A 144,179-nucleotide genomic window follows, 5' to 3' on the forward strand; every position below is an offset into this window, starting at 1 on the left:
ATTCTTTTATTTGTCTTTAAATACCTCCACGGCCTCGCTCCACAATATCTGTCTGACCTGCTTCATCCCTATACTCCCGCTCGCTCACTCAGGTCTGCAGAACATTCACTCTTAGTGGTTCCAAAAATGAGGAGGAAACTTCGAGGGGACCGGGCCTTCTCTGTGGCTGGTCCCAAACTGTGGAACACGTTGCCCCTGCACATTAGACAGGCTGAGTCACTCTCTACTTTTAAATCAGTTCTTAAAATGCACTTTTTCTCTTTAGCTTTTTATTGATATGTTGATTTTTATAGTGTACAGTTTGTAGTTATGTATTTGTATGTTTGTCATTTATCTGTGTTTTTAAAATGTCTCTTGTGTACTGCACTCTGGTCAACTCTGTTGTTTTTAAAGTGCATTAGAAATAAAGTTGGATTGGATTGGATCTGTCGCTGACTCGCTCAAACTACAACCTACAACTACAACACCCACAACACACCGCATGGTGCTGCGCGCTTTTATTTAGAAAAGTGACACGTAGCCTAAACCAGTCACGTGACCGGTGGGAAGTGAGGCCTCGCTTTACACCGGTCACGTGTTTTTTAGCAATCTGACTCAAGCCTCGAAGCAGGGCTTCATTTGACACGCCCCCTATTACTCTGTACAAGCTTCGATGCCTCGGCTTCAAATGACCCATCACTACTGCTCTCTACTATCTGCTCCGTCAGTTTACATTTACATTTCCGTGTTTGTAAATGAGCTCTGTTCAACTTTTTACCCCGAGTCTGAATCTTTAATCCTCCTGTCATGATCCGCAGTGTCCACTCCTGGTTTTCCTCCCTGCGTGCTCCTTCCCTCCCTCACCTGCCAGATCTGGGCTGGGCTCCTGGCTCCTCCCGCGCGCACCTGCAGTCCATCAGTGCAATCAACATGCCTGCTGGGCATAAAAGGAGCTGGGAGAGGAGACTCAGCGTGGGATCATTGTTGTGTTCACGTCTTCCCTGGTGTGTCTCTGCATTCCTGTCTGTTCCTGCGTTCTGTGTTCCGGCCCTGGATATCTCCTGCCTGCTCTGCCCTACGCCCGTCTGGTCTGCCTGTCGTCCTGTCGTCCTGTGGTCCCTTCAGTTCCCCGGTCCTTGAGTTTCCTGTGTTCCTGCTCACCTGCTCACCTCCGGATCACCCACTGGTTGTACATTGTCCTGTTTCTACAATAAATCCTGTGAATATTCCCCGAGTCTGCATCCTTTGGTCCGCTACACTCACCCATTACGACACCTCCAGACATAATGACAGAGACTGGCACTAGGAGTTGAGACCACTGTTGTTTTCCTCTCACTTTGGCTCGGGTTATGGCCTACAGTAGCTCTCGTGTTAAAGAATATAGCACTACAATATGACAACAGGAAGTCGTTTGTCAATTTTTTATTTATTACATACATCACATTCTCACACATGATGTTTCATGATAACTTTAAAAATGTTAAGTTACTCATTGTGTTACGTTATATCATGTTATGTAAACTGGCACAAAGTTTGTTGTCAGCACAAATAAACAATTTTTCTTTTTTTTTTCTTTTTTTAACAATGGCTTCAGAAAGTGCTGCTCTTATGAAATGCCAAAAATATGTGATCTGCTTGGACTGGGAAGATTAATCTCTTACGAACCACAAAAAGATTCATCATGTACTGATGAATATATGAATATTTTTATACTGGCTCCATCTGAAATCAGGACATCATCATATGTTTAGTCTGTAACGTGTCCAGGCTCTTCTCTGTTCACAGTCAGGGATTCTGTCCAAAAGAGTATTATGTACATAAGTGACACATTTCATTGAGGGTTAGACTGAATATTCACTGTGTTAAACGAGACTCTCACCAGGTAAACAATAGATGGTTGAAGCTGCAGGAGCGTTGACTTCAGACAGGGCCTTTAGTAGAAATACAACAGTAAATGCAACTTATTAGAGGCAAACATGTTGATACTTTTATTGTATACATCTCCAACTTATTGTATAGATTGTATACAATATATGCATGTGATTTTCCCCTTATCGATGCAAAAAATCTGAAGGGTTTCCCCATAATATTTCAAACTCTAAAAATAAAATGTTGGGCCTAAAATGGTCCCATATGTTTCACTTCAGACAGTGGAAACACTTGCAGACTGTATCGATCTGCTCCAAAGTGAACCAAGGGGCTTCAGGAGCCATTGTGTTTTATTGTTAAAAATATTTTGAAAAACATGTATTCTTCTTGTGAGTGGGATCACAGATATGACCTATAACATGGGCTGGTGGCATCACCTGTCCATTTCCATGGGGATATAACACTTAAAAATGCCATACTGGGTAACATTCCCAGTAAACCAATAATCTCTCCGTGGAGACGACAACATAGTGTACCCTCCTCCCAAAAAGTAAGTGAATCATTACACACACATATATATATATATATATATATATATATATATATATATATATATATATATATATATATATATATATATATATATATATATATATATATATATATATATATATATAAAATGTTCTTACCAGAGCCTCGTTGTTTGGATCCTCTGAGTTTGTGTCACCTACAAAGAAAACAGGGAAACAGTCACTCTTAGTTTTGTACCATGACTGTGGATCAACATTTTAAATCACCTGTTTTGATTCGTCCTTGAGACCTTTAACAAAATAAATGCAAAAGGTAAATGTTAATGTAAAAATATGTTCTAATAAACATTCAGACAGGAGTGAAGAGGAGATGGAGAGGATTAGGAGGCTGATAGTTCTGCTGCTGCAGTGGAGATGAGGCAGAGGAGGGTCACAGCTTAAAGGGAAAGACACTATAAGAGAGAGTGCATTTATATGAATGTGTTGAGAGAGCAAAGGTGGCAGGCTGTGACTGGCTGACAGGACAGGACAGGTGACTGGAGCTAGGGACAACAAGAAATAAGTATTAAAATCTTACCATTTTCTATCACATTTAACTGGAAGGAAAGAAAAGTTCTTCAGATTAATGCTCATCAGCTAACACAACATTATGTTATGAGATTATGTCATTCAAAACACACACTGTAACGTTGACTGTCAACCTTACAAAAGGTTTTATAAATCACACATAAAGATCTTAACATGCTGGACTTGGCGAGAGAAGATAGGCTGACTATAGAAGAGGACTGAGTATATCATTTTCTTACAGCCAAAAGAAGCGAATAGAGGCAAGCAGTTATAATGGCTAATTTGTAACTGAGTTCCATGTTGAAAATCCAAGTGTGCAACCAAAGAGCCAATCAGGAATGAGGTTATTGACAGTACTTGCCCCTACGAGCAGTCAAACCTGTCCTTAATGCTATGGGGAGGTGACCTCAAAGAAAAAAAAGAGTCTAATTGGTCTGTTATGAACAATAACAACCTAATTTATCATGTAGAGATAATACGGACAGTTCAAGGCCAGAATGAGAAGCCTGAAAGTGGCCGTTACAGAGAGAGCATTGATTTTTCATCGGAAGTCAAGTGGAACTATTGTTTTGAGCTTGAAAACGACTTTATAGTTGTTCTATAACTTAGAGTATCTACTGTGGAGATTGGCGGCTCTATGCAAAGCCATTGGCACCTTCCTGAATAAGGTCAGTAGGTTCTGGTAATATTTCTTACTGAGTATTCTTGTGCAGCAGAAGCTCAGTGCTAAGAGGAGGCTAAGAGCTATCACTGTATGCAGTAACAGAATTAGAACATCCCACACCAGAGTCCTCGATGAAGGCAAACCTGCAGAAAGAACAACAAATGAATGCATTACATCACTCTCTTGGACCATAAACTATCATGTTTTTGAACTATTACCTGTTGTTAAACTGGTCTCAATTTCGACTGTTACAATCTTGTAGAATGACATGTTGTCCAAATCTAAATCAATCTACTGTTGTTATGTTTGAATAAATATCAGAACGTTCTGAAGGAGGGCCATCCAATATAGCGCCCCCTGGTGTATCTAGCCAAGCACAGTGGCCCTCTATTTACATTGTAAATGAAGGGTGTTTATTTTGTCCATATGTTTAGGCGTTTTCCTGTTTAGATTTACTTTACAATGTGTGTAGATGTTGTAGATCAGTGGTCCCCAACCTTTTTATCATCGCGGACCGGCCAACGCTTCAAAATTTTATCGTGGACCGGGTGGGGGGCGGCGGAGCAGTTTTGAAGACTTCATTGCCTCATTACAGAGCTGGTCGCCGCATATTATGCAGAGCGGGCTTGGTCTGTGGGAATCACCTGTCGCGATAAATCCATAGTTCAAGTAGAACTCTTGGTATTGTCTGTTAAAAGCTTTCTTTTACTTGGAAGTTGGCTTTTTTTCTGTCTCTTCACTGGGCCTTTTCCCCTTCGAAAAGAAACTTTCCAAAGACGTCTGTTTTTTACTCATTAAATACTCATTAACTGTGGGTTAAGTTGTCGGCGCTCAAGTGACGGAAATGTAACCGAGAGAACCCGGTCATTTTTCAAAATAAAAGATTTTTCAAAATAAATTATTTTTCAGACTCAGATAATAAATACAACGGAAATAATTATTTCTTGGACGGCCGGTGGCCCGGTACCAATTGATCCACGGACCGGTACCGGTCCACGGCACAGTGGTTGGGGACCACTGTTGTAGATGTCATCCTGATCTGCTGAAGGATTTGAGCACAGCATAGACTCATTGATAAATATGTGTATGGTGGAGGTCATTGTTTCAGAGCAGAATGAGAACATGTGAGTGCTTTGCTTCGTTTGTACTCCATGTAGTTCAACAGCAGTCTCCTTGCAGGACTTCACAAAATTGTTGATATGACAGAAAAGTTTCATTCAATTAAACAACAATCCAACTCCAGCTGCTCCAAACCGCACAGACATCACACGTACACACAACTAGTGAAGGGACTTTCAACTTCTTTGTGGGATCTAAATATTTTGGGTCCATTCTTTTCAAAGATTCAAAAGAGAGTCTTTTGAATGGCTCTTTTACATTTTTTCTTTATTTTTTGCTATGACAAAAGCTAAAAGGAGGGTCTAAGGACAGTTCTGGGACAGTTATCCATTCCTTATACCAGGGTCAGTGACAATTCCAATGGGTAACTGTTGTGCATTAATTCTACATAACGCACAAGTAGTTCAGGCAACAGTTAAATCACATTCTATATCACTGCTCTGCATCACCATGACATCTCAAAAGAGCCGACTCGTTTACGAACTTCACATCGCTATAAATAACACAAACTTGTCACGTACAATTTGTAAATAGCACTTAGTCCCTACAAGCCATGTCATGTTATGCCTTGCTATGTTATGATACTGTATATGAGTTGTCCTCTGTTTGTCCTATTTCAATGTAAATGAATAAAAAAGAAACAAAATTAGACAGCAAAGCCATTGGTTCAATAAAAGCTACACTTTTTTCAGTAATAAATCCATGTATGAATATATGTAATCTCATTTTGGTTAGTTTTACCTGGACCTGAGGTTTTGGGCTCACTTCCTGTCACATGACCTGGGGTTGTAGTCTTCACTGGCTCTAATACAGCTGTAGTCACATGGGGCTGGGGCACTGGTGCATTCTTTATGAAAGCTAAAATGACATGTTTGTTTTATATATATTCATGTTTTTAATACACCTCTAATCATTTTTGAATTGGACCTACCGCTCATGTCGTATCCATCACTGCGAGGGGATTTGTCTCCATTTTCTAAACTGTCATCACAACTGATTTCTTTTGACTTCAAAGTAGTAAGATCTCTCCACAAAGCATCTAAAGAGGTGGAAATATAGCAAAGACGTCTGCTGTCTGTCATTTTTACCTCAACATTTTTTGTGAGGAATGGGTGCAGTGATTCTCCGTAGTACAGGTGACACATTGTTTGGGACTTTGCAGATCCAAGCAGCGAGCAGAAAATGCCAACCAGGTCATTATGAACTTCAACACTAACGTCTGGTTTCGGACCTAGAATGTAATGGTTCCAAAACAGTTAGTAAATAGAAAGGAGTTGTTTTTGCTTGAAATAGGAAATGAAAATATAGGACATAAATTAAAATGGAGTAATCCATCTTTCTTACAGAAATATCCTCAACCCCTTGGAATAAGGCAACAGCAGGTCAATTAAATACTAATGAGGTACTTCACAATGCTGAAGGTGACACTGCCAATATACAGTCATTTGGTAAATGGCTGTGGTATAAGTGGATTAAACAACAAGGAACCATGCATTTTGCAGTTTTAACACATGGCTCCTCGTTGTTTAATGCTTACTCGTTTCCTGTGAATGTTGGTTAATCTACTTGTGTGTTATTGAACAATGACTGTTTCATTGATTTTCTAACTTTCTGTTGGTTAAATCAATAAATCAGAAATGCATGGATCTGAAACTGTTAAATAGTGGCATAGAAAACGCACTTACTCTGAATGGTGACAGTTTGTTCACTGCTGTAGAGAGAATTGGTCCATTTCCCATTGATTGTGTAAAAACACTGGACTTTAACTTGAGCAGGAGGACTCTGGTCCTTCAGCAGATCTGATCCTCTCACAGTCTGGACACAGGGGGAGCTGCTCTGGATGACTCCATTTAAAATAAAGGAGCACAGAGACTCAGAGGCAAAGTCTGGAGGCTGACAGTGCAGAGTAACTGAGTCTGTCTCTGTGATCACTTCTACTGACAAAGAGGGACGAGCCAGGTCTGTGGAGGTCAGACAATATAATCAGGGCTAAGTGAAGTCAGTATTTCTTTTTTCAATGATGGGACCCATGTTCATTTTAATCTTAGGATTATAGTCCCATGTAATTTGTGTACCCATTTATTTAATATAGATGACTATTGTAGTTTTGTTTTTTAGCCCTAAACATTTACATATGTTTAAATGTATTAAAAAAACAAAACATTGTTAAAACAAAAAGCTCTTTTAATTAAACATTTTAGCATTAACAAAAAATAAATAAATGTCAGCATAAATAACATGGGAGTTGGGCTCACAGTGTCCAAGCATTGGACCGAGACATTTCCTCTGTTGTAGTTTTCTTCATAAAGTGTAGATCTACTAAGTGGCTGCAGCCAGTTTGTCACAAGGAGCTGTGCAGAGGAGCTGCATCATCTGTGCAGCCTTAAAGTTAGTTTTAGGCAACATAACCTAACTCCACTTTTATGAATGTGATTATGAGTGTATTGGCACTGAAATCTTTCAAATGTTATCATGTGTTAAGTGAAAGTGGAAGTTGGTTTAGACCTTCTCAAACTGTGGGTGAGAATCCAAGACTAAATTCCCTTAAACAATGAAATATGGACAGTTATAGGCAACCAATTTAAAGATGATGATTTTTAAGAATACAAGGTAACTCAAGTGTAACTCCGTACAGTTTATCCGGTAACGCTAAACCTCCCGCACAAGCTCAGGCGTGTATAAATAAATGTACTACTTTTTTTGAACTGTAACTAGTAATGGATACTGTATACCAGGGGTCAGGAACCTTTTTAGCTGAGAGAGCCATAAAAGTCACACATTTTAAAATGTATTTCCGTGAGAGCCATACGATATTTTTTTACTCTGAATACAACTAAATGTGTGAATTTTTAAATAAGACCAACAATTTTAGAGTATAAGAAGTCTCTGAATGTATTATTAATATATATTTTTTTTAATAACATCATTATACTGAATCTATCCAATACATAAAATACTTCTTACCATTAATGTGACCATGGCGCTCCATCGGTACACACTGAAATAAGGTTTTCCATCTGTAGATTTTGAAAAACAGCAAGATTTTCCTCTGTCACTGTGTCACCAGCAGCATCACACTGAACTGGGATAAATAGCTTACGTCTGTTGACTCATCCAAAGCGAAGGAAATATAAGTCGCTGCATTTATATCCTGCACTTGTTTTTCTTTCACTTGATTTACCATCATGATGGCATGTGTTTTATTCATTTATCTTATCTTTATACGTAACGTCATCAAAAAGTGCATTAGTGGTCCCTGCTCCTTCTTCTGTCTATTCCTGCTGAAATGTACGGTACACAGCATCTTTTTTTTTTTTCACCATCTTCTCTGCAAGACTGTGATTAAACGGAGGGAAGTTTACTTCTTTACCTCACAATAGCCTGTGTTGACTACCACATATAATCCAATAAAAACAGAGGTGTTGGACTCTCCCAGTTCCCAAAGGACAGATGTGATTGGTCCTGAACACGTACAGTAAAATATTAATGTATGGATTAAAATGCACAATAATTTATTTGTTTTTCATGATTATTTTTAACACTATGATTTCTGTAATGTTTTACTTAAATATCAGCAAATTTATTCATTAATTATTGTGTTATCAAATGTCAGCTAAGATTTATCTGAGAGCCAGATGCAGTCATCAAAAGAGCCATGTCTGGCTCACGAGCCATAGGTTCACGACCCCTGCTGTATACCAATTTCAGACAGTTCAAAATGAGTTTAAGCCTAAATGTCTTTCCAAAATACCCAAAGTAGTAAGTACTGTGGTTATAGCATGGATCAGACAATAAACTTACAATTGGGTAAACACGTATAATATTATAAGATAAATTACTTCATAATTCCTCAATAAATGTTTTATTACGTTTGTGGGAAATTTGGTTCTTACATTTGTGGTAGAGAATTTTTATTACATTTGTGGGTTTATTACATTGTTCACCGTACATCTCCATCTCAAAGCCATTAATCAGGAGTTAAAGAAGTATTTTTGTTCGGAAAGACAATCCTTCCTTGAACAGGAATGGGGGCCTTAAACATCATCTCTCCCTCATCTACAAGTCCTTTCACTGACCCAAAGCAAACAAAGGAAACAAAGAGAACAACAAATCTAGCCTGGTTGCCAGTAGACGTGAAAACACTCACTAAGAGGTGTATGAATATGTTAAGTGTGACTCAGAAACACTGCACACTTATTGTAGCTCAATAGACTTAGCTCATATACAGAAACTGTAAACAATATGTGTTTTGAGTTTCAGGTTAACCCTTCAGTGCAGTGTCCACCAGCAATTTGACCAGAACTGAAGAAGTGGCTTGGATGAGCAGCAAAACGTCTTCACTCCTGCAACTTTTTGTCCAATTTACACATTTAACGTTTGGCTTTTACTTTTCTTACTTAGAGTGGAGTCACCATGGAAACTTAGTCTGGTGATATCATCTGCTTGACTCCATGAACATAAATATATTTAATGCTATAATGTGGAACATTCTACTCAAAGAAAACCCACTTACTCTGAATGGTGACAGTTTGTTCACTGCTGTGGGGAGAATTGGTCCATTTCCCATTGATTGTGTAAAAACACTGGACTTTAACTTGAGCAGGAGGACTCTGGTCCTTCAGCAGATCTGATCCTCTCACAGTCTGGACACAGGGGGAGCTGCTCTGGACGACTCCATTTAAAATAAAGGAGCACAGAGACTGAGAGGCAAAGGCTGGAGGCTGACAGTGCAGAGTAACTGAGTCTGTCTCTGTGATCACTGATGGTTCTACAGACAAAGAGGGACGAGCCAGGTCTGTGGAGGGAACACAATGCTGTCAGGGCAGCGAGACATGACAGTAAAAAACAAATTGTGATGTGTTGATCTGCTGTTTTAGTCATATCATAATATAATGATGTAGAGCATCTGTTAAATGCAGCAAAACTATCAAACACAGACACTTCCCCTTTGAACAGACTTTGAAATTCTCCAGACTGACTCAGAGAAGAAGCAGGAAGTCACCTCTTAAGACGTGGTGGAAAAAGTACTCAATTTTGTTACTTAAGTAAAAGTAAAGATACTGGACCAAATAAATACTCAAGTAAAAATAAATGTATCACATAAAAAAATCTGCTTAAGTAAGTAAAAGTATTAAAGTACCTGTTTAAAATGTATTTAAGGTTATGTAAAAAGTAAAAGTATTTTGAGATCTACTTTACCTTCAGATGTAGTGATTTTGATAAAAAATTTGTGCTGAATTTTGTTCAACAGAAAAAAAATAGAGACTCGATTTTTATCCATATATTTTTGTTTGATCAAATTATGAACATGTTAAAAATAAACCCCTCAGCTTTTTCAGCAGGTCTCAAACTATAATAAGAAACACTTTACTTTTCAGTCCTGTTCAAAAAATGGAGTAGAGTCAGAAGTACAGATACCTGCTCTCAAATGTCGTGATGTATAAGTAAAAAGTATCCACTCAAAATGTACTTAAGTAAAGTACAGAAACCTAAAATTTAGGTACAGTACTTTACTACTTTTACTTTGTTACGTTCCATCACTGCTCTGAAGACATTATAAATATTGTGACTGTACATGGATAATGATGAAATTAATCTAAAGTTTTATTGCACTGTGTAACTTTTCTGTTGGAGAGTCTGCCACCTGCTTGTCTCTATGGAGATGCTCTTACTTTGAATGAAATATTGCACAGTATGGCATTATATAGCTTACATAACTTTGCATTTACTTACAGGTGTTTTTGTTGCTGAAAAAAACTTGAAAATCTTGCATTCTTACTGTGAGCAGGTCAGCTCTACACAGATCTGACCTATAACTTGGTCTGGTGGCATCATCTGCTTCTCTCCATGAGGTTTAATGCCATACTGTGGAACATACCAAGCAAAGCAACAAAATCTGCATGGAGACAACTGGGCGGCAGACCCTCCTCCAGAAATGTTTCACAGTGTACCTTTAAATGTACCTTCTGTAAAAATCATCTTGAAAACCTGCACTTACCTCTAATGTGGACAATGATCTTGTTACTTTGTCGAGATGAGCCTGATTTTGTAACGTACAGACATGTTACTGTCACGTCGGCTGGAGAGCGCTTGTTCACTAAAGACCGCAGCTTCTGTCCACTCAGTGTGTGCTGACAGGGGAATGTTTTGTATTGTGAATAATCAAAACTGAAGTAGCACTGAGAGTCTTTAAATATAGTGTGACACTTTAAGTGAACCCGGTCTGAATCGATAATAAGCTCTGGCTCCACGGTCAGTGTAGGAGCTAAAAGAACTGTGTCACAAACAGAAGAAATATGTCATTAAATGTCATTCTTCTTAAAGAGTTAAATAAAGAGTTTACCTTGTCCTTTGACGACAAAATGGACACCTGTAGAGTTGATGGAATGTTAGTATGTACTGTACATTTCAACTGGTAAAGACCTTTTGAAATAAAACCCTGTTTAAAGTGTTTGATTGTTATTTTATTCTGATTTCTGGACTTTATTGTCCCTGTAGAGAAATTTGACTTTTCAACCAGTGTCTGAGGGCAGTGTGTCAGGAGCAGAGGGCGACCTATGGACCTTAATATCTCCAGGTCTTTAATCTGAGTCTGAATTATTATTCTCCTGGACATGTTTTGTGTTACTTATCATCATTGTAAGGTTTAGGTTTGTGTGTTTCTGTTTCTCCTGTTTTATATCATCTCTATTCAACTTCATTCATAATATTTTAACCAGTGTTGTACATGTTTGTAGATTACTAATGATTGTGATTGTGACGCCTTTGGAGTTGAATAATGGCACCAATTTCTGAAGCTATTGTGAAAGAATAATTTCACTTTTGTTTACTTACACTGGCAGAGATGTGAAACTTTGTGCCTGTTTAGTTTCTTGTGGGTTGCCTTGTGTGTTTATGTGTCATTATAGTTAACTGAGCTGGAGGACGAGTAACAATTCTATTGTGATTTTCACAAAGTTGTGCATTATTCACCTCCAAAGGCATAATTGTTGTCAGAAGTATCTTATGGCATCTTATGACTTTGTCTTTTCAACTGAAGAAGGTCTCTAACAAATATTGATAAAGTTTAAAGTTCATACATTTTAATTTGTGATATTTTCATTCAAAAACGGTGCATATAAATGCCCTCGCCATCCATCTGACACAATGACATCATATTTATATTAGAGTTGTTTGTTGTTGTTGTTTTTTTTTTTGTTTTTTTTTACCATTATTTCCAAAAAGAGTAAAGTCAACACATTTAGTGGGCTGTAAGATCCAGGCCACAGTTATTTACGACAACTATCAATGACATAAATGTGCACTCACTGATGAAGAGGATGAGCAGATGTCCGTCCATGGCGCAGGTGACACTTCAGACTCAAAGTGTCATAATGAACTCTGCTCAGGGTTTGAAGAATGAGGAAGTGAGAGCGACCACCGCAGTCTGAAGAAGAACAATATATGTAGGACCTGAACAGTGATGATTACATCTAATTTTAGAGGTATAAGTTTTGCAGCTTTTCTGGTAAACTGTCTGTCACCTGCATGTCTCCATTTCATTGCTTTGTCTCACTTGTTACACAGTATGGCATTAAAATTATCCATCTTTATTCATTCATTTATTCAATTACATGTACATTGATAATCATGCATTTTTATTGTGAGCAAGCTTGCCTCTCCTCAGATCTAACCTGTAACTGGTAGCTTTTATCTGTGTAGATACTTTTGATCTATAATGTGTTCATCTATAATGTGTAAAAATTAAGCACAATACTGGTGTTTTAATTGCATAAGTAATCTATTAAGAAATGAACAACAAATGAGTAAAAATGCACAAATTGAGATATTTGTCGTAACAGACAATTTTATATGATTCATGGAAACAAGTTGTTTTCATTTAAACTGAAATTAAATGTAGATTAAAAAACAATTAAACAAACAAACAAATTTTTATTTTCATGCTTGTTTCATTAATCCTGTTTACAAGGTCATCTCACTCTGAGCCTCAAATGTCTGTTTCAGTTTTCATTGCTTAACCTGCAGACCCTCCTGATGCCATTTTTGTGGTTTTTGACTTTTTTTTTTTTTTTTTTTTGCTGCCATTTCCTCAGTTCTAATGTTAATGTGATTATATTTGTCACAAGTGTTAATACTTTTTCAGTTGTAGCAAAAGTGGCACAAAAAAGGCTTGGATTTCAAAAGGCTGAGATGGTGATATACTGCTAAATGAGACCTATACTATAAATCTGCAGGATTAATGAAATGTGCATCACTGAAACAAAACACAAAACACAGGCTAAAAAAGTCTATTTGAGCATAAAATAGTGTAATAATCTGATATTTTGAGTTTAGTTCAGAGTTTACACCTTTTGTTGTTCTTGTTACTGTTTATGTGTCGTTGTTTATGAAACTACTTTTGTATGTGACACTTGGTTGCTATGCCGACAAGTTGATGTTAAGTTTCTATTCGTCTGTTACTGGTCTGTTTTGGAGACTGTCAAGATCCCAGTCTGTCCCTGTGTTTTTTGTTGTCTTTCCCCCTCCCTTCTGTGTCTGTGCCGGGAGCTGGGCGGAGACTCTGGTACCACTCACTACACACCTGCAGCTCACTAGTAATCAAGCCACTACAACCTGTGGAGCACAAAGGGACTGAGGATCCAACACACTTTGAGAGAGCGTCCATGTATCCCCTGTGGTACAGTTCTGCTTGGCTCAGTCTAGTTTTATTGTGCCTATGTTCTCTGTATTCAGCTGGTTATTCTCGTTTTTCGCCAGATTCCGCTCTTTGAAACTACCCTGCACCTCAGCCTCCGACCCAGCTCACCTTGACCGGTACGAACACCCCCGCCTCTGACTCCATTACCTAAAACCGGCTCAAAGATGTCAGCCTACAACCCCGCTCTCTAGTGATGACCAACTGAAGCCTCATGAACCACCTGAGGCTTTCAGCCAATTGTACCGGTACAAGAGTCGATGCCTCGCCCAGAGTGTAATTGCTTGACTCTGCCATCTTGTGGCCATAAAAAGTGTACGCATGTCAATTGATGCACTGTCATAAAGCAAATAAAGACCTTTTTATTGAAAAAATCACACAAATAGTGCACTAATTAATTATTTTTTTTGCATGCAATCATTCTATTACAGTAAGTAAGTAGTAATTTATATTTTGAAGTATGATTTGAGTAACCTAAGTCTGGATCTCTCAACATTCTGTGTGGCAGGCAAACACTCAATGCATTTGCCACACTGAACACATGATGAAGAATGAGTAGCTCATCTTTTGAATACATGTGTTTAGTGAAAGTGATGAAACATTTTTAAAGTGAAATTGTTATTTTCATTGCAAGGTGCAAAAGTGCAAACACAATCCACCACATTTCTAAAGACTGTCTGTGCCTGTGTTGCTTTTGTACAACTCATCAGAACTGAACCATCCATCCATCCATCCATCCATTTTCTTCCGCTTATCTCGGGCCGGGTTGCGGGGGCAGCAGTCTAAGTAGGGACTCCCAGACTTCCCTCTCCCCAGACATGTCCTCCAGCTCCTCCGGTGGGACCCCAAGGTGTTCCCAGGCGAGCCGAGAGACATAGTCCTTCCAGCTTATCCTGGGTCTTCCCAGGGTCTGGGACGTGTAGGAGCAGCGGCTCTATTCCGAGCTCCTCCCATATGACCAAGCTCCTCACCCTATCCCTAAGGGTGCGCCTGGCCGGCCTACGGTGGAAGCCCGTTTCAGCCGCTTGTATCCGCGATCTTGTCCTTTCGGTCATTACCCAGAGTTCATGACCATAGGTGAGGGTAGGAACGTAGATTGACCGATAAATCGAGAGCTTTGCCTTTGGACTCGGCTCCTTCTTTACCACAACGGACCAATACAGCGACCGCATCACTGCAGACGCTGCACCGATCCGCCTGTCAATCTCACGCTCCATCCTTCCTTCACTCGTGAACAAGACCCCGAGATACTTGAACTTTTCCACTTGGGGCAGAGACTCATCACCCACCCGGAGAGGGCAAACCACCTTTTTCCGGTTGAGAACCATGGCCTCGGATTTGGAGGAGCTGATTCTCACCCCAGCCTCTTCACACTCGGCTGCAAACCACCCCAGTGCCTGCTGCAGGTCCTGGCTCAATGAAGCCATCAGGACAACATCATCTGCAAACAGCAGAGATGAAATCCTGTGGTTCCCAAACCAGACCCCCTCCGGCCCTTGGCTGCGCCTAGAAATTCTGTCCATAAATATAATGAACAGAACCGGTGACAAAGGACAGCATTCAGAGGGACCACCACCCCGGTCTGCCATTCCACAGGCACTGTCCCTGACTGCCACACGATGTTGCAGAGACGTGTCAGCCAAGACAGTCCCACAACATCCAGAGACTTGAGGTACTCAGGACGGATCTCGTCCACCCCCGGAGCCTTGCCACCGAGGAGCTTGCTAACCACCTCGGTGACTTCAGCCCGGGTGATGGACGAGTCCGCCTCCGGGTCCCCAGTTTCTGCTTCCTCCTCAGAAGACGTGACAGTGGGATTGAGGAGATCCTCAAATATTCCTTCCACCGCCCGACAACATCCCCAGTCAAAGTCAGCAGCTCTCCACCCGCACTGTAAACAGTGTTGGTGAAGCACTGCTTCCCCCTCCTGAGGTGTCGGACGGTTTGCCAGAATCTCTTTGAGGCCATCTGATAGTCCTCCTTCATGGCCTCCTCCCAACCCCGAGTTTTTGCCTCTGTGACTGCCCGAGCCGCGGCACGCTTGGCCCACGGGTACTCATCAGCTGCCTCAGGAGTCCCACGAGCCAACAAGGCTCGATAGGACTCCTTCAGCTTGACGGCATCCCTTACTTCCGGTGTCCACCACCAGGTTCGGGGATTGCCGCCGCATCGACAATAGAGGTGGAGAACATGGCCCACTCAGAGTCCATGTCCTCAGCCTCCCCCGGGATCAGAGAGAAGTTCTCCCTGAGGTGGGAGTTGAAGTCCCCCCTGACAGAGGACTTAGCCAGACGTTCCCAGCAGACCCTCACAATGCGCTTGGGCCTGCCAGGTCTGTCCGGATTCCTCCTCCGCCAGCGGATCCAACTCACCATCAGGTGGTGATCGGTTGACAGCTCAGCCCCAACCCCTCCAACACGTGGCAGCTGAGCTGTGGGGCAATGAGCAAGCCCACACGAGCTCACCGCCGCTCCCCGCGGGCAACGCCAGAGAAATGGAGAGTCCAACCCCTCTCAAGGAGTTGGGTTCCAGAGCCCAAGCTGTGCGTGGAGGTGAGGCCGACTATATCTAGCCGGTAACGCTCAACCTCCCGCACAAGCTCAGGCTCCTTCCCCCCCAGCGAGGTGACATTCCATGTCCCCAGAGCTAGTCTCCATGTCCGGAGATCCGGTCGTCGAGGTCCCCGCCTTCGACTGCCGCCTAGATCTGTCTGCACCCGCCCGTCATGGCTCCTCCCGCAGGTGGTGGGTCCACAGGAACTGAACCACTTTATAAAATTACTAAACTAAACTAGATTAGCAGTTTTTACATACCTCGAATGGTAAACTAAACTTGGCTCATTTGAACTTCTACCAGTCCTAAAAATATAAGCTTCAAAAGCGAAGTTTTAATAAAGTGAATGTGAATGAAAAGTGAAAGGAAGTGGTTTATATGGGAGCGTGTAGGTAAAGCGACACCATAAATGAAGCGATGACGTCATGTTCACAAAAGCGAAGCTTCGCATTCCCAGATCGCATGCGTTTTGGGAATCTGAAGCATATGCAAGTGTGCAACATGTTGTGGTCATAAATAAGTGAAGCAGGTAAAGTGGTAGTGTCTTACACTAAATAAAAATGTATTTTATTAAAGAAAAAGTTATTTTGTCTGTCTGTAAGACAATTCTGTATTGACATTGATGATAAAATTTTTCAGTAATAGAGCAGCGAATCTCGATCCCCCAACCTTTTGCTTTCCAGACCTACGCGCTCCGTGTTTACCAGGTTAGACACATCATTATCAACATCGTGCCACCTATTTCATGGCAATTTTGTGACATATTTGTAACATTTTATCAATTGCTGAACGTCTTCACTTGTTAAATTGTACTTTATGTTTCATTGCCATTCCCAACACGACTCTCTAAGCATACTGAATTAACAAATTATAAGTAAAGGAACGCTGTAAATGAAACAATGACATAATCTGCACAAAATCGGTCACTCTTTTAACGTCAGTCAGTTTACTCATTTGCTGGTATCACCAAGAGTAATAGTTAGTTTTTTCTTGAATCCATGAGAAACGTTTTTTGTAATCTATTTTTATCAATTCCTTTAGTCTTAATTGTGAGATAATGGAATTTTTTTTTTTTGAAACAACAGAAATATTATTTAAATAAAATATTGCTAATACATTGATAATGAGGATGATGAGTGTGTGTATTGGTAGTGATGGGGATACAGTGCTTGTGGGGGGACATATGGGTCATAGATTTTTATTCAAAAACAGAATTTTATTCACTGTTTTAGAATTTTATTCAGGCTTCAAACGGCTCCTTTTTTTGCTGACCACTTCACCAGCTTTTGAAAATATCCTCTCACAAGGAACCGAAGAGGCCGGAATGCAAAGAAACCAGTGTGCCATCTGGCACAGGTTTGGATAAATTAACTTTTGTATTTGCCAGTAAGTTAAAGGGTTTTCAGTTCTGTTTATGTTGATTTCAGCCAGGTATCTATCAACTTCAACAATGGCATCTGCTGTTGCATTGGAACCGCGCCTCCTCTCATCAACTGAAGAATCCAGAGGAGACCACAAGCCACCTGAAAACATATTCATAATGCAATTGACACAGAAAACAAACAAGCAAAAATAAACATCTAAAAATGATATATCCTACCCGAGTTGCTGGTAGAAGGTGCCTCTGGTGGACCTGTTGGTTGTTGGGCTCTGTTTTGTTTTTCGATGTATTGTGCACACTCAACTCTTAGTCTTCTTGTGGCTTCTTGGGCTTTGATAGAACTAATGAAACCCAACATTTTGAAACGTGGGTCCAGCAATGTGGAAAGTGTCATTACACTAGCACTTTTCATTCTGTTGAGAAATAGAATGGTGAAGCATTTTGAATAGAGGTATTACCTTTGATACAGACACTTTTTTTCTCTTCTGAAAGTTCAACTGTTGCTAAGTGAAAAGGAGAGAGGATGGTCAGACAATTTTCAATGGTCTCAAATTTATTTGACAGCAGTGGGGTCACATCCTTTTTCAGTGTTGCAAGGGCTGCTGCCACAGGCTCCCTCAGCTGGTACAGTCACTCCAGCATGAGATAAGTGCTGTTCCACCGTGTGTGTACCGCGATTATTACTTTTAAGGGTTCTCTGTCCATTTGAATTTGTACCTGGAGCAGTTTTTCCTTTGCTGTGGTACTTGCTCTGAAATATTTAACAATTTTTCAAGCCTTGAGTCTTATTTCATTTAGTGCAGTGATGTCCTCGAAAGATTTTCGCACAAGCAAATTGAGTCTGTGTGCAATACATGAGGAACATCTAATCTGTACATTTTTGGCACAAGCAATAATATTTGAGGCAGCATCAGTGACAATACATTTAACTTTGCTCTTGATGTGCCACTCCTCCATCTGCTTGGTCATTGCTTCAGCCAAGTTGTCTGCAGTGTGTGACTCTTGGAAATGCTCCACTCCAAGCAGCACTGTGTCCAGTTTGTCTTCTCCATTAATGTAATGACCGGTGATGGCCAAATAGGCATCTGTATTAATGGAGGTCCACATGTCAGCAGTCAGGCTAACAGCTGACACTTTAGCAACCTCCATTTTTGCCTTTGCCTTTTCTTTGACATATTTGTCATCCACCATTTTCTTCAGTGCCTGAAAGAGATGCAGACAAGTTTCAATTTAAGCATAATACATCCAAGGAACATACAGTCCACACACCTTTCTAGTGGGAAGCACATAGTTTGGGGCCAACAACAACATGATTTCCTTGAATCCCACATCCTCTACAATGCTAAAAGGCTGCAAATCTTTGATTACAAGGTTCACAACAGCTTCATCCAGTTGTGCCTTTGTGTTTTCTGATGATGACAATAATGATGATGCACACAATTTAAATGTCGAAGAACATCAGATATAAGAGAGACTTGCAAAATAACATATATACGTGTAGATTACCTTCGCTGTTGTCTGGTTCATTTTCAGGTCCTGCAACAACATGTAAAGCTCGATAATGCCTAAGCATTGCCGAGGTGTTGCCATTGTGCACAAGCTCTCTGTCTCAGATCCTGCATCTGACCTTTAGACAAGAAATTTCAATATTTGGAATCAATCTATGAGTAAGGTCACTTACCCTTTGTTGTATCATTTAATATCATTATAGTTTTCTAATAATATGTAGGTAAATGGTGAATCTTGTGTTGTGTGGCTAATTTGAACTCAAATCAGTTATCATTGAACTCTAAGGAAAAATAAAAATATTTGCTTGACAATGTTCATTTAATGTATTTTTCCATTTACAATAATATAGATATTTTTCAAAGATAACCTTGTTTGGTGCAGCCATTTCAAAGTGCTCCCACACTGTAGAGGTTTTTCTTTTTTGTCTTTTGGGCCCCACCCTAACTAGCCCGATTTACCGAACTAAGGCCTGTCTGAATCCTGTGCTAACATGTAATACAACTAAATACAAACCTAGAATACAAACCTGAAATACACCTAGAATTCACCTTATATAGTAACTAGAATACACCTGAAATAATACACTGGAGTACACCTGGTGTACAAACAAGGTTACCTGGTATCAGGTATTAACCTGAAATAGGCACCTCAAATACTAACATAAAAAATTAACCTCAAATACAAACCTGAATACAAACCTGAAATACAAACCTGAATACAAACTTGAAATACAAACCTCAATAACCTTAGCTTTATTCCTAACATTTTTTAACTATTGAACCAAACTTCTCTCGCACGTCTCCAACTTGTTCAAAATGCAGCTGCTCGCCTTTTAACTGGTACAAAAAAAACGGGAACACATTACTCCTGTTTTGATGTCCCTACATTGGCTCCCTGTCTCTTATCGAATTGATTTTAAAATTCTTTTATTTGTCTTTAAATACCTCCACGGCCTCGCTCCACAATATCTGTCTGACCTGCTTCATCCCTATACTCCCGCTCGCTCACTCAGGTCTGCAGAACATTCACTCTTAGTGGTTCTAAAAATGAGGAGGGGACCGGGCCTTCTCTGTGGCTGGTCCCAAACTGTGGAACACGTTGCCCCTGCACATTAGACAGGCTGAGTCACTCTCTACTTTTAAATCAGTTCTTAAAATGCACTTTTTCTCTTTAGCTTTATATTGATATGTTGATTTTTATAGTGTACAGTCTGTAGTTATTTATTTGTATGTTTGTCATTTATCTGTGTTTTTAAAATGTCTCTTGTGTACTGCACTCTGGTCAACTCTGTTGTTTTTAAAGTGCATTAGAAATAAAGTTGGATTGGATTGGATCTGTCGCTGACTCGCTCAAACTACAACCAACCTACAACACCCACAACGCGCCGCATGGTGCTGTGCGCTTTTATTTAGAAAAGTGACACATAGCCTAAACCAGTCACGTGACCGGTGGGAAGTGAGGCCTCGCTTTACACCGGTCACGTGTTTTTTAGCAATCTGACTCAAGCCTCGAAGCAGGGCTTCATTTGACACGCCCCCTATTACTCTGTACAAGCTTCGATGCCTCGGCTTCAAATGACCCATCACTACTGCTCTCTACTATCTGCTCCGTCAGTTTACATTTACATTTCCGTGTTTGTAAATGAGCTCTGTTCAACTTTTTACCCCGAGTCTGAATCTTTAATCCTCCTGTCATGATCCGCAGTGTCCACTCCTGGTTTTCCTCCCTGCGTACTCCTTCCCTCCCTCACCTGCCAGATCTGGGCTGGGCTCCTGGCTCCTCCCGCGCGCACCTGCAGTCCATCAGTGCAATCAACATGCCTGCTGGGCATAAAAGGAGCTGGGAGAGGAGACTCAGCGCGGGATCATTGTTGTGTTCACGTCTTCCCTGGCGTGTCTCTGCATTCCTGTCTGTTCCTGTGTTCTGTGTTCCGGCCCTGGCTATCTCCTGCCTGCTCTGCCCTACGCCCGTCTGGTCTGCCTGTCGTCCTGTGGTCCCTTCAGTTCCCCGGTCCTTGAGTTTCCTGTGTTCCTGCTCACCTGCTCACCTCTGGATCACCCACTGGTTGTACATTGTCCTGTTTCTACAATAAATCCTGTAAATATTCCCCGTGGCTGCATCCTTTGGTCCGCTACACTCACCCATTACGACACCTCCAGACATAATGACAGAGACTGGCACTAGGAGTTGAGACCACTGTTGTTTTCCTCTCACTTTGGCTCGGGTTATGGCCTACAGTAGCTCTCGTGTTAAAGAATATAGCACTACAATATGACAACAGGAAGTCGTTTGTCAATTTTTTATTTATTACATAAACCACATTCTCACACATGATGTTTCATGATAACTTTAAAAATGTTAAGTTACTCATTGTGTTATGTTATATCATGTTATGTAAACTGGCACAAAGTTTGTTGTCAGCACAAATAAACAATTTTTCTTTTTTTAACAATGGCTTCAGAAAGTGCTGCTCTTATGAAATGCCAAAAATATGTGATCTGCTTGGACTGGGAAGATTAATGCGGCAAGTTTGGAACCCTAATCTCTTACGAACCACAAAAAGATTCATCATGTACTGATGAATATATGAATATTTTTTATACTGGCTCCATCTGAAATCAGGGCACCATCATATGTTTAGTCTGTAACGTGTCCAGGCTCTTCTCTGTTCACGGTCAGGGATTCTGTCCAAAAGAGTATTATGTACATAAGTGACACATTTCATTGAGGGTTAGACTGAATATTTACTGTGTTAAACGAGACTCTCACCAGGTAAACAATAGATGGTTGAAGCTGCAGGAGCGTTCACTTCAGACAGGGCCTTTATTAGAAATACAACAGTAAATGCAACTTATTAGAGGCAAACATGTTGATACTTTTATTGTATACATCTCCAACTTATTGTATAGATTGTATAAAATATACCACTGCTGCCACCGCGACCCGGCCCCGGATAAGCGGAAGAAAATGGATGGATGGATGTATAAAATATATGCGTGTGATTTTCCCCTTTTCGATGCAAAAATCTGAAGGGTTTCCCCATAATATTTCAAACTCTAAAAATAAAATGTTGGGCCTAAAATGGCCCCATATGTTTCACTTCAGACAGTGGAAACAGTTGCAGACTGTATCGATCTGCTCCAAAGTGAACCAAGGGGCTTCAGGAGAAATTGTGTTTTATTGTTAAAAATATTTTGAAAAACATGTATTCTTACTGTGAGTGGGATCACAGATATGACCTGTAACATGGGCTGGTGGCATCACCTGTCCATTTCCATGGGGATATAAGACTTAAAAATGTCATACTGGGTAACATTCCCAGTAAACCAATAATCTCTCAATGGAGACAAGAACATAGTGTACCCTGCTCCCAAAAAGTAAGTGAATCATTACTCTGGTAATAACATATATATATATGTTATTACCAGAGCCTCGTTGTTTGGATCCTCTGAGTTTGTGTCACCTACAAAGAAAACAGAGAAACAGTCACTCTTAGTTTTGTACCATGACTGTGGATCAACATTTTAAATCACCTGTTTTGATTCGTCCTTGAGACCTTTAACAAAATAAATGCAAAAGGTAAATGTTAATGTAAAAATATGTTCTAATAAACATTCAGACAGGAGTGAAGAGGAGATGGAGAGGATTAGGAGGCTGATAGTTCTGCTGCTGCAGTGGAGATGAGGCAGAGGAGGGTCACAGCTTAAAGGGAAAGACACTATAAGAGAGAGTGCATTTATATGAATGTGTTGAGAGACCAAAGGTGGCAGGCTGTGACTGGCTGACAGGACAGGTGACTGGAGCTAGGGACAACAAGAAATAAGTATTAAAATCTTACCATTTTCTATCACATTTAACTGGAAGGAAAGAAAAGTTATTCAGATTACTCTTCATCAGCTAACACAACATTATGTTATGAGATTATGTCATTCAAAACACACACTGTAACGTTGACTGTCAACCTTACAAAAGGTTTTATAAATCACACATAAAGATCTTAACATGCTGGACTTGGCGAGAGAAGATAGGCTGACTATAGAAGAGGACTGAGTATATCATTTTCTTACAGCCAAAAGAAGCGAATAGAGGCAAGCAGTTATAATGGCTAATTTGTAACTGAGTTCCATGTTGAAAAGTGTGCAACCAAAGAGCCAATCAGGAGTGAGGTTATTGACAGTACTTGCCCCTACGAGCAGTCAAACCTGTTCTTAATGCTATGGGGAGGTGACCTCAAAGAAAAAAAAGAGTCTAATTGGTCTGTTATGAACAATAACAACCTAATTTATCATGTAGAGATAATATGGACAGTTCAAGGCCAGAATGAGAAGCCTGAAAGTGGCTGTTACAGAGAGAGGATTGATTTTTCATCAGAAGTCAAATGGAACTATTGTTTTGAGCTTGAAAACTACTTTATAGTTGTTCTATAACTTAGAGTATCTACTGTGGAGATTGGCGGCTCTATGCAAAGCCATTGGCACCTTCCTGAATAAGGTCAGTAGGTTCTGGTAATATTTCTTACTGAGTATTCTTGTGCAGCAGAAGCTCAGTGCTAAGAGGAGGCTAAGAGCTATCACTGTATGCAGTAACAGAATTAGAACATCCCACACCAGAGTCCTCGATGAAGGCAAACCTGCAGAAAGAACAACAAATGAATGTATTACATCACCCTCTTGGACCACAAACTGTCATGTTTTTGAGCTATTACCTGTTGTTAAACTGGTCTCAATTTCGACTGTTACAATCTTGTAGAATGACATGTTGTCCAAATCTAAATCAATCTACTGTTGTTATGTTTGAATAAATATCAGAACGTTCTGAAGGAGGGCCATCCAATATAGCGCCCCCTGGTGTATCTAGCCAAGCACAGTGGCCCTCCATTTACATTGTAAATGAAGGGTGTTTATTTTGTCCATATGTTTAGGCGTTTTCCTGTTTAGATTTACTTTACAATGTGTGTAGATGTTGTAGATCAGTGGTCCCCAACCTTTTTATCATCGCGGACCGGCCAACGCTTCAAAATTTTACCGTGGACCGGGTGGGGGGCGGCGGAGCAGTTTTGAAGGCTTCATTGCCTCATTACAGAGCTGGTCGCCGCATATTATGCAGAGTGGGCTTGGTCTGTGGGAATCACCTGTCGCGATAAATCCATAGTTTAAGTAGAACTCTTGGTATTGTCTGTGATAGGTTCACAACCTATATTAGAGTTCAAAAGAGAAGAGAAGACAAGAGAGATTATTTTGTCTCAATATTGAGGAGAAAGAGCGGAGAGGCAAAAAACCCCAGTTACAAACCACCACCCTCTCTCGGGCCCAGACCGTCTTTCACCTCTTTTATTAAAGTTAGGAAACCCTAGTTACATACACATCTAAAGGGGGGGGGGGGGGGGCAAGCAGTGTAAAAACATATGACGAAATTCACAGAGAAATATATTCTGTTTTGCATTTCCAGAAGGTCACAAAACATCCTCCCATGATGTTTCGGTTTCACAGTGACCTTCTTCCCGTGGGATCCTGCACTTTCAAAAGACATTTTCTGCAAGACTCAAGAACAAACATTAGTGCAGATTACATAGTTTACATAATTGAATATAATGACTAAATAAAGTAGTGAACTGACTATAACTAATAGTAATGACTAAATAAAGAGTGAACATTACATTACAGTACCTTTAAAATGAACAGTGAGATAACATAATATAACTTGAATATATATTTTGAATCCATCATTCTGTTAAAAGCTTTCTTTTACTTGGAAGTTGGCTTTTTTTCTGTCTCTTCACTGGGCCTTTTCCCCTTCGAAAAGAAACTTTCTAAAGACGTCTGTTTTTTACTCATTTTGCTAATTTGTGGGTTAAGTTGTCGACGCTCAAGTGACGGAAATGTAACCGAGAGAATCCAGTCATTTTTCAAAATAAAAGATTTTTCAAAATAAATTATTTTTCAGACTCAGATAATAAATACAACGGAAATAATTATTTCTTGGACGGCCGGTGGCCCGGTACCGGTCCACGGCACAGTGGTTGGGGACCACTGTTGTAGATGTCATCCTGATCTGCTGAAGGATTTGAGCACAGCATAGACTCATTGATAAATATGTGTATGGTGGAGGTCATTGTTTCAAAGCAGAATGAGAACATGTGAGTGCTTTGTTTCAGCTGCACTCCATGTAGTTCAACAGCAGTCTCCTTGCAGGACTTCACAAAATTAAACAACAGTCCAACTCCAGCTGCTCCAAACCACACATAAATCACACGTACACACAACTAGTGAAGGGACTTTCAGCTTCTTTGTGGGATCTAAATATTTTGGGTCCATTCTTTTCAAAGATTCAAAAGAGAGTCTTTTGAATGGTTCTTTTACATTTTTTCTTTATTTTTTACTATGACAAAAGCTAAAAGGAGGGTCTAAGGACAGTTCTGGGACAGTTATCCATTCCTTATACCAGGGTCAGTGACATTTCCAATGGGTAACTGTTGTGCATTAATTCTACATAACGCACAAGTAGTTCCGGCAACAGTTAAATCACATTCTATATCACTGCTCTGCATCACCATGACATCTCAAAAGAGCTGACTCGTTTACGAACTTCACATCACTATAAATAACACAAACTTGTCACGTACAATTTCTAAATAGCACTTAGTCCCTACAAGCCATGTCATGTTATGCCTTGCTATGTTATGATACTGTATATGATTTGTCCTCTGTTTGTCCTATTTCAATGTAAATGAATAAAAAAGAAACAAAATTAGACAGCAAAGCCATTGGTTCAATAAAAGCTACACTTTTTTCAGTAATAAATCCATGTATGAATATATGTAAATACAGCTGTAGTCACATGGGGCTGGGGCACTGGTGCATTCTTTATGAAAGCTAAAATGACATGTGTATGTATATATGTATATATATATATATATATATATATATATATATATATATATATATATATATATATATATATATATATATATATATATATATATATATATGCTGAATTTTGTTCAAAAGAAATTCCTAGCTATTTTTATTTGTATATGTTTTATTTCTCAAATTTTGACCGTGTTAAAAATAAAACCTTTTCAGCAGGTCTCAAACTATTATAAAATACTTTTACTTTTCAGTCCTCTCAAATGTGGTGAAGTAAAAGTAAAGAATATCAGTTAAAAATGTACTTACCGTAAATTTCGGACTACAGAGCGCACCTGAATAAAAGCCGCACCAGCTAAATTTGAAGAGAAAATCAATTTTGTACATATATAAGCCGCACCTGAATAAAAGCCGCAGGTTTTCATATTGTAACATGAGATATTTACACAGAAAGACGGTGCACCGACACGCTTTTTTTTTAAACTGTGCCTGAAAATTGGAACCAACACGACAACAACACGGGATGAACACATCTGCAGGTTTAGAAAATAAAACTGCACCAAAACGGAAAATCTGCTTTTATTTCCTCTGAAAACTTTTGTCGTCTTTTACATTGACCAAGTTGGATTCATTGATGTCGAGCTTACGTGCAGTGGCTCTATTTCAGGAGTCGGCAACCCGCGGCTCCGGAGCCGCATGCGCCTCTTTCAGCCTTATACTGCGGCTCTGCGTGGCTGAAGTGTATTTTATTTGTGTTAGCTCTTTTTTTGTTGTAGTTTAAATTGGAAGATTATTATGATCTTAAAATAAAATTATATTTTCTTATTTTTCGTTGCTCAAAATAAGCGTCACACTCGCGGAACAATGTTCAAAACAAACACCGCTCACGTCTCACGTCTCACAGACACAGCTCACAGTCCTGTGTAAAGAGCCCTGATTTTCAGACGCTGTGCGCACAGGGGTCAGGAGCAACTTTGGCCCGTCCCTAATGACACACTAATAAGCTCGTCCGTAGATGTATCATGAAAATCCTGCAGGAAATCGCCACAGAAATCTATTTGATGTTGTAGCAAGTTTATTATCCGCTCTTGTCTCTGCGATGACGTATCACGTATAACACATCAGACACGACGCACAAAAGTAGAGCCACAAGCGAGTGAAAATGAGCCAAAACAAAAGTTTTTGGGGAGCTTTTAACAAAGGGGAAAAGGACAACTGAGGAGCCAGAAGAGGAGACTACGACCTCCAAGAAAAAGAAAGATAAATTTAACAGACAATACCTACTTAAAATCTGGGTTTGTCGCTGCAGGTGACTCACGCGCACAGTCCGCTCTACGTAACATACGGGAAAAGCAAATAAGGCAATGAAACCTTCAAAACTGCTTTGGCACATGGAGAATAAGCACCTGGGATTAAACGATACGCCTTTAGAGTTTTTTTTTTTTTTTTTTTTTTTTTTTTTTTTTTTTTTTTTTTTTTAAAGAAACTGCGGAGCAGAGTAGACATAATCACATAATCAGCGCAGGGCTCCCTCTGATGCAGCGGTTTGGTGAGTTGTATTTTTTGAATGCACTTAAGTTGTTTTTGCCATATTTATCTGCCACGTGTAGAAGGCTTGTCGTGAAAATAAAACCCAGGGGCCGTTATCCAGTAAAAAATCCATAAATAAGCCGCACTGCTGTATAAACCGCAGGGTTCAAAGCGTGGAAAAAAAGTAGCGGCTTATAATCCGAAATTTACGGTAAATAAAGTACAGTAACCTAAAATGTATACTTAACTACAGTACTTTACTAATTTTACTTTATTATGTTCCATCACTGCTCTTAGAATATTATAAGTAGTATAAGTGTAGATGGAGAATGATGAAACAACATATATATATATATATATATATATATATATATATATATATATATATATGTTGTTTCATCATTCTCCATCTACACTTATACTACTTATTATTAAATATACTCTGTAATATTTGTTAGTCTTACCTGGACTTGAGGTTTTGGGCTCACTTCCTGTCACATGACCTGGGGTTGTAGTCTTCACTGGCTCTAATACAGCTGTAGTCACATGGGGCTGGGGCACTGGTGTATTCTTTATGAAAGCTAAAATGACATGTTTGTTTTATATATATTCATGTTTTTAATACACCTGTAATAATTTTTGAATTGGACCTACCGCTCATGTCGTATCCATCACTGCGAGGGGATTTGTCTCCATTTTCTAAACGGTCATCACAACTGATTTCTTTTGACTTCAAAGTAGTAAGATCTCTCCACAAAGCATCTAAAGAGGTGGAAATATAGCAAAGACGTCTGCTGTCTGTCATTTTTACCTCAGCATTTTTTGTGAGGAATGGGCGCAGTGATTCTCCGTAGTACAGGTGACACATTGTTTGGGAGTTTGCAGATCCAAGCAGCGAGCAGAAAATGCCAACCAGGTCATTATGAACTTCAACACTCACTTCTGGTTTTGGACCTAGAATACAATGGATCCAAAGCAGTTAGTAAATAGAACGGAAAATGCATTTTGCTTGAAATAGGAAATGAAAATATAGGACATAAATTAAAATGGAGTAATCCATCTTTCTTACAGAATTATCCTCAACCCCCTGGAATGAGGCAACAGCAGGTCAATTAAATACTAATGAGGTACTTCACAATGCTGAAGGTGACACTGCCAATATACAGTCATTTGGTAAATGGCTGTGGTATAAGTGGATTAAACAACAAGGAACCATGCGTTTTGCAGTTTTAACACATGGCTCCTCGTTGTTTAATGCTTACTCGTTTCCTGTGAATATTGGTTAATCTACTTGTGTGTTATTGAACAATGAACAATATTTCATTGATTTTCTAACTTTCTGTTGGTTAAATCAATAAATCAGAAATGCATGGATCTGAAACTATTAAATAGTGGCATATAAAAACACTTACTCTGAATGGTGATAGTTTGTTCACTGCTGTAGGGAGAATTGGTCCATTTCCCATTGATTGTGTAAAAACACTGGACTTTAACTTGAGCAGGACGACTCTGGTCCTTCAGCAGATCTGATCCTCTCACAGTCTGGACACAGGTGGAGCTGCTCTGGACGACTCCATTTAAAATAAAGGAGCATAGAGACTGAGAGGCAAAGTCTGGAGGCTGACAGTGCAGAGTAACTGAGTCTGTCTCTGTGATCACTTCTACTGACAAAGAGGGACGAGCCAGGTCTGTGGAGGTCAGACAATATAATCAGCTAAGTGAAGTCAGTATTTCTTTTTTCAAGAAATGACCCATGTTCATTTTAACCTTAGGATTATACTCACATGTAATTTGTGTACCCATTTATTTAATATAGATGACTATTGTAGTTTTGTTTTTTAGCACTAAACATTTACATATGTTTAAATGTATTAAAAACATTGTTAAAACAAAAAGCTCTTTTAATTAAACATTTTACCATTAACAAAAAATAAATAAATGTCAGCATAAATAACATGAGAGTTGGGCTCACAATGTCCAAGCATTGGACCGAGACATTTCCTCTGTTGTAGTTTTCTTCATTAAGTGTAGATCTACTAAGTGGCTGCAGCCAGTTTGTCACAAGGAGCTGTGCAGAGGAGCTGCATCATCTGTGCAGCCTTAAAGTTAATATTAGGCAATATAACCTAACTCCACTTTTATGAATGTGTTTATGAGTGTATTGGCACTGAAATCTTTCAGATGTTATCATGTGTTGAGTGAAAGTGGAAGTTGGTTTAGAGCTTCTCAAACTGTGGGTGAGAGCCAAGACTAAATTCCCTTAAACAATGAAATATGGACAGTTACAAGCAACCAATTTAAAGATGATGATTTTTAAGAATACAAGGTAACTCAAGTGTAACTCCGTACAGTTTATCCGGTAACGCTAAACCTCCCACACAAGCTCAGACGTGTATAAATAAATGTACTACTTTTTTCGAACTGTAACTAGTAATGGATACTGTATACCAGGGGTCAGGAAACTTTTTAGCTGAGAGAGCCATAAAAGTCACATATTTTAAAATGTATTTCCGTGAGAGCCATACAATATTTTTTAACTCTGAATACAACTGAATGTGTGAATTTTTAAACAAGACCAACAATTTTAGAGTATAAGAAGTCTCTGAATGTATTATTAATATATATATATTTTTAATAACATCATTATACTGAATCTATCCAATACATAAAATACTTCTTACCATTAATGTGACCATGGCGCTCCATCGGTACACACTGAAATAAGGTTTTCCATCTGTAGATTTTGAAAAACAGCAAGATTTTCCTCTGGCAGTGTGTCACCAGCAGCATCACACTGAACTGGGATAAATAGCTTACGTCTGTTGACTCATCCAAAGCGAAGGAAATATAAGTCGCTGCATTTATATCCTGCACTTGTTTTTCTTTCACTTGATTTACCATCATGATGGCATGTCTTTTATTCATTTATCTTATCTTTATACGTAACGTCATCAAAAAGTTCATTAGTGGTCCCTGCTCCTTCTTCTGTCTATTCCTGCTGAAATGTACGGTACACCGCATCTTTTTTTTTTTCACCATCTTCTCTGCAAGACTTAGCTGACTTAGTGATTAAACGGAGGGAAGTTTACAATAGCCTGTGTTGACTACCACATATAATCCAATAAAAACAGAGGTGTTGGACTCTCCCAGTTCCCAAAGGACAGATGTGATTGGTCCTGAACACGTACAGTAAAATATTAATGTATGGATTAAAATGCACAATAATTTATTTGTTTTTCATGATTATTTTTAACACTATGATTTCTGTAATGTTTTACTTAAATATCAGCAAATTTATTCATTAATTATTGTGTTATCAAATGTCAGCTAAGATTTATCTGAGAGCCAGATGCAGTCATCAAAAGAGCCATGTCTGGCTCACGAGCCATAGGTTCACGACCCCTGCTGTATACCAGTTTTAGACAGTTCAAAAAGAGTTTAAGCCTAAATGTCTTTCCAAAATACCCAAAGTAGTAAGTACTGTGGTTATAGCATGGATCAGACAATAAACTTACAATTGGGTAAACACGTATAATATTATAAGATAAATTACTTCATAATTCCTCAATAAATGTTTTATTACGTTTGTGGGAAATTTGGTTCTTACATTTGTGGTAGAGAATTTTTATTACATTTGTGGGTTTATTACATTGTTCACCGTACATCTCCATCTCAAAGCCATTAATCAGGAGTTAAAGAAGTATTTTTGTTCGGAAAGACAATCCTTCCTTGAACAGGAATGGGGGCCTTAAACATCATCTCTCCCTCATCTACAAGTCCTTTCACTGACCCAAAGCAAACAAAGGAAACAAAGAGAACAACAAATCTAGCCTGGTTGCCAGTAGACGTGAAAACACTCACTAAGAGGTGTATGAATATGTTAAGTGTGACTCAGAAACACTGCACACTTATTGTAGCTCAATAGACTTAGCTCATATACAGAAACTGTAAACAATATGTGTTTTGAGTTTCAGGTTAACCCTTCAGTGCAGTGTCCACCAGCAATTTGACCAGAACTGAAGAAGTGGCTTGGATGAGCAGCAAAACGTCTTCACTCCTGCAACTTTTTGTCCAATTTACACATTTAACGTTTGGCTTTTACTTTTCTTACTTAGAGTGGAGTCACCATGGAAACTTAGTCTGGTGATATCATCTGCTTGACTCCATGAACATAAATATATTTAATGCTATAATGTGGAACATTCTACTCAAAGAAAACCCACTTACTCTGAATGGTGACAGTTTGTTCACTGCTGTGGGGAGAATTGGTCCATTTCCCATTGATTGTGTAAAAACACTGGACTTTAACTTGAGCAGGAGGACTCTGGTCCTTCAGCAGATCTGATCCTCTCACAGTCTGGACACAGGGGGAGCTGCTCTGGATGACTCCATTTAAAATAAAGGAGCACAGAGACTGAGAGGCAAAGGCTGGAGGCTGACAGTGCAGAGTAACTGAGTCTGTCTCTGTGATCACTGATGGTTCTACAGACAAAGAGGGACGAGCCAGGTCTGTGGAGGGAACACAATGCTGTCAGGGCAGCGAGACATGACAGTAAAAAACAAATTGTGATGTGTTGATCTGCTGTTTTAGTCATATCATAATATAATGATGTAGAGCATCTGTTAAATGCAGCAAAACTATCAAACACAGACACTTCCCCTTTGAACAGACTTTGAAATTCTCCAGACTGACTCAGAGAAGAAGCAGGAAGTCACCTCTTAAGACGTGGTGGAAAAAGTACTCAATTTTGTTACTTAAGTAAAAGTAAAGATACTGGACCAAATAAATACTCAAGTAAAAATAAATGTATCACATAAAAAAATCTGCTTAAGTAAGTAAAAGTATTAAAGTACCTGTTTAAAATGTATTTAAGGTTATGTAAAAAGTAAAAGTATTTTGAGATCTACTTTACCTTCAGATGTAGTGATTTTGATAAAAAATTTGTGCTGAATTTTGTTCAACAGAAAAAAAATAGAGACTCGATTTTTATCCATATATTTTTGTTTGATCAAATTATGAACATGTTAAAAATAAACCCCTCAGCTTTTTCAGCAGGTCTCAAACTATAATAAGAAACACTTTACTTTTCAGTCCTGTTCAAAAAATGGAGTAGAGTCAGAAGTACAGATACCTGCTCTCAAATGTCGTGATGTATAAGTAAAAAGTATCCACTCAAAATGTACTTAAGTAAAGTACAGAAACCTAAAATTTAGGTACAGTACTTTACTACTTTTACTTTGTTACGTTCCATCACTGCTCTGAAGACATTATAAATATTGTGACTGTACATGGATAATGATGAAATTAATCTAAAGTTTTATTGCACTGTGTAACTTTTCTGTTGGAGAGTCTGCCACCTGCTTGTCTCTATGGAGATGCTCTTACTTTGAATGAAATATTGCACAGTATGGCATTATATAGCTTACATAACTTTGCATTTACTTACAGGTGTTTTTGTTGCTGAAAAAAACTTGAAAATCTTGCATTCTTACTGTGAGCAGGTCAGCTCTACACAGATCTGACCTATAACTTGGTCTGGTGGCATCATCTGCTTCTCTCCATGAGGTTTAATGCCATACTGTGGAACATACCAAGCAAAGCAACAAAATCTGCATGGAGACAACTGGGCGGCAGACCCTCCTCCAGAAATGTTTCACAGTGTACCTTTAAATGTACCTTCTGTAAAAATCATCTTGAAAACCTGCACTTACCTCTAATGTGGACAATGATCTTGTTACTTTGTCGAGATGAGCCTGATTTTGTAACGTACAGACATGTTACTGTCACGTCGGCTGGAGAGCGCTTGTTCACTAAAGACCGCAGCTTCTGTCCACTCAGTGTGTGCTGACAGGGGAATGTTTTGTATTGTGAATAATCAAAACTGAAGTAGCACTGAGAGTCTTTAAATATAGTGTGACACTTTAAGTGAACCCGGTCTGAATCGATAATAAGCTCTGGCTCCACGGTCAGTGTAGGAGCTAAAAGAACTGTGTCACAAACAGAAGAAATATGTCATTAAATGTCATTCTTCTTAAAGAGTTAAATAAAGAGTTTACCTTGTCCTTTGACGACAAAATGGACACCTGTAGAGTTGATGGAATGTTAGTATGTACTGTACATTTCAACTGGTAAAGACCTTTTGAAATAAAACCCTGTTTAAAGTGTTTGATTGTTATTTTATTCTGATTTCTGGACTTTATTGTCCCTGTAGAGAAATTTGACTTTTCAACCAGTGTCTGAGGGCAGTGTGTCAGGAGCAGAGGGCGACCTATGGACCTTAATATCTCCAGGTCTTTAATCTGAGTCTGAATTATTATTCTCCTGGACATGTTTTGTGTTACTTATCATCATTGTAAGGTTTAGGTTTGTGTGTTTCTGTTTCTCCTGTTTTATATCATCTCTATTCAACTTCATTCATAATATTTTAACCAGTGTTGTACATGTTTGTAGATTACTAATGATTGTGATTGTGACGCCTTTGGAGTTGAATAATGGCACCAATTTCTGAAGCTATTGTGAAAGAATAATTTCACTTTTGTTTACTTACACTGGCAGAGATGTGAAACTTTGTGCCTGTTTAGTTTCTTGTGGGTTGCCTTGTGTGTTTATGTGTCATTATAGTTAACTGAGCTGGAGGACGAGTAACAATTCTATTGTGATTTTCACAAAGTTGTGCATTATTCACCTCCAAAGGCATAATTGTTGTCAGAAGTATCTTATGGCATCTTATGACTTTGTCTTTTCAACTGAAGAAGGTCTCTAACAAATATTGATAAAGTTTAAAGTTCATAAATTTTAATTTGTGATATTTTCATTCAAAAACGGTGCATATAAATGCCCTCGCCATCCATCTGACACAATGACATCATATTTATATTAGAGTTGTTTGTTGTTGTTGTTTTTTTTTTGTTTTTTTTTACCATTATTTCCAAAAAGAGTAAAGTCAACACATTTAGTGGGCTGTAAGATCCAGGCCACAGTTATTTACGACAACTATCAATGACATAAATGTGCACTCACTGATGAAGAGGATGAGCAGATGTCCGGCCATGGCGCAGGTGACACTTCAGACTCAAAGTGTCATAATGAACTCTGCTCAGGGTTTGAAGAATGAGGAAGTGAGAGCGACCACCGCAGTCTGAAGAAGAACAATATATGTAGGACCTGAACAGTGATGATTACATCTAATTTTAGAGGTATAAGTTTTGCAGCTTTTCTGGTAAACTGTCTGTCACCTGCATGTCTCCATTTCATTGCTTTGTCTCACTTGTTACACAGTATGGCATTAAAATTATCCATCTTTATTCATTCATTTATTCAATTACATGTACATTGATAATCATGCATTTTTATTGTGAGCAAGCTTGCCTCTCCTCAGATCTAACCTGTAACTGGTAGCTTTTATCTGTGTAGATACTTTTGATCTATAATGTGTTCATCTATAATGTGTAAAAATTAAGCACAATACTGGTGTTTTAATTGCATAAGTAATCTATTAAGAAATGAACAACAAATGAGTAAAAATGCACAAATTGAGATATTTGTCGTAACAGACAATTTTATATGATTCATGGAAACAAGTTGTTTTCATTTAAACTGAAATTAAATGTAGATTAAAAAACAATTAAACAAACAAACAAATTTTTATTTTCATGCTTGTTTCATTAATCCTGTTTACAAGGTCATCTCACTCTGAGCCTCAAATGTCTGTTTCAGTTTTCATTGCTTAACCTGCAGACCCTCCTGATGCCATTTTTGTGGTTTTTGACTTTTTTTTTTTTTTTTGCTGCCATTTCCTCAGTTCTAATGTTAATGTGATTATATTTGTCACAAGTGTTAATACTTTTTCAGTTGTAGCAAAAGTGGCACAAAAAAGGCTTGGATTTCAAAAGGCTGAGATGGTGATATACTGCTAAATGAGACCTATACTATAAATCTGCAGGATTAATGAAATGTGCATCACTGAAACAAAACACAAAACACAGGCTAAAAAAGTCTATTTGAGCATAAAATAGTGTAATAATCTGATATTTTGAGTTTAGTTCAGAGTTTACACCTTTTGTTGTTCTTGTTACTGTTTATGTGTCGTTGTTTATGAAACTACTTTTGTATGTGACACTTGGTTGCTATGCCGACAAGTTGATGTTAAGTTTCTATGCGTCTGTTACTGGTCTGTTTTGGAGACTGTCAAGATCCCAGTATGTCCCTGTGTTTTTTGTTGTCTTTCCCCCTCCCTTCTGTGTTTGTGCCGGGAGCTGGGCGGAGACTCTGGCACCACTCAGTCACTCACTCACACACCTGCAGCCCATGAGTAATCAAGCCACTACGACCTGTGGAGCACAAAGGGACTGAGGATCCAACACACTTTGCCAGAGCGTCCATGTATCACCTGTGGTACAGTTCTGCTTGGCTCAGTCTAGTTTTTTGTGCGTATGATCTCTGTACTCAGCTGGTTATTCTTGTTTTTCTCCAGTATCTGCTCCGTCAGTTTACATTTACATTTCCATGTTTAAATGAGCTCTGTTCAAATTTTTACCCTGAGTCTGAATCTTTAATCCTCCAGACATAATGACAGAGACTGACACTGGGAGTTGAGACCACTGTTGTTTTCCTCTCACTTTGGCTCGGGTTATGGCCTACAGTAGCTCTCGTGTTAAAGAATATAGCACTACAATATGAGAACAGGAAGTCGTTTGTCATTTTTTTATTTATTACATACACCACATTCTCACACATGATGTTTCATGATAACTTTAAAAATGTTAAGTTACTCATTGTGTTACGTTATATCATATTATGTAAACTGGCACAAAGTTTGTTGTCAGCACAAATAAACAATTTTTCTTTTTTTTTTTTTTTTTAACAATGGTTTCAGAAAGTTCTCTTATGAAACGCCAAAAATATGTGATCTGCTTGGACTGGGAAGATTAATGCGGCAAGTTTGGAACCCTAATCTCTTACGAACCACAAAAAGATTCATCATGTACTGATGAATATATGAACATTTTTATACTGGCTCCATCTGAAATCAGGACATCATCATATGTTTAGTCTGTAACGTGTCCAGGCTCTTCTCTGTTCACAGTCAGGGATTCTGTCCAAAAGAGTATTATGTACATAAGTGACACATTTCATTGAGGGTTACATTGAATATTTACTGTGTTAAATGAGACTCTCACCAGGTAAACAATAGATGGTTGAATCTGCAGGAGCGTTCACTTCAGACAGGGCCTTTATTAGAAACACAACAGTAAATGCAACTTATTAGAGGCAAACATGTTGATACTTTTATTGTATACATCTCCAACTTATTGTATAGATTGTATAAAATATATGCATGTGATTTTCCCCTTATCGATGCAAAAATCTGAAGGGTTTCCCCATAATATTTCAAACTCTAAAAATAAAATGTTGGGCCTAAAATGGCCCCATATGTTTCACTTCAGACAGTGGAAACACTTGCAGACTGTATCGATCTGCTCCAAAGTGAACCAAGGGGCTTCAGGAGCCATTGTGTTTTATTGTTAAAAATATTTTGAAAAACATGTATTCTTCTTGTGAGTGGGATCACAGATATGACCTATAACATGGGCTGGTGGCATCACCTGTCCATTTCCATGGGGATATAAGACTTAAAAATGTCATACTGGGTAACATTCCCAGTAAACCAATAATCTCTCAATGGAGACAAGAACATAGTGTACCCTGCTCCCAAAAAGTAAGTGAATCATTACTCTGGTAATAACATATATATATATATATATATATATATATATATATATATATATATATATATATATATATATATATATATATATATATATATATATGTTATTACCAGAGCCTCGTTGTTTGGATCCTCTGAGTTTGTGTCACCTACAAAGAAAACAGAGAAACAGTCACTCTTAGTTTTGTACCATGACTGTGGATCAACATTTTAAATCACCTGTTTTGATTCGTCCTTGAGACCTTTAACAAAATAAATGCAAAAGGTAAATGTTAATGTAAAAATATGTTCTAATAAACATTCAGACAGGAGTGAAGAGGAGATGGAGAGGATTAGGAGGCTGATAGTTCTGCTGCTGCAGTGGAGATGAGGCAGAGGAGGGTCACAGCTTAAAGGGAAAGACACTATAAGAGAGAGTGCATTTATATGAATGTGTTGAGAGACCAAAGGTGGCAGGCTGTGACTGGCTGACAGGACAGGTGACTGGAGCTAGGGACAACAAGAAATAAGTATTAAAATCTTACCATTTTCTATCACATTTAACTGGAAGGAAAGAAAAGTTATTAAGATTAATGCTCATCAGCTAACACAACATTATGTTATGAGATTATGTCATTCAAAACACACACTGTAACGTTGACTGTCAACCTTACAAAAGGTTTTATAAATCACACATAAGATCTTAACATGCTGGACTTGGCTTGAAAAGATAGGAGCCATAGACTATAGAAGAGGACTGAGTGAGTGTAGTGTCACCTATATCATTTTCTTGCAGCCAAATGAAGCGAATAGAGGCAAGCAGTTATAATGGCTAATTTGTAACTGAGTTCCATGTTGAAAAGTGTGCAACCAAAGAGCCAATCAGGAGTGAGGTTACTGACAGTACTTGCCCCTATGAGCAATCAAACCTGTTCTTAATGCTATGTGGAGGTGACCTCAAATCTAATTGGTCTGTTATGAACAATAACAACCTAATTTATCATGTAGAGATAATATGGACAGTTCAAGGCCAGAATGAGAAGCCTGAAAGTGGCCGTTACAGAGAGAGGATTGATTTTTCATCAGTCAATTGGAACTATTGTTTTGAGCTTGAAAACTACTTTATAGTTGTTCTATAACTTAGAGTATCTACTGTGGAGATTGGCGTCTCTATGCAATAAGGTCAGTAGGTTCTGTTAATATTTCTTACTGAGTATTCTTGTGTAGCAGAAGCTCAGTGCTAACAGAAGGCTAACAGCTATCACTGTATGCAGTAACAGAATTAGAACAGCCCACACCAGAGTCCTCAATGAAGGCAAACCTGCAGAAAGAACAACAAATGAATGTATTACATCACCCTCTTGGACCACAAACTGTCATGTTTTTGAGCTATTACCTGTTGTTAAACTGGTCTCAATTTCGACTGTTACAATCTTGTAGAATGACATATTGTCCAAATCTAAATCAATCTACTGTTGTTATGTTTGAATAAATATCAGAATGTTCTGAAGGAGGGCCATCCAATATAGCGCCCCCTGGTGTATCTAGCCAAGCACAGTGGCCCTCTATTTACATTGTAAATGAAGGGTGTTTTTTTTGTCCATATGTTTCGGCGTTTTCCTGTTTAGATTTACTTTACAATGTGTGTAGATATTGTAGATGTCACCCTGATCTGCTGAAGGATTTGAGCACAGCATAGACTCATTGATAAATATGTGTATGGTGGAGGTCATTGTTTCAGAGCAGAATGAGAACATGTGAGTGCTTTGCTTCATTTGTACTCCATGTAGTTCAACAGCAGTCTCCTTGCAGGACTTCACAAAATTGTTGATATGATAGAAAAGTTTCAAAATTAAACAACAATCCAACTCCAGCTGCTCCAAACCAAACAAAAATCACACGTACACACAACTAGTGAAGGGACTTTCAACTTCTTTGTGGGATCTAAATATTTTGGGTCCATTCTTTTCAAAGATTCAAAAGAGAGTCTTTTGAATGGCTCTTTTACATTTTTTCTTTATTTTTTTATTATGACAAAAGCTAAAAGGAGGGTCTAAGGACAGTTCTGGGACAGTTATCCATTCCTTATACCAGGGTCAGTGACAATTCCAATGGGTAACTGTTGTGCATTAATTCTACATAACGCACAAGTAGTTCCAGCAACAGTTAAATCACATTCTATATCACTGCTCTGCATCACCATGACATCTCAAAAGAGCCGACTCGTTTACGAACTTCACATCAGTATAAATAACACAAACTTGTCACGTACAATTTCTAAATAGCACTTAGTCCCTACAAGCCATGTCATGTTATGCCTTGCTATGTTATGATACTGTATATGATTTGTCCTCTGTTTGTCCCATTTCAATGTAAATGAATAAAAAAGAAACAAAATTAGACAGCAAAGCCATTGGTTTAATAAAAGATACACTTTTTTCAGTAATAAATCCATGTATGAATATACGTAATCTCATTTTGGTTTGTTTTACCTGGACCTGAGGTTTTGAGCTCACTTCCTGTCACATGACCTGGGGTTGTAGTCTTCACTGGCTCTAATACAGCTGTAGTCACATGGGGCTGGGGCACTGGTGCATTCTTTATGAAAGCTAAAATTACATGTTTATATATATATATATATATATATATATATATATATATATATATATATATATATATATATGTATTCATGTTTTTAATGCACCTCTAATCATTTTTGAATTGGACCTACCGCTCATGTCGTATCCATCACTGCGAGGGGATTTGTCTCCATTTTCTAAACTGTAGTCACAACTGATTTCTTTTGTCTTCAAAGTATCAAGACCTCTCCACAAATAATATGAAGAGATGAAAAAATGGCAAAACCATCTGCTGTCCATTGCTTTTACCTCAACATTTTTTGTGAGGAATGGGCGCAGTGATTCTCCGTAGTACAGGTGACACATTGTTTGGGAGTTTGCAGATCCAAGCAGCGAGCAGAAAATGTCAACCAGGTCATTATGAACTTCAACACTCACTTCTGGTTTTGGACCTAGAATACAATGGATCCAAAGCAGTTAGTAAATAAAAAGGAAAATGCATTTTGCTTGAAATAGGAAATGAAAATATAGGACATAAATTAAGATGGAGTAATCCATCTTTCTTACAGAATTATCCTCAACCCCCTGGAATAAGGCAACAGCAGGTCAATTAAATACTAATGAGGTACTTCACAATGCTGAAGGTGACACAGCCAATATACGGTAATTTGGTAAATGGCTGTGGTATAAGTGGATCAAACAATAAGGAACCATGTTTTTTGCAGTTTTAACGCATGGCTCCTTGTTGTTTAATGCTTACTCGTTTCCTGTGAATCTTGGTTAATCTACTTGTGTGTTATTGAACAATGAACAATATTTCATTGATTTTCTAACTTTCTGTTGGTTAAATCAATAAATCAGAAATGCATGGATCGGAAACTGTTAAATAGTGGCATAGAAATCCACTTACTCTGAATGGTGACAGTTTGTCCGCTACTGTAGAGAGAATTGGTCCATTTCTGTTTCCCATTGATTGTGTAAAAACACTGGACTTTAACTTGAGCAGGAGGACTCTGGTCCTTCAGCAGATCTGATCCTCTCACAGTCTGGACACAGGGGGAGCTGCTCTGGACGACTCCATTTAAAATAAAGGAGCACAGAGACTCAGAGGTAAAGTATGGAGGCTGACAGTGCAGAGTAACTGAGTCTGTCTCTGTGATCACTGATGGTTCTACAGACAAAGAGGGACGAGCCAGGTCTGTGGAGGGAACACAATTTAATCAGGGCTAAGTGAAGTCAGTTTTTATTCTTTCAATGATGGGACCCATGTTCATTTTAACCTCAGGATTATAGTCACACGTAATCTGTGTACCCATTTATTCAATACTTTTGGGGGAGCAGCAAATTGCCCACTTTTTTTAATAAAGAAAATGAACAAAGTCACGTGATAACCTGATAAAAAATTGAAATCTTCCATACAGTCTCAAAGGGCTGGAATGTATTTTTCAGGTTTTGTTAGAAGAACCAGCAGATCTTATGTATGTAATAGAAGTGTGTGGGTTCAACTGTAATCATAATAACTGCAGCCAGTTTGTCACAAGGAGCTGTGCAGAGGAGCTGCATCATCTGTGCAGCCTTAAAGTTAATTTTAGGCAATATAACCTAACTCCACTTTTATGAATGTGATTATGAGTGTATTGGCACTGAAATCTTTCAAATGTTATCATGTGTTAAGTGAAAGTGGAAGTTGGTTTAGAGCTTCTCAAACTGTGGGTGAGAGTCCAAGACTAAATTCCCTTAAACAATGAAATATGGACAGTTACAAGCAACCAATTTAAAGATGATGATTTTTAAGGACACAAAGTAACTCAAGTGTAACTCAGTACAGTTTTTGGACAGTAATATTACTAATATAAATAAATGTACTACATTTTTTGAACTGTAACTAGTAATGGATACTGTTTATCAATTTCAGATTTGTGATTGATGGAGTTCAAAAAAAGTTTAACTCTAAATGTCTTTCCAAAATACCCAAAGTAGTAAGTACTGTGGTTATAGCATGGATCAAACAGTGAACGTACAATTGGGTAAACACGTATAATATTATAAGATAAATGAATTCATAATTCATCAATAAACTTTGTATTACATTTGTGGGAAATTTCGTTACTTCGTTTGTGATCGAGAATTTTTATTACGTTTGTGGGTTTATTACATTGTTTGCCGTACATCTCCATCTCAAAGCCTTTAACCACTCCTCTGAAGCTAGTGAGGTACAGATCTTAGCCAGAGAAAAGAAATGGTTTGAGAGGGCAGTTAAAGAAGCATTTTTTGTTCAAAAAGTCAATCCTTCCTTGAACTGGAATGGGGGCCTTAAACATCATCTCTCCCTCATCTACAAGTCATTTTTCAGACCAAAAGCAAAGAAACAAATAGAACAACAGATCTAGCCTGGTTGCCAATAGATGTGAAAACTCTCACTTAGAGGTGCATGAATATGTTAAGTGTGACTCAGACACACTGCACACTTATTGTAGCTCAATAGACCTAGCCTACATGCAGAAACTGTAAACAATATGTGTTTTGAGTTTCAGTGTGTTTAGCCCCTTCAGTGCAGTGTCCACCAGCAATTTGACCAGAATTGAAGAAGTGGCTTGGATGAGCAGAGAAACATCTTGAATCCTACAACTTTTTGTCCAGTTGACAGATTTAACGTTTGGCTTTTACTTTTCTTACTTAGAGCAGAGTTACCATGGAAACGTATCATCTGCTTGACTCCATGAACACAGATATATTTAATGCTATAATGTGGAACATTCTACTCAAAGAAAACCCACTTACTCTGAATGGTGACAGTTTGTCCGCTGCTGTAGGGTGAATTGGTCAATTTCCCATTGATTCTGGAATAACACTGGACTTTAACTTGAGCAGGAGGACTCTGGTCCTTCAGCAGATCTGATCCTCTCACAGTCTGGACACAGGGGAAGCTGCTCTGGACGACTCCATTTAAAATAAAGTAGCACAGAGACTCAGAGGTAAAGTTTGAAGGCTGACAGTGCAGAGTAACTGAGTCTATCTCTGTGATCACTGATGGTTCTACAGACAAAGAGGGACGAGCCAGGTCTGTGGAGGGAACACAATGCTGTCAGGCTGTGCAACATCACAATAAAAAAGAAATTGTGATGTAGAGCAGTGGTCCCCAACCACCTGGCCGGGGACCGGTACCGGTCCGTTACGCATTTGCAACCGGACCACACAAAAATAGCAAATAATTTATCAGCGACCACATCTTCTCCGCCCTAACTTTCACCCGTCACCTATGACACTTTCACCCGTTACCCATGACACGCTAATAAGCTTGTCCGTAGATATATAATGAAAATCCTGATAGGAATCAGAAAACTGTTTGATACAATGGCAGGTATATTATATCTGTGCTGGATATACTCTTGTCTCCGCGATGACGTATCATGTATAACGCATCAGACACGTCGTACAGAAGTAGAGCCACAAGTTAGTGAAAATGAGCCAAAACAAAAGTCTTTGGAGTGCTTTTTAACAAAGGGGAAAAGAACAACTGAGGAGCCAGAAGAGGAGCCTACAACCACCAAGAAAAAGAAAGATAAATTTAACACACAATACCAGGAGTCCTACTTAAAATATGGGTTTGTCACTGCAGGTGACTCTCATGTGAGTCCACTCTGCGTAATATGCGGGAAAAGCAAACGAGGCAATGAAACCTTCAAAACTACTTTGGCACATTGAAACTAAGCGCATGGCTCCCTCTCTGATTCAGCGGTATAGTGAGTTGTAGTTTTTATGCACTTAACCTACTTTTGCCATAGTTATATACCATGCGTAGATGGCCTGTCCGTGAAGATAAAACCTACATTATTCCGGTCTGTGGTGCAAAAAAGGTCGAGGACCCCTGATGTAGAGCATCTGTAAAATGCAGCAAAAATATCAAACACAGACACATCCCCTTTGAACAGACTTTGAAATTCTCATAGGACTCATAGAAGAAGCAGGAAGCTTTAGTCGCCTCTTAAGACATGGTGGAAGATGTACTCAATTTTGTTACTTAAGATACTGGAGCAAAGAAATACTCAAGTAAAAATAAAGGTATCACATGAATAAATCTACTTAAATAAAAGTATTAAAGTACCTGTTTAAAATGTATTTAGTGTTATGTAAAAAGTAAATGTATTCCGCACTTATTTTGAGATCTAATGTACTTTCAGATGTAGTGATTTTGATTAAAAAAAATGTGTGCTGAATTAAAGTAAAGTAAAGTACAGAAACCGAAAATTTAGGTACAGTACTTTACTACTTTTACTTTGTTACGTTCCATCACTGCTCTGAAGACATTATAAATATTGTGACTGTACATGGACAATGATGAAATTGATCTAAAGTTTTATTGCACTGTGTAACTTTTCTGGTGGAGAGTCTGCCACCTGCTTGTCTCTATGGAGATGCTATTACTTTGAATGAAATATTGCACAGTATGGCATTATATAGCTTACATAATGTTCTGTTTACTTATAGGTGTTTCTTTTGTTGAAAAAGACATTAAAATCTTGCATTCTTACTGTGAGTGGGTCAGCTCCTCACAGATCTGACCTGTAACTTGGTCTGGTGACATCATCTGCTTCTCTCCATGAGGTTTAATGCCATACTGTGCAACATTTCAAGCAAAGCAAAAAAAATCTTCATGGAGACAAATGGACAGCACACCCTCCTCCAGAAAAGCTTCATAGTGTCTCTTTAAATGTGCCTTCTGTAAAAATCATCTTGAAATGTACAAATATGCACTTACCTCTAATGTGGATGATGATCTTGTTACTTGGTCGAGACTCGTCTGATTTTGTATAATACAGACATGTTACTGTCACGTTGGCTGGAGAGCGCTTGTTCACTAAAGACCGCAGCTTCTGTCCACTCAGTGTGTGCTGACAGGGGAATGTTTTGTATTGTGAATAATCAAAACTGAAATAGCATTGAGAGTCTTGAAATATAGTCTGACACTTTAAGTGAACCAGGTCTGAGTCGATGATAAGCTCTGGCTCCACTGTCAGTGTAGGAGCTAAAAGAACTGTGCCACAAACAGAAGAAATATGTCATTAAATGTCATTCTTCTTAAAGAGTTAAATAAAGAGTTTACCTTGTCCTTTGACGACAAAATGGACACCTGTAGAGTGGATGGAATGTTAGTATGCACTGTACATTTCAACTGGTAAAGACCTTTTGAAATAAAACCCCGTTTAAAGTGTTTGATTGTTATTTTATTCTGATTTCTGGACTTTATTGTCCCTGTAGAGAAATTTGACTTTTCAACCAGTGTCTGAGGGCAGTGTGTCAGGAGCAGAGGGCGACCACAGTGCAGCACCCATGGACCTTAATATCTCCAGATCTTTATTCTGAGTCTGAATTATTATTCTCCTGGACATGTTTTGTGTTACGCATCATCACTGTAAGGTTTAGTTGTGTGTGTTTTTGTTTCTCCTGTTTCATTTTCATTCATAATATTTTAAACAGTGTTGTACATGTTTGTAGGCTACTAGTTATTACCATTGTGACGCCTTTGGAGTTGAATAATGGCACAACATTCTGAAGCTATTGTGAAAGAATAATTTCACTTTTGTTTATTTACACTGGCAGAGATGTAAAACTTTCTTCCTGTTTTAGTTTCATGTGGGTCGTCATGTGTGTTTATGTGACATTATAATTAACTGAACTGGAGGACAAGTAACAATTCTATTGTGATTTTCCACAATATCTTCACAAAGTGGTGCATTATTCACATCCAAAGGCGTAATTGTTGTCAGAAGTATCTTATGGCAAGTTTGTCTTTTCAACTGACAGCAAATCTCTAACAAATATTGATAAATTTTAAAGTTCATGAATTTAATTTGGGATATTTTCATATAAACGCTCTCGCCCTCCATCTGACACAATGACATCATATTTAGATTAGAGTTTGTTCTTTTCTCATTATTTCCAAAAAGAGTAAAGTCAACACATTTAGTGGGCTGTATGATCCAGACCACAGTTATTTACGACAACTATCAAAGACATAAATGTGCACTCACTGATGAAGAGGATGAGCAGATGTCCGGCCATGGCGCAGGTGACACTTCAGACTCAAAGTGTCATAATGAACTCTGCTCAGGGTTTGAAGGAAGAGGAAATGAGAGCGACCACCGCAGTCTGAAGAAGAACAATATATGTAGGACCTGAACAGTGATGATTACATCTAATTTTAGAGGTATAAGTTTTGCAGCTTTTCTGGTAAACTCTCTGTCACCTGCATGTCTCCATTGTATTACTTTGTTTGAATTGTTCCACCATATGGCATTAAATTTATCATTCTTTTATTCATGCATTTATTCAATTACATGTACATTGATAATCATGCCTTCTCATTGTGTGCAAGCTCGCCTCTCCTCAGATCTAACCTGGGATATAACCTGTCTGTGTAATCCCTCAGCCATCCAGGTCTGATCCATAGAAAAAGACGAAGTTTTAAATCTGTCAACTGGACAAAAAGTTGTAGGAGTGAAGACGTTTCGCTGCTCATCCAAGCCACTTCTTCAGTTCTGGTCAGATTACTGGTGGACACTGCCATATATCTGTCTGAGGGGAGGGGCTAACCACACTGAAACTGTAAACAGCTATTGTCTCCAAGTTCATCTGAAACTACCCTATTCATCCCTTAATGACCCTGTTCTCATTGTTCATTGTTCTGGGTCTGAGGATGGTGTTATCGATGAGGGAGAGATTATGTCTCAGGCCCCCGTTCCTGTTTAAGGAAGGATTCTCTTTCCTAACAAAAATAGCTTCTTTAACTCCTCTCTCAAACCATTTCTTTTCTCTGGCGAAGATCTGAACTTCACTATCTTCACAGTAGTGGTTAGTGTCTTTGAGATGGAGATGTACAGCAGACTGGGGTCCAGAGGAGCTCTCACGCTGGTGTTGGTACATCCTCTTATGGAGCAGCTGTTAAGTTTCTCCAATGTAACGCTCACTGCACTCTTCACTACACTGAATGGAGTAGACTACATTACTTCGTACCCTGAATCATAAACAACGTAATGTAGTCTACTCCATTCACATCTTCACTCTTACAACGATTTGTCCAGCTGACATATTTCAACTTCGTCTTTTGCCTGGAATATAACAGGCAACGAATGGGGCCAAGCAGTTGACAGACCCTCTATATATTAAAAGTTACATAGTTCAGCTTTAATGTGTAAAACTTGAGCACAATATTAGCGCTTTAATTGCATAAGTAATCTATTAAGAAATGAACAACAAGTGAGTAACAATGTATAAACTGAGATATTTGTCATGACAGACAATTTTATATGATTCATGGAAACAAGTTTTCATTCAAATTGAAATGAAATGTAGATAAAAACAAAAAACAACTAAAACCAACAATGCAGCTACTCAACTTAACTACTGCTATTTTTATTATTATTAAACATGTATCTTCATGCTTGTTTCATTAATCCTGTTTACAAGGTCGTCTCACTCTGAACTGATCCTGTTTCAGTTTTCGTTGCTTAACCTGCAGACCCTCCTGATGCCATTTTTGCAGTTTTTGATTTTATTTTTTGCTGCCATTTTCTCAGTTCTAATGTTAGTGTGTAGTATTTGTTGCAAGTGTTAATTTTGTGATGATTATTGTTTTTTATAGGGTTGTTTACTGTCACTGAAATAAACAAGGCACCCAATTGTTCTGTTATTATTGTCCATAACCTAATTTATGGAGAAAATAGTGAAATAAACATCAGGATCATGCAGAACTGGATTAAACAAACATTTCAAGGCTGGAGTGAGGAGCCTGAGAGCGGCCGTTATAGAGAGAGGACAAGCATGTTTTCAATAGAAGTCAATTGGAGCCAATGATTTCTTTGGGTAGCTTGAAAACTGCTTTATTGTTAGTTGTTAGTAGCTAGTTGTTATATAATGTATGGTATTTGCTGTGGAGATTGACAGCCCTATGCAAAGTCATTGACAACTTCCTGGATAAGGTCAACAGGTTGTTCAAACTGTTTAAATGCACTGATCCTGTTTTGGTGATGATCTCTGGAATTATTAATACATTTTACCCAAGGCCAATAGATAAAAATACTCCTACAAATAGTTCTTCACCTTGTTCACGGATGACTTTCCTTTCAGTGTGTGGAGAGGCAGTGAGGCTGAGATAAAAACAGGCCACATTTACTTAACTAGGGGAGACTCTGCCCTCTAATGACAAAAGTGTGCTCCTGCTCCTGCCAAAACCACACTGAGTTTAGGATCAGCCCCTTAAAGAGGTTTTTTTTTCATTTATTTGTTCAGATGTGTATTTAAAGCTCAAGTACTAAAATATGTTATTTAATTATTAAATTAGATGCTGATATATAATAAAACATGGACATGAACTTTAAAGGTTCCAAACCCTAGTGCATAGTACCAAAAAGATCCTCAAGTTTTTGCTCAGGCCTTTTTATTTCAAACCATCAGACAGTGGAGTCATCTCCAGACAAACTGAAACTTTCTGTAGGTTTGAATAATATTACTAGACATTTGAAAAAGTACATTTTTTAGATGATCAAATGTGTCCACATCAGTCTAGTTCATTTGTACCGTTCTGTCTTACTGTAAAAACCTGCACATAATTGATTTTTTGTTTAAATTGGTATGGATTGTAGGAAACATAATGTATTGGACATGGAGACATTTATTGTATTTTACTGTTTGTGTCAATGATCAACCGTTAATGTTATAATGTAATTATAATAAAATGTGTATTTTAATGTGTGTTCACCTGCTCAGGGACTGCACATGGAAAGCAGTAGTAGCTAAATCTGGTACAAATACATGGTACATGGTTCCTGACAAATAAACAATAAAGAAAGAAAGAAAGAAAGACTGTTACAAGTTTTTGTTTTGTTTTTTACAAAAAAATATGACCCACAGTGGCAATTATTTGGTTTGGAGCAGCATAAGATAATAAAATAAGAAAAAGGGTTATACTGATACAACAATTATTATTGAGAAGTTAATTCATATTCGTAACGTTGTCTCCTAAAATCATGAATTTGATCATAAATATCTGAAAAGTCACACTCAATGAATATGAAGGCAGAGACGAGTCAACGTTACATGTTGAAATATACAATTAACAATAATTTGAATACCAGAACGCCGAGTTGGAATGGCACAAGTCAAAGCTCCAGGTTCATTATGAGATTTATGGAGAAAAGATGCACATGTACAACTACAGTTTATGTAGAACAAGGGAGAGGTATTTTTCTGACATGGCAACTCTTGTATCCTATCTAGAAGACAGGGAGGACTTTGTTGAAATTGAAATGTGTCTCAGATAAAATGTCCCTGACCTGTGGGGTGCCCCAGAGTTCAATCCTGGGACCCCTGTTGATCAATCTCTACATGCTGCTATTAGGCTAGTTAAGACGCAGTCCAGTTAATGTATGCAGATGACACTCAGATGGATCTATGTCTCACTGCAGCAGGTGAATATGAACCAGTGGATTCACTCTGTCACTGCATTCAACAGATGGATGCAAAAAAATGTCTTCAGTTAAACTCGGACAAGACTAAAGTCATAGTTTTTGACCCACAGAAGCAAAAAGAAAGTGTCAGCAGTCACCTCGAGTCTCTCTCTCCAAAACCTTCAAATCAGGCTAGAAATCTAGCGGTAATAATTCACTCAAACCTGAACTTCAACAGCCACATCAAATCAATAACAGCAGCTTTTCACCATTTAAAAACATTTCAAAAATTAAAGGTATACTGTGAAAAACAAACTTACAGAGACTTATCCATGCATTTGTCTCCAGTAGGTTAGACTACTGTAACGTCCTGCTCACTGGCCTCTCCAAAAGAGCCTTAACACAACTGCAGTACATCCAGAACACTGCTGCTCAGGTCCTGACTAGAATCAGGAAGTACGAGCACATGCGTCTTGTGCTCAGGTCTCTGCACTGGCTCCTGTGACTCAGAGAATAGACCTAAAGTACATCTCTGAAATGTTAGTGCCAGATGAACCATCTCGCACTTTGAGGACTTCAGGGACCGGCCTCCTGCTAGTGCCCAGAGTCAGGACTCAACACGGGGAATCAGCGTTTCAGTTTTATGCACCAATCTTCCTGAAGATGTGAGACAGGCCTCTACATTGACAATGTTTAAATCCAGACTCAAAACATGTATTTTTAGTTGTGCATATGACTGAAAGGGTTTTTACTCTGCACTCTTCTCTTTTAATGTACATTTTCTGATGTGATATATATATATATATATATATATATATATATATATATATATATATATATATATATATATATATATATATATATATATATATATATATATATATATATATATATATATAATACACACACACACACAAAACAAAGTTGATGACAGTTGATGAAAGTGTGATTAAAGCAAAACAAATATGACTGATTACGAGGAAATCTGTGACTGAAGCACTAAATCCAGTTAATCTGAAGTGAGAGAAATGTAAAACTTACCAGACCAATGAGGTTAAGCTTTACGTTGAAGCCTTTTTCACTCATAAACCACCAACCTACCATGTTTCTGGGACTGGTAAATCTTGCCTCTCAATTAAGCACATTGTAACATGCAGAGATAACAGAGATACATAATAACCAACAATGATTAAACCTCATATACCTCATAACCTCATACTCCGAGCTCCTCCCGTGTGACTGAGCCCCTCACCCCATCTCTAAGCGCCCAGTCACCCTGCAGAGGAAACCCATTTCAGCCACTTGTACCCGCGATCTTGTCTTTTCAGTCATTATCCAGAGCTCAGGACCATAGGTGAGGGTAAGAACGTAGATTGACACGTAAACACTCATTATTCCAAATGTTGAATATGTTGAATCTCTTTATTATTTATAGATTTACATTTTATTAAACATTATACCAACCACAGAAAAAGTATTTATTTGATAACTGACAATATGCAAAAACATTAACCTTAGAAAAATAAAAAATGTCATATGCCAGGAGATAGAAAAAATGATGCTGACTCCACCTGCTGGGCCCTGACAGCTTGAAGTCACAGTAATAAAATAATAACATTTTGTAATTATTTCAATAAAACAATCAAACATATAATATGAACTTAAATGTTGCATGTAAAACAAACACATTTGTACAATAAATGAAACTAATGAAAAAACACACATTAAAGGAAAGGAAAATGCATTAAAGACGGTGCATTATGCAAAATCAACTTTATGAAGCTTTCTACTGTGTTACATCATTGTTCCCTCATCAAAAACATGCCTGAAGAGGTTTTAGGTGCTGCCCATGCATGTTTGAGTCATTTAGCGATCTCTCCCAGCCCCTTTTTGAACTCTCCTTACAGTTAGTGATACAATCCTGTCCAATGCTCAGCCTGCAATTGTACGTCGGCCATTATTCATACGTGTACAAAAGCATGACACAATACACTACAGCTACACAAACTTGATACAATGTTTTTAATTAATAAAATATATACTGAATTTGCTGTAACAGTGCTCTGAAGGAAAAGGGATTTAGCACAGAGAGCAAAGAGAGGGGAATCTCAGAGGGTCAAAAATGAAACTGAAACCTAGTGAACATTTTAATGCTGTTTTCCTCTTTAAAGCTGGAAACTAGCACAAAAAAAGCATTCCCTTTATTTATTATTCTGTTATTTCTAAAATAAATGCGTATGCGTAAAGGAAGGAGCCCAAATGATGCAAGTCAGACTGAGGCTTTAAAGGCATAAAACAGTACCATTATCCAAACAAAATATGGCATTTTTTTAAAATATATTTAAAGATAGCTGTCAACCACTGCAGCAGGGAGTGGATCGTCTTGGATGGTGGCATAGAAGTGATATGTGCTGCTCTAAAACACAGAGAGAAATATCATCTTTTACCCTTTCATATAGAAAAAAAAACATTCAAATCAGACAAAACTATATCAAGTATCATACATATGTTCTACATATGTTCTCTCACAGTTTGTAGAGATGTTTATTTTACAGTACATGAGTTCTTACGTCATATTGGACTTCACGTTTAAGCTCCTTTCTGTCGATCACTTCAAAACAGATCAAGACAAATGAAAAAAATGAAAACTTATGTATAATAATAATTTATTCATTCATTTTGAACTCACTGGATGTGCCCTTGATTGCTGGAGCAGACGTGATCAAACTGTAACATGCACTTGCATCCACAGCCTAAAGAATATTAATTACATCAGAGAATGTCATAAAAAGGGGTACTGTGTGAAATGCATTGGGTTTGGGTCACTTACCATGTTGCTGCTGGTGGGATTCTGTGGGTCAACTGCATCTAAAACAGACACAGTCACTTCCTGTACAGATTTGGTATAGACTAAATGTGTAACATGTAACATGTTAGTGAACATTACCAAGGTTACTGTCCTGTGATCTGTGAAAAGGGAAGGACATTTTATGAACACATTTGACTGTCATCCTGTATTATATGTATGTATTGTTTACATATCCACTGACTGACCTACACAAAATGTCTTTGTTTGGTTGTTATTATTACATGTAAGAAAAGAGCACAGAGACTGATTGAAAAATAATAATTAATGCAGTAATTTGCACTTGTACTCTGTCTAATTATATTATCTTTTTGTGTGTGTTTATCAAATTATGTTGTAAAGTTTAATTTGATTTGTAATTAAATGTTGTTTTTTTGTTGTTTGTTTTTTTTTTTATCTATTTTTTGGTAAGGGAACAGATACAGTTGTGGAAATGATTTGATCATTGACTGGAACCCAGAATTCAAACTTCTTCAGTACTTCATGAAGACACGAGTCTGGTCACAGGTGAATCTCCCCGAGTTCAGATGGGCGTGACTGACAGATGGATTAGCCAATCACAGACACACATGGTCTGTCTGAATCAAAACAAGTATGGCTGCTTACAACAAAAAACAAAAGAAAAAAAAAATCACAAGGGAGTCATTTGTCAAAAATCATGGGCGACCAATGAGCTCCTTTGTTTTACTTGTGTCACTGAAATAAACAAATCTGATTTCACGATCATGTTTGGTTCTGGCCTGAGTCGTTATGGAGGGAGTGGGGACCAGACTGATGTCCCTCTGTATAAATAATACAGAGATATATCATTCTGGATTTGCCAAGCAAGTTTGATCATGGAGCTAATTTCATGAAATCCGTATGAAAAATAATAATTAGAGAAAATTCTTACTTGGTGTGGTTTGAATTTGCCGCTAAAAAACAGACAAAAACAATACTTCACATTAGAATCATCTCCACACACAGTTGTAATGAGTGAAAAGGACAGAGGGCATTTCTCACCAGGAGCTTGTTTAGTGCAGAGAACTGAGAGCACCAGGAGGACACTGCCCACAGTCACTCCACAGACAGTCAGCAGAACCACCAGCTTCCAAACCCACTTCACTGTTTCACACAACAACTGGTCACTTATAGCACCAAGTCAAAGCTAACTTCAATTCAGTTTTATTGTTTTTAGTTTTGATTAGGACAGATTTATCACGTTAATAAAAGTTTGCATGTTGCATGTGTGGTAATATTATATCTGACTGTTTACTCTGCTCAAAATAGTCTTATTGTCTATAGGAAAAAGGTCCATTATGTAACTTTTCTAGTGCAGGGTACACAGATGGTGTGCCACCTCCTTATCTCCATGGATACCTTTGTAAAGAATTTTCCACAATATAACCTTATCTATGTTGCATTTATTCAATTATATATTTGTATTGGTCAGAAAAACCTTTGAGTCGTCTATGATCTCTCTATAGATTTTATAAATTTGGCTTTGAGTTATTACCTGTTTGTCTCCATTGAGATGGATTCAGTTTAATACCATAATGTGGAACTTTCCAGGAAAGGGAATAGCATCTCCATAGAGACTAGCAGAGGGGCAGAAAAGTTTTATAGTGCACATTTGACCACTACCACTACCCGTACTATTGTTGGACTTACCTCAGTTTGAGAACCTTTGATCTATAAACTAAATAAATGTGAACTAACCAATACTTCTCAAAACTATTAATTTTTTTATATATTTAACTCCAGAGGCAACTTTAGCTTGTCCTCCTTTTTTGTGGTGTAGTTCCAAATGTATCTTAAAGTTTCCAAATAAAGTTTTGTCCAGTGTGTTGTTTTCACATATCTTGACATGTTTGGGATGCCTTCTCCATCCTTTTTCAGAAGCGTTATGTGATGTTACAGTGACTTGCTTTGCCACTGATTTCTACAGATTTTGGCAGCATTGTTCTACCTGCATTAGTACGGGAATAGCGCCATCTACAGTCTGACTTCTCCAGGACAACATCCCAGGTCTTTGAAAGTTGATGGGCCCCATCGTCTCTAATTTCAATAGCCTCCGTTATCAGTGTTTGTGTTTGTTGCCCTTCATCTCAGTTGTTTTTGTGATTTCCCATGATATGTCTCTCACAAATGAGCAGGTACTAGAATGGCACCAAAATCTATGAAAATTATCAGCAAGACACGTCACCGTATCACGTGACCCTTCTGAAGAAGGATACAGAAGGCATCCTAAACATCCCAAACAAAAGAACATTTATTTGGAAATAATATTGTTAGACTTTGACCCTCTTTGATGTATTTGGAGGATATGTTTCCGAAAACTAAAATATGAGATATGTAATATGTTTCCTAAAAATAATAATATAATAAGTGAGGTTGTGAAATTGTATTTGAAAGGTTCGGCTCACCTGATGTCGGCTGCTGAACCGTCTTCAAAACATCATCTTTTAAAGTGGAATTTGGAGCAGGTTCAGCTGAAACCCCACACACATTAGCTGAGAGTATATATTTATATAGATAATATTGGAATACAAATTATTACCTGAAATTGCCATATTTTGGGTTCCAGACATCAAGATGGTGGTGGTTGGCTCTTTTGATTGAGAATGTGAAGAAGTGTATATATAATATATAATAATATAATATATATGTAATATTTGTTAGTTTTACCTGGACTTGAGGTTTTGAGCTCACTTCCTGTCACATGACCTGGGGTTGTAGTCTTCACTGGCTCTAATACAGCTGTAGTCACATGGGGCTGGGGCACTGGTGCATTCTTTATGAAAGCTAAAATGACATGTTTGTTTTATATATATTCATGTTTTTAATACACCTCTAATCATTTTTGAATTGGACCTACCGCTCATGTCGTATCCATCACTGCGAGGGGATTTGTCTCCACTTTCTAAACTGTAGTCACAACTGATTTCTTTTGTCTTCAAAGTATCAAGACCTCTCCACAAATCATATGAAGAGATGAAAAACTGGCAAAACCATCTGCTGTCCGTCACTTTTACCTCAACATATTTTGTGAGGAATGGGCGCAGTGATTCTCCGTAGTACAGGTGACACATTGTTTGGGACTTTTCAGATCCAAACAGCGAGCAGACAATGCCAACCAGGTCATTATGAACTTCAACACTCACTTCTGGTTTTGGACCTAGAATGCAATGGACCCAAAGCAGTTAGTAAATAGAAAGGAAAATGCACTTTGCTTTAAATAGGAAGTGAAAATATAGTACATAAAAGTAAGATGTAATCCACCATCCTTTTTTGCTGAGAAGGAGGGTCTAAGGACAGTTCTGGGACAGTTATCCATTGATTATACCAGGGTCAGTGATTCCAGTGGTTCACTGTTGTACATTAATTCTACATAACGCACAAGTAGTTCCGGCAACAGTTAAATCACATTCTATATCACTGCTCTGCGGACATCACCATGACATCACCATAGCAACATGTAGCTTCATTAGTATCATGGTATAAGTGGATTAAACAATTTGGAGCTGTGCATTCTGCAGTTTTAATGCACTTTGTGGAGTCGAGCGTTAAAACTGCATAACACATGGCTCCTTGTTGTTTAATGCTTACTTGTTTCCTGTGAATGTTGGTTAATCTGTTTGTGTGTTATTGTTTCACTTTTGGTTTTCTAACTTTCTGTTGGTTAAATCAATAAATCAGAAATACAAGCAGTTGAAACTATTAAATAGTGGCATGAAAAACACTTACTCTGAATAATGACAGTTTGCTCACTGCTGTGGGGAGAATTGGTCCATTTCCCATTGATTGTATAAAAACACTGGACTTTAACTTGAGCAGGAGGACTCTGGTCCTTCAGCAGATCTGATCCTCTCACAGTCTGGACACAGGGGGAGCTGCTCTGGATGACTCCATTTAAAATAAAGGAGCACAGAGACTCAGAGGCAAAGTCTGGAGGCTGACAGTGCAGAGTAACTGAGTCTATCTCTATGATCACTGACGGTTCTACAGACAAAGAGGGACGAGTCAGGTCTGTGGAGGGAACACAATGCTGTCAGGGCTGTGCGACATGACAATAAAAAAAATGTGATGTGTTGATCTGCTGTTTTAGTCATATCATAATATAATGATGTAGAGCATCTGTTAAATGCAGCAAAACTATCAAACACAGACACTTTCCCTTTGAACAGACTTTGAAATTCTCCAGACTGACTCATAGAAGAAGCAGAAGCTTTAGTCGCCTCTTAAGACGTGGTGGAAAAAGTACTCAATTTTGTTACTTAAGTAAAAGTACAGATAATGGAGCAAAGAAATACTCAAGTAAAAATAAAAGTATCACATGAAAAAGCTGACTTAAATAAAAGCATTAAAGTACCTGTTTAAAAATATATTTAAAGGGTAAAAAATAAAAGTATTTTCCAAGTATTTTTGTATCTAATGAAGCTTCAGATGTAGTGATTTTGATAAATTATATATATATATATATATATATATATATATATATATATATATATATATATATATATATATATATATATATATATATATATATATATATATATATATATATATATATATATATATATATATATATATATATATATATATTTTGACCGTGTTAAAAACCTGCTTGTCTCTGTGGAAATGCTATTAAATTGACTGACGTATTGCACAGTATGGCATTATATAGCTTACATAACTTTCTATTTACCTACAGGTGTTTCTGTTGCTGAAAAAAACTTGAAAATCTTGTATTCTTACTGTGACCTCTACACAGATCTGACCTGTAACTGTAATCATCTGCTTCTCTCCATGAGGTTTAATGCCATACTGTGGAACATTTCAAGCAAAGAAATAAAATCTGCATGGAGACAAACAGGCGGCAGATCCTCCTCCAGAAATGTTTCATAGTGTATCTTTAAATGTACCTCCTGTAAAAATCATCTTGAAATGTTCAAACCTGCACTTACCTCTAATGTGGACGATGATCTTGTTACTTTGTTGAGACCCGTGCCATATTGTTCTATAGTACACACATGTTACTGTCACGTCGGCTGGAGAGCGCTTGTTCACTAATGACCGCAGCTTCTGTCCACTCAGTGTGTGCTGACAGGGGAATTTGTGTCGTGAATAATCAAAACTGAAGTAGCACTGAGAATCATGAAATATAGTCTGACACTTTAAGTGAACCAGGTCTGAGTCGATGATAAACTTTGGCTCCACTGTCAGTGTAGGAGCATAAAGAACTGTGTCACAAACAGAAGAAATATGTCATTAAATGTCATTCTTCTTAAAGAGTTAAATAAAGAGTTTACCTTGTCCTTTGACGACAAAATGGACACCTGTAGAGTTGATGGAATGTTAGTATGTACTGTACATTTCAACTGGTAAAGACCTTTTGAAATAAAACCCCGTTTAAAGTGTTTGTTTGTTATTTTATTCAGATTTCTGGACTTTATTGTCCCTGTAGAGAAATCGGAATTTTCAACCAGTGTCTGAGGGCAGTGTGTCAGGAGCAGAGGGCGACCACAGTGCAGCACCCATGGACCTTAATATCTCCAGATCTTTATTCTGAGTCTGAATTATTATTCTCCTGGACATGTTTTGTGTTACTTATCATAATTGTAAGGTTTAGGTGTGTGTGTGTTTCTGTTTCTCCTGTTCCAGATCATCTCTATTCAGTTTCATTCATAATATTTTAAACAGTGTTGTACATGTTTGTAGACTACTAATGATTACAGTTGTGACGCCTTTGGAGTTGAATAATGGCACAACTTTCTGAAGCTATTGTGAAAGAATAATTTCACTTTTGTTTATTTATACTGGCAGAGATGTGAAACTTTGTGCCCGTTTAGTTTCTTGTGGGTCGCCTTGTGTGTTTATTTGACATTATAGTTAACTGAGCTGGAGGACAAGTAACAATTCTATTGTGATTTTCCACAAACAAAGTGGTGCATTATTCACCTCCAAAGGCATAATTGTTGTCAGAAATATCTTATGGCAAGTTTGTTTTTTCAACTGATGAAAATCTTTTTATTGATAAGGATTAAAGTTCATGGAATTTAATTTGGGATGTTTTCATATAAACACCCTCGCCCTCCATCTGACACAGTGGCATCATATTTAGATTAGAATTTGTTCTTTTATCATCATTTCCAAAAAAGAGTAAAGTCAACACATTTAGTGGGCTGTATGATCCAGACCACAGTTATTTACTACAACTATCAATGACATAAATGTGCACTCACTGATGAAGAGGATGAGCAGATGTCCGGCCATGGCGCAGGTGACACTTCAGACTCAAAGTGTCATAATGAACTCTGCTCAGGGTTTGAAGGAAGAGGAAGTGAGAGCGACCACTGCAGTCAGAAGCAGAACAATCTGTGTAAACTCTCTGTCACCTGCATGTCTCCATTTCATTGCTTGGTCTGAATTGTTCCACCATATGGTATTAAAGTTATCTATCATTTATTCATGCATTTATTTAATTACATGTACACTGATAACCATGTGTTACCCAATAGAGAAAACGTGACTTATTTCTCTCCTAATGTTCATACAGTAATTTTATTTTGAAAACTTTTATTTTGGTAAGAGGAAGTGACTTCCTGTTCTGTCAGTGACATTGACTGATAATGACCTTCTTATTTGGCAAAAGTAATTAAGTCCTACCTCTTCAAGATGCAAATTCAGGTTTTCATTCTTTTACGCTTTGGACACACACGAGAGGCTGGCTGATGAATCCTTTATTTCGCTAATCTAACAGATTGTCGTTGAGTCCACGATGAATTATTGTGATGTAAATATGGTACAAAATTATAATTCTTATTGTGAAATTGTTTGCTATTTTAATTCAATTCAATTCAAGTTTATATATATAGCATTTAAAAACAACCTCAGCTGACCAAAGTGCTTCACATAAAATAACTAAACACATAAAACATCACACAATGAGGAATAATTACATTATACAAAAGAGCATAAAATATAATAACAGTGCATTTTAAGTAGATTCCATGCTTGAATCAGAGCGGCTGTGACAGTGTGTTTTTTCATGTTGTAAGGTATTTTCTAGCAGTCTAGCGTCAAACTGGTATCTTGATTTACTAATGCTCAGGTAAATAACACATGCCCACCAGTGGATATGGAACGCCACATTTCTCATCTCTGACCCCTCTCACTAAGGAATGGGTGACTCCCACTCTGAAAGGGTTATAAAACTCACCTTGTTTGACTTTGCTTAAAATTTCTTAATGTGTAAGGCCATGCGCACCAGAAGATGACCCATCTTACACATACATTGAGAGACACTATAAAAGCTGTCAACTTGCACATCTCAGGGCTCTGTAAGAATGTTTGTTTCTGGTGTAAGCTTCAAAGAGGACCAAGAGACTGAAACATAAAGTCAGAAGGGTTTAATGAGCTCGACACAGGTAAAGTGAACAATGAAGCAACGGACTCTCCGGAAAGGATAGGTGGAGAGCCTATAATGTCTCTATAAAGGCTATAAAGGTCGAAAGTCAATGATCAACTTTGTTGTTGTGTCATCTGACCTCTGGCCACGTGCCTTAGACACTTGGGTGAAGAGAGGGGCAGAGCTGTCAACCAATCACCACCTGATGGTGAGTTCAGTCGCCTGGCGGAGGAGGAAGCCAGACAGACCTGGCAGGACCAAGCGTGCTGTAAGGGTCTGTTGGGAACGTCTGGAGGGGCCCTGTGTCAGAGGGGCTTACAGCTCTCACCTCTGGGAGAACTTCTCCCTGAGCGCAGTGGTGGACACCAGAAGAAAAGGATCCCCTAAGGCTGAAGTGGTCCTATCGAGCCTTGTTGACTTATGGGAATCCTGAGGCAACTGACCAGTACCGGCAGGCCAAGCGTGTAGGGTTAGAAGAAGTTCGGGGAGGCCATGGAAAAGGACGGTTGGACGGCCTCAGATATTCTGGCAAACCATCGGACGCCTTAGGAGGGGGAAGCAGTGCTTCTTCAATACTGCTTACAGCGTGGGTGGAGAGCTGCTGGCCTCGACTGGGGATGTTGTCGGACAGTGGAAGGAATACTTTAAGGATCAATCCCACCGTCTTGTCTTCCATTACCCTGGCTGAAGTCACTGAGGTGGTTTTCAAGCTCCTCCAAATTTGAGGCCATGGTTCTCGACCGGAAAAGGTGGTTTGCTCTCTGAGTGGGTGGTGAGTCACAAGTGAGGGAAGGATGGAGCATGAGATTGACAGGCGGATCGATGTAGCTTCTGCAGTATTGGACTGTTGTGGTAAAGACATAGATGAGTCGAAAGGCAAAGCTCTCGATTTACCAGTCAATCTATGTTCCTACCCTCACCTATTGTCATGAAATTTGGGTAATGACTGAAAGGATAAGATCGTGGATACAAGCAGCTGAAATTAGTTTCCTTCCGAGGGGAGGCAGTGAGACTTTGGCCGCCCATGAGACTTTGAGCGGAGCTCACGAGACTGTACGAGATCTAAGATGGCGGCGCCCTGCTGCTAGAGTTTAGACCAAACAGAAGTTATTCTCTACTCAGAACTTTATTTTCGCATATATTTTCTTTTTCTCTCTCTCTTTCCATTTCCATCTCAACTCGCGCAATATACCCACAACCCTGGAATCGCTTGAGGAATATATCGAGGACTGTTTCACCCGGCTGTGCATCAATATGAACCAGGATTTAACCACCTCCGTCAACAACTCCACTCCCAGTAATGAAAAAAAGAGACTGTGTATGGCTTCAACACTCAGGTACTACCCACACAAACAATCCATCCGACCCCTCATGCTGCGCAGACATCGCCGTCATTCTCAGCTCAATTGACACCAAACTCACCGCAATGGACAATAGAATAGCACTTATCGAACTTTTGCACCAAGAATTCTCTGCACTCCGACACAGCCTGGAATTCAGTCAGGAACAGATACAAACACTCACCGAAGAAAATAAATCATTGAAAAAATCAGTCAGCACACTCACAGGTTACAACAATAGCAACAGAAAATAAAGCAATGAAAGAAACCATACTGGACTTACACGCGCAGCATGAGGGACAACCTGGTATTCACTGGCATCCCGGAGCAACCCACAGAAGACGCAGAGAAACTAGTCAGAGATTTCATCACAACACAACTCAAACTCCCAGCTGCTACAGTAAACGCCATCACATTTCACCGTGTGCACCGTATGGGACAAAAAAACACCACACCGGACAATAAACGACCCCGGCCAATCGTGGCCAAATTCGAACATTACAAACAAAAACAACAGGTACAGAATCAAGGAAGACAACTGAAAGGAACGAATTATGGACTGAATGAGCAATACCCAAAAGAAATAATACAACGCCTCCAAAAACTTTATCCGATCCGCAAGGACATGATTCAACAAGAAAAGAAAGCAATCATTGTTGTGGACAAACTTTATATAAATGGACAACTATACCGGAATGCAGATTTAACCCCTTGGCTATACTAAACTTTCCAATACAGTAACCTCTCTATAACTCAACAACACACAGAACCTACAGACACACACACATACATACATCCCTACTTTCCCCCACGCATACACAGACGCGCGCACACGCACGCACACACAGACATACGGACACACACACACGTACGCATGCACATGCGCACTCTCTCCCTCTCTCTTGCTCGCTCTCTCACTCTCTCTCTCTCTCTCTCTCATATATCTCACAAAACTGATTCACATAACCCAGGTCTCAACTAACTACTTTAGACCTACAGAACTGCACTAGTCTCCCCACCCCCAGTTAATAACTCTATCCAATGGTTCTGGACTATGACTCTCCCTTTTATCTTTATTCATTCTCTTTCCTACACTTGCACTCACTTGCAGACATACATATACTACCATTCCTCTTCTTTCTTTTCCTCAACCCCCTATCCAATTTTGTTTATTTTATATCTACTTCTTATTTTCAAGTTTCATAATTTTTTTCCTGTTATCAGTTCATTCAAATGATGCATTTACTGTCTGCTCTGTCTTGGTTTTGCACACCTAACACAAACACATGTGCATACAGACACCAAACACATTAACATTTGTCACTTGGAATGTGCGTGGTATTCGCACACAGGTGAAAAAGAAAAAAAATTTCAGCGAACCTCATAAACTAAAACCAGACATATGCCTTCTACAAGAAACACACTTATCAAATTCAGATCTTGATCTATTACAATTTAAAGAATTTAACAGTATATATTTATCTACATACAACAGCAGACAACGAGGAGTATCAATCTTAATACACAACAAACTTATATTTAAGTCGACAATAACTGACCCTGAGGGACGGTATGTCATCATCAATGGCACCATGTCCAACAATAAATTTACAATAGTTAATATATACGGACCTAACACCGACGACCTCTCATTTTTTCACTGTATATTTTCAAAACTAAACGAAGCCTCAAATATAATCATCGCTGGAGACTTCAACACAGTACTGGATTCAAACCTTGACCGCTCACACATTGCAGGTCATAACAGACACTGGCATTCCACGGACACAATAAAACAATACATGACAGAGTTTGGACTTGGCGATAGTTGGAGATTACACACTCCTCTGCGGTACATCATTCTTCCTCACGAATTGACTATATCCTCATAAGCAATATTCTCTTGTCTAATATAAAAGAAACCACAATTCATCCCATCTCAATTAGCGACCATGCACCAGTCAGTCTAACACCACAATTTCATTACTACACCAAACCTTCCTTGAGCTGGCGCTTCAATCTTTCACTACTCAAAGACCCAGTATTCAATATGATGGTAGAGAGGGAGTGGGCATCCTTTATGGAACTGAATGACTCCCCGGAGACCACTGCAATAACACTCTGGGAAACCGACCGGTAAAGCATATTTAAGAGGGAAAATTATTTCATATCCAACCTACAAAAAGAAAAAAACAAATAGAATTAGAACAACAATTATATCAAAAGAAAATAACATTGACAGAAAACGGAAATATACTTGAATTGAGAAACACACAACTACAACTACAACAAAATTTTACAGGAAAAAAAACAACTTTATTATGCAACAACTCCAATATAACTTATTGAAAAACATAATATATCTGGTAAATATCTTGCAAACTTACTTCAAAGAAAAAAAGACAAATCAATAATTCCATCAATACAGACCTTTGAAAATCGAATCACTCATGATCCACAAGAAATTAATAACACATTCCGTATGTTCTACAAGAACTTATATTCATCAGAAACAGAATCCAATCCAACAGAAATAAAATCATTTTTCCAAAACATAAACCTACTACAATTACCCTCTGATATGGCTGAATTCTTAGATGCACCATTATCACTGCAAGACCTCCATAAAGCCCTCCTTCAGATGCCCAACAACAAAGCCCCTGGTCCCGACGGATACCCCCCCGAATTTTATAAGCACTTTTGGACTTTACTATCACCACTTTTCACCCGCACAGTGACTGAAATAAAAAATACATCTCAAATCCCTCTGCATATGAATACAGCAGCCATAACAATATTACTTAAACCAGACAAAGACCCAACCTACCATCTATAGACCTCTTTCATTACTTAATACAGATTTAAAAATCATTACAAAAGCACTTGCCCTCCGACTAGAAAAAGTTACACCACTGTTAATTCACCCCGACCAAACAGGATTTATCAAAAATAGAAACTCTTCAGACAACCTTCGTAGATTATTCAACCTCATCAATATCGCTCAACAATCAAATATCAGGACAATCATAACCTCATTAGATACAGAAAAAGCTTTTGATAAGGTAAACTGGACATTTCTTCTCCACACACTCCATCAATTTGGCTTCGGGGAGTCATTTATCCACTGGATTAAGACACTCTATACCTCACCTAGAGCCACAGTCACAACTAATGGTATCACTTCACCCATGTTCACACTGCACAGGGGCACTAGACAAGGATGCCCGCTCTCTGCCTCGCTGTTCGCCTTATTCATTGAACTGCTTGCAGTAGCAATACGCCAAAATGACAGCATACAAGGAATATACGTCTCGGACACACATCATAAAATCAGCCTATATGCAGATGATATTCTACTGTACCTACAAACACCACAGCAATCATCACATGAAACTTTCAAAATTATAAATACATTCTCATCCATATCAGACTACACTATCAACTGGAACAAATCAACAATACTCCCTCTCTCAGATGAAAAAGGAAGTTCTGCAGCTTAGGATTCATTCCCTGGTATGCACACAGGTAACATTAAGTATTTAGGCATTAACATTTCCCCCAGGCTGTCAGAGTTGTTCTCACTTAATCATAACCCTCTGCTTAAAACAATAGAAGACGACCTTGGACGATGGACAAACTTACCACTTTCACTAATAGGATGAATAGCATCAGTAAAAATGAAAATCCTCCCCAAATTGAACTACCTATTTGCGAACATCCCAGCTACACCTCCGGACAAATGGTTTCAGACACTAGACTCATTAATGATACACTTTTATTGGAAGAACAAAAAAGCAAAAATCAAACTCTCAACATTACAAATAAACAAAGCACAAGGCGGCCTCGAAGCACCAAATTTCATCCACTATCACTTGGCAAATCAACTACAATAAGTGGACAGGACAAACATACAATAATAGCACATGGATTTCTTTGGAACAGTCATACTTCAAAAATATTTCTTTGGCAGACATACCCTCAATGAATACTACTCTCAAAAAACATAACTGCTTCAAGAACACAGTCATTTCAACAACTCTGACAGCCTGGTGGAAAGCTTTAAAATTAACCAATTCTTCCACGGCACCTTGTAAATACACCCCCATCTGGCACAACCCTGACTTTCACATGAATAGTACCCCACTTCACTATTGCACATGGGAACAATGAACAACCTTCACCACTTAATCCACAACAATAAATTCATAACATTTAAACAACTTATGGAACAGTTCGAAATCAACAACAATAATCGCTTTCAATATTTACAAATCAAATCCATTATCCAAAGCAAGATTAATACAACTAATAATAATACCCTGGATCCTCCTCAACTATTAGAAAACATAAAGAATATCAAGAAACCAAAGAAACTAATTTCCAAACTATACAAACTTATCCATTCAGACAATATAATACATGCACCACAACTCAAATGGAACACAGATATAGATACACCATCTACATACGAACTCTGGACAGAAATTTGCAAAAATACGTTCTCAATGACATCCAACACTAATGTACAACTTATCCAATACAAAGTTATCCACAGGACACACATCACCCAATACAAGAAATTCAAAATGGGACTAACAGACACCTGTTCACAATGCACCATGGGAGTCACAGACACTTATTTACATGCACTTTGGGAATGTTCACCAGTTCAGGGTTTTTGGAACACAGTCACACATAAACTCACAGACATCCTGAGCTGCAGAATTCCTCCCTCCCCATCTCTATGTTTACTTGGCATTATTACAACTTTCACCATACCACCTAAATATAAAAACAGTTTGTTGACATCTCTAACTATTGCCAAGAAAATAATTCTACAAAACTGGAACACTCTATAAACATCAAACACTGGTCTAACTCGCTCATCCATCACATTTCAACCTCTCAATTGACACCATTCATAAACCACTTTAATGTTGTTTTCAATCAGTCATCAATATCAACAACATAAACTTCACCATTAGACTATTATAACACCATTAACATAGTAATTATGAGAATGCCACGCACACTCCTATACACACCCCCATTCCTACAAAGACACACACACACACACAACATTATCTAAACTTTATTACAATAATTGCAATCATACCACCACTATTGCTGTATACCACTATTATTGTTGTGTTATTGTTTTCATTGTATGTACACGTTTCTATTGTTGCTGTCACTATTATTATTGTCATTATTATTATTGCCTTATTCATTAACTAATTTATTTATTGAATTCATTTGTGGTTCTGATGGAGATAAATAAATGGATGAATATAAACACACATATTAAATATTAAAACAAATAACATGAATTATTAAATAATAATTTAAATATAAATATATATATAATATATAAATACACAATAATAATTATTATTATTAATAATAAATTAATTATTAATCAATAATAATAATAATTGACAACAAATACATAAAAAGATTAGGGCTAGCAAGGAATGGGCCCATTGCTAGGGGGTACTGCCCCTTGAGTGCGGGCTCACCAAAACCTTGCCTCTTTTAATGCATTGTACAGGACACGCACGCACACACATTTTACATTTAAATCTATTAAATCTAAATAACCAATACCACCATTAGGACCACAAAACTAACTTAGAGCAATATTGACCAACCATTGAACACTGAGTATGACAGCAATAATAAAACCTGTTATTGTTATTTTTACTTTTATTATTATTAGTAGTATTATTTTATCTCCACACACACACACTCACACACTCACACACATATTTACAAAGAAAACCAAGACAGAATAATGCAGGTACTGTACTGTAACCAACACTTTCACACAACAACATAACTTTCTCTGTAAATAGTAGGCTGTAAATATTGTATGTTTTTCTATGTCACTGGGTGTTCTTCAATAAAAAAAAAAAAAAAAATAAAAAAAATAAGTTTCCTCCTGAGGGTGGCTGGGCACTCCTTTAGAGATAAGAAGAAGAGTTTGGTCACACAGGAGGAGCTTGGAGTAGAGCCACTGCTCCTCCACATCGAGAGAAGCCAGCTGAGGTGCCTCGGACATCTGTTCAGGATGCCTCGATGGACGTCTCCCTAGGGAGGTGTTCCGGGCATGTCCCATGGGGAGGAGGCTCCAGGGAAGACCTAGGAAATGCTGGATGCTGGAGGGACTATGTCTCTCGGCTGACGTGGGAACGTTTTAAGGTCCCACGGGAGGAGCTGGAGGACGTGTCTGGGGTGAGGGAAGTCTAGGAGACCCTGCTTAGACTGCTGCCCCTTCAACCCCACCCTGGAATCACGGAAGGAAATGGATAGATGGATGGACAATGCGAGCACTGAATTCAACTACTACTATTGTTTTATTATAAGGAAATCTTTTTTTTTCTTTTTTAGCTTTTAATCATGTTTTATTCTTTTCTCTTATTTATCTTCATACTTGGTTCATTAATCCTGTTTACACAGTCATCTCACTCTGAGTCTCAAAAGTTTCAGTTTTTAATTGCTTAACCCGTAGACCCTCCTGATGCCATTTTTGTGGTTTTTGACTTGCTAGTGTGATTATATTTGTTGCAAGTCTTAATTTTGTAATGATTTGTAATCATTGAAGTAGACAAGTGTGGACTTGTGAAAACTTTGTCAGTAGTAATAGAAGTGGATGAGTAGTACAATGTATGTCAGAGCTGACACCTTTTGTTGTTCTTGTAAATGTTCATGTGTCATTATTTATGTAACTGTTTTTATATGTGACACTTGGTTGCTATGTCGACAAGTTGATGTGAAGTTTCTGTTCGTCTGTTACTGGTCTGTTTTGGAGACTGGCTCTAGGAATAGAGAACGCTGTTGTTTTCCTCTCGTTGTGGCTTGTGTTACAGTTTCAAGTAGCTCTCGTTTTCAGAAAATAAACAACCAGAAGAAATTAATTTCTTTACACCAGAACACTAGAATATGATTTCATGAGAACAGGAAGTTATTTGTCAATTTTTTGTCACATGCAGTACAATCTCACATGTGTTGTTTCATGTTAATTTTAAAAATATGTTAAATTACTCAGTTTGTTATGTTATATAATACAAATTATTATTTATTTATTTATTTACTTTAAATAGCTTCAGAAAGTGATGCTCTTATTAGGGCAAAGCAAGGCAAGTTTATTTGTTTAGCAGTATTCCTACAGAAAGAAATTCAAAGTTCTTTACAGAATAAGCAAGACATTCAAATCACACTACTCAAAACATAAATAATTTCAAAAAAATCATCATTAAATTACGATTAAATCACCTGTAATGACTAAACCATCAAAGTCTGTGCCTATGACTGAAAGCAGCTCAGTAACATCATCAGTAAAACAGACAGTGCTGGGGAGGTTTGTATATAACTACAGAGTATGGAGGGTGACACCGCAAATGACAATCTGTGAGTGACCAAATAATCTCTAAAAATTGCACACACACCTCCACCTCTTTTTGTTTGCTCGTGTTTCAGATTCAAATTTGAAGTTGGGTTGATTCCACTAGAATTGCATTACCTGTTTTTGTCTAGCCATGTTTCAGTTAAAAAGATAAAGTCAAGATTAAAAGAAGAGATAAAATCATAAATTAAAGCAGCAAGATTCTGTAGGACTGGATGTTATCTTACTTATTTACAGGGAATGTGAAGTAAATTTCTCTGGACAATCTAACTGTCCTTCTTGTTAATCACTCTACATGGTATAACTGTAGATGTAGCTCCATGACAGGGCCGATGCATGATATTATCTTTATCATGACTGTATGTCCTGAGACAGCAGAGGCCCTGTGTACCCTGTGTAAAGGCAGGGAAGAGGGAGCAGGGGGCAGTTTCGGTGAGGGACCAGGTGAGGGCCAAGGAGGCGGAAGAGTTTAGCATAGTTGATTCCAGAACTGGTGATCGAGCTATATTGGGTGTGACGGGAGCCATCTTCTGATGAGGCTTTCTAGAACAGCCATGGGTGAAGGTGGGGAGGAAAATAAGAGTGAAAAGTCCCTAAAGGGAGTAGATGTAGCAAAGGGGACCCAGGACAGTTCTGTGGGCAGGGAAGATGATGGGGTGCTGATGGGGGTGTTGCTGGGACTAAAACCTCTGTTGGGGCTGTCATAGACAGGTTCAAGGCTTGTGAAGAGGGCACTGGGGGAAGTTACACTGGAGATGGATCCTTCACTTGGGAAGGTGGTGGTACTGCTGGCTTGTTCTCTGGAGAAGGTAGTGGTGCTGCTGACTTGTTCTCTGGGGGAGATGGTGGTGCTGCTGAATCCCTCACTGGGGAGATGATTGTGTTGATGGTATTGACTCCTTTGTTGGGGGACATGGTTGTGCTGCTGATGGTCACTCCTTCGCCGGGGGAGGTGGTGGTGGTAGTTGTGGTGCTGCTGGTGGTACTGACACATTGGCTGAGTCTGTGGCTAGCACAGCAGGGATACTTCTCTCATTTGTCTTTTCTCTTACTGCCTGCCTAGGTCCCTGTCCAGGCCGGTGCCTCAGAGAGTGGAGGAGGTTATCCGTCAGCACTCCCACTCTACCTCTACTCAGATGCAGGCCATTTCCCTTGAACAGGTCCTCTTTCCAGAATAGATCAAAGTTCTCAATGTTTTACAAACCTAACAGCCGGGTAAATGTGTTCATCTTCCTTCTATCTATGCTAGGAAGAGGTCCACTGATGAATGTCTTAACCTGCTGCTTATCCAGCTCCTGGAATAATTCAAATAAATTATTTTTCAAGATTTCAGTCTGTTCCATTCTGGTGTCAACTGCACCCACGTGTACAATCAGCTGGTTAACTCATCAGTGTGTTGACAAAATCTTTGGCAGGAGTTTTGTAATCTCAGAAATATTGTGACTGGGATAGGAGTAAGTTTGCATTACTCTGTGGCTCACATCTCTGATAGCACCGTCTCCTAACAGCAGCGTATCTCTGATCTTGACATTTTGGCACAGATCACCTGTCTACCGCCGCTCTTTTGTCAACTTTCTTGTTGACAACAATCAATTTTCTGTTTGTATGTTGACATCAACATCATTATGTGACAGTGATAAAAATCTGTTTGTAAGCTGTATTTTGGATGATGCAACGATATTAGCATTCTTGTCTTTACACAGTTTTGAAGAAGACACTGCAACACTCAGGTTTAAGGTGAAAGTAGCAGTTTTTTCACCCTATTCTCTGACAGCAACTCTGCGCTGCTGACCACTTGAAGTTACAGGGAGCATTCAGTGAAGTCCATTTTCAATTCTAAAACAAATATCCGTGCTTTTAGCTCATTAGGTTGTTGTTAATAGTTCTAACAGTGTTCACATAAAGAATTCCTTTGGTTTCTTCCCCCAGATATGTTGCTGGCTTGTCAGAAACTTAGTTAAAAAATGTAAAAATGATTTAAAAGTCTTTGTTACCTTAAAAGAAATCTTCCAGCATTGTAAGAGGTAAAATGATTAAAAAACAAAGTAAAGAAGGAACCAGCAGGAGCAAGCAAAGTTTGTGTTTGCACTCTTCAGAAGCAGGAAGTGTAAGTCCTAAGTTATTAAAAGTTATCAAACCCCAAATATGTGATCTGGTGGGACTTGGAAGATTAATATGCCAAATTTGGAGCCCCAATCTCTAACAAAGCATGTTCATGTTCATCATGTACTGATCACAAATTTTAATATTTCTTTAAAAATAATGAATGAGTTATATTGGCTCCATCTGAAATCAGGACATCATCATATGTTTAGTCTGTAACGTGTCCAGGCTCTTCTCTGTTCACGGTCAGAGATTCTGTCCAAAAGAGTATTATGTACATAAGTGACACATTTCATTGAGGGTTAGATTGAATATTTACTGTGTTAAACGAGACTCTCACCAGGTAAACAATAATTGGTTGAAGCTGCAGGAGCGTTCACTTCAGACAGGGCCTTCAGTAGAAATACAACAATAAATGCAACATATGAGAGACAAACATGTGGATACTTAAAACCATTTGACTTTTATTGTATACGTCTTCCACTTATTTTATTACTTATTGCATAGAATATGTGCATGTGGTTTACCCCTTATAGATGCAAAAACCTGAAGCCTTCACAATAATATTTCAAACTCTAAAAACAATTCAATGTTGGGCCTAAAATGGTCCCACATGTTTCACTTCAGACAGTGGAAACACTTGCAGACTGTATCGATCTGCTCCAAAGTGAACCAAGGGGCCTCAGGAGCTAAAAATATCTTGGAAAACATGTATTCTTACTGTGAATGGGATCACACAACTGCTTGTCTCCATGGGGATATAAGACTTTAAAAATGACATACTGTGTAACATTCCCAGCAAAACAATAATATCTCCATGGAGACAAGCAGGTAGTGTACCCTCCTCCCAAAATGTTAGTGCATCATTAAATATATACTATAATGTAAAGTGTTCTTACCAGAGCCTCGTTGTTTGGATCCTCTGAGTTTGTGTCACCTACAAAGAAAACAGAGAAACAGTCACTCTTAGTTTTGTACCATGACTGTGGATCAACATTTTAAATCACCTGTTTTGATTCGTCCTTGAGACCTTTAACAAAATAAATGCAAAAGGTAAAATGTAAATGTAAAAATAGGTTCTTATAAACAGTCAGAAAGGAGTGAAGAGGAGATGGAGAGGATTAGGAGGCTGCTAGTTCTGCTGCTGCAGTGGAGATGAGGCAGAGGAGGATCATACAGCTTAAAAGGAAAGACACTATATGAGAAAGTGCATTTATATGAATGTGTTGAGAGAGCAAAGGTGGCAGGCTGTGACTGGCTGACAGGACAGGTGACTGGAGCTAGGGACAACAGGAAATAAGTATTAAAATCTTACCATTTTCCACCACATTTAACTAGAAGGAAAGAAAAGTTATTAAGATTACTCCTCATCAGCTAACACAACATTATGTTAAGAGATTATATGTGCTTCCGTCATTCTCATTCAAAACACACAGTGTGACGTTGACTATCAGCCTTATAAAATGTTTTATAAATTGCACATAAAAATGTTAAAATGCTGGACTTGCCTAGGGAAGATGGCAAGATATGAGCCATAGACTGTATATAGAAGAGGTCTGAGGGAGTATAGCGTAACCCAAATCGTTTTCTTGCAGCCAATCGAGGCAAGGAGATATAATGGCTAATCTGCAACTGCGTTCCATGTTGGAAATCAAACCAAAGAGCCAATCAGGAGTGATGTTCTTGACAATACTTGCCCCTTTGCACAAGCAAACCTGTCCTTAATGCTATCGGAAGGTGACCTCAGAGAAATAATGCACCTAATTTATCATGTAGAGATAATACAAACATTTCAAGGCCACAATGAGAAGCCTGGGAATGGCCATTACATAGAGAGTAGTGAGGATTTTTCATTGGAATCAATTGTAATTGATACTTTCTTTGGATGACTCCAAAATGTCTTAATAGTTGCAACTTCCTGAATAAGGTCAGTCAGTTCCAGTAATATTTCTTACTGAGTATTCTGGTGCAGCAGAAGCTCAGTGCTAAGAGGAGGCTAACTGCTATCACTGTCCGCAGTAAGAGAATAAAAACAGCCAACATCAGAGTCCTCGATGAAGGCAAAGCTGCAGAAAGAACAACAAATGAATGTATTACATCACCCTCTTGGACCAGAAACTGACTGATATTTTTGAGCTTTTACCTGTTGTTAAACTGGTCTCAGTCTCAACTGTTACAGTGATGAAGGATGACACATTGTCCAAATCTACACAAGAAAAGAAAAAAAAAAAGTTTGGGTAAATATTAGAACTTTCCGAAGCGGGACCGTCTAATATAGCGCCCCCTGGTGTATCTAAGCAAGCACAATGGCCCTCCATTTACATTGCAATGAAGGGTATTTATTTGTCCATATTTTAGGCTCCTTGCAGGACTTGACAAAATTGTTGATATAACAGAAAAGTTTCAAAAGTTCCACCTCCTTCATGGGATCTGAATCTTTTGGATCTATTGTCTTCAAAGAGCTATTCAAAAGACTGGCTTTCTAAATTTTTTATTTTATTTTATTTTTTTTTTACAATGCCAGAAGCCAAAGTGGAAACTTGTTTTATCTACAAACTAGTCACAGTGAGAGAGAGTTTACCCCAGTGAACAAGAGGGTCACGTCCCCGCGCCTTTGGGTCAGGGACAGGTCTCTCACTATTGTGTCGGGCCAAACAACAGTGCAGAGTCTCCAGCCTTCTTGGAGTCCCTGGGAGGGGTACTAGACAGTGCACTGACCGGGGACTCCACATCTGAAGAGGGGTAATCGGGAAGAAAGGCCTCCCTGATCTGAACCCAAGCGGTGTTCTGTTATTGAACTGCTGTGCTAGTCAGTGGTGAATTGCGGAGGTAAGAGATGCCGTCAGGTTGAAGAAGGAATCCTATGGAGCCTTGTTTGCTTGTGGAACACCTGAGGCAGTTCACAGATGCCGTCAAGCGAAGTGTGCCGTGGCCCGTGCAGTAGCAGAGGTTGGGAGGAGTTCGGGGAGATCATGAAGGAGGACTACTGGTCGGCCTCAAAGAAATTCTGGCAAACCGTCCAGCGCCTCAGGAGGGGGAAGCAGTGCTTCATCAACACTGTTTAGAGAGCTGCTGAACTCAACCGGGGACATTGTTGGATGGTGGAAAGAATACTCAATCCTACTATCACTTCTTCCGAGGAGGAAGCAGAGACTGAGGTTTTGGAGGTAGACTCATCCATCACCCTGGCTAAAGTTACTGAGGTGGTTGTCAAGATCCTCAGATTCAGGAGGAGCAGTGTGGTTTTCGTCCTAGTCACGGAACATTGGACCAGCTCTATATTCTCCATCGGGTGCTCGAGGGATCATGGGAGTTTGCCCAACCAGTCCATCCCAGAAAATGGATGGATGGACAGTCACAGAAATGACCAAGGGTCTGTTTAAAATTATTCAAACTAAGAGTGGGACAGTGTTTCCCCTTTGAAAATTTCAAACCTGGGACCCCTGTTATTCAATCTCTACATACCGCCTTTAGGCCAGTTAATACGCAGCAATAATGTGTCCTACCGCAACTATGCAGATGACACTCAGATCTATGTCTTACTGACAGCAGGTGAATATGGACCAGTGGACTCACTCTGCCACTGCATCCAACAGATCAGTGTGTGGATGCAAAACAAATTTCTGCAGCTAAACTCGGACAAGACTGAAGTCATCATCTTTGGCCCACAGAAACAAAGAGAAAGCGTTAGCAGTCACCTCCATTCTCTCTTTCTAAAACCTTCAAATCAGGCAAGAAATCTAGGCGTAATAATGGACTCAAACTTGACCTTTCACAGACACATCAAATCAATAACATCTGCAGCTTTTTACCACCTAAAGAACATTGCAAAAATCAAGGGTATACTGTCAAAGCCAGACTTGGAGAGACTTATCCATGCATTTGTCTCCAGTAGGTTATACTACTGTAATGGCCTGCTCACTGGCCTCTTCAAACGAGCATTAACGCTCTGCTTGTGAACAAGTCTCTCTATGGCCTAGCACCAAAGTACATCTCCCACATGTTAGTGCAGTGGTTCTTAACCTGGGTTCGATCGAACCCTAGGGGTTCGGTGAGTCAGTCCCAGGGGTTCGGCGGAGGTCGAGGACCAGACTCACATGATTCACGGACTGCGAGCATCTCCAGACGCTGACCGTGTCCTAATTCAACAAATGCACCCTTTGCTGTGCCTATCTAACACTGTTCCCTCTAAGCTGCGCACGTGCGCAATTGCGCACTGCTGACACGGTCTCCGCGCACAGAAAATCTGTGCTGCGCACAAAAAAATCGAACCGGAGTTGAAAAGAAAATAAACACAACAATTCATTCTGCACTATTTTTCAGTGTGAGTCAGTGAGTGTGACCGGTGACGAGCTGCTCCAGCCAATTATGTGATTCACATACGTATTTGCGCATCTTATCAACGTCATTGACAGGCTCCTCATGAGCCGCTACCAGAGTTTTAGCCGATGTGGCTGACGTGGAGTGAAAACTCGTTCAAGATTCTAAGTGCTGTTTAACCCCTTAATGTTCCGACAGCCCGCCCTCGGGCAAAGATCCGCGCATAAAATTACGCGCGCGAAATTGCGTTTTACGCACTGTTTTGCGTTTTAAACATGACGGGTAAAACAAAGGAAGTACGCGACCGAAGACACTGTGGATGTTAAACAAGCAGCATCTCGGACCTGGAGCGGTTCGTGGAACCGAGTGAAGATCTCATGGTGGACTCAGGAGCAGAGGACCTTATGTTTTGATGGACTGGATGCTGTTCCTGATGGGTAAGTGTGGTTTATTCTGCTATTAACTTAATTGTGGGTCAAATGTGTATTATGTGTCATCATTAGCATTAGCTAATGCCAATCTGCGCCCCCCGACCACCACCAATCATCACGCACACACCACTTGGGTGAAGTGTCTTGCCTAAGGACACAATGACAGACGTTGGTCCGAGCGGGACTCGATCCTCCAACCTCTGTCACAGAATGACTGTCACATGTACAGTGTATTTTTAGTTTCCAGTGTGTGTTGGTTCACTGTTTGAAGTGTGTGGTTTGTAAATGTATATTTATTTTGACCCATACCACTTGTTTTGAATATATTTACACAAAGCTCTCACTGGTGTCTCCTGCTCTGCTTCTGCGCTGATTTTTTTGTTGGTTCAGCATTAATCTGGATAAAACTGTAACAAATGGTCCTTTAAAAAAATGAGATACGATTCTAACCATTCACGTTAAGGAACCTCTCAAAAGAGCTGACTCGTTTATGAACGTCACATCACTATAAACAACACAAATTTGTCACATACAATTTTAAATAGCACTTAGTTCCCAACAAGCCATGTCACGTTAACTTATGCCTTACTTTCTTATGATACTGTATATGATTTGTCACTCCTATGTTTGTCTTATTCTTATGTTTGTCTTATTCCTATGTAAATTAATAAAAAAGAAAGAAAATTAGACAGCAAATTAATTGGTTTTACAAAAAAATGAATATATGTAATCTCATTTTGGTTAGTTTTACCTGGACCTGAGGTTTTGGGCTCACTTCCTGTCACATGACCTGGGGTTGTAGTCTTCACTGGCTCTAATACAGCTGTAGTCACATGGGGCTGGGGCACTGGTGTATTCTTTATGAAAGCTAGAATGACATGTTTGTTTTATATATATTCATGTTTTTAATACACCTCTAATCATTTTTGAATTGGACCTACCGCTCATGTCGTATCCATCACTGCGAGGGGATTTGTCTCCATTTTCTAAACTGTAGTCACAACTGATTTCTTTTGTTTTCAAAATATCAAAATCTCTCCACAAAGCATGTAAAGAGAAGGAAAACTGGCAAAACCATCTGGTGTCTGTCATTTTTACCTCAACAGGTTTTGTGAGGAATGGGTGCAGTGATTCTCCGTAGTACAGGTGACACATTGTTTGGGAGTTTGCAGATCCAAGCAGCGAGCAGAAAATGCCAACCAGGTCATTATGAACTTCAACACTCACTTCTGGTTTTGGACCTAGAATGCAATGAACCCAAAGCAGTTAGTACATTGAAAGCTAAAATCATTTTAGCTTGAAATAGGAAGTGAAAATATAGTACATAAAAGTAAGACAGAGTAATCCATCATTCTTACAGAAATCAACTTGGTCCTCAACCCCTGGAATAAGGCAACAGCAAGTCAATCAAATGCTAACTAGGCACTTAACAATGTTGAAAGTAAGAAAGCCAAATTACAACAGGCATAACAACCCATAATTATGTTAGCTAGTAAACAGGGGCAGGGCAATTTCACTCTAAAACTCCTTCCGTAACTCAGAGTCGTATAAATACTACTGTGTCAAGCAAGTACCATCAAACTGAAAATGGAAGAAACATCTTGATTGCAAAAACAGTCCAGATGACCACCGATAAAACCTTCTCTACGTTACATAAAAGTTTAAAAAGATGCGTGTCAGCCTTGAACACATGCATAGCCTGTCTGTTCTGGTTTAGTCCTGGGTAAGTCCTGTTTGACCTGTCTGGGTTAGTTCTGGACACATCTGCAGCCTGTCCGTCCATGGACACTATGGTTCTCCTTGAGGTTTCTCTTTTTCCTATTTTTTAATTTTTTATTTTTTGGTGGCTGAGAATGACGGTCTAAGGACAGTTCTAGGACAGTTATCCATTGATTATACCACTGTCAGTGACATTTCCAATGGGTAAATGCCGTGCATTAATTCTACATAACGCACAAGTAGTTCTGGCAACAGTTAAATCACATTCTATATCACTGCTCTGCGGCCATCATTCATCATTCATTAAACATGAAATAACTGAAATAACTAATATTTTAGACGTTTAAAGACATTGAACAGGCTGTACAGATTCATAGGTGAGTCATTTCAGTTTGTAGCCCTGGTATAAGTAGATTAAACAACTTGGAGCTGTGTGCTCTGCAGTTTTAATACCCTTCGTGAAGTTGTGCTTTAAAACTACATAACACACGGCTCCTTGTTGTTTAATACGACCGAGTATAAGGGTCAGTTAATTAAAATAAATTATGCAGGCGCTACGAGAATAAAGTCGTAGCATTTTGACATTAAAAACGTAATTTTAGGAGAATAAAGTTGTAATATTATGAGAATAAAGTCGTAATTTTATGAGAATAAAGTCGTAATTTTAGAAGAATATAGGCTGCAGTGCATGAATGAGCGACTAGTGCGTTATGGAGAATTTGGAGCATTTTGTTCAGATATACTTTCAACTGGGGTTTACACACAGTGAAATACTGTGTCTTTTAGTCCACCATCACCACACTATCATTAGTCTAAGTACTTTGAAGTGAGACTGCAAGCTTTTGAGTTTGTTTCATTGGAGGGACCATATGGATTTGGAAGAAATTGCTACTTTTTTGGAAGAGGAACTGGCTGGAAGTGGTTGGCTGCAGGGGTGAAATGTCCAAGTTCCTTGAGAGTTTGAAAGATGTCCATCCAAAACTGAATGCACTGTTTACGCAGGACTCCCCACCAAGACTCTATTGGTTGATTGGTGGTGCTGTATCCATAGATGAAGCTTTGATCCATAGCAAATGTGCTGGTGTGGTTTCTGCGCAAGAACCGTTGTATGTCTTGAGCATGTGAATTTTCTGCTTGTGTGTCATTGTTTCACTGTTTGATTTTTTTATACTTTCTGTTGGTTAAATAAATAAATCAGAAATACATGGATCTTAAACTATTAAATAGTGGCATGGAAACCCACTTACTGTGAATGGTGACAGTTTGTCCGTTGCTGTAGAGAGAATTGGTCCATTTCCCATTGATTGTGTAAAAACACTGGACTTTTACTTGAGCAGGAGGACTCTGGTCCTTCAGCAGATCTGATCCTCTCACAGTCTGGACACAGGTGGAGCTGCTCTGGACGACTCCATTTAAAATAAAGTAGCACAGAGAATCAGAGGTAAAGTATGGAGGCTGACAGTGCAGAGTAACTGAGTCTGTCTCTGTGATCACTGATGGTTCTACAGACAAAGAGGGATGAGCCAGGTCTGTGGAGGGAACACATTATAATCAGGGCTGAATGAAGTCAATTTTTTTCAGTTAAATCACCTACTCAGTTTAACTTTGAAAGGTATACAGAGCTATATACCCAAATATTTAATACTTCTGAGAGACCAGCAAATTGCCCACTTCTTGAATAAAGAAAATGGAAAGTGTCCAGACATAGGCATGGCCTCTGATTTGAGTCACACGATACCGTGATAATAAAGTGAAATCTTCTATACAGTCTCATAGGGCTGGAATGTATTTTTCAGGTTTAGAAGATGTTTAGAAGAACCAGCAGATCATATGTACATAATAGAAGTGTGTGGGTTCAAGTGTAATCATAAACAGGATGGGACTCAAAGGGCAGCCTGTGTTAGTCACACAAACTTAATAAAACTCTATGTGATTAACCCACAAAAGTAATAACAGTTTTCCACCACAAATGTAACAACAAAATTTCCTACATATATATTATCTATTACATACATGTGGGAGTTTATTACATTTGTGAGTGAAACATGTTGTTCCAAAAACATAATAACTTCCCACAAATGTAATACAAAGTTTATTGAGGAATCGAGAGCAAATGACCAATTATAAAATATTAGAGACCATGATATATGTATATTAATATTAAAATTAAGAGAGAGAGATTTGTTTTTTTCTACTATGCAACATTTCCATATGCTTAAATGTATTTGCAGAAGTTTTTGACAGACTGAGCAAGTGTGTCTTGATTATTAAGCAAAAATAAATGAATAAAAATAGAAACAGTCTTGTAACAGGCTCAGAATTTTCCTTTTGAACAATTGGTTTTGCCAAATGTTGAAAAACTCATTATTGCACATCACAGGTTGACAGTCGACTAAACTGTATTTTAACTTTAAAACTTTTATATTATTCTTAGTCTCCTAAGATTCCTATAATTGAATCTTAACATCAAAACAGAGTAGGATAAAAGGGAAAAGGTGTTATTCAGATATGCTCAAAATACCAGATCTTTCTTCAGATCTGGTATTTTAAGAAGTTAAACGAGTCAGCACATAAGAGCCGACTCGTTTACGAATGTCACATCACTATAAACAACACAGACTTGTCACATACAATTGTAAAAAAGCACCCTACAAACCATATCACATTAAATTATGTCTTGCTATGTTATGATACTGTATATGATTTGTCACTCCTCTGTTTGTCTTATTCCTATAAATAAATACTTTTTTTTTAAAGAAAATTAGACAGCAAATTCATCAGTTCAATAAAAGCTACACTATTTTCTGGAATAAATCCCTGTATAATTATATGTTATCCCATTTTGGTTTGTTTTACCTGGACTTGAGGTTTTGGGCTCACTTCCTGTCACATGACCTGGGGTTGTAGTCTTCACTGGCTCTAATACAGCTGTAGTCACATGGGGCTGGGGCACTGGTGTATTCTTTATGAAAGCTAAAATGACATGTTTGTTTTATATATATTCATGTTTTTAAAACACCTCTAATCATTTTTGAATTGGACCTACCGCTCATGTCGTATCCATCACTGCGAGGGGATTTGTCTCCATTTTCTAAACTGTAGTCACAACTGATTTCTTTTGTTTTCAAAATATCAAAATCTCTCCACAAAGCATGTAAAGAGAAGGAAAACTGGCAAAACCATCTGGTGTCTGTCATTTTTACCTCAACAGGTTTTGTGAGGAATGGGTGCAGTGATTCTCCATAGTACAGGTGACACATTGTTTGGGAGTTTGCAGATCCAAGCAGCGAGCAGACAATGTCAACCAGGTCATTATGAACTTCAACACTCACTTCTGGTTTTGGACCTAGAATGCAATGAACCCAAAGCAGTTAGTACATTGAAAGCTAAAATCATTTTAGCTTGAAATAGGAAGTGAAAATATAGTACATAAAAGTAAGACAGAGTAATCCATCATTCTTACAGAAATCAACTTGGTCCTCAACCCCTGGAATAAGGCAACAGCAAGTCAATCAAATGCTAACTAGGCACTTAACAATGTTGAAAGTAAGAAAGCCAAATTACAACAGAGGCATAACAACCCATAATTATGTTAGCTAGTAAACAGGGGCAGGGCAATTTCACTCTAAAACTCCTTCCGTAACTCAGAGTCGTATAAATACTACTGTGTCAAGCAAGTACCATCAAACTGAAAATGGAAGAAACATCTTGATTGCAAAAACAGTCCAGATGACCACCGATAAAACCTTCTCTACGTTACATAAAAGTTTAAAAGGACGCGTGTCAGCCTTGAACACATGCATAGCCTGTCTGTTCTGGTTTAGTCCTGGGTAAGTCCTGTTTGACCTGTCTGGGTTAGTTCTGGACACATCTGCAGCCTGTCCGTCCATGGACACTATGGTTCTCCTTGAGGTTTCTCTTTTTCCTATTTTTTAATTTTTTATTTTTTGGTGGCTGAGAATGACGGTCTAAGGACAGTTCTAGGACAGTTATCCATTGATTATACCACTGTCAGTGACATTTCCAATGGGTAAATGCCGTGCATTAATTCTACATAACGCACAAGTAGTTCTGGCAACAGTTAAATCACATTCTATATCACTGCTCTGCGGCCATCATTCATCATTCATTAAACATGAAATAACTGAAATAACTAATATTTTAGACGTTTAAAGACATTGAACAGGCTGTACAGATTCATAGGTGAGTCATTTCAGTTTGTAGCCCTGGTATAAGTAGATTAAACAACTTGGAGCTGTGTGCTCTGCAGTTTTAATACCCTTCGTGAAGTTGTGCTTTAAAACTACATAACACACGGCTCCTTGTTGTTTAATACGACCGAGTATAAGGGTCAGTTAATTAAAATAAATTATGCAGGCGCTACGAGAATAAAGTCGTAGCATTTTGACATTAAAAACGTAATTTTAGGAGAATAAAGTTGTAATATTATGAGAATAAAGTCGTAATTTTATGAGAATAAAGTCGTAATTTTAGAAGAATATAGGCTGCAGTGCATGAATGAGCGACTAGTGCGTTATGGAGAATTTGGAGCATTTTGTTCAGATATACTTTCAACTGGGGTTTACACACAGTGAAATACTGTGTCTTTTAGTCCACCATCACCACACTATCATTAGTCTAAGTACTTTGAAGTGAGACTGCAAGCTTTTGAGTTTGTTTCATTGGAGGGACCATATGGATTTGGAAGAAATTGCTACTTTTTTGGAAGAGGAACTGGCTGGAAGTGGTTGGCTGCAGGGGTGAAATGTCCAAGTTCCTTGAGAGTTTGAAAGATGTCCATCCAAAACTGAATGCACTGTTTACGCAGGACTCCCCACCAAGACTCTATTGGTTGATTGGTGGTGCTGTATCCATAGATGAAGCTTTGATCCATAGCAAATGTGCTGGTGTGGTTTCTGCGCAAGAACCGTTGTATGTCTTGAGCATGTGAATTTTCTGTACCTGAATCTGTCCGGAGCCTTTGCGGACACCCTTCAACGAGATTCACTGTGCTGATATAGTAATCCGCAGTTGCTTTCAGATTGTTGTTGGTGACGTATGCCTCCATCTACATAATGTGATGACTGAAGCCATCAATACAGCCATTTATGCAAATGCCATCAGTTTATCATATGAATCCAGATGCCACAGTGCATTTGGCTATTATGGCGCCTTCTTCGTCGAAGACGGTGCCTTCTTCACAACTCTTCCCCATTTGGATCCAATATTTTCAGTAAAATTCAAACAGTTTCTTGAGAAACAACAAATCCTCTCTGGAGAGCTCTATGGTGTAACCACCGATACCCCTGCAGCCAACCACTTCCAGCCAGTTCCTCTTCCACAAAAGTAGCAATTTCTTACAAATCCATATGGTTCGTCCAACAGAAAAACTCAAATGCTTGCAGTGTCGCTTCAAAGTACTTAAACTGAAGATAGTGTGGTTATGGTGGGTTAAAAGACACAGTATTTTACTGTGCGTAAACCCCAGTTGAAAGTATATTTTAACAAAATGCTCCAAATTCTCCATAACACACTAGTCACTCATCAATTTTATATTCTCATAAAATTACGAATTTACTCTCATAAAATTACAACTTTATTCTTGCAATATTATGACTTTATTTTCGTAATTTTACAACTTTATTCTCGTAGTACTATGACTTTGTTCTCATAAAATTACATCTTTAATGTCGAAATGCTATGACTTTATTCTCGTAGCGCCCACATAATTTATTTTACTTAACTGACCCTTATACTCCGTCGTTGTTTAATGCTTACTTGTTTCCTGTGAATGTTAGTTAATCTGCTTGTGTGTCATTGTTTCACTGTTTGATTTTTTTATACTTTCTGTTGGTTAAATAAATAAATCAGAAATACATGGATCTTAAACTATTAAATAGTGGCATGGAAACCCACTTACTGTGAATGGTGACAGTTTGTCCGTTGCTGTAGAGAGAATTGGTCCATTTCCCATTGATTGTGTAAAAACACTGGACTTTTACTTGAGCAGGAGGACTCTGGTCCTTCAGCAGATCTGATCCTCTCACAGTCTGGACACAGGTGGAGCTGCTCTGGACGACTCCATTTAAAATAAAGTAGCACAGAGAATCAGAGGTAAAGTATGGAGGCTGACAGTGCAGAGTAACTGAGTCTGTCTCTGTGATCACTGATGGTTCTACAGACAAAGAGGGATGAGCCAGGTCTGTGGAGGGAACACATTATAATCAGGGCTGAATGAAGTCAATTTTTTTCAGTTAAATCACCTACTCAGTTTAACTTTGAAAGGTATACAGAGCTATATACCCAAATATTTAATACTTCTGAGAGACCAGCAAATTGCCCACTTCTTGAATAAAGAAAATGGAAAGTGTCCAGACATAGGCATGGCCTCTGATTTGAGTCACACGATACCGTGATAATAAAGTGAAATCTTCTATACAGTCTCATAGGGCTGGAATGTATTTTTCAGGTTTAGAAGATGTTTAGAAGAACCAGCAGATCATATGTACATAATAGAAGTGTGTGGGTTCAAGTGTAATCATAAACAGGATGGGACTCAAAGGGCAGCCTGTGTTAGTCACACAAACTTAATAAAACTCTATGTGATTAACCCACAAAAGTAATAACAGTTTTCCACCACAAATGTAACAACAAAATTTCCTACATATATATTATCTATTACATACATGTGGGAGTTTATTACATTTGTGAGTGAAACATGTTGTTCCAAAAACATAATAACTTCCCACAAATGTAATACAAAGTTTATTGAGGAATCGAGAGCAAATGACCAATTATAAAATATTAGAGACCATGATATATGTATATTAATATTAAAATTAAGAGAGAGAGATTTGTTTTTTTCTACTATGCAACATTTCCATATGCTTAAATGTATTTGCAGAAGTTTTTGACAGACTGAGCAAGTGTGTCTTGATTATTAAGCAAAAATAAATGAATAAAAATAGAAACAGTCTTGTAACAGGCTCAGAATTTTCCTTTTGAACAATTGGTTTTGCCAAATGTTGAAAAACTCATTATTGCACATCACAGGTTGACAGTCGACTAAACTGTATTTTAACTTTAAAACTTTTATATTATTCTTAGTCTCCTAAGATTCCTATAATTGAATCTTAACATCAAAACAGAGTAGGATAAAAGGGAAAAGGTGTTATTCAGATATGCTCAAAATACCAGATCTTTCTTCAGATCTGGTATTTTAAGAAGTTAAACGAGTCAGCACATAAGAGCCGACTCGTTTACGAATGTCACATCACTATAAACAACACAGACTTGTCACATACAATTGTAAAAAAGCACCCTACAAACCATATCACATTAAATTATGTCTTGCTATGTTATGATACTGTATATGATTTGTCACTCCTCTGTTTGTCTTATTCCTATAAATAAATACTTTTTTTTTAAAGAAAATTAGACAGCAAATTCATCAGTTCAATAAAAGCTACACTATTTTCTGGAATAAATCCCTGTATAATTATATGTTATCCCATTTTGGTTTGTTTTACCTGGACTTGAGGTTTTGGGCTCACTTCCTGTCACATGACCTGGGGTTGTAGTCTTCACTGGCTCTAATACAGCTGTAGTCACATGGGGCTGGGGCACTGGTGTATTCTTTATGAAAGCTAAAATGACATGTTTGTTTTATATATATTCATGTTTTTAAAACACCTCTAATCATTTTTGAATTGGACCTACCGCTCATGTCGTATCCATCACTGCGAGGGGATTTGTCTCCATTTTCTAAACTGTAGTCACAACTGATTTCTTTTGTTTTCAAAATATCAAAATCTCTCCACAAAGCATGTAAAGAGAAGGAAAACTGGCAAAACCATCTGGTGTCTGTCATTTTTACCTCAACAGGTTTTGTGAGGAATGGGTGCAGTGATTCTCCATAGTACAGGTGACACATTGTTTGGGAGTTTGCAGATCCAAGCAGCGAGCAGACAATGTCAACCAGGTCATTATGAACTTCAACACTCACTTCTGGTTTTGGACCTAGAATGCAATGAACCCAAAGCAGTTAGTACATTGAAAGCTAAAATCATTTTAGCTTGAAATAGGAAGTGAAAATATAGTACATAAAAGTAAGACAGAGTAATCCATCATTCTTACAGAAATCAACTTGGTCCTCAACCCCTGGAATAAGGCAACAGCAAGTCAATCAAATGCTAACTAGGCACTTAACAATGTTGAAAGTAAGAAAGCCAAATTACAACAGAGGCATAACAACCCATAATTATGTTAGCTAGTAAACAGGGGCAGGGCAATTTCACTCTAAAACTCCTTCCGTAACTCAGAGTCGTATAAATACTACTGTGTCAAGCAAGTACCATCAAACTGAAAATGGAAGAAACATCTTGATTGCAAAAACAGTCCAGATGACCACCGATAAAACCTTCTCTACATTACATAAAAGTTTAAAAGGACGCGTGTCAGCCTTGAACACATGCATAGCCTGTCTGTTCTGGTTTAGTCCTGGGTAAGTCCTGTTTGACCTGTCTGGGTTAGTTCTGGACACATCTGCAGCCTGTCCGTCCATGGACACTATGGTTCTCCTTGAGGTTTCTCTTTTTCCTATTTTTTAATTTTTTATTTTTTGGTGGCTGAGAATGACGGTCTAAGGACAGTTCTAGGACAGTTATCCATTGATTATACCACTGTCAGTGACATTTCCAATGGGTAAATGCCGTGCATTAATTCTACATAACGCACAAGTAGTTCTGGCAACAGTTAAATCACATTCTATATCACTGCTCTGCGGCCATCATTCATCATTCATTAAACATGAAATAACTGAAATAACTAATATTTTAGACGTTTAAAGACATTGAACAGGCTGTACAGATTCATAGGTGAGTCATTTCAGTTTGTAGCCCTGGTATAAGTAGATTAAACAACTTGGAGCTGTGTGCTCTGCAGTTTTAATACCCTTCGTGAAGTTGTGCTTTAAAACTACATAACACACGGCTCCTTGTTGTTTAATACGACCGAGTATAAGGGTCAGTTAATTAAAATAAATTATGCAGGCGCTACGAGAATAAAGTCGTAGCATTTTGACATTAAAAACGTAATTTTAGGAGAATAAAGTTGTAATATTATGAGAATAAAGTCGTAATTTTATGAGAATAAAGTCGTAATTTTAGAAGAATATAGGCTGCAGTGCATGAATGAGCGACTAGTGCGTTATGGAGAATTTGGAGCATTTTGTTCAGATATACTTTCAACTGGGGTTTACACACAGTGAAATACTGTGTCTTTTAGTCCACCATCACCACACTATCATTAGTCTAAGTACTTTGAAGTGAGACTGCAAGCTTTTGAGTTTGTTTCATTGGAGGGACCATATGGATTTGGAAGAAATTGCTACTTTTTTGGAAGAGGAACTGGCTGGAAGTGGTTGGCTGCAGGGGTGAAATGTCCAAGTTCCTTGAGAGTTTGAAAGATGTCCATCCAAAACTGAATGCACTGTTTACGCAGGACTCCCCACCAAGACTCTATTGGTTGATTGGTGGTGCTGTATCCATAGATGAAGCTTTGATCCATAGCAAATGTGCTGGTGTGGTTTCTGCGCAAGAACCGTTGTATGTCTTGAGCATGTGAATTTTCTGTACCTGAATCTGTCCGGAGCCTTTGCGGACACCCTTCAACGAGATTCACTGTGCTGATATAGTAATCCGCAGTTGCTTTCAGATTGTTGTTGGTGACGTATGCCTCCATCTACATAATGTGATGACTGAAGCCATCAATACAGCCATTTATGCAAATGCCATCAGTTTATCATATGAATCCAGATGCCACAGTGCATTTGGCTATTATGGCGCCTTCTTCGTCGAAGACGGTGCCTTCTTCACAACTCTTCCCCATTTGGATCCAATATTTTCAGTAAAATTCAAACAGTTTCTTGAGAAACAACAAATCCTCTCTGGAGAGCTCTATGGTGTAACCACCGATACCCCTGCAGCCAACCACTTCCAGCCAGTTCCTCTTCCACAAAAGTAGCAATTTCTTACAAATCCATATGGTTCGTCCAACAGAAAAACTCAAATGCTTGCAGTGTCGCTTCAAAGTACTTAAACTGAAGATAGTGTGGTTATGGTGGGTTAAAAGACACAGTATTTTACTGTGCGTAAACCCCAGTTGAAAGTATATTTTAACAAAATGCTCCAAATTCTCCATAACACACTAGTCACTCATCAATTTTATATTCTCATAAAATTACGAATTTACTCTCATAAAATTACAACTTTATTCTTGCAATATTATGACTTTATTTTCGTAATTTTACAACTTTATTCTCGTAGTACTATGACTTTGTTCTCATAAAATTACATCTTTAATGTCGAAATGCTATGACTTTATTCTCGTAGCGCCCACATAATTTATTTTACTTAACTGACCCTTATACTCCGTCGTTGTTTAATGCTTACTTGTTTCCTGTGAATGTTAGTTAATCTGCTTGTGTGTCATTGTTTCACTGTTTGATTTTTTTATACTTTCTGTTGGTTAAATAAATAAATCAGAAATACATGGATCTTAAACTATTAAATAGTGGCATGGAAACCCACTTACTGTGAATGGTGACAGTTTGTCCGTTGCTGTAGAGAGAATTGGTCCATTTCCCATTGATTGTGTAAAAACACTGGACTTTTACTTGAGCAGGAGGACTCTGGTCCTTCAGCAGATCTGATCCTCTCACAGTCTGGACACAGGTGGAGCTGCTCTGGACGACTCCATTTAAAATAAAGTAGCACAGAGAATCAGAGGTAAAGTATGGAGGCTGACAGTGCAGAGTAACTGAGTCTGTCTCTGTGATCACTGATGGTTCTACAGACAAAGAGGGATGAGCCAGGTCTGTGGAGGGAACACATTATAATCAGGGCTGAATGAAGTCAATTTTTTTCAGTTAAATCACCTACTCAGTTTAACTTTGAAAGGTATACAGAGCTATATACCCAAATATTTAATACTTCTGAGAGACCAGCAAATTGCCCACTTCTTGAATAAAGAAAATGGAAAGTGTCCAGACATAGGCATGGCCTCTGATTTGAGTCACACGATACCGTGATAATAAAGTGAAATCTTCTATACAGTCTCATAGGGCTGGAATGTATTTTTCAGGTTTAGAAGATGTTTAGAAGAACCAGCAGATCATATGTACATAATAGAAGTGTGTGGGTTCAAGTGTAATCATAAACAGGATGGGACTCAAAGGGCAGCCTGTGTTAGTCACACAAACTTAATAAAACTCTATGTGATTAACCCACAAAAGTAATAACAGTTTTCCACCACAAATGTAACAACAAAATTTCCTACATATATATTATCTATTACATACATGTGGGAGTTTATTACATTTGTGAGTGAAACATGTTGTTCCAAAAACATAATAACTTCCCACAAATGTAATACAAAGTTTATTGAGGAATCGAGAGCAAATGACCAATTATAAAATATTAGAGACCATGATATATGTATATTAATATTAAAATTAAGAGAGAGAGATTTGTTTTTTTCTACTATGCAACATTTCCATATGCTTAAATGTATTTGCAGAAGTTTTTGACAGACTGAGCAAGTGTGTCTTGATTATTAAGCAAAAATAAATGAATAAAAATAGAAACGGTCTTGTAACAGGCTCAGAATTTTCCTTTTGAACAATTGGTTTTGCCAAATGTTGAAAAACTCATTATTGCACATCACAGGTTGACAGTCGACTAAACTGTATTTTAACTTTAAAACTTTTATATTATTCTTAGTCTCCTAAGATTCCTATAATTGAATCTTAATATCAAAACAGAGTAGGATAAAAGGGAAAAGGTGTTATTCAGATATGCTCAAAATACCAGATCTTTCTTCAGATCTGGTATTTTAAGAAGTTAAACGAGTCAGCACATAAGAGCCGACTCGTTTACGAATGTCACATCACTATAAACAACACAGACTTGTCACATACAATTGTAAAAAAGCACCCTACAAACCATATCACATTAAATTATGTCTTGCTGTGTTATGATACTGTATATGATTTGTCACTCCTCTGTTTGTCTTATTCCTATAAATAAATACTTTTTTTTTTTTAAGAAAATTAGACAGCAAATTCATCAGTTCAATAAAAGCTACACTATTTTCTGGAATAAATCCCTGTATAATTATATGTTATCCCATTTTGGTTTGTTTTACCTGGACTTGAGGTTTTGGGCTCACTTCCTGTCACATGACCTGGGGCTGTAGTCTTCACTGGCTCTAATACAGCTGTAGTCACATGGGGCTGGGGCACTGGTGCATTCTTTATGAAAGCTAGAATGACATGTTTGTTTTATATATATTCATGTTTTTAATACACCTCTAATCATTTTTGAATTGGACCTACCGCTCATGTCGTATCCATCACTGCGAGGGGATTTGTCTCCATTTTCTAAACTGTAGTCACAGCTGATTTCTTTTGACTTCAAAGTATCAAGACCTCTCCACAAAGCATCTAAAGATGTAAAAAACTGGCAAAACCATCTGCTGTCTGCCATTTTTACCTCAACATATTTTGTGAGGAATGGGCGCAGTGATTCTCCGTAGTACAGGTGACACATTGTTTGGGACTTTGCAGATCCAAGCAGCGAGCAGACAATGCCAACCAGGTCATTATGAACTTCAACACTCACTTCTGGTTTTGGACCTAGAATGCAATGGATCCAAAGCAGTTAGTAAATAAAAAAATAAAATCATTTTAGCTTGAAATAGGAAGTGAAAATATAGTACATAAAAGTAAGACAGAGTAATCTATCATTCTTACAGAAATCAACTTGGTCCTCAACCCCTGGTGTTATTTTTAGCATGTTTGTGGTACCATGCTGACTAAAGTGTTTGAGTTTAAGCTTTGGCTTTGAGCAAACAAAAATAAAAACACAAAATTCATAAGAAAAACAAGACATTGATTTGTATTCCTACCGTTGACCAAAATATGTTTAATGAGTGAATATTATTACATTTAACACTTTAACCTTTGTGTAAAATACTTTGACTCTTCACTCTTAAAGTATATTTTAAATGGGTACTTAAATACTTTTACTTAAGTAGATTTGGTGATACTTTTAGTTGAATAACTTTTTTACCTCTGTATTTATACTTTCACTTAAGTAACAAAGCTGAGTACTTCATCCACTGCTAATCAGATATTTAACAATACTGAAGGTGAGACAGTCAATATACAACAGGGGTATAACGACCCATAATGAGGTGAGGCAGTAAATGGGGGCAGGCCAATTTCACGGTAAAACTCCTCCCATAACTCGGAGTAATAGCAATCCTAGTGTCTCAAGCAAGTACCATCAAACTGAAAATGGACGAAACATCTTGACTGTACCTTTATTTGATCCTTATCAATTCATTTCCCTTTTACATAGTATGTAAAAAAAAAAAAAATTCTATTCCCAGTTGAAATGTACAAACATGCCCTTACCTTTTAATTGGATGATGATCTTGTTACTTTGTCGAGATGAGCCTGATTTTGTATAGTACAGACATGTTACTGTCACGTCGGCTGGAGAGCGCTTATTCGCTAAAGACTGCAGCTCATGTCCACTCAGTGTGTGCTGACATGGGAATGCTTTGTATCGTGAATAATCAAAACTGAAATAGCACTGAGAATCTTGAAATATAGTCTGACATTTTAAGTGAACGAGATCTGAGTCGATGATAAGCTCTGGGTCCACTGTCAGTGTAGGAGCTAAAAAAACTGTGTCACAAATAGAAGAAATATGTTATTAAATGTCATTCTTCTTAAAGAGTTAAATAAAGAGTTTACCTTGTCCTTTGACGACAAAATGGACACCTGTAGAGTTGATGGAATGTTAGTATGCACTGTACATTTCAACTGGTAAAGACCTTTTGAAATAAAGCTCCTTTTAACCCTTGTGTTGTCCTGGGGTCATTTATGACCCCAAAAGCAACTTTGTCATGGCACAACTCATTTCGTCATCAAATGGGTTGGAAATTGGGCCAGTTGTTCATTTGATGACTTCTATCAATAATGAAAATTTGAAAAAATGTGGATTGTATAATGAGGACTGTATAAAAAAGGTTACATTGGTACTGTTTTATTTTAAAAAAAGTGCATTTTTTGACCTCCAAACGTCCTGTAACAAAGAGCTCTGAACATTCAGTAATTTCATCAAAGATTATAAATAAAAATGCAAAACTTTGTTTTCAGTGATCTTTGGCTTGATCATTCTCTACCACATTTGCAGGTGTTTCTCACCTTGATCTTGGGGTTTCCAGTCCGTACTCTGCACAGATGTTTCTGTACACTATGCCCACCACTCGGTTATGCCGCTCCATGTGTGCTTTCCCTGCCAGCATCTTACATCCTGCAGTTATGTGCTGGACTGTCTCAGGGGCCTCTTTGCACAGCCTACACCTTGGGTCTTGTCTGGTGTGGTAGATCTGGGCCTCTATCGCTCAGGTTCTCAAGGCCTGCTGCTCCTGTGCAGCCAGGATGAGGGCCTCTGTGCTGTCCTTCAGACCGGTTTTCTCAAGCCATTGGTAGGATTTCTTGATAGCAGCCACTTCAGTTATGTTCAGGTGGTACATCCTGTGCAGGGGCTTGTCCTATCATGATGGTTCCTCTAGCACCTCTTCCTCTGCGCTCCACTGTCTGAGACATTCGCTGAGCACATCATCTGTTGGGGCCTTGTCCTTGATGTACTTATGAATCTTGGATGTTTCATCCTGGACTGTGGCTCTCACGCTCACTAGTCCTTGGCCTCCTTCCTTTCGGCTCGTGTACAGTCTCAGGGTGCTGGATTTGGGATGGAACCCGCCATGCATGGTAAGGAGCTTTCGGGTGTTAACATCTGTGGTCTGTATCTCCTCCTTTGTCCAGCTTATGATTCCTGCTGGGTATCTGATTACTGGCAGGGTGTAGCTGTTTATTGCCAGGGTCTTATTCCATTGAGCTGACTCCTTAGGACTTGCCTTACTCGTCTGAGGCATTTGCCCGTGGCTGCTTTCCTTGTTTCCTCTTCAAGGTTGCCATTTGCTTGTGGGATACCAAGGTACTTGTAACTGTCCTCAGTGTCTGCTATTGTCCTTTCTGGGAGGGAGACCCCTTCTGTGTGGACTACTTTCCCTCTCTTTGTCACCATTCGGCTACTCTCAAGCCTGAATGACATTCCAATGTCTGTGCTGTAGATACTGGTGGTGTGGATCAGTGAGTCGATATCTTGCTCATTCTTAGCGTACAGCTTGATGTCATCCATGTAGAGGAGGTGACTGATGATGGCCCCATTCCTGAGTTGGTATCCATAGCCAGTGTTGCTTCCATGTTGTGGAGAGACAGGCTATTGGCTGATAGTTGGATGGGGCTGTACCCTTTGATGGATCCTTCTGGATCAGGATTGTACGCCCTTCGTTTAGCCATTCAGGGAGTCCCATCCATTAGCAGCTGGTTCATTTGTGCTGCCAGGCACTCATGGGGAGCAGTGAGCTTCTTTAGCCAGTAGGCGTGGATCATGTCAGGGCCTGGGGCAGTCCAATTTTTCTGGACGTCTGCCACTGTGATGGTGACTGGATTCTGTTCAGGAAGGTTGCTGTGGCCACCAGCCACTGTGCATCACTGTTATATGATGTCTCCTTCTCCCATATGTCTTTCCAGTACTGTGCAGTGTTATTACCCTGCGTACACTTTCGCCAATATTCATGTAAATGAGGTCCTATGAGATGTATATTTCATAAAACTTGGCAGTTGAATGAAGTTGGTATGAAAGGCCAAACACAGAAAAGTAAGCATGATTTACTGAATCCCATTTTTGCTGTCATTCAAAAATCATCAATATTTTTCAAAAACAGCACCTACACTAAATTTAGTACCCTCTCCCACCTTCTAATTTACCAATTATTTTTTGTACAGTTATGCAATTTCAGTGTTACAGGGCCTTATAATGTCCAACTGGGGTCTGTCTCAAGAGCTCCTCTGAACCCCAGTCCACCATACATCTTCATCTCAAAGCCACTAACCACTCTTTTGAAGATAGTGAGGTACAGATCTTAGCCAGAGAAAAGAAATGGTTTGAGAGAGGAATTAAAGAAGCTGTTTTTGTTAGAAAAGACAGTCCTTCCTCGAAGAGGCATGGGGGTCTGAGACATCATCTCTCTCCTCATCTATAGCTCCGTACTTAGACCCAAAGCAAACAAAAGGAACAAAGAAAACAATGGAGCGAGCCAGTAGGGCCATTAAAGGTTGAATGGAAGCGATTAAGACTGAAACTGGAGACAATAGCTGTTTACAGTTTCAGTGTAGTGACAGTCGCTCCTCCCTTCAGAAAGATATAAGGCTGTGTCCACCAGCAATCTGACCAGAACTGAGGCAGCAGTTTGGATGATCAGCGAAATGTCTTCACTACTACGACTTTTTGTCCAATTGACCGATTTCACTTTAACTTTTGATTCCCCACTTCTCTAGATGATGTACAGTGATTTTCAGATCTACCAGTGAAACCTTCTCAGAGGAGATAGCTAAAATCCGACATCAGCGGAAATGCGGATTCAGCATTTTAGAATTTTCAATCCATGATGGCCGACTTCCAGTTTGTTAGGGAGCATGGCTATCATACTATTTTTTGTCTGGCATCACTTGACAAACACGTGTGTTGAATTTCGTGGCTTTGCGACAAAGTTGACGTTGGGACGTCTCCCATTGGCGCAATGTATTTTGACTTTTGTAGGTGGCACTGTCGCGCCATTTTTTGATACCCAGTTATGCAACATATAAAAATATATATTTTTAGGCAGACAATGGACTTCGTCCATACAGTCATAGTTCTGAAAGCAATAAGCCCTACACCCAGGGGCTCAGGCCTAATTATAACATTTTTTTAGCAAAAACAATGTATCTGGTAACATTGCAATGACAAATTATACGTTTTTTGAAACCTGTCAACATTCCCCACATCACTGTGTGGTCAAAAGTGAATTATTCACCACCTCGTTGGGGTCGCCCAATGACCTCCCTTTGTTTTCCATTCATTTTAGTACTTTGGCATGGGTGCTTGTTGACTGAGTTACAAGAGAAACAAACTGAGGTAAAATCGACTCCAGAGGAACTTCAATGTAACTTGTTGCTCTCAGTCAAAATGGTTAAATTAAAAAAAATAATAATAATTTTAAAAAAAGTTGTTGTTTTTTTTCATTAAATTTTGACGAGTCCTGATTGGAAATCAACCAAATAGTAGTGAAGTACACTGGTGGAAATGAAGAGTTACAGGACATTTTGAGGTCCAAATATACACAATTTCTACTAAAATATGGCCTCTGAATCTGAGTTATTATTCTACTAGCCATGTTTTGTGTTACTTATCATCATTCTGTGGTTTAGGTGTGTGAGTTTTTGTTTCTTCTGTTCCATATTATTTCTATTCAATTTCATTAATAATATTTTAAACAGTGTTGTACATGTTTGTAGTCTGCTAGTGATTATGATTGTGATGCCTTTGAAGTTTAATGATGGTACCATCATCTGAAGCTATTGTGAAAGAATAATTTCACTTTTGTTTATTTATACTGGCAGAGATGTAAAACTTTGTGCCCATTTTAGTTTCATGTGGGTCGTCATGTGTGTTTATGTGATGTTATACACTGCCTGGCTACAAAAAAGCTACCACAAAAAAAAAGGTCACAAAATCTAATATTTCGTTGTTCTACCTTCAGCTTTCATTACAGCATGCATTCGCTGTGTCATTGTTTCGATTTTGCTTCTGCAATGTCACAAGATTTATTTCCATCCAGTGTTGCATAAATTTTTGTCCAAGATCTAGCATTGATGATGGTCGAGTCTGCAAAAACCCTTCTCCAGCACATCCCAAAGATTCTCAATGGGGTTAAGGTCTGGACTCTGTGGTGGACAATCCATGTATGAAAATGATGTCTCATGCTCCTGATCCACTCTTTCACAATTTGAGCCCGATGAATCCTGACATTGTCATCTTGGAATATGCCCGTGGCATCAGGGAAGAAAAAATCCATTGATGGAATAACCTGGTCATTCAGTATATTCACGTGTCAGCTGAGCACAGACTGTTGCTGAACCTAGACCTGACCAACTGCAGGAGGCTCGTACCTTTTTGCTTACTTAAATCCAGGTGGCGACTTTTTTTTTACCAGGCAGTGTAATTACTGAGGTAGAGGACAGGCAAATTTGTCTTATGGCAAGTTTGTCTTTCCAACTGACAGCAAATCCCTAACAAATATTGATGATTGAAGTTCATGGATTTTAATTTGGGATATTTTCATTCAAAAACAGTGCATATAAACACCCTCGCCGTCCATCTGACACAATGACGTCATATTTAGATTAGAGCTTGTTCTTTTACCATTACTTCTAAAAAAGAGTAAAGTCAACACATTTAGTGGCCTGTATGATCCAGACTGCAAACACTATTTACTACAACTATCAATGACATAAATGTGCACTCACTGATGAAGAGGATGAGCAGATGTCCAGCCATGGCGCAGGTGACACTTCAGACTCAAAGTGTCATAATGAACTCTGCTCAGGGTTTGAAGGAAGAGGAAGTGAGAGCGACCACCGCAGTCTGAAGAAGAACAATATATGTAGGACCTGAACACTGATGATTACATCTAATTTTAGAGGTATAAGTTTTGCAGCTTTTCTGGTAAACTCTCTGTCACCTGCATGTCTCCATTTCATTACTTTGTCTGAATGGTTCCACCGCATGGCATTAAACTTATCTTATTCATTTATTTATTACATGTACATTGATAATCATGCATTCTTATTGTGAGCAAGCTCGTCTCTCCTCAGATCTAACCTGGAACTGGCAGCTTTTCTCTGTGTAGATACTTTTATTTGACAGAAATATAACAGGCAAAAAATGGGGCCAAGCAGTTAACCCTCCACATTAAAAGTTACATAGTTCAGCTTTAATGTGTAAAACTTAAGCACAATACTGGTACTTTAATTGCATAAGTAATGTATTAAGAAATGAACAACAAATGAGTAAAAATTTACAAACTGAGATATTTGTCAGAACAGAAATTTTTATATGATTCATGGAAACAAGTTGTTTTCATTTAGATTGAAACTAAACTTAGATTAAAAACAGTTAAACAAACTAACAATGCAGCTACTGAACTCAGCTACTATATATATATTTTTTTACAATGATTAAATTTTGTTTTAATCTTTTCACCATGTTTTCATATTGTTCTCTAAGACAAAACATACCTGGAACTGTATTTAGCTTCATGCGTGTTTCATTAACCCTGTTTGCAAGGTCATCTCACTCTGAACCTCAAATGTCACTTCAGTTTCCATTGTAGCATTGTGTTCAAAAAATAAACCACCAGAATATATTTTGGTGTTTCCTTAAACCAGAACGCTACAGTATGATTTCATGAGAACAGGAAGTCATTTGTCAATTTTCTATTTGTCACAGACACCATAATCTCACACATGTTATTTCACGTTAACTTAAAAATGTTATATAATGAAAATGATTATTTATTTATTTATTTACAAAAGCTTCAGAAAGTGCTGCTCTTATTAAAGCCAAATATGTGATCTGGTGGGATCTGGAAGATTAATATAACAAGTCTGGATCCCTAATCTCTAACAAACCACAATAAGGTTCATCATGTACTGATCACAAAGTTGAATATTTCTTTAAAAATAATGAATGAGTTATACTGGCTCCATCTGAAATCAGGACATCATCATATGTTTAGTCTGTAACGTGTCCAGGCTCTTCTCTGTTCACAGTCAGGGATTCTGTCCAAAAGAGTATTATGTACATAAGTGACACATTTCATTGAGGGTTACATTGAATATTTACTGTGTTAAACGAGACTCTCACCAGGTAAACAATAGATGGTGGAAGCTGCAGGAGCGTTCACTTCAGACAGGGCCTTTATTAGAAATACAACAGTAAATGCAACATATGAGAGACAAACATGTGGATACTTAAAACCATTTGACTTTTATTGTATATATCTTCAATTTATTGTATATAGAATATGTTCATGTGTTTTCTCCTCACGATGCAAAAATATGAACCGTCCTCAATAATATTTCAAACTATAAAAATATTCAGTGTCAGGTCTAAAATGGCCCCATATGTTTCACTTCAGACAGTGGAAACACTTGCAGACTGTATCGATCTGCTCCAAAGTGAACCAAGGGGCTTCAGGAGCCATTGTGTTTTATTGTAAAAAATATTTTGAAAAACATGTATTCTTCTTGTGAGTGGGATCACAGATATGACCTATAACATGGGCTGGTGGCATCACCTGCTTGTCTCCAAGGGGACATAAAACTTCAAAATGACATACTGTGTAACATTCTCAGCAAAACAATATAATCCTCATGACAAGACAAGAATGCAGTGTACCCTCCTTCCAAAAAGTTAGTGCAACATTAAAAATCTATTATAATATAAAGTGTTATTACCAGAGCCTCGCTGTTTCGATCCTCCGAGTTTATGTCACCTACAAAGAAAACAGGGAAACTGTCACTCTTAGTTTTGTACCATGACTGTAGATCAACATTTTAAATCTCTTACCTGTTTTGATTCATCCTTGAGACCTTTAACAAGATGAACATAAAATGTCAATGTAAAAATGTGTTCTTATAAACATTCAGACAGGAGTGAAGATGGAGAGGATTAGGAGGCTGATAGTTCTGCTGCTGCAGTGGAGATGAGGCAGAGGAGGGTCACACAGCATAAAGGGAAAGACACTGTAAAAAGGAGTGCATTTAGGTGGCATCTAATTGGTCTGTTATGAACAATAATAACTTACTTTATGTTCAAAATAGTGAAATAAACATCAGGATCATGTAGAGATAAAACAAACATTTTAAGGCTAGAATGAGAAGCCTGAGAGTGGCCGTTATAGAGAGGGGAGCAACAAATTTTCAAGAGAAATCAATTGGAACCAATGCTTTCGGGTGTATCCAAAAAGTTCTTTATAGTTGTTCTATAACTTAGAGTATCTACTGTGGAGATTGGCGGCTCTATGCAAAGTCTTGCCAACTTCCTGAATAAGGTCAGTAGGTTCTGGTGATATTTCGTACTGAGTATTTTTGTGCAGCAGAAGCTCAGTGCTAAGAGGAGGCTAAGAGCTATCACTGTATGCAGTAAGAGAATAAAAACAGCCAACATCAGAGTCCTCGATGAAGGCAAAGCTGCAGAAAGAACAACAAATGAATGTATTACATCACCCTCTTGGACCACAAACTGTCATGATATTTTTGAGCTGTTACCTGTTGTTAAACTGATCTCAGTCTCAACTGTTACAGGGATGAAGGATGACACATTGTCCAAATCAATACAAGAAAAATCATTTGTTATTTTTGGATAAATATCAGAAGTTCCTGAAGCGGAACTATAGCGCCCCCCTGGTGTATCTAGGCAAGCACAGTGGCCCTCTATTTACATTGTAATTGAAGGGTGTTTATTTTGTCCATATGTTTAGGCATTTTCCTGTTTAGATTTACTTTACAATGTGTGTAGATTTTGTAAATGTTGTCCTGATCTGCTGAAGGATTTGAGCACAGCATAGACTCATTGATAAATATGTGTATGGTGGAGGTCATTGTTTCAGAGCAGAATGAGAACATGTGAGTGCTTTGCTTCAGCTGCACTCCAGGTAGTTCAACAGCAGTCTCCTTGCAGGACTTCACAAAATTGTTGATATAACAGAAAAGTTTCAATTTTAAACAACAATCCAACTTCAGTTGCTCCAAACCACACAAAAATCACACGTACACACAACTAGTGAAGGGACTTTCAACTTCTTTGTGGGATCTGAATCTTTGGGTTTGTTCTCTCTGGTTGGTTCAGGAAAGACAAACATTTGGTTCTTTAAAAAAAATGAGGTTCCAAATATTCACATTAAGAAACTGCTCAAAAGAGCCAACTGGTTTGTGAACTTCACATCACTATAATCAACACAAACTTGTCACGTACAATTGTAAATAGCACTTAGTCCCTACAAGTTTTGTCTTGTTATGTTATGATACTGTATATGATTTGTCCTCTCTTTGTATGTACATTTCTATGTAAATGAATAAATAAGGAAGACAATTAGACAGCAAAGTCATTGGTTCAATAAAAGCTACACCGTCATCTTTAATAAATCCCTGTATAATTATATGTTATCCCACTTTGGTTAGTTTTACCTGGACTTGAGGTTTTGGGCTCACTTCCTGTCACATGACCTGGGGCTGTAGTCTTCACTGGCTCTAATACAGCTGTAGTCACATGGGGCTGGGGCACTGGTGCATTCTTTATGAAAGCTAAAATGACATTTATATATATATATATATATATATATATATATATATATATATATATATATATATATATATATATATATATTCATGTTTTTAATACACACTCTAATCATTTTTGAATTGGACCTACCGCTCATGTCGTATCCATCACTGCGAGGGGATTTGTCTCCATTTTCTAAACTGTAGTCACAACTGATTTCTTTTGTCTTCAAAGTATCAAGACCTCTCCATAAAGCATCTAAACACCTCCATGTCTCCATTTAATTACTTTGTCTCACTTGTTACACAGTATGGCATTAAACTTATCCATCTTTTATTCATTCATTTATTCAATTACATGTACATTGATAATCATGCATTCTTATTGTGAGCAAGCTCGCCTCTCCTCAGATCTAACCTGTAACTGGCAGCTTTTCTCTGTGTAGATACTTAATAAACAGGGATATAACAGGCAAAAAATGGGACCAAGCAGTTGACAGACTCTACACATTAAAAGTTACATAGTTCATCTTTAATGTGTAAAACTTAAGTACAATTTTGGCACTTTAATTGCACGAGTAATCTATTAAGAAATGAACAACAAATTAGTAAAAATGCACAAACTTAGATATTTGTCGTAACAGAGAATTGTATATGATTCATGGAAACGCTGAACAGTGAACTCAACTACTACTGTTTTTTTTATTATTATGAAATCCTTTTTTTTATTTTAACCATGTTTTAATATTGTTCTTTCAGCAATACATACTTGGAACTGTATTTATCTTCATTCTTGTTTCATTAATCCTGTTTACAAGGTTGTCTCACTCTGATCTTCACTAATCACCCTGTTCATAACCTAATTTATGGAGAAAATAGTGAAATAAACATCAGGATCATGCAGAGCTGGATTAAACAAACATTTTAAGGCCAGAGTGAGAAGCCTGAAAGTGGCCGTTATCGAGAGAGGACAAGCATTTTTTCAACAGAAGTCAATTGGAGCCAGTGCTTTCTTTGGGTGGCTTGAAAACTGCTTTATTGTTAGTTGTTAGTGTCATAATGGCAGGGCAATTGGACCAAAAAGTGCAGTACTCGGGGAATATTTACAGTGTTTATTTACAGGTTGTGAAAATATAGTCAATAATGTAGGTTGATCTGGCGATGAGACAGGGGCAAGGTGCGGGTCAGGATCCAGGGGCAGGATGGGGCGTGCGGAAGAGACGGTGCGGGTGACGCTGGAGCAGGGAGCGAGATGCGAGCCGGGGTCGGGGAACTTGGGGCGCAGAGGTGGAGACAGGTCGACCAGAGCCAGGGAGAAGAGCAGGGTGTAGAGTAGGGTCCAGAAACGTGGAATGCAGAGACGAGACGAGACAAGACTGTACCAGGACTGGGAAGCAGGAGCAGAGCCAGGAGCTGGGACGGTCCAGACAGCAGAATCTGAAGAGTAGCATAAAAATTCCAATGAGTAAGGTAACGAGAGCGAAAATACCAAAAAACAAGAGCAAGCTAGTGTAGCATGTATAATGCTGCAATATGATAATCATATAATAACTCCCAATGATAATAATAATAATACAATAAAATAGGCTAGCATCAGAAGATATAGGTTGGCTTGGAGGAAAATGGGGTGCTCAATGAAAACCAGACTCAAATATTGGAATTGAGCTCAGTTGTGATGTTATTTACAAAAGTGCCATAGACAAACAGACATTATATACAATAATTTACAAGGCCTGTGTGTGATGTAGAACAAAAATGGATCCAGTGCATTTAAGGAGTTACTTAGGTTGAGTGCGCAAGCTGAGATTTTTTCCCACTGTTCATAAAAATAGTTCATAATCCACGTAAGTGCAAAAAGGGTCCATAAATCCACATAGGCGCAAAAAGAGTTCAGATTTTGAGGATCGGTGAACCAGTTGTCGGTTTGTGCAATACTTGCAAAGTCCAAAAAACCTATCACCAGCAGAGATTGTTGGTGTGCGTGCAAGTGTGTGTGGGGGGAGCGGCTGCAGCACCTCCTACCACACTGGCAGACGGGCGCACTCAATATTTGTCCAGGCTCGAGGCCTTCTAGCTCGCCATCCAGTTCTGGAACCTGACCTGTACAAAACAGGACCAGCAATAAGTAAAACCATAACCCATGTATCACAGCTAAGTTACAAAAAGTAACTGACAGTATAACAATTTGTCACAATAAATCGGCATAATGATCATAATTCAAATACATGTACATGTATAAATATTTGTTTCATCACAGAGTACTCTTTGTATAAAAGTCATATCCTTAGCACAATAATTCAAAGTGCATTAAGCTTTAAATAGTAAACATCACTCAATAGTTTCAGTGCTAACATTATGTAGAAAATGTCAATAAATTATGTGCAATAAATATATTAATGCATTTCAAAACAGTACAGAATAAATATAACACTTTAAGAAATGATTGGCTTAATCTTCATAGGAAAGAGTGCAGCCAGCACCAGCACCAGCTGACAGGTCCGTATCTTAATACAAACAGATTTATAATCATCAGATCATTTGGAAGGATTGAAGATTAAATAAGAGAGGATTTTAGGATCCCATTATTTTTATATTTATTGTGAGGCTTTGGATGCTATGATTTTGCGTTAATGCGCATATTAAAGAGTAGGGATGCACAGATACTGATACCAGTATCCGGTGACAGTACTCGTACTCATCAATGGGCTGTAGATACCAAGAGCCGATACCATTGTACCTGTGCCTCTTGTTTGACTCACAGCTCATCTCTCCACAGAGCAGCTCTGGACATAAAGCTGCACATTCACTGTTCTGCAAATTAAGCACAACTGTAATCACATGTGACTGTCACAGACTTTAGGACTCTAAAGGTGTTTTATATATATATTATAGTTCACATAAATTATATTGTAATTATGCCTAACTACAATGATTTCAGTAGATAAGATAAGAATTCTAAGATAGAAAAGTACAGTCTATACTATAAAAACTATACTATAAAAATCTTGTGAAATGAGTTATATAATAAATTATATCAAACACCAGTAAAAATAATGTCTGGAAGCGGTATTTTTACTCAGTATTGGTGAGTACTCAAAATACTCATATTTGCTTTTGCAGTGCTATTGGTGCATCCCTATATGAGCATTCACAGCACATTCAGGAGTCGTTCACAGGTCGTTCTTTCGTCCAGCACATATAACAGAGGTTTCTGCCATAATCAACGTTGTTAATCTGACACAGGAGCAGTGAGGCTTTAACTAAACTCACATCTGATGTTTAGAGACAAAAGAATCAGACACAACCACAAACAGCCAGTGTAATAAACAGACTCACCTGCTGTCCTCTGTCCTCTGAGGTGTGTCCTCTGTCCTCTGAGGTGTGTCCTCTGTCCCTCTGAGGTGTGTCCTCTGTCCCTCTGAGGTGTGTCCTCTGTCCCTCTGAGGTGTGTCCTGTCTGTACAATTATACACATCCAGCTTCAGTGTTTTATCTGCAGGTCCAATGGTGTAAGGTGAGACATATTTCGAGTCTTCTCTGAAAAATCACTCTTTCCCCAAAACAATCTTCCTCTGGACTCTTCATATATTGCCCTGTACTTTAGATAAACTTAACTTCACTAACTTTTATTCTTTTAGTCTGTAAAGCACACCAGTCAAATGTCCTTCTGCTGCCTCAGTGCACCCAGAGCACACCTGGAGGGGACGGGTCCTTCACACCGGTGTAAACATGTACCTGTCCACACACTGCCCTATTAAAAAACACAAATGTAGGCAGCACATAGCTACTGGATATAAAAGGAAGTATATTTAGACTAGTATAAACACCTAAGCGCCATTTAGTTTTCAGGAAAAAAAAAGAAAAAAAGGTCCGGGACTTACCAGTACTTACGGTGGTAGTTAGTAGATACTTGACTGGTAGTTACGGTGGTACTTACAGTGGTAGTTTGTGGTACTTACAGTGGTACCTATAGTGGTACTTACAGTGGTACTTACAGTGGTACTTACAGTGGTACTTACAGTGGTAGTTTGTGGTACTTACAGCGGTACTTATAGTGGTACTTACAGTGGTACTTACAGCGGTACTTATAGTGGTACTTACAGTGGTACTTACAGTGGTAGTTTGTGGTACTTACAGCGGTAGTTTGTGGTACTTACAGTGGTACTTATAGTGGTACTTACAGTGGTACTTACAGCGGTACTTATAGTGGTACTTACAGTGGTACTTACAGTGGTACTTATAGTGGTACCAGAAGTGATACTTAGACTAATAACTACTGGTACTAGTACTGGTACTTACTGCAAAATCATATGAAGTGAATGGTATTAAAGAATATGGTGTTATTAGGCATATGAATCTTTGATTTCATTATACGTTCATAGAAAATACACAAGACAAAACACTGTGAAAACACAAACACTATATTATGACAAATTTCACATTAATACGACAATCAGATTTAAAAGAAATTTCCAATAATGACAATAACAAATAAATGACACGTTTTAAATGAACATGACAGTGATACATACTGTAAAATATCAATACTTTAACTGCTATTTTAAAGCGAGACATTATGGTACTTGCACTATTAATTACTGGTACTTACTGTAGTTTATACTGGTAATTACTAGTACTTTCCGTGGTACTTACTGCTGTATGTACTGGTAATTACCATAATAGTTACTATGGTAATTACCAGTACATACAGCAGTAAGTACCACGGAAAGTACTAGTAATACTATTTATACTGGTAATTACTAGTACTTTCCGTGGTACTTACTGCTGTATGTTCTGGTAATTACCATAGTAACTATTATGGTAATTACCAGTACATACAGCAGTAAGTACCACGGAAAGTACTAGTAATTACCAGTATAAATAGTATTACTAGTACTTTCCGTGGTACTTACTGCTGTATGTACTGGTAATTACCATAGTAACTATTATGGTAATTACCAGTACATACAGCAGTAAGTACCACGGAAAGTACTAGTAATTACCAGTATAAACTACAGTAAGTACCAGTAATTAATAGTGCAAGTACCATAATGTCTCGCTTTAAAATAGCAGTTAAAGTATTGATATTTTACAGTATGTATCACTGTCATGTTCATTTAAAACGTGTCATTTATTTGTTATTGTCATTATTGGAAATTTCTTTTAAATCTGATTGTCGTATTAATGTGAAATTTGTCATAATATAGTGTTTGTGTTTTCACAGTGTTTTGTCTTGTGTATTTTCTATGAACGTATAATGAAATCAAAGATTCATATGCCTAATAACACCATATTCTTTAATACCATTCACTTCATATGATTTTGCAGTAAGTACCAGTACTAGTACCAGTAGTTATTAGTCTAAGTATCACTTCTGGTACCACTATAAGTACCACTGTAAGTACCACTGTAAGTACCACTATAAGTACCGCTGTAAGTACCACAAACTACCACTGTAAGTACCACTATAAGTACCACTGTAAGTACCACTATAAGTACCACTGTAAGTACCACAAACTACCACTGTAAGTACCACCGTAACTACCAGTCAAGTATCTACTAACTACCACCGTAAGTCCCGGACCGTATTTTAAAGTGTTACCGAAAAAAAAATTCCAATCATGATTTGGTTTGGAACAACATAAGAAAAAGTGCTATAATATATTGATACAACAATTATTATTGAGAAGTTAATTCATATTTGTAACGTTATTTCCTAAAATCATTAGTTTGATCATAAATACTTGAAAAGTCACACTCAATGAATTTGAAGGCAGAGACGAGCCAGTGTTACATGTTGAAATGTACAATTAACAATAATTTGAATACCGGAAGGCTGAGTGGGAATGGCACGAGTCAAAGCTCCAGGTTCATTATGAGATTTATGAAGAAAAGATGCACATGTACAACTACAGTTTATAGAACAAGGGAGAGGTATTTTTCTGACATTATCAGAAGTTGTAGTAACAACTCTCGTGTCCTATATAGAAAACAAGGAGTACTTAGTTGAAAATGGAAAATGTGTCTCAGGTAAAATGTCCCTGACCTGTGGGGTTCCCCAGGGGTCAATCCTGGGACCCCTGTTGTTCATTTTCTACATGCTGCCGTTAGGCCAGTTAAGACGCAGCAATAATGTGTCCTACCACATTTATGCAGATGACACTCAGATCTATATCTCACTGGCAGCAGGTGAATATGGACCAGTGGATTCACTCTGTCACTGCATCCAACAGATCAGTGTGTGGATGCAAAACAACTTTCTTCTGCTAAACTCAGACAAGACTGAATTCATCATCTTTGGCCCACAGAAACATAGAGAAAGTGTCAGCAGTCACCTCCAGTCTCTCTCTCTAAAACCTTCAAATCATGCTAGAAATCTAGGGGTAACAATGGACTCAGACTTGAACTTTAACAGCCACATCAAATCAACAACATCTGCAGCTTTTCACCATTTAAAAACATTTAAAAAATTAAAGGTATACTGTCAAAACCAGATTTACAGAGACTTATTCATGCATTTGTCTACAGTAGGTTAGACTACTGTAACGGCCTGCTCACTGGCCTCTCCAAACGAGTCTTAAGAGAACTCTAGTACATCCAGAACGCTGCTGCTCGGTCCTGACTAGAACCAGGAAGTATGAGCACATAAGTCCTGTGCTCAGGTCTCTGCACTGGCTCCTGTGACTCAGATAAGAGACCTAAAGTGCATCTCCCACATGTTAGTGTCATATGAACCATCTCACACACTTCAGGGACTTCAGGGACCGGCCTCCTGTTAGTGCCCAGAGTCAGGACTAAACACGGGGAATCAGTGTTTCAGTTTTATGCAACTAAAACCTGGACCAGTCTTCCTGAAGATGTGACACAGACCTCTACTTTGACAATGTTTAAATCAAGACTCAAAACCTTTCTTTTTAGTTGTGCATACGACTGAAAGGGTTTTACTCTGCACTCTTCTCTTTTAATGTAAATCTTATGATGATATATATATATATATTTTTTTATTTAAGATTTGTTTTTATTATGGTTTTAATGTCTTTCTTACTCTTGTGCCTGACAAATAAACTTGCCTTGCCTTACTCATTAAGATGACAACTAAGATGTACGGCCATTACGAACTGTGGTGTCAAACTGCAGTAGTGTTGAGGCACACGTCGTCATTTCTCACAGGAAAATCAGATCAAGCTTCTTAACCTTTGTATTTTCAGTGAGGAAGTGGTGCTTTCTTTCTTTCTTTTTTTTAGCTTGATTTGTTATGTAGCGGCTAATGATCATTAAATAAAAAAATATATATATAAATAGAATACACATACAAAAAGAAAAGTTGAACAGATGTGTGTGATTAAAGCAAAACAAATATGGCTGATTACGAAGAAAATATAAAGGGAAAAAAAACACAGGACTTCACTCATAAACCAACAATGTACCATATGTTTCTGGGACTGGTAAATCTTGCCTCTCAATTACGCACATTGGAACATGCAGAGATAATAGAGATACATAATAACCAACAATGATTAAACCTCATATACCTCATAACCTCATACTCCGAGCTCCTCCCGTGTGACTGAGCCCCTCACCCCATCTCTAAGGGCCCAGTCACCCTGCAGAGGAAACCCATTTCAGCCACTTGTACCCATGATCTTGTCCTTTTGGTCATTATCCAGAGCTCAGGATCATAGGTGAGGGTAGGAACGTAGATTGATACGTAAACACTCATTATTCCAAATGTTGAATATGTTGAATCTCTTTATTATTTATAGATTTACATTTTATTAAACATTATACCAACCACAGAAAAAGTATTTATTTGATAATTGACACTTTGCAAAAACATTAACCTTAGAAAAATAAAAAATGTCATACGCCAGGAGATAGAAAAAAATGATGCTGACTCCACCTGCTGGGCCCTGACAGCTTGAAGTCACAGTAATAAAATAATAACATTTTGTAATTCTTTCAATAAAACAATCAAACATATAATATGAACTTAAATGTTGCATGTAAAACAAACACATTTGTACAGTAAATCAAACTAATGAAAAAACACACATTAAAGGAAAGGAAAATGCATTAAAGACGGTGCATTATGCAAAATCAACTTTATGAAGCTTTCTACTGTGTTACATCATTGTTCCCTCATCAAAAACATGCCTGAAGAGGTTTTAGGTGCTGCCCATGCATGTTTGAGTCATTTAGCAATCTCTCCCAGCCCCTTTTTGAACTCTCCTTACAGTTAGCGATACAATCCTGTCCACTGCTCAGCCTGCAAATGTACGTCGGCCATGCTCCCACACGGCCATTTTTCATACATGTACTAAAGCATGATACAATACACTACAGCTTCACAAACTTGATGCAATGTGTTTAATTAATAAAATATATGCTGAATTTGCTGTAACAGTGCTCTGAAGGAAAAGGGATTTAGCACAGAGAGCAAAGAGAGGGGAATCTCAGAGGGTAAAAAATGTTTTCCTCTTTAAAGCTGGAAAGTAGCAATGAAAATACATTCCCTTTATTTATTATTCTGTTATTTCTAAAACAAATGTGTATATCAAAAGGAAGGAGCCCAAATGATGCAAGTCAGATTGAGACTTTAAAGGCATAAAACAGTACCATTATCCAAACTGTAAAATATGGCACATTTTTATAAATATATCTAAAGATAGCTGTCAACCACAGATGCAGGGAGTGGGTCGTCTTGGATGGTGGCATAGAGGTGATATGTGCTGCTCTAAAAGACAGAGAGAAATATCATCTTTTACCCTTCATACAGAAAAAAAAAACATTCAAATCAGACAAAACTATATCAAGTATCATACATATGTTCTACATATGTTCTTTCACAGTTTGTAGAGATGTTTATTTTACAGTACATGAGTTCTTACGTCATATTGGACTTCACGTTTAAGCTCCTTTCTGTCGATCACTTCAAAACAGATCAAGAGAAATGAAAAAATGAAAACTTATGTATGATAATCATTTATTTATTCATTCTGAACTCACTGGATGTGCCCTTGATTGCTGGAGCAGACGTGATCAAACTGTAACATGCACTTCCACTCGCAGCCTAAAGAATATTAATTACATCAGAGAATGTCATAAAAAGGGGTACTGTGTGAAATGCATTGGGTTTGGGTCACTTACCATGTTGCTGCTGGTGGGATTCTGTGGGTCAACTGCATCTAAAACAGACACAGTCACTTCCTGTACAGATTTGGTATAGACTAAATGTAACAGTTAGTGAACATTACCAAGGTTACTGTCCTGTGATCTGTGAAAAGGGAAGGACAGTTTATGAAGACATTTGACTGTCATCCTGTATTATATGTATGTATTGTTTACACATCCACTGACTGACCTACACAAAATGTCTTGGTTTGTTTGTTTGTTATTATTACATGTAAGAAAAGAGCACAGAGACTGATGCAGTCATTTGCACTTGTACTCTGTCTAATTATATTATCTTTTTGTGTGTGTTTATCAAATTATGTTGTAAAGTTTAATTTAATTTGTAATTAAATGTTTTTGTTTTTGTTTTGTTTTTTTTTTTATCTATTTTTTGGTAAGGGAACAGATACAGTTGTGGAAATGATTTGATCATTGACTGGAACCCAGAATTCAAACTTCTTCAGTACTTCATGAAGACACGAGTCTGGTCACAGGTGAATCTCCCCGAGTTCAGATGGGCGTGACTGACAGATGGATTAGCCAATCACAGACACACATGGTCTGTCTGAATCAAAACAAGTATGGCTGCTTACAACAAAAAACAAAAGAAAAAAAAAATCACAAGGGAGTCATTTGTCAAAAATCATGGGCGACCAATGAGCTCCTTTGTTTTACTTGTGTCACTGAAATAAACAAATCTGATTTCACGATCATGTTTGGTTCTGGCCTGAGTCGTTATGGAGGGAGTGGGGACCAGACTGATGTCCCTCTGTATAAATAATACAGAGATATATCATTCTGGATTTGCCAAGCAAGTTTGATCATGGAGCTAATTTCATGAAATCTGTATGAAAAATAATAATTAGAGAAAATTCTTACTTGGTGTGGTTTGAATTTGCTGCCAAAAAACAGACAAAAACAATACTTCACATTAGAATCGTCTCCACACACAGTTGTAATGAGTGAAAAGGGCAGAGGGCATTTCTCACCAGGAGCTTGTTTAGTGCAGAGAACTGAGAGCACCAGGAGGACACTGCCCACAGTCACTCCACAGACAGTCAGCAGAACCACCAGCTTCCAAACCCACCTCACTGTTTCACACAACAACTGGTCACTTATAGCACCAAGTCAAAGCTAACTTCAATTCAGTTTTATTAGCCCTCGCCATTCACAAAGTGATGGCGAGGGGTATTGTTCTTCCTTGGTTTCTTTTTCTTCTTATTATTTTTTTTCCTCCTCTTTGATCCCATTTTTCACCCCCTGAACATGAACGAAAAGTCCCACATATATATATATAGGATCGACCGGCTCGGCGAAAAATTTCATTGTTTTTAGTTTTGATTAGGACAGATTTATCACATTAATAAAAGTTTGCATGTTGCATGTGTGGTAATATTATATCTGACTGTTTACTCTGGTCAAAGATGTCTTATTGTCTATAGGAAAAAGGTCCATTATGTAACTTTTCTAGTGCAGGGTACATAGATGGTGTGCCACCTCCTTATCTCCAGGGATACCTTTGTAAAGAATTTTCCACAATATAACCTTATCTATGTTGCATTTATTCAATTATATATTTGTATTGGTCAGAAAAACCTTTGAGTCGTCTATGATCTCTCTATAGATTTGACCTGAAATTTGGCTTTGTGTTATTACCTGTTTGTCTCCATTGAGATGGATTCAGTTTAATACCATAATGGGGAACTTTCCAGGAAAGGGAATAGCATCTCCATAGAGACTAGCAGAGGGGCAGAAAAGTTTTATAGTGCACATTTAACCACTACCACTACCTGTACTATTGTTGGACTTACCTCAGTTTGAGAACCTTTGATCTATAAACTAAATAAATGTGAACTAACCAATGCTTCTCAAAACTATTTATTTTTTTATATATTTAACTCCAGAGGCAACTTTAACTTGTCCTCCTTTTTTGTTGTGTAGTTCCAAATGTATCTTAAAGTTTCCAAACAAAGTTTTGTCCAGTGTGTTGTTTTCACATATCTTGACATGTTTGGGATGCCTTCTCCATCCTTTTTCAGAAGCGTTATGTGATGTTACAGTGACTTGATTTCTACAGATTTTGGCAGCATTGTTCTACCTGCATTAGTACGGGAATAGCGCCATCTACAGTCTGACTTCTCCAGGACAACATCCCAGGTCTTTGAAAGTTGATGGGCCCCATCGTCTCTAATTTCAATAGCCTCCGTTATCAGTGTTTGTGTTTGTTGCCCTTCATCTCAGTTGTTTTTGTGCTTTCCCATGATATGTCTCTCACAAATGAGGAGGCGCTAGAATGGCACCAAAATCTATGAAAATTATCACCAAGACACGTCACCGTATCACATGACCCTTCTGAAGAAGGATACAGAAGGCATCCTAAACATCCCAAACAAAAGAACCTTTATTTGGAAATAATATTGTTAGACTTTGACCCTCTTTGATGTATTTGGAGGATATGTTTCCGAAAACTAAAATATGAGATATGTAATATGTTTCCTAAAAATAATAATATAATAAGTGAGGTTGTGAAATTGTATTTGAAAGGTTCGGCTCACCTGATGTCGGCTGCTGAACCGTCTTCAAAACATCATCTTTTAAAGTGGAATTTGGAGCAGGTTCAGCTGAAAACCCCACACACACATTAGCTGAGAATATATATTTATATAGATAATATTGGAATACAAATTATTACCTGAAATTGCCATATTTTGGGTTCCAGACATCAAGATGGTGGTGGTTGGCTCTTCTGATTGAGAATGTGAAGAAGTGTATATATAATATATAATAATATAATATATATGTAATATTTGTTAGTTTTACCTGGACTTGAGGTTTTGGGCTCACTTCCTGTCACATGACCTGGGGTTGTAGTCTTCACTGGCTCTAATACAGCTGTAGTCACATGGGGCTGGGGCACTGGTGCATTCTTTATGAAAGCTAAAATGACATGTTTTTTTTTTTATATATATATATATATATTCATGTTTTTAATACACCTCTAATCATTTTTGAATTGGACCTACCGCTCATGTCGTATCCATCACTGCGAGGGGATTTGTCTCCTTTTTCTAAACTGTAGTCACAACTGATTTCTTTTGTCTTCAAAGTATCAAGACCTCTCCACAAATCATATGAAGAGATGAAAAAATGGCAAAACCATCTGCTGTCCGTCACTTTTACCTCAACATATTTTGTGAGGAATGGGCGCAGTGATTCTCCGTAGTACAGGTGACACATTGTTTGGGAGTTTGCAGATCCAATCAGCGAGCAGAAAATGCCAACCAGGTCATTATGAACTTCAACACTCACTTCTGGTTTTGGACCTAGAATGCAATGGATCCAAAACAGTTAGTAAATAGAAAGGAAAATGCACTTTGCTTGAAATAGGAAGTGCAGAGAACTGAGAGCACCAGGAGGACACTGCCCACAGTCACTCCACAGACAGTCAGCAGAACCACCAGCTTCCAAACCCACCTCACTGTTTCACACAACAACTGGTCACTTATAGCACCAAGTCAAAGCTAACTTCAATTCAGAACAGTTTTATTGTTTTTGGTTTGATTAGGACAGATTTATCACGTTAATAAAAGTTTGCATGTTGCATGTGTGGTAATATTATATCTGACTGTTTACTCTGGTCAAAATTGTCTTATTGTCTATGGGAAAAAGGTCCACTATGTAACTTTTCTAGTGCAGGGTACTCAGATGGTGTGCCACCTCCTTATCTCCATGGATACCTTTGTAAAGAATTTTCCACAATATAACCTTATCTATGTTACATTTATTCAATTATATATTTGTATTGGTCAGAAAAACCTTTGAGTCGTCTATGATCTCTCTATAGATTTGACCTGAAATTTGGCTTTGTGTTATTACCTGTTTGCCTCCATTGAGATGGATTCAGTTTAATACCATAATGTGGAACTTTCCAGGAAAGGGAATAGCATCTCCATAGAGACTAGCAAAGGGGCAGAAAAGCTTTATAGTGCACATTTAACCACTACCCGTACTATTGCTGGACTTAACTCAGTTTGAGAACCTTTGATCTATAAACTAAATAAATGTGAACTAACCAATACTTCAGAATCAGAAGACTTTTATTGCCATAGTCTGTGAACACAGTTCACAAACTAGGAACTTGCTTCGGTGAAAAAGTGCAACATAAACACACTGAATAAATACAAATACAAATAAGGGCATGCACAAAGTTAAAAAGATATGCTTAAAAAAATCAAATGAAATACTTCTCAAAACCATTTATTTTTTTATATATTTAACTCCAGAGGCAACTTTAACTTGTCCTCCTTTTTTGTTGTGTAGTTCCAAATGTATCGTAAAGTTTCCAAACAAAGTTTTGTCCAGTGTGTTGTTTTCACATATCTTGACATGTTTGGGATGCCTTCTCCATCCTTTTTCAGAAGCGTTATGTGATGTTACAGTGACTTGCTTTGCCACTGATTTCTACAGATTTTGGCAGCATTGTTCTACCTGCATTAGTACGGGAATAGCGCCATCTACAGTCTGACTTCTCCAGGACAACATCCCAGGTCTTTGAAAGTTGATGGGCCCCATCGTCTCTAATTTCAATAGCCTCCGTTATCAGTGTTTGTGTTTGTTGCCCTTCATCCCATTTATTTTTGTGCTTTCCCATGATATGTCTCTCACAAATGAGTAGGTAGGAGAATGGCGTCAAAATCTGTGAAAATTATCAGCAAGACACGTCACCGTATCACGTGACCCTTCTGAAGAAGGATACAGAAGGCATCCTAAACATCCCAAACAAAAGAACCTTTAGTTGGAAATAATATTGTTAGACTTTGACCCTCTTTGATGTATTTGGAGGATATGTTTCCTAAAACTAAAATATGAGATATGTAATGTTTCCTAAAAATAATAATATAATAAGTAAGGTTGTGAAATTGTATTTGAAAGGTTCAGCTCACCTGATGTCGGCTGCTGAACCGTCTTCAAAACATCATCTTTTAAAGTGGAATTTGGAGCAGGTTCAGCTGAAACCCCACACACATTAGCTGAGAGTATATATTTATATAGATAATATTGGCATACAAATTATTACCTGAAATTGCCATATTTTGGGTTCCAGACATCAAGATGGTGGTGGTTGGCTCTTTTGATTGAGAATGTGAAGAAGTGTATATATATATATATATATATATATATATATATATATATATATATATATATATATATATATATATATATATATATATAAATTCCAATTATTAAATATACTCTGTAATATTTGTTAGTTTTACCTGGACTTGAGGTTTTGGGCTCACTTCCTGTCACATGACCTGGGGTTGTAGTCTTCACTGGCTCTAATACAGCTGTAGTCACATGGGGCTGGGGCACTGGTGCATTCTTTATGAAAGCTAAAATGACATGTTTTTATATATATATATATATATATATATATATATATATATATATATATATATATATATATATATATATATATATATATATATATATATATATATATATATGTTCACTAAAGACTGCAGCTCATGTCCACTCAGTGTGAGCTCACAGGGGAATGTTTTATATTGTGAATAATCAAAACTGAAGTAGCACTGAGAATCATTAAATATATTCTGACACTTTAAGTGAACCAGGTCTGAGTTGATGATAAGTTCTGGCTCCACTGTCAGTGTAGGAGCTAAAAGAACTGTGTCACAAACAGAAGAAATATGTTATTAAATGTCATTCTTCTTAAAGAGTTAAATAAAGAGTTTACCTTGTCCTTTGACGACAAAATGGACACCTGTAGAGTTGATGGAATGTTAGTATGTACTGTACATTTCAACTGGTAAAGACCTTTTGAAATAAAACCCTGTTTAAAGTGTTTGATTGTTATTTTATTCTGATTTCTGGACTTTATTGTCCCTGTAGAGAAATCGGAATTTTCAACCAGTGTCTGAGGGCAGTGTGTCAGGAGCAGAGGGCGACCGCAGTGCAGCACCAATGGACCTTAATATCTCCAGATCTTTATTCTGAGTCTGAATTATTATTCTACTGGACATGTTTTGTGTTACTTATCATCATTGTAAGGTTTAGGTTTGTGTGTTTTTGTTTCTCCTGTTCCATATCATCTCTATTCAGTTTCATTCATAATATTTTAAACAGTGTTGTATATGTTTGTAGACTACTAATGATTACGATTGTGACACTTTTGAAGTTGAATAATGGCACAAATTTCTGAAGCTATTGTGAAAGAATAATTTCACTTTTGTTTATTTACACTGGCAGAGATGTGAAACTTTGTGCCCGTTTAGTTTCTTGTGGGTCGCCTTGTGTGTTTATGTGTCATTATAGTTAACTGAGCTGGAGGACGAGTAACAATTCTACTGTGATTTTCCACAAACAAAATGGTGCATTATTCACCTCCAAAGGCATAATTGTTGTCAGAAATATCTTATGACAAGTTTGTTTTTTCAACTGACGAAATTCTCTAACAAATATTGATAAGGATTAAAGTTCGTGGAATTTAATTTGGGATGTTTTCATTCAAACACAGTGCATATAAACGCCCTCGCCCTTCATCTGACGTTATGACATAATATTTAGATTAGCATTCGTTCTTTTATCATCATTTCCAAAAAGAGTAAAGTCAACACATTTAGTGGCCTGTATGATCCAGACTACAAACACTATTTACGACAACTATCAATGACATAAATGTGCACTCACTGATGAAGAGGATGAGCAGATGTCCGGCCATGGTGCAGGTGGCACTTCAGACTCAAAGTGTCATAATGAACTCTGCTCAGGGTTTGAAGGAAGAGGAAGTGAGAGCGACCACCGCAGTCTGAAGAAGAACAATATATGTAGGACCTGAACAGTGATGCTTACATCTAATTTTAGAGGTATAAGTTTTGCAGCTTTTCCGGTAAACTGTCTGTCACCTGCATGTCTCCATTTCATTGCTTTGTCTCACTTGTTCCACAGTATGGCATTAAAATTATCCATCTTTTATTCATTCATTTATTCAATTACATGCACATTGATAATCATGCATTTGTATTGTGAGCAAGCTCGCCTCTCCTCAGATCTAACTTGTAACTGGTAGCTTTTCTCTGTGTAGATATTTTTGATCTATAGTGTGTTCATCTATAATGTGTAAAACTTAAGCACAATACTGGCACTTTAATTGGATAAGTAATCTATTAAGAAATGAACAACAAATGAGTAAAAATGCACAAACTGAAATGTTTTTAATAACAGATAATCTTATATGATTTATGGAAACAAGTTGTTTTACATTCAAATTGAAACTGAATGTAGATTAAAAACAAACAAAACAATTACACAAACCAACAATGCAACCACTGAACTTAACTACTATTTTTTTTAATTATTATTAAACTGTTATTTTCATGCTTGTTTCATTAATCCTGTTTACAAGGTCGTCTCACTCTGAGCCTCAAATGTCTGTTTCAGTTTTCGTTGCTTAACCTGCAGAACCTCGTGACGCCATTTTTGTGTTTTTTTTACTTTATTTTTTTCTGCCATTTTCTCAGTTCTAATGTTAGTGTGATTATCTTTGCTGCACATGTATTTAATTTTTTTTTATTTTTTTTTTTTTTTTTTACAATTTTTACATTTATAGGCTTGTTTATTGTCATTGAAGTAGACAAGTATGGACTCATGTTCATACTTTTTCAGTTGTAGCAGAAGTGCCACAAAAAAGGCTTTGACTTCAAAAGGCTGAGATGGTGATATACTGCTAAATGAGACCTATACTATAAATCTGCAGGATTAATGAAACAACTGAAACAAATCACAGGCTCAAAAAGTCTATTTGAGCATAAAATAGTGTAATAATCTGATATTTTGAGTTTAGTTCAGAGTTTACACCTTTTGTTGTTCTTGTTACTGTTTACGTAACTGCTTTGCTCTAGGAGTTGAGACCACTGTTGTTTTGCTCTCGTTTTGGCTTAGGTTACAGGTTAAAGTAGCTCTTGTGTTCAGAAAATAAATAACCAGAAGAAACCAGAAGGTGTTTCCTTAAACCAGAATGCTGCAGTATGATTTCATGAGAACAGGAAGTCATCTGTCAAATTTTATATTATATATATATATATATATATATATATATATATATATATATATATATATATATATATATATATATATATATATATATGAAGCTATTGTGAAAGAATAATTTCACTTTTGTTTATTTATACTGGCAGAGATGTGAAACTTTGTGCCAGGTTTAGTTTCATGTGTGTTTATGTGACATTATAGTTAAGTTTTTTTCTCTTTTCAAAAATTGATGCATTATTCAACTCCAAAGGTGTAATTGTTGTCAGCTGGAAAGACAACCTTGCCATATTAATCTTATGGACTGTGTCTTTTCAACTGACAAATATTAACAAGGTTCAATGGTCGGTGTATTTATTGGTATTTGGAATTTCTATTCTAAATAGCAACTGATTATCAAATAACATTTTTATGTTTAATTTTTTTTTTTTTTTAATCGTTTAAAATTTTTTGGATTTTTGTTTTACTAATCCATCTATCCATTTTCTTCTGCTTATCTGGGCTGGGTCGTGGGGGCAGCAGTCTAAGCAGGGACTCCCAGACTTCCCTCACCCCAGACACATCCTCCAGCTCCTCCAGTGGGGCCCAAATACGTTCCCAGGCCAGCCGAGAGACATAGTCCCTCCAATGTGTCCTTCCCTGGGGCCTCCTCCCGGTGGGACATGCCCAGAACACATCCTTAGGGAGGCGTCCGGGAGGCATCCTGAACAGATGCCCGAGCCACCTGTTTTTTACTAATACTAAAATGAATTATAAAATACAGTGTGTTTTCTATTATTTATAATCAAAAATATATAAAGGAAATTGAAACTATATTTTATTTTCCTTATCTACTCAGTAATCAAAATATAGAAAAACAATTGAATACCAAAAACATCCTCTTTTCATGTGGTCATAATAAACAGCGCTGACATTTATAGGAAAGCTTTGCCTTATGTCCTACAGATCTTCCACACCCCAGTAAATAAACACAGACCCAGGGGCTTCTCTCTCCACCCTGTTGTTTTGGTGATGTGTCTGTAGAGTGGTGGTGTTTAGGGCCAGATGTCTGTTATATGCACAAGTAACTCATGCTCTAATGCATTGCCCCCTGTGCACAGCCACAGGATATGCTTGTCAAAGTAGACTGATGTACCACCTCAAAGTTTCTAAGAGCATCCATCTAGACCAGGGGTGTCGAACACATTTTCACCGAGGGCCACATTAGCAAAATGGCTGCCCTCAAAGGGCCAGATGTACTACTTTTTTAACTTGTGAATTAACTGTTTCTGTATTTATTACTTATTCAAATGACAAATATTGCATATGTATTTGCCTAGATGTAAAAATATGGCTGTGTAACTGCGTATCTCTTGATAAAATGACATTTTAAGACCATCATACCTTTTAATGTACTCTGTAGAGGGTCGCATAAAAGGATGTGGAGGGCCACATTTGGCCCCCGGGCCCTGAGTTTGAAACATATGATCTAGACCCTGATATTAATATTCTTGGAGGTGCACATCAACTCTTAACCCGGTAAAAGGCATTCAGATCCTGCCGTGTGCTCAGACGCATGCTCTCTCCAAAAAGGCCAGAGCACAACTGTACTTCACACCGCTCCAAAACAGCCGACCAGCACAGTTTCAGTTGGACACGTGGTTGATCTGTTTTAAGCCACACTGAATGCCTGAAATCAAACACACACCAGGATTTGGATGTTTGGGTTTGGAGAGAAAATGTGCCTCCAAGAATATTAACATGAGATCTGTGTGGATGTGACTTTGGGGTGGTGTGTTCTTGATCATATCAGCACATAAATGGATGTGCACAGTAGCCAGTGCACTGGAACTGAGCTGACTGTGCCTAGAGCGATACCACTGGGCCCCAAACACCACCACTCTTCTCTGGCAACAACTGTAGACACATCGCCTAAGCAAGCGAACAGGTAGAGGAAGCAACTTAATGAGCAGCTTTCATTTGTATTGGTGTATTATCAACTAATGATACTTTAAAAAAATATGTTAAATAGATGCGGTATTATTAGGCCCGAGCCTGGGACTCCGTCCCGGCGAGGGACTCATTAAAACCGCGTCCGGAGCGTGGAAAATGGCAAAAATCAAGTAGTAAACACGGCCCGACATGGCAGTGAGTGGTGTCAAAAATTAGAACTCGACGAGCTCTAATTGTCACAAAAGACCCCGAGAAAAAATAACGAAAGACGACTCGGTAGCGCCACCTCAAATTTTGATTTTCATGGGGCCAATGGGAGCCCGACTCGGAAAAAAGTCAAAGTAAAAATCCGAAACTCACATCAAAAAATATTACATGTCGGGACATGACAAAAATGATATTATGGCCCCGCCCTAAAATGTACAGGAAGTCGGCCATATTGGATCAAACCCGGGAACGACAAAATTGCACACCCTCGCATTCAGGACATTTTCTCCCACAGTTTTCATCAGAAACACGTCAAATTTGGCCAAATCCCACTAAACCCATGTGTGATTAAAGATTATCAATTACTTTTTGATTATGACTTTGGGTGTGGTCAGGGTGAATTTTCAACAAAATCATAATTTTTGGAAAATTTCAAAAAAATATTTCTCTCTCACACATTTTTTGTTGGGAAAAGGCTAATACAGCGTTTATGCACATTTGTGACCTGAACGCAATGGTATGCAAATCAAGGCACTCTCTCACAAAATGGCTCTCTAGCGCCCTCTTCAAATTTCATTTTCAAAAATTCATAGAAGACAATCGATTTGTCGTGGACGTGTGAAAAAATTCACAGGGCCCTTATTTGTGACGGGGCACAATGTGAGAAAGTCACATGACTGTAGCTGTTATGGTTTAGGAGAAAAATAATGGGAGGAAAATGCGTTTCCATTATTATTATTTTTATTCTTTATTATTTTGGTGGCCGGATTGAAGTCACTTTTGACCCCCTGAACATTAACGAAAAGTCAATTTTATTGAACCCAAAATTCAAGTTTGGTGAAAAATTTATTATTTTGATGTTCAAAAAAATTAATGTTTCAAAATGACTCAATAGCGCCACCTCAAAATTTGAAATACATTACGGCAATGAGAGACCTTTTTCATCATCCATCCATCCATCCATCCATTTTCTTCCGCTTATCCGGGGCCGGGTCGCGGGGGCAGCAGTCTAAGCAGGGACTCCCAGACTTCCCTCACCCCGGACACGTCCTCCAGCTCCTCCGGTGGGACCCCAAGGCGTTCCCAGGCCAGCCGAGAGACATAGTCCCTCCAGCGTGTCCTGGGTCTTCCCCGGGGCCTCCTCCCGGTGGGACATGCCCAGAACACCTCCCTAGGGAGGCGTCCAGGAGGCATCCTGAGCAGATGCCCGAGCCACCTCAGCTGGTTCCTCTCAACGTGTAGGAGCAGCGGCTCTACTCCGAGCTCCTCCCGTGTGACCGAGCTCCTCACCCTATCCCTAAGGGTGCGCCCGGCCACTCTGCGGAGGAAGCCCATTTCAGCCGCTTGTATCCGCGATCTTGTCCTTTCGGTCATTACCCAAAGCTCATGACCATAGGTGAGGGTAGGAACGTAGATTGACCGGTAAATCGAGAGCTTCGCCTTCCGGCTCAGCTCCTTCTTTACCACAACGGACCGATACAGCGACCGCATCACTGCAGACGCTGCACCGATCCGCCTGTCAATCTCACGCTCCATCCTTCCCTCACTCGTGAACAAGACCCCGAGATACTTGAACTCCTCCACTTGGGGCAGAGACTCACCACCCACCCGGAGGGAGCAAACCACCTTTTTCCGGTCGAGAACCATGGCCTCGGATTTGGAGGAGCTGATTCTCATCCCAGCCGCTTCACACTCGGCTGCAAACCGCCCCAGTGCCTGCTGCAGGTCCTGGCTCGAAGAAGCCATCAGGACAACATCATCTGCAAACAGCAGAGATGAAATCCTGTGGTTCCCAAACCAGGCCCCCTCCGGCCCCTGACTGCGCCTAGAAATTCTGTCCATAAATATAATGAACAGAACCGGTGACAAAGGGCAGCCCTGGCGGAGTCCAACATGCACTGGGAACAGGTCTGACTTACTGCCGGCAATGCGAACACAGCTCCTGCTCCGGTCATACAGGGACCGGACAGCCCTTAGCAAAGAGCCCCGGACCCCATACTCCCAGAGCACCCCCCAAAGGACACGACGAGGGACACGGTCGAATGCCTTCTCCAGATCCACAAAACACATGTGGACTGGTTGGGCATACTCCCATGAGCCCTCGAGGACCCGATGGAGAGTATAGAGCTGGTCCAGTGTTCCACGACCAGGACGAAAACCACACTGCTCTTCCTGAATCCGAGGTTCGACTATCGGTCGGATTCTCCTCTCCAGCACCCTGGAATAGACCTTACCGGGAAGGCTGAGGAGTGTGATTCCCCTGTAATTGGAACACACCCTCCGGTCCCCCTTTTTATACAGAGGGACCACCACCCCGGTCTGCCATTCCACAGGTACTGTCCCCGACCGCCACGCGATGTTGCAGAGACGTGTCAGCCAAGACAGTCCCACAACATCCAGAGACTTGAGGTACTCAGGACGGATCTCATCCACCCCCGGAGCCTTGCCACCGAGGAGCTTGCCAACCACCTCAGTGACTTCAGCCAGGGTGATGGACGAGTCCGCCTCTGGGTCCCCAGTTTCTGCTTCCTCCTCGGAAGACGTGACAGTGGGATTGAGGAGATCCTCAAAGTATTCCTTCCACCGCCCTACAACATCCCCAGTCGAGGTCAGCAGCTCTCCACCCGCACTGTAAACAGTGTTGGTGAAGCACTGCTTTCCCCTCCTGAGGCGTCGGACGGTTTGCCAGAATCTCTTTGAGGCCATCCGATAGTCCTCCTCCATGGCCTCCCCGAACTCCTCCCAACCCCGAGTTTTTGCCTCTGTGACTGCCCGAGCCGCGGCACGCTTGGCCTGCCGGTACTCATCAGCTGCCTCAGGAGTCCCACGAGCCAACAAGGCTCGATAGGACTCCTTCTTCAGCTTGACGGCATCCCTTACTTCCGGTGTCCACCACCGGGTTCGGGGATTGCCGCCGCGACAAGCACCACAGACCTTACGACCACAGCTACGAGCAGCCGCATCAACAATAGAGGTGGAGAACATGGCCCACTCGGAGTCCATGTCTCCAACCTCCCCCGGGATCAGGGAGAAGCTCTCCCGGAGGCGGGAGTTGAAGACCCCCCTGACAGAGGGCTCCGCCAGACGTTCCCAGCAGACCCTCACAATACGCTTGGGCCTGCCAGGTCTGTCCGGCTTCCTCCTCCGCCAGCGGATCCAACTCACCACCAGGTGGTGATCAGTTGACAGCTCAGCCCCTCTCTTCACCCGAGTGTCCAAGACACGCGGTCGGAGGTCAGATGACACGACAACAAAGTCGATCAACGACCTCCGACCTAGAGTGTCCTGGTGCCATGTGCACCGATGGACACCCTTGTGCTCGAACATGGTGTTTGTTATGGACAAGCTGTGACTAGCACAGAAGTCCAATAACAAAACACCGCTCGGGTTCAGATCGGGGAGGCCGTTCCTCCCAATCACGCCCCTCCAAGTGTCACTGTCGTTACCCACATGGGCGTTGAAGTCCCCCAGGAGAACAACGGAGTCCCCGGTTGGTGCACTGTCTAGTACCCCTCCCAGGGACTCCAAGAAGGCCGGGTACTCTGCACTGCTGTTTGGCCCGTAGGCCGACACAACAGTGAGAGACCTGCCCCCGACCCGAAGGCGCAGGGACGCGACCCTCTCGTTCACCGGAGTGAACCCCAACACGCAGTGGCTGAGCTGTGGGGCAATGAGCAAGCCCACACCAGCTCGCCGCCGCTCCCCGCGGGCAACGCCAGAGAAATGGAGAGTCCAACCCCTCTCAAGAAGATGGGTTCCAGAGCCCAAGCTGTGCGTGGAGGTGAGGCCGACTATATCTAGCCGGTAACGCTCAACCTCCCGCACAAGCTCAGGCTCCTTCCCCCCCAGCGAGGTGACATTCCATGTCCCCAGAGCTAGTCTCCATGTCCGGAGATCTGGTCGTCGAGGTCCCCGCCTTCGACTGCTACCCGGATCTCTCCGCACCCGCCCCTCATGGCTCCTCCCGCAGGTGGTGGGTCCACGGGAGGACGGGAGGACGGCCATCATAGACAAATGAAATTTGGTACAAACATAGAACATGTCAAGACAAGAAAAAAATTATATTATGACCCCACCCTAAACCCTACAGGAAGTCGGCCATTGTGGGCGGAACCCAATTTTTCCAAAATTTTACCTCTCACATTTGAATTTTTTACGCTTCGAATTTTCATTCGAGAAACATGAAAATTGGCCAAAATGAACTACACGCATGTGGGATTATAAGCAACTCTTTTGGAATTTTCTAACTTATAAAATGTGGGTGTGGCCATCCTGCAAAGAAAAAAGATTTTTTTTGAAGTTTTAAATTGCATGTAACTCACACAGTTAGTGTCCTACGTTCCGGCATGAATATACTTTTTTTATTCAAACTGTTGATCTGAACACATAGATATACAATTTACACAGGTCAGACAATAAATTGCTCCACAGCGCCCCCTTGAACGTTTGAATTGGACCAAAAAAATTACTTTGACATAAACATTTGAAATTTTGCATGGACATCCCTATTGCTATACTGAACAAAAAAGTCAATGACACAATATCTCTATTTTCAAAGGTGTTGCCATGGCAACGTCTGACATTTCTCATTGAAATACATGGGTTTTGGATAACTGGGATGAAAATTATTACTTTGTCACAGACCATTTAAATTTGGTACACATATACCTCTCATCATACTGAACAAAAAAGCCAATGAGAACATACCTCTATTTTCAACTATGTTACCGTGGTAACATAATAAATGTGTCATTGGAATGAATGGGGTTCAGAGTACTGGACTTTGTTGTAGACTAAATAGATGCTCTACACTCATCAAACTATGGCCTAAAATTCAAGATTGGCAAAACAAGTTGTATTTTCATGTGGAAAAAAATTAACGTATCAAAATGACTCAATAGCGCCACCTCAAAATTTGAAATACATTGCGGCAATGAGAGACCTTTTTCATCGTAGACAAATTAAATTTGGTACAAACATAGAACATGTCAAGACAAGTAAAAAATTATATTATGACTCCACCCTAAACCCTACAGGAAGTCGGCCATTGTGGGCGGAACCCCATTTTTCCAACATTTTACCTCTCACATTTGGATTTTTTGCACCTTGGATTTTCATTCAAGAAACTTGCAAATTGGTGAAAATGAACTAGACACATGTGGGATTATAAGGAAATGTCTTGGATTTTTCTAAATCATAAAATATGGGTGTGGCCACCAATCAAAGAAAAAAGCAATATTTTGACGTGTTAAAGTGAGCATAACTCACACATGCAGTATCCTATTTCCCGGCATTAATATACATTTTGTTCAAATTTTTGATCTGACTGCATAGATATGCAATTTACACATATCAAATATTACATTGCTCCACAGCGCCCCCTTGAAATTTTTAAATGGCATGTAAAAAAATTACTTTGTCACAAACATTTGAAATTTGGCATGAACATCCCTATTCCGATAATGAACAAAAAAGTCAAGGACACCATACCTCTATTTTTAAAGGTGTTGCCATGGCAACGTCTGACAGTTCTCATTGAAATACATGGGTTTTGGTTAAATAGGATGAAAAATATTTACTCTGTCATAGACCATTGAAATTTGATACACATATTCCTCTCATTATACTGAACAAAAAAGCCAATGAAGACAAACTTCTATTTCCAACCGTTCAGGCGTGACAATGTGATTAATGGTCCCATTGGAATGAATGGAGTAGTATTATTCAGTCGCTGATTTTGGGGGGAGGAGCGATGTAAGCGGGAACGAAAGGCAGGAACTCCGCGGTGGCATGTACCCCGCGGTCGCAAGGGGTGGCGAGGGCCTTTATCACTGCTTGCAGTTTTAATTATTATTATTATTATTATTATTATTATTATTATTACAATTACAATTACAATTACAATTACAATTTTGGGGACTTTTAAGACCACATTAAGTTATTTTTTAAATGAAAAACAGCCTTATTTGGTGCTAATCTAAACCTAACCTAAACCTTTGTCTTTTTGTGTCTTTATTTGTTTGATTTTAATTAGGGATATTTTCATTCAAAAATAGTGCATATAAACACCCTTGCCCTCGATCTGAGATTATGACATAACATTTAGATTGGAGTTGGTTCTTTTACTGCTACTACTACTACTACTACTACTATTTTTATTATTATGAATTATATACTATCTACTACAACAATGAATGACATAAATGTGCACTCACTGATGAAGAGGATGAGCAGATGACCATGGCACAGGAGACACTTCAGACTCAAAGTGTCATAATGAACTCAGAGTTTCAAAGAAGAGGAAGTGAGAGCGACCGCCACAGTCTAAATCAGGTTTTACAGACCACATATCTGTGAGATTGTATGAGCTTGGAGAATAACCCTTGTCTGTACAGGACCTAAACTGACTGTATTTATGAAATTAACAACTATTAGATTCAGCTGAGTGAAAAATGTGTGAATGTACTGACCTGCACAGAGCTATTTAAAAAAAATGTAATAATATGATATGGTTGATGAAATGTCGTTCAGATTGAAACAAAATGTGGATGAAAATGTAAATAGTTTTAAATCAGTAGGGGAAAGTCCTATAAGAAGTCACTCAAAAGAGTGTGGAGAGACGTAGTGCAGATAAGCCCTTGTGTTAAATCTGCCCCAGCACATCTTCCTATAATGTTTTCAGGTTGTTGACAGTTTAATACAAATTTGATTGTCAGTTGATGTTATTGTCAGAGAAAGAGGAAGGAAGTCTGCCAACCCACAGGCTGTAGGTGAGAGGGTGATCTTAAAAGGCTCCTAATGTTGAGAAATGCAAGAGCTTACAGATGCATTACTGTATTGCCTCAAATGTTCCACACTCAATCCATCCATTTTTCTATCGCTTTATCTGGGGCTGGAGCACGAGGACATTATTCTGAGCAGAGATGCCCAGAGCTCCCTCTCCATGCACCCTTCCTGCAGATCTTCTGGAAGGATCTCAAGGTATTCCCAGACCAGCTGATAGACATAGTCCCTCCAGCATGTCCTGGATCGTCATTGCCACCAAGGAGCTTGCCAACCATCTCAGTAACCTCAGCCTGGGAGAGCTTCTTCCACTTATAGAGCCACAGTTACCATGTGATGTAATTTTAGAATTAAGGTACTTTTTACACACCATCTACAGAAATGTGTGAACCTATTCGTAACCTGTCAGGAACATGGGCCGACACTTTCCCCAGCTCTTTAGTCAGTGTCTTGGTGTGAACAATAGAGCTGGAGGATTGCCTGTTGATGTTGTACATGTATTGCCCAGACACAGTAAAATACCCTGGGACTCAAACCTTCAACCTTCTGTTTTGAGGCTTGTGCACATTGCGACCCAACTGAACTTAAACAGGAAGCTACTGTATAACCTGATCAGATTAACCTAAAACAGTTTGTGCATCTCAATCCTCTTTCCTCACTTCCTTCTCCTTGCCCCCTCCTTGTATCTTCATTTTTGTTCATATATTAAGTGGTGTCCCAAGGCTCAGAGGCGTGAAGGAGACACATGAATGAGGGTTCAGGAGGCAGACATTAGATAAAATTATACAACTTTGTCTCCCAATGAGGAGTTTGTATTCAGGGAGAGCGACAAAGGATGTTTCACATGTTGCATAATTCTGAATTAAAACTAATAAAAACATGTTCAAACACATTTATCTGAAAGCAAAGACTATAGCTGGGACTTCCTCACCCATTCTCACTCAATCAAGAAGAGGAATCAAGGAGAAGGGGGCGAGGAAATAACACACAGTTCTTTGCCTCAGGTCCTTCTGTGTCTGTGTTCTCTCCCATGCCCTTGGTGTACTGCAAAAATAAATAGCTACATAATTTACTACTATATAGTTATAATCTATGACACACATGCATTGACTTAATAAAAGAAACAAGTCCTTTGATTTCCAGGTTGGAAAATTGTGGTGCAATATGAGTTACAAGGAGCCAATTCTCCCCTGCCCCTAACGGCACTCCACTATAAACAAAAGTGCTGCTGTCGGCCCCTCCTATGGATAGATTCAGATCACGCTATCAGCAGTTGTTTTCTTGTTTTGTTTTTTTTTGTTCCATATGTGTCAAAATGACTACACAACACTGCTGAATCCCATGTGCATCACCAATTAAGAAAATAATATAGGGAAAACCGTGTACAGAGGAGTGGGCGTGTACCGAAGGCAGTCAAAACAGGGGTTGATTAGAGTAATGATGTCTTGAATTCAGGAGAATAAAGATAACTCAAACATGCATGACTCACTCTAAATACAACTTTGCGAGGGTAAATGCAAAGGGAAACTAACAAAGCTCTGAGAAGTCAATTTTGCACAATATCTCCTTTAAAGATCAGAGACCAAAGTTTAGTTTGCTAAGTTTGTTTTCATATTTGACAGTTTCGTCGGCTCACTCTCAGTCTTCCTCAGAGTGGTCATGTGAACTGGTTAGGTGATTTACTAGTTTTGGCCGTGTCTTCCCATCAATGAACGCAGGACGACAGCACCATCTGCAGTCCAACTTCATCAAGACAGTATCCCAAGTGTGTTAAGAGTAAAAAAAGCCCCCTTGTCCTGGGTTTATTGTGACATGGGCACGTTTACATATTTCAATCGCCTCCTTAATCCAGATTAATTGAAACACAGAATACTACTTTTGGTCTGAAAGGATAATCTATTAGAATAAATTATAGGAAGACCACATTAAATTCATTAGATATTTTTCAAGGTATTTTTTGCAATAACAGCTCCTGAAAATGAATAAATGCTAGATCAGTCCTTTAATGCCATATTGTGGACTGTTGTTTTAGTCCAATCGCTTATTAATTTATGTAACTTTGAAAAAACAATCAGTAAATAAATCAATCTGTCAATACAGCTTCATTTATCCCTGAGAGAGAGTTCATTTTTTATTGAATTTATTACAACTACTGTCAAATAATTATGAATACAAGAATTACTTCCGCAAGGTTATCTTCATTTTTTGGCAGTGTATGTGTCCTAAACGTTTGTGAGATTTTTCATAGACCTAATAACATGAGCAGTGTTACATAATCTCCTGGTTGGACATTCTTTAGATACCATCACTGGAGTGCATATTCTTTAGCCGGTAACAGTTTTGTAAAGAGCTGCAGGCTGGGCCCAATCTGACCCAATAACTCCAAAACCTGCACTGAAAGAACAGAAAGTCTCAGCAGCATCTCCAGAGTTAGTTTTTTTTTTCTTTTTTTAATAACAACAGAAAAAGTGGCAAAAAAATCCATATTTATAAATTCCATTATTGTTGTCCTGCTGTATTGCCCAAGATCATTACAGCAGTCGCCTTGCAGGGTTTCAAAAGATGTTGATTTAACCAATAGAAAATTAGAAAATAAAACAGCGATATAGTCACTAGTCAATAAGAGACAGACAAGCAGCTTAACCAACATTTACAGGAAATAGCAAATACATAACTGTCTTGTATCATCTCCATTGAAACAATCTGACCCATCACCAGAAAAAATACAATGCACCTTTAATGTATTGTTATTTATGTTTTGAGGCAGTACATTTTGTTTAAAGTTCAGTTTTATATAGTTATATTTAAATGCCTCATCCTTATAATAATAGTAATAATGCATTGGATTTATAAAGCGTTTTTCAAGACACCCAAAGCACTTGAAACGTTGAAACTACTACTACGGCAGCTTATATGTCATTATATCCACTGCTTGTGTTATATCCATCATTTTACTTGACTGTGGTCTGGAAGAGAGCTCTGAGGAAAATCCCGTTGGATATTCTGAACTCGAATCAGCAGCATTCCTGGGATAATTTGCAAATGAGCCATTTGGTGAACTTCCTTTTTCCTGTGTCTGACACACCGGCCTCTTTAGTGGTTTGTCCAAATACGTCACTCTATGTTATACACAGATATGTAACATGCAGACCACTCACAATGTTGGAACGTACATAGCCCTGTAAACTCACAATTGGGCAATAAAAAAGAAAGCATTAAATGGCATATTTATTTATTTTAAAAGTATGACTCCTGGTATTGAATTAAAGAGTTTATATATCTTTGCTGACAGTGTAGTGTAAGGCAGGCTAGTTTGTATAGTAGTGCTACAAAGTGCTTTACAAACTTAGAAAGACATTAAAATCACAATACATACAAATAAAACATAAAATCAGTATAACATTGACTTTGACTGACTGACTGACTAAAAAGCTTTAATAAAAACCTTTCAGTCAAACAGAATCATTTTGAGCCTGAATTTAAACATTGTCAAAGTAGAGACCTGTCTCAGATCTTCAGGAAGACTGTTTCAGGTTTTAGCTGCATAAAACTGAAACGCTGATTCCCCATGTTTAGATCTGACTTTAGGCATCAGCAGGAGGCCGGTTCCTGAGGTCCCCAGAGTGCAACATGGTTCATGTGGCACTGACATGTCAGAGATGTACTTTGGTATAACTTCAGTTTTGTCTGAGTTCAGCTGAAGAAAGTTGTTTTGCATCCACACACTGATCTGTTGGATGCAGTGGCAGAGTGAATCCACTGGTCCATATTCACCTGCTGCCAGTGAGAGATAGATCTGAGTGTCATTTGCATAGCTGTGGCAAGACACATCATTGCTGTGCATTAACAGCAATGGCTAAGGGTGGCATGTAGTGATTGAACAGAAGGGGTCCCAGCATTGTTCCCTGTGGCACATCACATGTCAAATCCATCTAAGGCACAGTTACCACTTTCAACAAGGTACTTCCTGTCTTCTAGATAGGGCCAATTTACAGCAGAACCAGAAATGCCCACCCAGTCCTCTAGTCTCTGTAAGAGGGATCTATGAGGTGGGCCACTGTTTTAGTGCTTCCTCTGACACAGTCGTAAATGAGTGTAGTTTCTTAATATCAGGGTCAAAATAAATGCACAGGCCACTTCCTGATTATCGAACAATAAAACACAGTAGATATATATTGACCTCAAAAACTGTCTATTCAGTATATCTGTTCCGGTGCAAGACACAATTTGCATATTTAAACATATCACAACTGTGTGTGTGTTTAGCTGATTAAAGCTTAAACAGGATTGTTAATTAAAGTTGAAAACACATAATACCACATAATTTGAACTTGTTGCTGACCTCTCCGTGACCTCCCCCTCACCCTGAGTTTCAGCTTCTGTTTGTCTTGATCCTGAAATAGAGCAGAGGAGTCACCAAAGGCACATGTGGTCTGCTGGAGCTTATGGTGCAAACGAAAAATATTTTTGTACTGGTCCACCGAGCAGGACTGTGTTTAGACTACCTGTAATGCCCCCCTCCTCACCTCCTCTACCCATGATGCCCTGCTCCTCACCTCCGCTACCCACAATCCACTTCTCAAGATCTCCAATTATACCACAAACTCTTTGGATTGTAGAATCACTCTAACAAAAAAGAATAAATGCTTCCCGTTTATTTAAATAATACTATCTCCAAGTGGAAAATTATTAGTTTCATCATTATTTTCTGGCACCAAACAAAACACAACTCCTGGTATGTTTTTGATACGGTAGCAACATTCGTAACAACATTCTGATATGGCTAAAAGCTCCTAAAAGTCGTAATATAAGAACTTTAAGTGTGTCCTGGTTGCCTGTCCCTGTGCTGTGAACATAGTGAAACAGTCAGTCCTATGTTAAACCATGTGAGCCGCTTCTGCATTAACTGTTTATTATTGTGGTCAGGCCTGTGCAGGGAGTGTGTTTATTTAATATTTCCGACTCTACGGCTGTGGTAAAGGCCATGAGATTGGGAGGGATTATATGTGACTGTATTATGTAATTACAACAGAGTACAGAACAAATTGCATCAGAAGGGGCTGTGTAAGACTAACCAAAGCTTTCATCCAGCAGCTTGTCTTGAATATTCCACAGTATAGCATTAAACTTATTGATCTCCATGAAGAAAAGTAGGTGACCAAGCAAGGTTATAGGCCAGGTCTGTGGAGAAGCAAGCTCATAACACAATTATGTAAATGTTGGGAAAACGAGTTAAAGTAATTGCACACTGATTTTCTGAAATGCGGCCAAAGACATTAGCAAAGATGAGATGTGAGGGTGAATGCAATTTGAGTAAGTTGTATAGACTTTTACGGCAGGTGTACGCTAACTGCAAGTTCGGGACTCGCAACTAACGTAATTAAAATCAATACGTCCTGTTGACCTCTGACCTCTGTGCATGTGCGTGTGTGTCCGGGTGAGGAGTAGGTCTGTGGAAAAAATCTGCAAAGAGTCTATTTTTCCCGGACACTGCAGTGGTAAGAAGTGTTTTTTTGGCCATTTGATGTGTGTTATCGCATAAACCCACTGCCTTTGTCAAGAATGTGCCGAACCCACCCCACATTATGTATAAAAGCCAAATGACATCCCAAGGTAGAAATGTGAATATTGATGTCTGGAGATGGAGAAGGCCTAAATAATTACTCAAATATACATGAAGAGGAAACAAATACAAGATAAAACATATCTAAAAAGAAAAGATGATTCAGCTTTATATCATGATAAAGTCTACTGTATGTGTTTACTTAGCGTCTTTGTCCAGAACATAGTGTTATTAAACTCTTGCGATTTCCAGTCCACTGACCTCCTCCTCTTCCTCAGCAAGGAGGAGGAGGAGGAGGCAGTTATTAAGTTGTTGCCCAAAGAAATGTCTTATGTAACAATGCCCCCCACAGTTTAAAACAGGTCATAAAACACAAGCAGACACAGAACACTTCTCTAATGGACAGCTCCTTAATTTATTCTAGACTGTGGGTAATTACTCGTGACAGAGTACAATCCAATGTTTCTTCATTTTCATGGTTGTTTATGAGATTTATTCAAAATATCGCTGGTAGAGCCCTCAAGATAAGGCTGTTACTTGAATATTATGCTGACAAAACTGTGGGAAAAACACTCGAAATATGTGTAAAGAGAAACTATTCAGACTGAAAAATGGTGGGTATTTTCAAAATATTTTTTTCCAGATAGATTTGAAAACATACTATTTGGTCATTGGAGTTAAAAAAAAAAAAAAAAGGCACACTTAATGCATGCTTTTGTTTTGAGAACGTTCAAAGCAAGAAACATGCCAAAAATATGTAATTCAACAGAGTGGCAGACTGGTCTACTAAATTAAAGGATACAAGGTATTGCTTCCAATTTAGAATTTTATTTTACATGGGATTGTATACATCAATCTATCCATTTTCTTCCGCTTATCTGGGGCCAGGTCGTGGGGGCAGTAGGGACTCCCAGACCTCCCTCACTTCACACACTTCCTCCTCTGGTAAGACCCCAAAGTGTTCCCAGGCCAGCTGAGAGGCATAGTCCCTCCAGGGTGTCCTGGGTCTTCTTCCAGGCACCAGGGAGGTGTCCAGAAAGCATTCGGAATAAGCACCCGAGCAGCGGTTCTACTCTGAGCTTGTCCCATGTGACAGAGATTCTTAACTGTATCTCTAAGGGACAGTCACCCTGTGGAAAAAACTCAGTTCGACCTCTTGTAGCCACAATCTTGTCCTTTTGACCATTACTGAAAAATCATGACTACTATTACACTCTACTATTCTACTCTGTAATAGTCCTTACTGGTGTTTTTGCTTCATGGTACCCATGAACCCTTACTTCCTTACTTCTGATGTCCACCACCGGGTTTGAGCTTAGCACTGTGACAAGCAGCAGAGACCTTACCACCACAGGCCCCAGGAGCATCACCAATTGGGGCAGAGAATATGGTCCACTCATACTCAGCTCTCTCTTGGAGCCCGCCGACAGAGCACAAGGCTGAGTTGTGCGGCAATAAGCCAGCCCACACCAGCCTGTCACCTCTCCACACAGGCAGCATTAAAGAAGTGGAATCTTTCTCAAGGAGTTGGGTTCCAGAGACCAAGCTGTGCGTGGAGGTGAGGGTGACTATATCTAGTCAATAACGCTCAACCTCTCGCACAAGGTCAGGCCACCCTCACCCCAGGCCTGGCTCCAGGGTGGGGCCCCAATGACGCCAATCCAGGCGACCTAACTGGCCTTGATATTACAGCTATCATAACGGGCTTCTGAACCACTCTGTGTCTGACCCATCCCCCAGGACCTCTTTACCAGGGGTGACCCTACCACAGACATGAATCCCCCACTATAAATTCAAACTTCTACAGTGCAGTTGCAGTTATGGTAGAAGCACAGGGACAATTCCCCTGACACACAAAGTAAACAAATCCTTAGAAATAAAGAAATAGATTATGGATAGGTGTCTTTTATTATGCTGTTTTGAAAGAGAAAGACAAAGAAAAGTGATTTCAGCTCCTTAAAATAGCACAGTAGGGCTTAAAGACCTGCTTCTTGCCACAGCTCCAGAGTTCAACTCCCTCTGCCTCCATGTGATAGTGATTTTCTGTTTGTGGGTGTGAGGGCTGAGGGGAGCAGGGGAAGGGTGGAGACGTGTCAGCAAAGAGGTGTTAACAAGGATTACAACACAACCTGCACTAACTAACTGCTTAGACATGTGCGCCATAGAGTTATGAGTCCCCAGAGCAGAACAGTTTATTAGCTGTGTACGTTATAAACCTTACAACTGGTACTAATGTAAATACAGGAATACACTCACTTACACTTAGGGCTATAGGCAAAATTAAGTTTTTGCTAGATTTTAAATAGTCTTGCGCAAAGTTTAGATGCATTGAGTGGTGTATTGTAAAAGGACTCAAACCACAAAATGCATATAATCACTTGCCTACTCACTGTGGTTGATTTGGCTCAGTATTTTCAGTATAACACACGTACACAGTGGGTGATTATAAAACCACTATTAACTTTAAAAATGTTGTTTTTGGGCATGTTTGTGTACAGATGTGTGAGTGTTTCCCTGAGTGACTGTTGATTGAAAAATGAGAGTGGTTAGGAATGAAAAAGGTATATTGGTTTCTCTTTTTTGGATTAGCTTCACATAATGTCATTGAGCATCACTAGTTTTTTCTTTTAAGACGGTGTATTTCCTCATTCATCCAGGAGTGGTTTAATGTAAAGATGGTTTCAATTTACTTTTAAGTAAGAAGAAGGAACCGAGATTTAACTTAACACACACGACGATGTATTTTTTCTAGACTGCCTTGGGAATTTTTCAGCTCCTCTTCACGTCGTTCACATCTTCACGTCGTTAAGTGTTAAGATAAATCTCTGTTCCTCCATGTTTATCCTCCACCTGTGTCCTACATACTTCTATCTGACTTTCTAGAGCACCACCGTAGCGCTCAACGTATCTCCCGTTTTTATTCACTTTTAAATAAATTGTTGTTGTTGATTTGTTCCTCTTATATGATTAAAATAGAGACATTTTCCTAACTTTTTTTTGTAATATTATGCATTTGTTCCATCTGGGTCAAACTGTCAGGAGCAGAGAAACCACAGCGTAGCAGCACTGACAGGAGTACCTAGTTGGAGGTCCACATTTCCGGCTCAGGAGAGAAACATTCTGTATAAGGAGCGTGCCATCATCCTATATTTTGTCGTATATAGGACACATATAACTGATTGAACCACTGTATTTAAGTGTATTTCCCTCCATTTATTACACTAAAGCTTGTTTACATTTAACCGGATTTCTGTCATTCGGAAAGTGACTTCAACGGAACAAGAAACTCACTCAGAGCACCCATGTTGTTGGAAAAGCAAAGGTCAAAACAAACCACAGACAATTAACTGTGAACTGGAATAAAAAAAAAAAATATATATATAAATAAATAATGTGTACCAAAAACACCACGAAGGAAAGAATAAGTGAGGGATTTGTGGTAAAATTGTATAGTTGTCCGAAACCTTCACACACACAACAAAATGTTACGTGAACTTTAAATAAATGTATTAATTCAACATACACTAATTCTCTGGTTTGGGAACACACTGTACAAGACTCATATTGTGACAGAAATAATTTACTTTGGGCTCAAAACGTTTATTATATTAGCAGTTGGACCGTTAATTCTGGATATTTTTAGGTTGGAAAATACAAGTTAATTCAAACTATTTGCACAAAAGCAGCATTCATACTGTCTCACTGGAGGGAGCTTGTCTAACTTTGTGGTAAGATTCTTGCAGCAATGTTTGTGGATCATATTTCTACTATGTGAAAGCTGTACGGTTTTGTCACTGTGAAATAAATCAGATTAAGTAATAAACACTAACTCATAATAAAACAGGAAAAACTGTGGGAGATTTGGTTCCATGCCATTCCCTTATTTGTTTAAGTTACACTACCAGTCAAATGTTTGGACACACCATCTCATCCAATTTTTTTATTTTTTTATTTTTTACTACTTTCTACATTTTATATACATATAGAAGATATCAAATCATATATGTCAGATATATGAAATTGTGTGGCAAAGAGGAAAAAGTTAAGTTGCATGAAATGGTTTTCACTTCACAAATGTGTCATGTCAGGGTCATGAAATGCAGTGATCAGAGCAAAGGGTGGCCACTCTTTAAAATCTAAAACATATTTTGAGATATTTTGAGTAAAATTGTTTGTTATATGTGTTCATTCATTGTTTTGATCGCTTCACTGAAAATCTACAGTGTAAATATGAAAAAGAAAACGTGTCCAAATGTTTGACTGGTAGTGTAACTCAAACTATTGCTACCAAATGTGGCCATTGGTAATGCTCTAGTGAGTCACATGTTAGAATTTACCGTAGGTCTTTACAGTAAACGTTTTGTTCTTTCTGAGGTGCAATATTTAAGGTTTCTGCTGGGGTTTTGTTTTTGTTTTTTGCAATTTGTAGCCGTTTGAAAATCAGCGATCTAGGGAGGGAGGGATCTAGTAGAGTTTGGCACAATTTAAGTTTGTTTTTGTTTTGTTTTCTGTGCCAGATGTCCTTTCTGTCACACGTCCTTTAACACTCTTGCCTCTTTAGCATTGAATGGGATGTACTTTGCTCTACTTTATACCATATATGCCTGTGTGGGGAGGTGGCAGGCTGGTGTGGGCTTGCTTATTGCCCCACAGCTCAGTATAAAGCAGTGGACTAAGAGTGTGACATCACCCATAGCGTTCAACTCCAGTCAAATGAAGCCCATCAAGGCTAGTAGTTATAGAGGCAAAAAGCTGGATTCTATATTTGGAATTCTGACAGTGAATATCATCAATACCCACACTGCTGGTTTGGCAGGGAGTGGGAGCGACCTCGAGGAAAGAAGGCAGCTGATTTGTCTCTTATTGATGTTCATATCTTGATTTACTAGAATCATGAAAAGTGAGGTAATATGAACATTTTAAGACCAAAATGACGAGGCTCACTGCAGCAGTTACAAAGAGAAGGGCGAAAGTTTTCTATTGTAAAGTGAATTGGAGCTGATAGAGCCGGAAGTGCGCCCATGATCACTTCCTATTTGAAACATGGCGGCTAGCAGGTTAGCTATGTCCATTTATATAAACAGTCAATGCTTTATACTTTAATCCACAACTTAATTTTGAGATACACCAGATTAGTTACTGCTATTGAACGATTTTCCACTACTCTTGTTTTTCCAGTTCATTTACTTTCCCCTGATGCACACAAACAAATCGCTTCTGGACTTTCCGGGCTAAATTCAACATCTGTAATAAGCTCTGTGTGTTTATCGTATTTACAACCCTCACCAGAGTACACACTGTCATTTTCACTCCCCAAGCTCTTTATTTTTCTCTTCCTCTCCCTCCTTACTCTCTCCATCCTCCCTACTCTCTACTCTCCCATTTCACACAACAGCAGTCCTCAGTTTGGAGTTTCCGAGGTTTTGGTCTCGCCTCCTCTGCCTCTCTTTATCTCATATCTCTCTTTCCCTCTCTTCTCTCCCCTCATACACAGCAGTAGTAGCAGTGCAGTACTCAGTCTGGACTCTCTTTCTCCTCTCCTCCCCCTCTCTCCCCTCTTTCCTCCCCTCTAATCTTCTCCTTCACAGTCGTAGCAGTAGAGTAGGAGTTTCCTCAGCCTGTGTTTGAATGAGGGACAGTTGTGCTCAGATCATGTGCAGACCACATGCAGTGACATCAGGCCTCAGTGACAGAGCTCTGCTGAAAGAGTCCCATTCACTGCACTGTACACACGGCACACAATAACAGGAAAAGCTGAGGGACAATATTTTATTTTATGATATTTTATTTTAGAAAGAACATAAAAACAAAGAAATGATAAAACAAAGCAGCTTGAATATTCTGCTTTTGCCCGTAAAAAGGCAGCCATTGTATTTAAAGGTGCACTGTATAACCTTTTCTGGAGAAGAGTCCACCACATGGCATTAAACATTTCTTCTTATTCTTCCTCTTGTTCTTCTTCTTCTTATTATTATTTTGTATTATTATATTTATTATTATTATTATATTTATTATTATTATTATATTTATTATTATTATTATATTTATTATTATTATTATTATTATTATTTTGTATTATTATTATTATATTTATTATTATTGTTGTTGTTGTCATTATTAATATTTATCTTGCATTGTATTTATTAATTTACAGGTGGTTTTATAGCATTAAACTGATTTATCTCCATGGAGAAATACATGACGCCATCATGCAAAGTCATACGCCAGATCTGTGGACAGGGCTCACTTTTTTTTTTTTTTTAGCAAATAAAACACCTATATTTGAATAAATCCAAGAAGTGATTTCGTGTGAAACAGTCCAGGCAAAGCAATAGCATTTACATGGAGACAAGCAGGTGGCTGATCCCTCACAAGAAAGGTTGCACAGTGCACCTTTAAGAAAACAGAAACTTCAGTCTGAAATCAGTCTGAGCTGTCAGTGCTGGGGCCTGGAGCCATCAGTCACATGACCTGGGCAGGAACAGGAAGCAGAGGAAGCAAAGGATTATGGGATAACCTAAGTAAAGCTTTAGATGTGTTTGCACAAAGACGAGGAGCGGAGGTCAGGAGTGTAACATCAGCCTGACCCCATCTGAGACGTGGGGAATGTGTGCACCATTGTGATCAGTGGGTGGTATTATACAGGAAGGAGTGCAAATATTAGCACAAAATGAGAGGACTCTGTATACGTTACCAGTCAAAAGTATGGACACACTTTTTTACTTTTTTTTTCTGTATTTTCATGATAATTTACTTTGGATTTTATTTAATAGCCACCCTTTGCTTTGATCACTGCTTTGGACACTTGCATTTCTTGACCCTGACAAGTCGTAGTTGTGACATGAAAACCAGGTAACTTCAGCAAGAAGCTCATTAAGTGAAGGCCGAGGGTTGGCAGCCCTGTTGACAAAGCAAAGGGTGGATACTCGATTTGAATCTAAAATATAAAACATAATTAGTTGAGATAGTTCACTTTTTCACAGGTGTTGCAAATGAGTAAATAAATGGATGCTTTTGTGTGTTCGGATAATTATTAGTATTTATTTTTTTATTTTATTCTTTTATTGCTATCTGTTGACAAATTTGAGACTATATATTCAATCCAAAAAGGACTCAGAACTTTAAAACATTTAGCGTTTTAGCACGTTTATTCATTTAGAAAATCTATGGGTAAAATTTAACTTTCAAAACACACACAAACACCCATCCACTAATTCACTCGAAGCTGGAGATTAAACTCATTTCCAGTCATTCTGTTGATAGATTGATGGATTTTGACCATACAGAGGACAAAGAGTCACTGGTTTAATAGATCAGGATCAAACAGAAAGAGTGTGTTTGAGTGAATCAGGCCAGTGTAAATACAGTTTAGAGACCACAGCAGATTGTGATCAGTGATGAATATCTAACATTCACTCACATGAACAAATCAGGGTTCAAGCTAAATATAATTACATCAGTCAATATACTGTCTTTCTAAAATCTATTACTTGAATCTGGATTGCCAGTTTTTGTTGACTAAAGGAGTGTGACTTCATCCATAGCGTTTGGCTCCAGTTAAATGAAGCTCAGTGCGGCTCGTGGTTACAGGGACGAATCTGGAGTCAAGCGTCATTTGGAATTCTGACCACGAGTATCATAGCAACCAATGAGCTAATCCAGAACGAGGCTGATGAAGGTAACGGCCCTTCCCGCACCGCTGGTTTAACGTGGAGCAGGCGCTTAGCAACACTGTCAATCAAACCTGTTGCTAACGTTAGTGGGAGTGACTTCAGGGAAAGAAGGTGCCTGATTTGTCTGTTATTAATGTTCATATCTTGATTTATGGACACAATAGTGAAATAAAAATACTAGGATCATGTACAGCGGGTTAATACGAACATTTTAAGATCAAAATGACGAGGCTCACAGCAGCAGTTACAGAGAGAGGGGTGACAGTTTTCTAATGTAAAGTGAATTGGAGCCAGAGTCGATGGAGCCAGAAGAGTGCCCATGATCACTTCCTATTTAGAACACGGTGGCTAGCATGTTAGCTATGTCCATTTGTATATACAGTCTATGCATGAACACAACCGTCCAATGGGTTTCAGAATGAGGAGTACAGTTTAAAACAGAATAATATATCTTTTCAATGGGGAAAAATCTCAAAATGTCACATATAAGGAACCTGAAATCCATCTATCAAACTCCAGGGCATCAAGTGCACTGCTCCTCAAATTGTTCAAATCCAAAAGTGTGTATCTTTGCTGTCATCAGATAAGCCCCTTGTTCACGGGACCAAAGCTGATGTGTTTTGAAAGTGAACATGGGACGGTTCTTTGTATGTGGCACACCTGCAGGTTTAGAGCTGGAAAGTCCGAGCTCAGGGACAGGTGCGAAAGTGTCTCGCAGCACATTCCTCAAGCCCTCATGATGAACCAGAGACAAAACAGAGACAAAACAGCCCCAGGACACAGCCTCTGAAGAAGGAGCAAGTCCCTTTGAACGGAAGGGGACACGGAGGATGAGAGAAGGAAGTTTGACTCAAAAAACTCTATAACAAAAGACTATATTGATACTTTGCAGCCGATGCCATCAAAATTCATGATGCTAACTAGAGGCACTGCTCTGTCTGAAGTTCTGTTACTCGAGTTTGACTAATCTGAGCTTTGTTTTAACATAATCTGGCCAAAAAGAAGATACTTAGCTGGGACTATAACAGATGAGCTGATTTTGTGCTGTTAAAACAAGTCTCTCTGGCATAACGTTATAATCACAAGCTAGTTAGCATTAGCCAACTGTTTCTCAGATATCCACCTTTTTTTGTTGAACATAAAACACCTAAACAAGACCATGAACCCTCCCAATCATTGCAGCCTCCTCAGCAAGCTATAAATAAAGTTACAGGTCAGATCTGTGGAGAGACAATGACCAACACACAGTTAGCATAGCATATTTTTTTTTTTTTTTTGGGGTTTTTTTTTTGCAACATAAATACATGTATTTGAATAAATGATATACTATTTAATATGTACTGCGTAACATTACAGGCAAAGCAATAACATCTCCATAGAGAGAAACAAAAAAGTGATTATTAATCTCAAAAACAGTCTTATACAGTATGCAGCTTCACTGTTTCTTTTGGCATAATCCTTTTAGGCATGACTACAATCTTGAGTAGATTATCTCCTCTCTTCATGTTAACACAGTGGGAGCTTGTATGGACTTGAATGCACCTTCCACATAGACATTGACATATCGCCCTCTCTAACCCTCCCCCATCGCCGTCCCCCCCTCTCCTTCACACACCTCTTTTTTTCTACCCCTCCATTGGCTCCAACACTTCGCACGTGCCCGTTTCCAAGGTTACCTCTTTTTCAATTTTTTTTTTTTTCATTTTCTTAAATCTCAAGACCTCGCTGACTTCACCGAGGAGAATTCAGTGTTGCCCTTGACTTAAAAGGCGTGAGGCTATAGGACCCCTCTGTGCATTTTAATGATGATTTCCACATAAGCGTGTAGCGTGCGGTTTGTAAGCGTCTACTGCACGTGCTCAGTGCTGCAGTCTCCTCCGCAGTGAGAGACCATTAGATACAGTGACGCATTGGTTTTACTGCTGAGCTAAAATTAACCCTTATCTGGACAAATGGCAGTGGTTTCCTTCAACTCAGAACAAAAGAATGTGATTTTCGAAAAAGTATAACACCCAAATGATGAATATATTCGACCAAGGCTGGCTGCAGTGTTGTCTATATCGAAATCAATGATATGGCCTGTTTTTGTATGTTTGTAGCAAAGGACATAGGTTTTGCACTATTTTTCACCTGGTAACCCCCTAATATGCAGTACTTTTTACTAGGGCTGTTCCATTAATCAAATTATATCATGATTATAATTATTCACCACAATTAATTACAACAAATGTGTAATAAAATAAATGGATCAACTCAACTGAATAATCTCTGTTTTGGAGCACAAAATCTGTAGAATCCACTGTAGCTTTGAAAAAAAACAAAACAAAACAAAACATTGCTAATTACTACAAAAAAATTCACATATTTTTGATTTCAGATAATAAAACTGTTCCTAATTTTTTGCATTAAAAGACTTGGCTTTACAAACAGTGGCCAGGCTAACACAGTATCCCTCATTGTCCACACAAACACATGGAGTTTCACAGTCCAATCAGAACAGTAACAGTCTGAGGAAACTACACAAAAGTCTAGTTGAGTCTCTCACAGTCAAATGTGAGCTCAGAGTAAACAAACATGGCCGACGACAGGAATGAGACAATCTGTTTGGTTACTGACCTCCTATTCACCAAGGTTACACCAGGCTATATATGAACTAGGCCTATAATCACATTGGTGGTAATTAATTACAGGATTTTCATTTGTTCTCTGGGCTTTAAGTCATATTATAAGTGTGGCGTGTGCCCAGACCAAATAGGAAGTGAGCATGGGTGCGTTTACGACTCCATCGACTCGGGCTCCGATTTACTTTCTATTGAAAAGCCGTCGGCCCTCTCTCCATATTTTTTTAGTAATAAAGATGGCTGCAATCAATCAAATGCAAGCTAGAGATGATTAATGCCAGACTGAGAAGAATTCTAGGGAAAGCAATCACATCTCCATGGAGACAAGCAGGTGGCTGACCCCGAACCACAAAAATTACATTACATTAGTGCATCTTTAATCCCCATTTAAATAATAGTTAAATATATTGACTTAAGACATGATTTATTCCAAGACTCACATTTTCTATGTATCCAGAGTGCTCATCTACTGGCTGGAGTTAGTACCTTTGGCACTGTCTTACAATCTTATGGGGGTAAAATTTAGTTTTCATAAATTAATCTACAATGTATTCCTATTACAACTATATACTTCCTTATAAGTAGCTCTAATTTGAAGTCACCCAGTCACACATTTAACAGGCCTTAGCCCTTATAACCACTCCACTCTTTTGGGATTACTTCAATACTTGTGGATAATAAACATGGGATTTTGTTCAGTCTTGACGCAGTACTTAACCATAGCTTAAATATGATGCAGTCTTACAGTGAGCAGAGGGGCAGTTGTAGGCGTGTCCTTTAAAGGAGGCAGATAAGGACAAACGGACAGAGCTCTAAATAAAATCAGTTCTAAACCACATCTAAACCAGGTCTAAACCAAGACTAAACCAGGTCTGACAACAAGATGAAATTAGGTTCCAACCAGGTCTTATCATGTCTAAACCAGGTTTAAACTGGGACTAAATCATGTCTGAACCAGAACTAAATCACGACTAAAGCAAGTCTAAACCAGGATAAAACTAGGTCTAAATAAAGATTAAATCAGGTCCCAACCAGGTCTTGATTAGTTCTAAAGCAGAATTAAACCAGGTCTGGACCAGGTCTAAACCAAGTCTAAACCAGAACTAAACCAAGTACAAACCACGACTAAATCAGAATTGAACCAAGACTAAACCATTTTTAAAACAGGTCTAAACCAGAACGAAAACTCAAGTAAAACAGGACTAAACCAGGTATAAACCGAGATTAACCTCCTGAGACCTGGTGTCCTCATCTGTGGACAACATTTTATGGTTGTTTAGGCCATAGTGCAATTTTTTAGATGAACTGCAACAAGAACACGGTCAATTTTGAATATTTCTAAGAGTTTAGAATATTTATTTTATTTTATTTTTTATTTATTGTATTATTTATTTATTTATTTTTTGTATTTTAATATATATATATATATATATATATATATATATATTTTTTTTTTTTTTTTTTTTTTTTTTTTTTTTTAATTTATTGTATTATTTTTTATTTTTTGTATTTTAATATATATATTTTTATTTTATTTTTTTGCAAATAAAGTCCTACAAGAGCTCGGGTCTCAGGAGGTTAAATCAGGTCCCAACCAGGTCCTAATTAGGTCTTAGGACTGGACCAGGTCTAAACCGGTACTAAACCATGTCCAAACCATGAGTAAACCAGGACTGAACCAGGACTAAATCATGTGAGATTAAATCAAGTCGAAAGCAGGTCTTAATTAGGTCTAAATGAGAACTACACCTTGTATAAATCAGGACTAAACCAGGTCTGAACCAGGTCTAAATCAGCACTAAACCAAGCCTAACAAGTCTAGATCTGATGCAGTCTTACAGTGAGTAGGGGACAGTTGTGGGCGTGTCCTTTTGTGGGGCAGATAAGGGCAAATGGACTGCGCTCACATGAGTTTAGTGTTTACTCACTGTCTCCAACTGACTGTTTTATCTGATGTGAGGAGACGGACCGGCAAAAAGGCAGAGGAAGCTGCAGTGATACAATACCATATACCACAAATATTTAGCTTTCCAAGTGGGACTAAAGCAGGTCTAAAAAAGGAGGTCTAAAGTCACAACTAAACCAGGGGGAAGGCTTGATTTGGTCCTGTTTTGATCTTGGTTTAGTCCGAATGTAGTCTTGGTTTAGTTCTAGTCTTTTTCTTTTTTTTTTTCAGGCTTAGTTCTAAATTTAATGTGTGTGTGTGTGTGTGTGTGTGGGTGTGTGGGGGTGTGTGGGTGTGTGTGTGTGTGTGTGTGTGTGTGTGTGTGTGTGTGTGTGTGTGTGTGTGTGTGTGTGTGTGTGTGTGTGCGCGTGCGCGTGCGTGCGTGCGTGTGTGCAAACGATGAACACCAGAATTAAAACTGAAGTAAAACAAGACTAAACCAGGACTAAACCGAGATTAAATAAGGTCCCAACTAGGCCTTAATTAGGTCTAAACCAGAACAAAACCAGGACTGGACCAGGTCTAAACCATGTGAGATTAAATCAGGTCCCAACCAGATCTTAATTAGATCCAAACCAGGACTACTTCCTGTATAAACCAAGTCTAAATCAGGTCTAAACCAGGTCTTAACTAGGTCTAAATCACAACCAAAATAGATCATGCTCACACTTTTGATTCAGTCCAGATGTAGATTTGGTTTAGTCCTGTTCTAGCCTTGGTTTAGTCCAAGTCTTGATGTGATGGGCAAATGTTGAGTACAGTAAACCAGGTCTAAATCAGGACTGAAATAGGCCAAAGCCAGGTCTAAACCAGGACTAAAACATGTCTAAATCAGCAACATGGTGTACCTACAGGTCTACCAGGTCTAAACCAGGTCTATGCCAGGACTAAACCAGGACTAAACCAGATCTATACTGGGTCTAAACCAGGACTAAAACAGATTTAAATTGGATCTAAAACAGGTCTAACACCGGACTAAACCAGGATTAAACTAAAAGTATAAATGAGAACCACATTTTGCGAAACTCTGAACAAAACCAAAGCTTTAAAAAATGTGTGTAAGCAAAAGACAGGCATTCACAGGTGCTACAGAAAGGCAGTTTTAGCGGAGAGAGAGAGAAAACAGAGGGGGCCGGATCTAGGAAGCAAGGAAAGGAGGGAGGAGACTGCGGATAGAAGGAGGAGGAGGAGAGGAGGAGAGGAAAGAGGAGCTCATTCTAAAACAGCTGTCCGGCAGACGCACCCAAGAAGCCGTGTCAACACAGAGAAGCATTCACACACCAGGAGAGAACCACCAGACTACTGCTGCTACTGCAACACTGGGATAGCACGTGTTTGGAGGTAAGA

At 38.6% G+C, this 144,179-nt stretch overlaps 4 protein-coding genes and 3 long non-coding RNA genes across 8 annotated transcripts in view; 1 reads left to right on the forward strand and 6 right to left on the reverse strand.

Annotated features, from left to right (window-relative positions):
- Window positions 1-18,128: 18,128 nt before the first annotated feature.
- On the reverse strand, window positions 18,129-34,314 carry LOC117382091 (uncharacterized). Its single transcript, XM_055227482.1, has 8 exons — window positions 34,284-34,314; window positions 32,975-33,250; window positions 31,490-31,771; window positions 27,917-28,216; window positions 27,727-27,843; window positions 23,386-23,496; window positions 22,292-22,329; window positions 18,129-18,560 (listed from the first exon to the last, which is right to left on the reverse strand). Exons 1-8 carry the CDS (start codon window positions 34,312-34,314, stop codon window positions 18,129-18,131), a joined length of 1,587 nt encoding a protein of 528 aa, XP_055083457.1.
- Window positions 34,315-39,487: 5,173 nt separating this feature from the next.
- LOC129456860 (uncharacterized) lies at window positions 39,488-42,411 on the reverse strand. Of its 2 annotated transcripts, none has more exons than XR_008648983.1 (3): window positions 42,330-42,411; window positions 39,701-40,000; window positions 39,488-39,578 (listed from the first exon to the last, which is right to left on the reverse strand). It is a non-coding gene; the product is annotated as an uncharacterized LOC129456860 (long non-coding RNA). The 2 variants fall into 2 exon arrangements; XR_008648984.1 differs by lacking the exon at window positions 42,330-42,411 and adding an exon at window positions 40,459-40,480.
- A 2,042-nt stretch (window positions 42,412-44,453) lies between these two features.
- LOC117382090 (uncharacterized) lies at window positions 44,454-45,630 on the reverse strand. The gene is made up of 3 exons (XR_004542287.2): window positions 45,581-45,630; window positions 44,653-44,679; window positions 44,454-44,583 (listed from the first exon to the last, which is right to left on the reverse strand). It is a non-coding gene; the product is annotated as an uncharacterized LOC117382090 (long non-coding RNA).
- Window positions 45,631-55,274: 9,644 nt separating this feature from the next.
- On the reverse strand, window positions 55,275-87,626 carry LOC129456867 (uncharacterized). The gene is made up of 6 exons (XM_055227483.1): window positions 87,560-87,626; window positions 87,162-87,443; window positions 82,489-82,770; window positions 77,816-78,097; window positions 55,587-55,868; window positions 55,275-55,282 (listed from the first exon to the last, which is right to left on the reverse strand). The coding sequence occupies exons 1-6, from the start codon at window positions 87,624-87,626 to the stop codon at window positions 55,275-55,277; spliced, it is 1,203 nt and encodes a 400-aa protein (XP_055083458.1).
- A 19,903-nt stretch (window positions 87,627-107,529) lies between these two features.
- On the reverse strand, window positions 107,530-111,287 carry LOC117382608 (uncharacterized). Its single transcript, XM_055227484.1, has 11 exons — window positions 111,065-111,287; window positions 110,862-110,978; window positions 110,734-110,784; window positions 110,597-110,662; window positions 109,031-109,132; window positions 108,921-108,939; window positions 108,125-108,144; window positions 108,018-108,055; window positions 107,877-107,940; window positions 107,759-107,799; window positions 107,530-107,604 (listed from the first exon to the last, which is right to left on the reverse strand). The coding sequence occupies exons 1-11, from the start codon at window positions 111,276-111,278 to the stop codon at window positions 107,530-107,532; spliced, it is 807 nt and encodes a 268-aa protein (XP_055083459.1). The 5' UTR covers window positions 111,279-111,287.
- Window positions 111,288-113,695: 2,408 nt separating this feature from the next.
- Window positions 113,696-114,802, reverse strand: LOC117382610 (uncharacterized). Its single transcript, XR_008648987.1, has 3 exons — window positions 114,753-114,802; window positions 113,800-113,826; window positions 113,696-113,730 (listed from the first exon to the last, which is right to left on the reverse strand). It is a non-coding gene; the product is annotated as an uncharacterized LOC117382610 (long non-coding RNA).
- A 29,208-nt stretch (window positions 114,803-144,010) lies between these two features.
- Window positions 144,011-144,179, forward strand: part of cdc42ep3 (CDC42 effector protein (Rho GTPase binding) 3) — a 19,467-nt gene continuing 19,298 nt past the window's right edge. The window contains exon 1 of the mRNA XM_033980245.2: window positions 144,011-144,173. The gene's annotated coding sequence lies outside the window, so the exon portion shown is untranslated. The remainder of the gene's footprint in view (window positions 144,174-144,179) is intronic.

The sequence above is a fragment of the Periophthalmus magnuspinnatus genome, chromosome 15, assembly GCF_009829125.3.
Source record: "Periophthalmus magnuspinnatus isolate fPerMag1 chromosome 15, fPerMag1.2.pri, whole genome shotgun sequence".
NCBI classification, from domain to species: Eukaryota; Metazoa; Chordata; class Actinopteri; order Gobiiformes; family Gobiidae; genus Periophthalmus; species Periophthalmus magnuspinnatus.

Coding starts and splice junctions, on each gene's coding strand:
- LOC117382091 (XM_055227482.1), bottom strand. CDS start 34,314: ATGGCCGGACATCTGCTCATCCTCTTCATCA. Junction 23,497..27,726: donor GCCCAAAACCTCAAGTCCAG/GTAAGACTAACA, acceptor TTCTTTCTGCAG/GTTTGCCTTCATCGAGGACT. Junction 22,330..23,385: donor CTGCTGCACAAGAATACTCA/GTAAGAAATATT, acceptor TTTTCTTTGTAG/GTGACACAAACTCAGAGGAT.
- LOC129456867 (XM_055227483.1), bottom strand. CDS start 87,626: ATGCCTATGTCTGGACACTTTCCATTTTCTTTATTCAAGAAGTGGGCA. Junction 82,771..87,161: donor ACAAACTGTCACCATTCACA/GTAAGTGGGTTT, acceptor TTCCCTCCACAG/ACCTGGCTCATCCCTCTTTG. Junction 55,869..77,815: donor ACAAACTGTCACCATTCACA/GTAAGTGGGTTT, acceptor TTCCCTCCACAG/ACCTGACTCGTCCCTCTTTG.
- LOC117382608 (XM_055227484.1), bottom strand. CDS start 111,278: ATGTGTCACCTGTACTACGGAGAATCACTGCGCCCATTCCTCACAAAA. Junction 108,056..108,124: donor ATCACAGGACAGTAACCTTG/GTAATGTTCACT, acceptor TGTCTGTTTTAG/ATGCAGTTGACCCACAGAAT. Junction 107,941..108,017: donor ATCCCACCAGCAGCAACATG/GTAAGTGACCCA, acceptor AATATTCTTTAG/GCTGCGAGTGGAAGTGCATG.